The following is a 138,354-nucleotide window of genomic DNA, read 5'->3' on the forward strand; positions in this document are numbered from 1 at the left end:
GGCAGCCCTTCTTTGGGCACCCTCAGAGTGCCCACTGCACGGCCCCCCACTCGGGCTCCAGCCCTCCCAGGGGGCTGCCTGGCCTCGAGCACATCTCCAGGCCTCTGTCATTTTGCACCTGCTGTTCCTTCTGCTGGAACGCTTTTCCTCGTCTTGCCCGTTAATAGAGAGCGGCCCTTCCTTCCCGCCAGGCTCACACACCACTCACGGTCATCTCCTCCGGGCTTTTCTTCTGAGCGCAGCAGTGTGGGCCTGCCACTTGCTCCACAAGACCCCGACCTGCCCCCAGGAGCCGGGAGGGAAACCCTGAGAGTGGGCTGCAGGGCCCTGGGCAGAACGCTCAAATTTTCCCATCAGCCTCAGGGAGTCTGAGAAGCTTCTGGAAGCAGCTCATGTCTCGGCGGGGGGGGGGGGGTGGGGGGGGTGGGGGGGTGGGTGGGGATGAAGGGTCTGGGTCTCATCCCTGGTCTCCGTCATCATCTTCCTTCGGTGAAGGCATTTCATGTAAACAAGCTTGTCCTCGTCCACTCTCCCTCGAGTCTTGTGGCCAGGGGGGTGGGAGCCGAGGGCACACAGTGGCGAGCGTGAGAGCCAGGAGTCCAGGTGGCAAAAGAGGCATGTGGCTGGGCGCCCTCTGCAGAGGAGCAGGCTGGCACCCCGAAAGGAGGGGCCCCTGAGGACTCCCCCAGGGCTGCTGCTGGGCCCAGGGGTCCACAGGGCGCTAGGTGCAGGCAAAGGAAACGTCAGCCCGCCAGCGGGCACTCTGCGGGTTCACGGGGGGGGGGGGGGGGGGAGAATGGGTGGGGAGTAGCCTCAGCTTGTGGGGACCCCCACTGCGGCCCAGGTGGGGCGGCAGGAAGGACGGCCCCCCCGCCAGCTCCTTTTCCTCTGAAGCTGCGTAAACCCTCGGGCCCACGGCCCCGTCTCAGGGGACATCCGGTCCAGGAGCAGGCATCCGAGAAAGCAGAGGACAAAAAGCTGAGCAAAGCAGACGGCTGTCCCAGCTCTGAGGTGCACCTGGGGACTCGGGCGTGGAAGGCCTGAGAGCCTGCGCGTGGGAGCGAGGGAGAGGACAGGCGTGCGCGCCCTGCGTGCGGTGGGAGGCGTGCAGGCGCTCCCAGAGGGGCGTGGCGTCCGGGCTGGATCCGTGGGCACGTGTAGGTGAGCGTGCACGGTGGCTGCGGATGGCGTGTGGGTGCGCACATGCTCGTGCATGCACGTGTGAGCGTGTTTACCCGCGGGCTGAGGGCAGGGCGTGTGCGTGTGAGCAGGGATCCCCCTCTCGTGCCTCGGGGGTCCCCCACTTGACAAACCTCAAGGCTCTCTCGATGGCCCGGAGGATTGGACGTTACCAACCACCTGTGTGAGCGCCAGGTGCCATGACGGTGGGGAAACCGAGGCACGGAGAGGAGAAGCAGGCTGTCTGACTTCGCGGCTAGCAGAGGGTGGGCGAGACTTGAGCGCATGTCTGTGTCTGATTTCAGCCCACGCCCTCTGCCCCCCCAACCCCAGACCTCGGGAGCTGAGCCTCACCAGGGCCAGGTGGCAGGCTGGCCCGCAGAGCCATTACCCCACAGTGTCCTCTGGGCTTCTTCGAGGTGCTTGTTGTCTAAACCAAGGCCCTGACCAGCGACATGATCCCAAGTAGGGCTCCCTGTCACACGCCCGTCTCAGGGGCTGTGCGGGCCCTGGGCCCCTGTCACTGAACACCTGCGCTCACCCATAAGGCTGGGAGGCTTGAGGCCTCACCCAGCTTCTGGAAGCCGGTGCCCTCTGGAGACTGAGGAGGGTGTCCCAAGGCTCCGCACCCACCGTGGCCGCGGCAGACTCTGAAATCCCTGCTCTAGGAGAGAGCCAGGGGAGTGGGCGCAGGCGGGCTCCCCAGGCGTGGGGTGTGGGGCTCCAGCTGGGCCAAACCAACCCAGCAGGTTGGGCGGGAACTGGGTGGGCCTCCTTCCACCCCAGAGCCCCACCCCTGCAGGAGGTGGTAACCTTATTCCTGGCCCTGAGGACAGCCGGGGGCAATGAACAGAGGGGTCAGGGAGGCCAGGCCACCGCACCGCTCTCAGTCTTGGTTCTGCATCAGTCAGTGGAGATCAGAATGTGACTCTCAGATTGCAGGGTGATAAGCGAGGGACGAAACGTGTTTAGCACAGAGTAAATGCTCAATAAACACCAGCTGTAGTTAGTTCAGGCTCAGGTAACGCCGTGTCTGGGGGAGTGACAGGTCATACCAGTGTGGGGTGCCCAAGCAGGAATGAAGGCAGCAAGTGAGGCCGTCTGGGGGCCTGAGAGACTGCTGGGGCAGGACCAGCCAGCCTCCCCTCCCCCCCAGTTGCCCAGTCCCCACTGAGTGGGTACACCCCCACCCTGGCCCTTGCACAGCATTAGGCTCCCTTCTTGACCGTCCTGACAGCTCCTGGGCCTTGCAGCTCCAGCCCTAGGGCCAGCTGGTCTAGAGACCAGCCCAGATCCACCAATGGCTGGGTGACTTTGGAGGCATCACTTAACTGCTCTGGGCCTCAGTTTCCTCATCTGAACAAAGGGAAAAATAGTCACCTGGTCCAACAAAATGGGCTTTTTGAGGATTGAATGAGGATTGTAGTCGTGTAGCCCTGGCCCGAAGTACCCCCAACCCTGCCTGAACCCCCAGCATCCCTGCCCTGTTTGCAGGCTCAGGCCTCCTCTTTTGAGCCCACCGCTGCCCCCGCAGGTGCCTACACCCCCAGCCCTCCCTGCTTTTGGGCCTCAGAGCTGTCCCTCCCCTTTGGTAGGCAGTCTGGGAGGTAGCTCCTGTCCCTCCGACAGCCTGACTGTCACTCCCCGAGACCTGCCTCACCGCGGCTGCCCTCAGGTAAGACAGGGGTCACATGAGGCAGGCTGTGGGAGAGCTCTGGTCCAGGGACCAGGAGCAGGAGAGTGGAAGGGTGCTAAGCAGGACAGGACCTGGTCCCACCGTGCTTCAGAAAGGTGACTCTGCGGCTCTGTGAAGGTGGGTGTGAACTGGGTTAGACCAATATCACGGCCGAGGTCTGGGGCCAGTGGGAGGCCTGGACCCAGCAGGCAAGGGACCTCGTCCTGCATCCCCCCGCACAGATGGCCTAGCAGAGGGTCCCCAAGGCCAGGGCCTGCAAGCTTGAGGCGGGGGAGGTGCTGGAGGCTGCAGGGCCTTGACCAGTGGGTGGGTGGAGTGAGAGACGACGCCCGGCCGGGAGCCCTGCCTCTCAGTTCTGCCAATGTTTCAGGCCCCCGCTGCCCGTCCCTCGCTGCCCGTGGTCTCCCGCAGGCTGTCTGCACCCTTCCCATCAGCCACCCCAGGCGGCCTCATTCCTTCCCATTGTCTGCTGCATTCCGGTCCCCCCAAGCCGGGTGGCCTCTGAGGCCGGGAGTGCTCCCCAGAGCAATCACTCTGCCACCCGCTGGGAACCCGCAAATGTAGCTCCGGGTCCCAATGCGCCTAGCGTGAAAGGTGCTTTCTGATAACTGAGCCCTGTTTGTCCACCGCCTACCGATACTGGCCAAGCGCTCACCTTGGCAACCAGATTCCCTTGCTTAACCGACTGAGCCGCCCGGCGGCCCCAGCGTACATGATTCTTCAATGAAAGAGAGAAAGATGAATGAATGGGGCTAAACTGCAGAGAAAAGGGACCCAGCAGCCCTGAGCTCACCGCGGGCTTACAGCTGCCGCAACAGCCTTGTGGGCCCCAGCACCACACTGAGCCCTGATCCCACCCGCACACTGACCCTTGATCCTTGCCGAACTCTGAATCCCAGTGACACACTCAACTTTGAGCCCAGTCCCAGGGTGAACTCTGATCTTGCTGGTGGAATGAGGCTTAACCCTTGTCACAAGCTGGGTCGTGACCTTGATCACACACAGAATCCTGATCCTAATTCCATACTGAGCCCTAGTCTTGGTCACACACGGAGCCCTGATCCTGGTCACACACCGATGCTGACTCGATCACACTCTGAGTCTTCTTCCTGTTCACACTATGAGCCCCGATCATAGTCACATACTGAGCCCTGATCCTGATCACACACTGGGCCCTGAAGTGGACCCTAACTCTGGTCATATGCTGAGCCCCAATCCCGGTCACGCTCTGAGCTCTGATCCTGATCACACACGGAGCCCTGATCCTCGCCGCATACTGAGCCCTAATCCTTATCCACATTTGGAGATACGGGCTTGGTCAGACATTGAATCCTGACCCTGGTTATACATTAAGCCCCGATTCTACCCTCAACTTATCACTGGCTCTAGCTTTACTGACTGAACCCTGACCCCATTTACTAGTCATGACCACTTTACATCCATCTGTTCCACCCCTGTCTCACCAGGCAGCCTGAAGAAAGCGGTGTCAGCTCAGTTCCACTCTGGCCCCCAGCTCTGAACCCAAATCAGAGGTGGGCCTGGGAGTGGCTTCCCAGGACTACAGATTAGGGAAGGGCGGAGCCATACATTTCTCGGCCACCTCACCAGCTGCCTCCACCCTTCCCGGCTGGCCGAGCCACCCCCACTGCTCCCTCCCTCCCTCCAGCCCGCTGTTGGGGGGATGACCCTGGGAACACGGCCCAAACACCCAGAGCTCCTTGGAGCTGGAGGAGTCAGTAAACACCACGGAAAACAGGCCTCCTGGCACCACTGCGTCGGGAAATGGGGTCAGCCCTCCCTGCGGCCTGCCGTTCTTGGCTCTGGACCCCAGTTACCCCCAGCAACTTCTCTGGGCTCTCCCACCTCAAGGTCAGACCATACCTACCCTGCCACGGGCAGCCACCTGACACCTCGATTCAAATCAAAACCTGCCTCTGCCCAATCTCGGCCCCAATTCCTTGCTTTTGGGCTCAGTATTTGCTCCCTCCCACTTTTTTTTCCTTTCTTTTAAAGCCACCGTTTATGAAGCACCTATTGCGTGACGTATTCCCCAAGCCTGGACCGGTGCCCGGTATTGACTGGGCCCCAGCAAGGCTTCACTGGATGAATGAAGGCTGGCTCCCCTCCCACACCTTCCTGGGCTTCTCATCAGAGGCCGGGCGGCGAGGTGCCAGCACCCCATTTTACAGGTGAGAAAACTGAGGCTAGTAACGACTCTGCTCCCACATCCTGAGGCCCCTCCGGCAGTCAGTCCTGTGGCTCCAGTGTTTATCCAGAACGCAGCCTCAGTTCCACTCACTGCCACCGTCTGCTCCCCCGCACCCTCATAGAAGCACCCCGTGGTCCCCCTGCTCTGCACCCTGCAAAGTTCCACGTGTCCCCCTCTGCCCAGACCCCCCTCACTCCCATATCCACTTGGGGGCTCCCTGCGGCTCACTGTGGGTGGCAGCACCCAACCCCCCCCCCCCCCGCCCCTTCCTCAGCGTTCTTTTTCTCGATAGTGTTTACAACCAGGGACTGCGATTGGTTGCCGTGTCTCCTCACCAGAATATAAGCCCCTTGAGAGTGAGGACTTCATATGTTTGCATCACACACACTGAGTGAGACCCTGGCGCCTAGAAGATACTCCGTACTCTCTGCTGAACGAAAGACCGCACGAATGCACGCACAGGGCGTGTGAATGACCAGGAGGGCGGTGCAACCAGGATGCGGCCCATTTCATTTCATTTCTTTCTTTCTTTCTTTCTTTCTTTCTTTCTTTCTTTCTTTCTTTCTTTCTTTCTTTCTTTCTTTCTTTCTTTCTTTCTTTCTTCCTTCCTTCCTTCCTTCCTTCCTTCCTTCCTTCTTTTCTTTCTTTCTTTTCTTTCTTTCTTTAGTTGATTTATTTATTTTGAGAGAGGGCAAGTGCGTGTAGGGGAGGGTCCAAGAGAGAGTGAGAGAAAATCCCAAGCAGGCTCCAGTGCTGTCAGCGCAGAGCCCTACACAGGGCTCTATCTCATGGGTCAAGAGATCCTGACCTGATCCGAAACCGAGAGTCAGACGCTTAACCGACTGAGCCACCCAGGTGCCCCTCAGTTCATTTCTAAAGGGCATGCTGTTCCCTGCATGGCCTGGGGAGGGGGGTGACATCCTCTAATGCACCCGACCACTGCACCCCAGGAAAGGGGCGTCTGTGAGCAGGGCCAGGGCCTACGGCCTGCCTATACATTCTCTCATTCACGGTTCCTTCCTGCACTGGCTGGGTGTGGACGTGTGCCAGGCTCAGCCCAGGGAACAAGGGCCCCAGGGACCAATGAGGTAGGGCAGAGACCATCTGAGTGGCTGAGAGGGTTGCAGGATTGGTGGCCGGGGCTAGGGTGAGGGCCCAGCAGGCAGGCCAGGGAGAGCTGAGTGACTGGGATGTGGAGGGAGGGGCGATGCCCAGCCCCCAGCGGGAGACCAGACGGGCTTCCAGGGTGGACATCCTTGGGGCTGTCCCCTCCCCTCCTTCAGGTTTTCCCAAATCCCCTTCACAAGTGATCTTGCCTGACACCCCACCTTGTCCCCCGGCCCCACCCCCCACTTGCTGCTTCTGCACAGAATCTGTTACCCCCTAACTTACCACACCTGACTTACCGTGTATCACTTGTTCACGGTCCGTCTTCCCACGGGGACGCAGCCTGCCGGAGAAGGGACTGTGTTTGTCCGTCTTCTCTGTTGCTGCTTTGCACAGCATCTGTGACCGTGGCTGGCACAGGGGACATGCACCGTCAGTGGTTATGGAGGCAATAAACGAATGAATGGAAACATATGGCAGCCCTTGGCACCAAGGAAGGTCTCAATGTTAGCCACTGGTGCGACCGCACCCCCGTGTGAACTCACATCCTTCCCTTGTCTCTTGGGTCCCCATCTGCAAAATAAGGACAAAAATAATCTGACCCCAGAGGGTTCCTATGAGGTCTGGTGAGGCCATGGACAGAAAAATACCTTGTAAAGTGTAGACTGCTCTGTAAATGGTGTGTCAAAGCCCAGCTTTATTTTTGGTGTGTGCTGGGGGAGGCAGGAATGACTATACGCTTGTGTGGTCTGGGAGGGCTTCCTGGAGGAGGTGCCCCTGGGACAGGCAGACCCAAGGAGGAAAAATGGCACTGCTGGCAAGAGGAACAGTGTGAGCAAAGGCAGGGCAAGACAGAGCCAACCCAGAGGGTTGAGGGGGGTGCCACCCAAGCAGGGTGCCAGCTCCTAAGATGGAGGTCTGGCTGAGGGCTGTCTCGGGGCTGGAGCCACTCCAGAGGCCCACCCTGCCCTTATTGATGTCAGCAGGTGGGGCCTGTGCCTTGGGGCCTGGGTGGGGTGGCCCCACGCATCACCTGCCTTCACCCTTCATTCTGAGAAGTCCTGCTAGATGCCCCACCCTGCCACCTGCCAGTGCAGCTGGCTCCCTGCCCTCTCTTCAGGTCACCCTGGTCATTTGGTTCCTGGCTGGGCTGAAGGGAGCCTGGCCCTCCTCCCTCACTGTCCTGGCAAGTGGACTGGAGATGCAGAGCAGATGTTATAGCTCTCCTCCCCCCCCAACTCTGATGGCCTGGGAGTTCCTTGCAAGCCCTTGACCTTGGGCAGAGGGCGCAAGAATGCAGAACCAGACAGCCGGGGTTACTTACCTGCTGTACGACATCAGGCCCGCCGCCTTGCTTCTCGGTGCCTTGGTTTCCTCTTCTAGCAGAAGCGCACAGAGTGCCGTGGGAGTAAGGTGGCCCTGACTGGGCGGGGCTTAGCTGGTGTTCTGTCCTTCATGTGCCCGGCCCCAGGCTCTTGAGTCAACCAGACAAGCATTAGCACTGAACTCATGCACCCATTTTTTTAAACGATGTTTTAAAAGTAGTCTCTACACCCAACATGGGACTTGAACTCACAACCCCGAGATCAAGAGTCACGTGCTCCACGGACTGAACCCGCCAGGTGCCCTCTGCCAACATTTTTGTCTTTTTTTTTGATAGGAGGGGGGTGAGGGAGAGAGACAGAGGAAGAGAGAGAAAAAATCTCAAGCAGGCTCTGTGCTCCGCTCGGAGCCGCACACGGGGCTCCATCCCACGCTCCTGGGATCATGACCTGAGCTGAAATAAGACTGGGACGCTCAACTGAATCAACCACCTGGGCACCGAGAACTCATGCACCCATTTTGCAGCTGAGGAAACTAAGGCATGGAGGAGCAAAGAGACTTGTTCACAGCCAGGACCAGCTACACAATTTTGAGACCTGGCGTAAAATGAAAAATTGGGTCCCTTGTTCGCAAGCTGTTAGTGGCAAAACAGCCATGGTGGAGCATGAAACCGAACGTGGGGGCCTTCTGAGCCCCCCGGGTGGGGCTCCGTGTGCAGCCTGCAAGGAAGGGGTGAGCCGGCACTTGAACCCAGGTGCGCTGACACCCAGCTCCTCTCCACTCCGGGACTCCTAGGCCCCCCAGTAAAGAAGGCCTGTCGGCACTGGTGCCCCGTTCTCCAGCACCTGTAGGACCCACGGGGACCAGGAGGAGGCCCTGGTCACCAGTCATTCCTCAGGCCCAGGCCAAGAAGACACTGAAAGGTGGGTGTTCCAGCCATGGGGTGTGTGTGTGTATGTGTGTGTGTGTGTGTGTGTGCGCGCGCGCATGAGCGTGGGTCTGCCTGTTCTCAGGCCTCCACCATCCCCAAGTAAATTTCCTCCTGGGCCACGGTGTCTCAAGAGCGAGCCTCAGCAACGAATTCCTTTGGGGGTAGGCAGTGTCCTCTTTTTAAGAAGCACAAAACCCCGAGGGAGAAGGGGAGAGAGGAAAGCAGACATTCGTTCCAAGGCTCAGTGGGGGCTGGGAGGGGTGATGAGGCACTGGCCCTGGAGAAAAAAGGACCCGCACGGACTTTAGGGATTTCAGATGGCCGGCACCTGTCCCCAGGGCCAGTTCTGTTTCCTGGGCCCTCCTCTCCTGCCCCTGCCCAGCCCCGCCCTCACCCTCTCAGTGCATGGGACAGCCCACCTCCTCACTGGGCTGTCCCATCCAGCTGCTTCGAGACCTCCCCAGGCTCCCTCACCCTCAGGACAGAGGCCACCTTCCGCAGCCGGGCCTCTGAGACCCTCCAGCCTGGCTGAAGTCGGTGTCTTATTTTACTGTTCTATTTACTCTACAATTTAATTGTAGAATAGAAGAAAACCGTGGAGAAAGGCATAGCGCCAAGACTTAACGTGTGCCCGCTTCTCCCAACCCCGGAGGGGAATCTGACACCCTCTACAGTTCATCTTCCCCACATGAGGCCTTTCTCAGCCCCGACCGCACTCATCCGGTCCCCAACAGGCATTTTCTAGTATCTGCCCCTCCCAGGCTGGGCGGAAAGCTGCCCCAGTCTCTTCTGGAAACCCTCCAGGTCTGCCCAGGCTAGGAAGGTAATACGTGCTACGAGGGGGGGCCACAGCTGGTTTCTCCAGTATCACAGCCACTTACTGAGCACGGCCCATGGGCCTGTGTGGGTTCTGTCCACCTCACAGAAAAGGAAACTAAGGCTGGGAAGGGGTGGGGCTCACCCAGGACCCAGGGGCAGAAGAATGGTCTAGAAGAAGACTGAATCTCTTCTGAAGACACACTGTGGTCCCAAGTGTCCATATGACCCTGGTAGTTGTATGAGCCGAAGTGGGCACATGGCCCTGGGGCACCCTATGGCCAGGTAGCCATATGATTCCTGGCCGTTTGTATTACCCCAAGAAGCCCTATGACCCTAGGAAGCCATATGACCCTGGTAAGCTGTATGGCCCTGGGCAGCCATGTGACCAGGGGGCTATATGAGTCCGGGGAACAATATGACCCCAAGAAGCGATACAACCTTGGAAAACTGTATGACCCCGGATAGGCATATGACCCCAGGAAGCTGTATGACTCCATGTGGCCGTATGACCCTGGGAAGATATATGACCTTGAGTGTCTGTATGACCCAGACAGCTGTATGAACTCCAGTAGCAATATGACTCTAGGTACCTTATTGATTCTGGGGTGCCATATGACCCCTTTGGGTAGCCACAGACCCCCCCGAGATGCCACATGACCCCAGGGAACATCTATGCCCCAGGGAGCCTGCCGCTGTCTTGCCAGTTCCAGCACCTGGAGGTCCTGCCAGAGATTTGCTCCTCCTGGGGCTGACGCTACTCTGAAGGCCACTCACTGCTTTGACACCTGGGCAGGCATTGTCCCTCAGGCCTCCCGTTCCACCATGGCAATTTGGGAGGTGGGGGCTTGCCCCAAGATCTGGGACCCACCTCCCCTGCCTCATGGGAAGTCTGCACCCCACGCTCTGTGGGGGGGGGCATCCTCCCCATTTTGCCTTGGGGCTCATAGAGATGAGGCACATCCTCCAGGGTCACACAGTGGGAAGGGGCAGAGCTGGAACTCTGCCCCATGCTCTCTGCTCTCTCCACGACAGCCAGGTTCACCAGGAAGTTGGCACCCAGAGAGCACATGCAGTCAGGTCTGGCCCGGAGCAGGTGCTCAGAATACGTGGTGATAACTGAGCATACTAATTGAAATACCGGGGTCTTGCTAAAGAGTTCATCTTAGCAAGTGTTGTTGCTTAAAAACAAAGGAGAGCTGGGGCGCCTGGGTGGTGCAGTCGGTTAAGCGTCCGACTTCGACCAGGTCACGATCTCACGGTCCGTGGGTTCGAGCCCCGCGTCGGGCTCTGGGCTGATGGCTCAGAGCCTGGAGCCTGTTTCCGATTCTGTGTCTCCCTCTCTCTCTGCCCCTCGCCCGTTCAAGCTCTGTCTCTCTCTGTCCCAAAAATAAAATAAACGTTGAAAAAAAAAATTAAAAAAAAAACAAAACAAAGGAGAGCTTTACAAATGATCAGAGGAGGCATCCGCTGAGGGACACTGGGGGACAGTTGGGACATTGGCTTCTATGCTCTCTTCCCCTCCTCAGGCTCCACTGGCCCCATCCACAGTATACAGAGGGCAGCCTCAGTTGAGGGCTCAAGCCCAATCTCTGAAGGGACCCGGCAGGTTGGAAGGGGCCTGGCATACAGCAGGCCCTCAGTTATGAGCTGGGTGGTTGTTTGTCATCGCGGTGAGACCTGAGTGGTCTCAGGTGACCGAGTCCCCCACATACCTCCTCCCTTCCCTCTCCAGCCCTGGGAAGTTGAAAATTACTGCTCACCAGCCATTTAGACGGTGCTCGCTTGAGGTGAAAGCATCCATTTCTTGTAACAGCGCTGTGAGGGGCTAACACTCTGCCCTTCTGGAAGCTAAGGATACCCAGGTACAGTGAGCTGATGTGACCTGCGGAAGGTCAGAGGGCTGGTCAGTGGCAGGGCCAGGGTTTCAGCTTAAGCAGGCAGCTGGCTGCATGTTTGGGCTGGTGACTGTCACCCTCTCCAGGTGAGGTCCATTCCATTTCACGGACTGAGACTTACTTACAGTGAGGTCAAAGTTCAAACCCAGGCCCTGTGACCACCCCCCACCCCCCCAAGCCTGTCTGCTGATGGCCCCTCCATTTTTCCAACCCCGACCTGCCCCAAATCCTGCCCTTCCCAAGCCAGCTCTCCTATCCTCTCTGCCTCCCAGCACCAGGGTCAGGGGGTGCTAAAAGTTGCAGGGGTCTCATGCCTCCTGTAGGTGTCCTGAACCTGGTGGGGTCACAAGACAAAGAGGAGAGCTCTTGACCCCCGTAGGCATGGGACCCCCGTAGGCATGGGACCCCTGTAGGCATGGGGTTATAGGGAGCACGTGGGGTGCCTGGTCCAGGCCGGCTCACGTCGTTTCAGGAGTCTGTGGACCCCCAGAGTCTCTCCATGGGTCCTCTTTAAGAAGTTCCTTTTCGGGGCGCCTGGGTGGCGCAGTCGGTTAAGCGTCCGACTTCAGCCAGGTCACGATCTCGCGGTCCGTGGGTTCGAGCCCCGCGTCGGGCTCTGGGCTGATGGCTCGGAGCCTGGAGCCTGCTTCCGATTCTGTGTCTCCCTCTCTCTCTGCCCCTCGCCCGTTCAAGCTCTGTCTCTCTCTGTCCCAAAAATAAATAAAAAACGTTGAAAAAAAATTAAAAAAAAAAAAGAAGTTCCTTTTCTTTCTCTTTGTCCCCCTCTACATGCAAACATGTCTGTGGCCCCATTGCCCCACTGCAGGCAGCCTCTGGAATGCAACAATGAACCTGGCCTGGTACCAGCTGCTTGGACAGGGCTTGCAGGCTACCTAGAGAGACAGACGTGCCCAATTACAGTCGGGAATGATTTGTGAAGGGGCAGGGTGCCTCAGAGCTCATGAGAGGGAGCCACTCGCTCCTGTAAGGCAGGACATCTGAGAGGGCTTCCTGGAGGAGGCCATTCCTGGCAAATCTCTGGAAATGGTCAATGTGACAGTTTTATCGGTCCTTAGGCTCTGCGTGTCCGTGGATGAGAAGGACACAATTCTGCTCCAAGGGTCCCCAGGAGCGGTGAAGGCAAGGTTGCACGTGCAGTGATGGAGATGTTGTCCTGCCCCGGGCTCCCTGCAAGCGTCCCACGAGACCAGTGTGCTCACAAATGAGGCCATAGGATGAGAAATTATGGAGAATTATGGAAATCGTGGAGAATAATTATTGGAAATTATGAAGACTTTAAAGACGGTCATGGCAGAGTGATGCAGCAGGCGTGTGGCCCCTTCTGAGGTTGCACGCCTGTGGCGGGAAGTCCCCAGGCACGCCACGCTCTGGAGCCAGGCGAGAGCCCAGGTCTTCCTGACTTCAGGGCTTCTCTCCTCACAGGGCTGGTGGCCCTTCATTCAAGGAGCTGCCACGGGGCGGCTGGACGGTGGGGCCACGAGCTACGGGCACATCTTACCCTTTGTCTTAACGGGCTCAGGCTTAACAAGAACACCACAGACTGGGCAGCTCAACAACACTTACTTCTCACAGTTCTGGATACTGGGAAACCCAAGATCACAGTGCCAGCGTGGTCGGGTCCTGGGAGGGCTCCTCACACGGCCCTCCTTGGTGCAGGCACCTAGAGAGAGGGGAAAAGAGCTTTTTCTTGTCTTTTTTTTTTTTAAGGTTATTTACTTATGTATTTACTTATTATTATTATTTTTAATGTTTATTTTTGAGAGAGAGAGAGAGGGAGCAGGGGAGTGGCAGAGAGAGAGAGAGAGAGAGAGAGAGAGAGAGAGAGAGTATCCCAAGCAGGCTCTGTGCCGTCAGCACAGAGCCCGATGTGGGGCTCGAAGCCATGAACCATGAGATCATGACCTGAGCTGAAGTCAGATGCTCAACTGACTGAGCCACCCAGGCACCTGTCTGTATCAAGTGTTTTAAAAAAGTGCATTTACTCCTCACAACAACTTGTGAGCTAGGTGTTATTAGAAGGCTCATCTATAGATGAACATGCTGAAAGGTTAAGAAAGGTGTCCAAGGTCACAGCACATCTGGGATTGCCTCTGCCTCTGTCCTCTGGCCACAGGAGCCATAAAACCCACAGAGGAGGTAGATAGACAGTTACGAGGCACCCACTATGTGTCAGAGGTCACTTTGGGCTCTTTACGCACATGCTACTGATCTTATTAACCCCTGATCGAAGTATTACATACACACCCATGTAACCAACACCCAGAGCAGGAAATGGAATCTTACTAGCACCCCAAACACTCTCTCCATTTTCCCTTCCTGGCTCTGGCACCCCTCCCTCTAATGTTAACCACTGTCTGGATTCTATATACATTTCTACCACTTTATTTTATCTTTTAAAAATGTTTATTTTAAGAGAGAGAGAGAGAGAGAGAGAGAGCGAGCAGGGGAGGGGCAGAGGAAGAGGGAGACAGATAATCCCAAGCAGGCTCCATGCTTTCTGCACAGAGCCCACCTCTGAGCCTGATCCCACGGACGGTGAGATCATGACCTCAGCCGAAATCAAGAGTCAGAAGCTCAACTCACTGAGCCCCCCAGGCGTCCCTCTACCACGTTATATACATGGAATCCTATATGCTTTGAGGTCTGGCGTTTCTTACCTCAAAATCACTTGTGAGTGTCATTCATGTTGTCCTGCGTGTTTGTAGATTATTCACAGCCATGTGATCATCATTCCACAGCACGAATAGGACACAGTTGATGTATCTGTTCTGTGGTTGGGCATTTGGGTCCCTTCTAATGTTTGGTTATTACAAACAGTGCTGCCGTGCACAGAAATGCGATCACGTAGGGCGTGCATCTAGGAAGGGAATTGCTAGGTCATCAGGCTTGCATAAGATCCAGACTTGCAAGGCGGGGCATCATTTTGCACCCCCACCAGCAGTGTAAGAGAGTTCCAGTTGCTCCACGTCCTCACCAACACTTGACACTGTCAGATTTTCCCATTCTAACTGCTCTGGAAGCTGCGCGGTGCACCCTTTATTTCCAAATCCCTTCGGCAGCCCCATGAGACGGGTCTTGCGATCTGTCTCACAGATGAGGACACCCAGAGATGAAGTAACTAGTCGAGCCTGGCGAGAGCACAGACTGTCTGACCTCAGCCCGCTGTATCACCTGTTTGTCAAGCTGCCTCCCCCGACCTAGTCTCCTGGACTCCCAGCGGCCCCATCCTTGGGACGGTAGCCATCCGCCTGAGGGGTGATGCGGGAGCGGCTCCTCCTGCCCGAGTCAGGCAGTGAGGGAAAGGCTCGGGGTCCGGGGTCCTGCCTTGCTACCAAGAGGGGGCGCAGAGTGCGGGAGATGGAGTCGGGCGAGGGCCCACGCCGAGGGAGGGGGTTTGAGGAGGGAGACCGGGAGGGCGATGCCAGGAAAGCGCTCTCTGCGGCACCTGGGGGCGGAGCCCACCCTGCTCCGAAAGGGCGGAGGAGTTGGGGGAGAGAGGAGGCTAGGCTGGTGGGGGCTCCACTGCGAGGAGGGCGTCTGGAGAGAAGGAAGCAGGGGGTAAGCGTGGGGAGGGACAGGGGCTCCCGCGCGGGGGAGCCGGGGCTGGGGGCTCGCTGGACGCCCCGCCCACGAGGCGGGAGGTGGGACGCAGCAAGGGGCGGGGTCTAGGGCGGGGCCCGGGGCGGCGGGGCGGGGCGGCACGGTGGGCGGGGCTCATGGCGACCAATGGGCGCGCGTGAAGCTAGCCCCGCCCCGGCCTCCCGCGGCGCCTGCTGCATAGTCATGAGCGCAGGCCCGCGCTGCGTCAGCGGAAGCGGCGCGCGGCGGCTGTTTCCGACCCGATAAAGCGGCGTTGTCCCCGCGCGCCGGCCGCAGCTTCGCAGCGCTCCGTCCGCGCCCGCGTCGCTCGCTGTCTGACCGCCCGCCCGCCCGGCAGGCCGGCCGAGAGCAGCCGCCGCCGGGCCCCGCCGCCGCCGCCGCACCCCCAGCGCCCGGGGCCCCGCGCCCCCGCCCCCGCCGCCTCCGCCCGGCCCGGCCGCCCCGCCGCGCCGCCGCCCCAGCGGCCCCGGCCGGAGGAGACAGGTGAGCGGCCGCCTCTCCCGCCCGCCGCCCAGGCCCCGCACCTGGTCGCCGCCACCTGCCGCTTCCCGCCTCCCCACCCTACCTCCGCGCGGCCCGGCCTCGAGCCCCTAGTCCGGCTCCCAGCCCGCCCGGGCATCTCATCCCCGGGGAGGGGACCCTCACCCTCGCCTCCACGACCCGGCCAGGCGCGTCTCCTGCCGGGATTCCCGCCCCATCCTCGGCCTCCTCCCTTCTCTCCCTGGGCTGCACCTGCCTCTGGTCGCTCCCGTCCCAGAAGCCTCCTGGAGCATCTCGGCCCCCTTGCCCGCGGTGCGCACCTTATCACGGACTCGGTTCCCCGCCCCCCCCCCCCGGGTCGTGCTCCGCAGCATTCCCCCACCCCCTATTTCCTCCGGTTTCTCTACCCAGAGGGAGCCACGCGCCTCGCTCCCTCGGTCCCGACCCTGTCCTGCCCCCTCGGCCTGACATCTATTTCCTAACTTCTGAGAGTCCAGCCCCTGTCCCCTCTGCCTCAGCCTGCCTTCCTCCTCCCCCCCCCCCCCCCCCCCCGCCCCAGCACACAGGCGCCCCCAGCTCGCCCATCCAGTGTTCCAAACCTCCGGCTCCAAGCTGTCCCCTGGGCAGCGCCTGTGTTTTGTCTTATGTGCATGCCCTCCCGGCTGTCCCTTTGAAGACACCTTTATTTCCTGTGGCCAAGCTTGGCCCTGGAGGAGAGGGGCCGGTGCATCTGTGCATCCAGGTCCAGAGCCCCTGCCCTGCACATTTCTCCGCATCCCAGCACCGCTTTCCTTTTCCCGAGCAACCCCTCCTCCTGGAGCTCTCGAATTTAACCCATTCCTCCCCAAGGTGTGTTGCTCTTGATTGGGTTATTGGGGAGCACTTTCCAGTTGAGGGCTTTTCCAGGGGAGGTATATCAAAACGGGGAGGAATGTGGTTTGGGAAAAGTCCAGCCTCCTGGTTAGCTATCCATAATAATTCTAGAAAGTGGGGGGCGGGGGGGGCGGTTGCTAGGGAGGAGTGGGAAGGGGTGGAAGGGGCACTTGATCTCCTGGGGAGTGTGAGATTTTTTTGTTTTTCCAATGGGGGCACCGTGGGTCAGACTGAGCCACCGAGCCCTATCGGACACCTCAGCTGACTCCAGCAAAAGAGGCCTTGGAGCCCCTGGTTATTGGGGCGTCTCCTAGTCCTAGATCCTGGGAAGGGAGGAGGGTTTGGAAGGTGAGTGACCGAAGCAGTTGTTGTCGGGTCAAATGATTGTCAGAATCGAAGCCTGTTTCCGCTGGGGAAACGGTCTTGCCAGTGTCCTGTGTACGTGCCCTGCACTTTTCCTTCGCTACGACCGCCTCACACCCTCCGGCCATCGACAGACAGGTAGGGCGTGGGGAAATCTGTCATCTCTCCGTTTTGTGCTTGGGGGAAAAAAGAAAAAGAAAATGAAAAGCTGGAGGATTGGTTTATTAAGTAGTGTCGCTAATGGTTGGCATCAGAAACAGTAATCCCTAACCTCTTTTAAAAATTAGGAGGAATTTCCTTGCTTTTCAGCTCGGTCTGAATTAGCTATTGAAGGAAAGAGTAAGAGTTTATTGAAGGCTTGGGAGAGATTTTGCAGAATCTGCCTGAAGTTCAAGAGTGGCAGTGTTGGTAGTCTGGAGCTTTGCAGGCCCGGGGTGGAAGGACCCGGACTTGATCAGGATCTCTTGTGCGCCCTGGTGAGGGGGTGGGGAATAGGTTGTCTTAAAAACTGGGAATTTCGGCTCCATTCTGGCTAATTGTTTTTGTGGGCAGCAGCTGTAAAAGAAAGAAATGGATCTTTTGAGATGCATTTGAAATGCATATTAGGTATTTAGTGGTGGCTTTTTAGTGGCCCTGGGTGTCCCCCAGGGAGGCTGCCCACCCACTCCTGGGGCCGGTGAGTTGCCTGCTTCCCTTGCAGAGACGAGGGCTGTGGCCTTGGCCCGTGTCGCCTCGTGAGAGCAGAGCAGAGATTGGACCGGGTGAGCTCGAGCTCCAAGGTGGCTAGCAGCTTTTAACATCCTGGGGCTCTCTGTGTTCTCCAACTTTGCTTGTTGTAGAGGAGGGGAGCTGGGGAGGGGCGGGAGGAGCCTGGGAATGGGGCCCTGCCCTCTCTGAGCCGGGAGATCCCGCCCTGCAGGTCTGCAGGGGGGAGGGGCTGCGGCAACGGCAGCTCCCCCATCCCCAGTGGAGGCAGGCAGTCCAAGAAGGTATTTTGGCCAGCGATTAGGTTGCTTGACGTTGGGCTGGTTTTATCTGTGTTGTCAGAGGGACGGTGGGGGGAAGAGCGGACGGCTGCGCCGGGGTCCGGGCTGTAGTGTTATTTTCTGGCCGTGGTGCCCGTTCGTCCCTATCGCCCGTCTGCACCCTCTGCCCTCTCTGCCTTCTTCTGCTTGCCCTGCCATCCCCGAAGCCCAGCCCCGTGTAGCCGTTAGGGGTGGTTCGTGACTAACAGCCTCGCGGCCTGGCACAGGGTCAGGGTGGCTGGTGAGCGCCGTAGGTGGCAGGCAACCCCAAATTGCCAGTGCCCTCCTCGGGAACACCCCCGGCAGAGCCCCGTCTGTAATCTGTGGAGCCAGAATGCGCTGGAAGCCGTGTTCCTGGTGAGGGTGCTGCTGCACAGCCGTTTCCTCTGGTTCCCCAGATTTCTTTATCACACCACAGTTCTGTTGACAAAGGTGCACTCAGGGAGACTCCATTAGGAGGGCCGCCTCGACTCCAGGCCAGGAAACATGAGAGCGGTTCAGCTTTGCTGAGTGGAAATCTGACCAGAGGGAAAAAGCCTCCCAGATGAGGAGCAGCCATATAGAAAGGAGGGGGTGGGAGAGGACCCCCAGAGCCGGGGGCGGGGGCAGTGTCTGCAGGGGGGCTCAGAGGCGGAGGCCAGGCCCCCGTGCACCTCCCCCACAGGCGCCCAGACAAGGACCCCTTGTTTAGATTAGCTTAATTACCCCACCAAAATCAATGAACAAGGATCTTTTTAAACATGGAACTTTCAAAATGTGCTTGGAGTGGCTTTTTTTTTCCTTTATAAAGGTATCAAATGCTAAGCCTTTGTGAAATAAGGCACTTGGAGCGGACTGGGGGATTGTGGACCTTTTCGCTGCGCGCGAAGGAAGCTTCCCGGCCCTAAATCAGAAGGAAGCTTGCCAAAAGTCCTGAGTTCACCGGTCTGCACAATAGCTATTTTCAACCCGCTGCCGTTGGGGTAGCGGTAACACTGGAAACATTTAGTGGGGGCCTAATGGTGTTTATGAACCTCCTTCCTTGGCAAGTGACTTTTAGAGGAGACATTTTAAGAAGATTAAAACGTCCACAGACTTCGAGGGCAACAGCGTAACCCACTTACTGTTTTCGTGTCGCAGATCGAGTTCGCTTTAAGCTTGGCGATCCCGCAGTGGCCCTTCCACTGCGGTGCATGGGCCGATGTCACTCCCACAGGAGCCGACGGGCAGGCATTTGAGGGAGATTGTGGGAAATGAAACACAGCCGTGAAGTTGGAGAGGAGGGCTCTGAGGTCGGTTTGGCTAGTTTGGACCCTTGGGTCAGACGGTGGTCACAGGGTCACACAACGATCAGTGGCAGACTCAGACTCCGTAGGGAACTCCCCCCAGTGAAGGTGGCCGTTGCGCCGGGTTCTTGCCCCCGAGGGCAGACACAGGGGTGGTGCCTCCGCGAGGGCGAGGTGGCTCCCCTGCAGCCGAAGGGATTTGCAGAGCCTTTTCAAGTTACTCAGCGGGGCTACCTTGCCCGCCCACCTCTGCTTGGCCCAAAGCCCAGGTGAGGGAAGCATTGTTCGGTCGACCTCGACCGTGTTTTCATCCTCCCAAACCTGTGGAAGGATTTTGCTGGCAGAGAGGAAAACTGCATTCCTGAACCAGCGCCCGAGGGGCGCTTTCCTTAAAAGTACCTCCTAACCTGGGATTCTGTGGTGTGGCTGCCCCGGAGCGAGTGTTTAGAGTTTGCCAGAGGGCCTCTCCTGGGGTTCTGCCTCTGAATCCTGGGGCCATTTGAATTGACGTGCAACTGAATTCTTCCCAGTGTAGGGAAAGGAAGCTCTTGAACACAGAATGCATAGCAAACCCCTAAAATCGCTGCTAAGAGGAATTGGAACTGCGGCCAGATGCAGTGGTCACTTGCACAAATCGAGCCATCACTCGGTCATTGCCAGGCCAGAAAACTGGCGCGCTTCTCACTGCTGACCATTTAGTCCTCGCCCTGGCAAAATCTGTTTATCCAGAAGAGTACGATGTTTGGTTTGAAATGGGAAGGAAATATTTTTCCACCAGTTATTTTGAGGGGAGGGGCTTTGCCACCTCTACACCGGAGATGAACTTGTTTCGCCAGAGTTCACTGGACGTAACAAGGGGGGGCGGTGTGGGGAGCACGTGGCTGCCTAAATTCTGGGTCTTTCAGCCTTGGGTTGCCTCGTAGCCGAGACCTTTGGAGTTTTTTGTTCATGCCCTGTAAAATAACTTTGATGAAAACTATGGGCACGTTTCTGAGTTGACATTGAACTTTATTGCTAATTTTTTGGAATTTTGTTTTGAGGGAGAGAGAATCCCAAGCCGGCTCTGTTCTCTGCTCCGAGCTCTGGCAGCAAAGAGCCCGATGTGGGGCTCAAACTCAGGAACTGTGAGATCATGACCTGAGCCGGTAGCAAGAGTTGGACTCTGAACCTGCTGAGCCACCCAGGCGCCCCATTAATGCTGATTTTAAATAGCTGAGAAAGAGAACATTTTTGGAGTATTGTAAATGTAGACATTTTAAGTTGCAATCGTACCGCTCTTGAAAGTATCCGATATGAAATTCACTAATGATTTGATGACCACGGTCGCCTTTTAGAAAACGGAGCTGCAGACTGTGAACGGTTGTAATGCGTACGTGTTCTTTTCCTCTCGAACTTGGATGTTTGTTTCACTTTCCCTCGTGGAGTTTTATTCTAAAGTCACAGGCTTTTACACTGGAAAGTCTTACTGATTGTTCTTCACGCTTGTGACACACGTGTACATAAATTGTGGTTTAAAACATTGCTGTGCTCAGAAGGCTGTTGTTAAGCCCATCTAGAAGCAGTTTTTCTCATTGTAATTACCGATACAAAACTAACCACAGAAGCATAAATGTATCATTGATCTTCATAATTACTGAATGCCCAAAATGAAAATACATTGGAAGGTATGATCTGGGTGGGGGTCCATTTGAAGTGCCTCTGTTAAAAGGAATTACTGATCTGCCCTTGGTGCCTGGTACACACCCTTGCTGCTGGAACATTCCAGGGAGGAGTGACTCCTGCTGGTCCGGGAGGAAGGGAGCGTGTGAAGGCTGGGGCTGCCCCCGCTGGCGAGGGCTCAGGCCATTCTGGCCCTTCCCTTGGGGACGTTGAGATCTGTGGACTCAGGCTCCCAAAGGCACCCCACCTGAGAACCCCAAAGGTGCTTAGTGCATGGAGGGGTAAAGAGCATCTGCCGCTTCATTACGTTTCGCTGTTAAGCGCTGATCCGTGTGTACTTTAATATTTAATTGCATGTTTTCTGGACTTATGTGTTAAAGGGCAGAAGATGATACATCTCACGAACGTGTGTGTTGAAGTCAGCGGCAATGCATTTTTATTTGGTTGGGTTAAATTTTAAGCTTAATGGAATTGTGCCTTGAGTTAAATTTTAATTTTCCAGAAAGATGTGTTAGAAGCAGAAAAGACTGCTTGGCCAGGCCTTGGATTCCGAAATGGTTTTTGTCCTGCAGGAATCCAGTGAGCCTGCCGTGCTGGGCTCCTTTCTGGGAGGAGGGGAAGGGTGGTGTTGACTTGCCTCTAGGATGAGAGCCCTAGGGGTGGGGATGAGGCTCCCGGGGTTGCCAAGGAACCTGACCACCTGGGGTTTGCAGAGGTGGGGGGCTCTCCCTGAGAGGCCTGGGCGGACCCAAGGACTTCCTCAGGCTGTTTGAAAGTCCTGGGCTGGAGATGCTCTCAAAGCAGAAGCATTCACTATTGTTAGCCCAGAGACCAAAAATGCTTTGGATGGAGAGCTGTAGAACTTTGTATTATAAGATGGTTTTGTGACATGAAGGGAGTTTCCAAAAACAAGGGGTCTCTGGCTTCATCCAGCTTTGGGGTTGGCGGGGTGGGGGGGGGGGGGGCGGGGAGAAAGCAAGCCACTTGCCTCGCTCCTTGGATCTCAGGAATGTGCGTCCTGAAGTTTTATCTGTCTCCTGTCCTCGGGCCTGGCTGTTAAGAATCCAGTTAAGAATGCTTCCCCACGAGTTTGGATTTGTAAATATTTGGGGACAAGTCCTGTCCTCGGTTTGTGAGGCAGCGCCTTTGTTCTTAGGGATAAGGGCAGAAAGGAGCTAATTCCGGATTGTGTTCTAGGAACCCTGTGGTTTCTGTAAGCAGTGAGGAGTAGTGCTGGGCTAGGCAGCACACCAGACCTGCCCCGGTGGACACTGGGTGGGACATCCGTCACGGGGACCCTCCACTGATCTCTCAAGCACAAACCCTTGTTTACACTTTCCTAGCATTTTGAGCCTTGAGCCTGAAATCAGGGTTTCGGGCTCTTAAAACAAAGGCTAAACGAAAGATGTGCGTTTGCTGAAGGCCAGAGGTGACCCTGCGTGGGGGGATTCAGTTCTGGAAACACTGCCTGTCTCCTGGGGCCTGACTCAGATGCCCGTCTACACCCAGCCAGTCGTGCTGCACAGACTGGAGTCACAGAGGAGCTGCTAGTGGTTCTTCGCATCGCTTGTGTAAACCCATTCGCAGGGGAAGCTTGGAGGACGCAGCCCTCTCTCCGGCAGGCCCTGCACACCGCCACCCTCTGCTGGACGGAGCCAGAGCTGCGTGGCCCGATGGCCGAGGTGGCCTCTGCCGTTCAGGGTGCCCATGCGAACGAAGGAGCTCTGATTTGGTGTTAGGGGTGGAGTAAGCAGCTGAGGCCGGCTTGAACTTTGCTTTGCCGGCATGGGCTCGGCAAGCCTAGCGGGACGGGCAAGCCGAAGGGAAGCTTAGGGCTGTTTGAAGTGTGTTTAGCTCATCCTTGAATGATTCAGATGTCTAAAGTGTTTTTAATTCTTAAGAGGATAGGGAGGGGCCCTATGCCTTTTACTCTGCAGCGGAAATGTCCTCGAGCCCCACGTTGTTCGGGGTGCAGGGACCATTAACATCCAGGGCTGGGCCATCCCTGGCTTTGTGACCTTGGCCCAGAAGCTACCCACTGCCCTGAGCTTCAGCGTGTATGTTGTGATCTGTGGAGCATGAGTGCTTGTTCCTGGTACTTAACAGGCCCTGAGAAACATCCAGAAGACCAAGTCCTATGCAGAACACTCAGCCTCATTCTCTGTCTGCAAAACCCAGTCGGGGCTGTCTGTCATTACCTGCATTTTACAGAGAGGAGAAGGAGGCACAGAGAGGCTAAGTGACTTGCCCAGAGACACACAGTAAGTGGCTGAGCCTGGGGGTGAACCCTGGAACCCACCCACGAGACACGGGGCCCATAGGTCTCCCATGCAGCGCCATGAGCCCCAAAGCTGTGGCGCGCCTCCACCCAGATGAAAAGCGGGGTTTACGGGTGTGTCAGGAGTGTATGTTTTTGCAGTTTGAGGTGTCTCGTCTTCACTACAGTGTATGTAAAATACCGGTCACTTTTCACACATGAGATGGTGTTTAACGCTAATCAAATGCAAGATAAAATCAGGACCGTTTTTTTTTTTGGGGGGGGGGGCTTCTTTTTAAATTTTATTTATTTGTTTTTGAGAGAAAGAGAGTGCAGGGGAGGGGCAGAGAGAGGGAGAGAGAGAATCCCAAGCAGGCTCCGCGCTGTCAGCGCGAAGCCCGATGCAGGGCTTGAACTCACGAACGGTGAGATCATGACCTGAGCTGAAACCAAGAGTTGGACACTCAACTGACTGAGCCCCCCAGGCGCCCGGACCGTGTTTGCAAGCGAACCAACCAGGTGAACTGAGAAGAGACCGTGCTTTCCGCACCTGCCCGGAAGATGCAGGTGAAAGGAAGCACCTGTGCAGACCGGTCATCCGTCCTTGGTTAATTGCTGACCGTTTGAACAACCTCTGCAGAAGTGAGGCTGTGTGTGTGTGTGTGTGTGTGCCGATAAGAGTCCCGTGGATGGTGTCAGTTTGTGGCTGTGAAGTTCAAATAGGGTTTTGATTAAATCTTGTGGGTCTGTGGGAGAGTGGGAGCCAAGTAGATGCGGGCCGTGTGGTTTCTGCCTGCTTCTGATATGGTTTTTGAGAAGAGTTTACAACTTTAATAGGGACTTCCTGCTCGTCCCCTCAGAGCCTTGCCCGTCTGGGGATTTATTTTGCCCACGTAGTCCTGCCTCGGCTTGGAGCCCTTCACACGGGGACCGGGATCCCAGGCCTGCCGCCCCACGGCGCCGCCAGCTCCCCGGCCAGAGGGCTTCGCCGTGAGGCTGAGGAAGGTCCTCGCTGCTCGGCGGCATCCCAGTCCCTTTTGGTGGGAGTCCGGGTGCACTTGGCTTTCAGAACCCAGTCGAGGGGCAGGAAACCGCTATGATGTTCCCACTTTCTAAAACACCAAATGGATTGTATGTATGTATGAATCTGAAGAAGAATCCGGACTTCTAAAGCCATCGCTCAGCAGGCATGTTTCCAGGAGAGTGTGGTAAACTTGGGGGGACTCAGATGATTAGTTCTGTTGAACTGAGTCCCCGTGAGACCCCAGAGGCACTGTGCTTTGAGTTCTGTCGTGCCTGGGCCTCGGCTGTCCTCCCTGTGCATTGGTGGAGTCCTTGCAGCCCCAGGGGATCCCACGGACGTCTGTCTTGGACAGGCACCTGGGACCTGGGAGTGCGCACCGTGGGCCAGCTTCTGTGCCACCCAGAGTTCACTTGTGAGTTTTCTTGACTGCTCTGCATAGAAGCAGTGGTTTCCTTGCTTCACAGATGAGAGGGCCGAGGCCCAGAGCTCTTTGGGGCCCGCCTGAGATTCTAGCTGCTGACTGAATTCTCTGCTGGCAAATGTACGGGGGACAGTGGGAGACGCATAAGCGGTTTTAGCCTAGCAGAGAGGTGACAGTTGAAGAATAATATGGAGACAAGAGTGATGATCTAAGGCCCGTCCAACACAAAAGATGATTATCACCACCCTCATGCGTGGCTCCTCAGGGAGGGCTTCCTGGAGGTGGAGGCCCTTTTAACTGTCCTAGGAAGAAACAAAGCCTGACTGTTGGGGCCTGAGGCTGTGAAGTGACAGCCGCACTTGGGTCAGGCAGCCAAGGACTGCTGGGAGGGGGTGGGGGCCCTGTGCCAGAGCCGGCGAGCCAGGGCCGGACTGCGGGGGGCCCCAGGTGCACTGCTGGCTTGTGTGGAGTCCTTGGACTCTTCCAGGAGCCGTTCGGCCTAGGAGAGGTGTCCCAGCTCGATTCCTGGGCCGTGTGCCCTGCGTGGCATCCGTGCGAGCGCCCTGCTGGCTGTGGCTTGGTCCCTGGCACAAGGAGCTGCCTTTGGTGCTTCCTCCATCGAGGTACACGCGATTGCAGATGGACTGGCTCCTGCCCTGCCCGGCCGCTTTCCGGCCTCCCTGGGGCGAGTTTCTGGGCAGCCCCCCAGGGAGGGCCGGTGGAGCTGCGGCTGCTGGTTGAAGCCGGTGTGGCCCACACCTTTGTGTACACCCGCAGGGGCCGCTGATGGGAGCTGGGTGCTCTAGACCAGCTTCTTTGGGACTCCGCTGCAAGATAAGAGGTAGGAGGGGCTCGAAGTGTCCCGCTGAGACTTCCGTCTGCCCAGTGTCCCGTAGTTGGGCACCCAGCCCCCGATAGCGTTTGAACTGAAAGCAGCGCTGTGGGGAGTTATCTCCCTTTTGAAAAGGAGATCTTGTCTTTATTGACGGGATCAGGGGACTAGCCGCAGGTCACATAACTGGAAAGCTGTGAGTGACCCTAGGAGTTCTGGTTGTGCGCCCTTGGGCCATACAGAACAGCTGGTTGCAGGTGAGGAAGCTGAGGCTGGGAGCAGTGAGCTGGCCGGGTCCTGCAGAGATTGGACCCTGCTGCCCCCACTTGTGACTTGCTCCTTAACCTGTGAGCCCCAGGGTCCCTACCCAGAACCAGGTGTGATGGTCATGGGTCTGCGCCTTAAGTCTCCGGAGGACCAGGGCAGCCTGGGAGTGTCCAGAAGCCCCGTGAGCACCCATACGCCTTCTGTAGCAGATCCGCGCTCCTTGGCCGAGTTTTCTGAGCACTGCCCCCCACTACCTTCTGGGTCTCCCTTGCACCCCAATCTGCGGCCTCTGTACCAGTCAGGGCTTCACCCGCGGATGCCATTTTGTGGCCTGTTCCTGCTCCCTCCGTGGGATGCCAGCACCCTATGCCAGCAGAAGATAGACCTGGATTTCGTGGATCCCGAAGGCCATGTGGAAAGCCAGCGTGGAGCCTGGCAGACCTGGCGAGGTGACCTGGGTCCGTTACCTGCCGCTTCCCGGCTCCCGGCCCTCACCTGTGAACTGAGGCCGCTCGGAGTGCCACAGGATTAAGGGAGAGGCCTGGGTGTGGGGCGGCCCCTGGGAGATGCTCAGCTAGCCATGACCTAGGAGGTGATTCTCCAGTGCTGCCCGGCCCCGAGGAGCATCTGGCACCCCGTAGATTCCCGGAAGCCCTCGGAGCCTTTGAGGCGGGTCCGAACGGGCCCTTCTCCCCACTCTGATCCGTCCTCTTATCGTGAGGACTGAGGAGCTCTTAACCATGTGCCAGACCTGCAGCCGCTGACCCCCGGCCGTGCACCTTGGTCTCTGAGGCCCGAGTACCCTGCCGGCGGTGGACTTCGTGGCAAGGGCTGGGACCCCAGGGCTGGCCCGTGGGCTCCGGACGCTCCTGCTCCTGGCTGGCAGCGTCCTCCCCGGCTGGCTCTTTGCCACCGGCTGGTCCTAAGCTCTAAACTATTCCTGCTCACGTCTTTTCGTAGATTTTCACCCCGGGAAGATCTTGTCTAGATCTTTTTTTTTTTTTTTTTTTTCCTTTTCCCCAATTGCAAGGCTTTTATTCGTGTAGTATTAATTCCCAACTTAACTGTGCCTTCCCCTACACTCTGAGCTGAGCCCCCATCAGGCTGTCTGCAGGGGGCTTCGGTTTACATCTTATACTTGCTATGGCAGCATGCATCTCGCCCGCATTTTGTGGGCTGTGGTGTAAGTCGACTACCCACCCTGCCGGCTACACAGTGAGTTACTTGTTTGCATCAAACAGAGCCCACGCTTCCAGTCAGCGTGGGGTTGCCTTTCAATTCCATTTTCTTTGCACTGTCCCCGAGTAACTGCACCTCTGGGCGTCTGAAACCCGTTTTGGTGATTCATGTGTAGTTTGGGCCCTTCGGCCTACAGGCCTCTTGTCTGGAGTGTCTGGAATCCTCGTACACATCCCGTCTTGCCTCCGAGAAACTGTTTCAAGGCCGATGGCTCTAGTCTTGATTTTATGATGCATTGAGAATGATCTTCTTGAGTCACTCCTTCGCAATTACCCAGAGGCGATAGTGTTATCATTGCCAGCTGCTTCCTCCCCCGCGACTGAACGAGCCTGTGTGTCCCCGTCGTCACAGAAGGGTATTGGCCGCTGTATCTGTTGTGCCCTTCTGTTTGCAGGAAGCAGATGGGCATCGCAAGTAGAGTGATGAGCGTTAGGGCCGTACAGAGGGGTGGGCAGGGTTAAGGGACACCGGCAAGGGAGGTGACACCCCACCCTGGGCCTGGCCGCAGCTGGGAGCCTTCCCCCCCAGGCACAGGGGCACCTGCACCCGGGGGCTGCAGGGGAGGTGGTGGCTGTCTGTGGCCAGCCGATGCTGGCCAGTCAGGGCGGGAGCCCGGGAGGCCAGCGTCTTCACCGCACCTGCCACTGCTCTTCTGCGTGGTCACCGAGGTGGAGCGTGCGTGGATGCGTGGTCTTCAGCCGCCTGCCATGGTTCCCTGTTTGGTGGGAGCCGATGCCTGTGGCTTTATGGGAATTTGGGGTCTTTGTAAGGTGGCGGAAGGGAGAAACTGAGTTGCCCAGCATAGCTGAGAAACCCAGGCTGAGTGGGCTTTGCTGAGTCCAGGGTGCAGCTGTGACCATCCTGGTACATGTGACCATAAAGTGGCCCGTGCCACTTAATCTGAAAAAGATTTTTTTTTAGTGTTTATTTTTGAGATAGAGAGAGAGAGAGAGACAGAATACAAGTGGGGGAGGTGCAGAGAGAGAGGGAGACACAGAACTTGAAGCAGGCTCCAGGCTCGGAGCTGTCAGCGCAGAGCCCGACGTGGGCCTCGAACCCATGGACCGAGAGATCATGACCTGAGCCGAAGTCAGCTGCTCCACTGACTGAGCCACCCAGGCGCCCCCTATGCTGCTTAATCTTTTCCTGGGGTTGCTGGTTTCCCGTTGTCTGCCGGGTGGCCTTGAAGCAGCTTGAGGGCAGTCCGGACTGCATCGGTCCTGTGCACGGTGGGAGCACGGTGAGCGGCCGTGAGGGAGGAGGGTGAGCGGCCGTGAGGGAGGAGGGTGAGCGGCCGTGAGGGAGGACGGCCTCGGTTAGATGGGGTGTCTGTGCAGCTAGCTTTAGAGCCAGACACAGTGGAAGGAGCACCGCTGCACTCTGGATCCGAAGGAGAGAGGTGACACCCGGACCCGTTGTCTAAATGCAACGTGCAGGTCAGAGTAAGGTTTTATCTGGAGCCTGGCTTGTGTTTTGGTTCTGAAACGTGAGAGCAGTGTTTTGCTGACCTGTTTTTTCTTGCTCAGTGTTTCCCCAGCTCTGTCTGTCCTGGGTTACTTTTGAAAATGAATGAGCTAACACCATATACAGGAGGTTCAAAACAAGCTCATTATCACCCTAGCGAGCCAAGTAAGTAACATTTATTTAGGACTCGACTTCAGACAGCATGGCCTGCTTGACAGAGGGACGGTCCCCTTACTTGTTCATACTTGGGTCCATTCCTTGAGGACCAGTTCTAGAAGCTGTGTGGTTTGATCTTTACTTTCTGATGTCACCGAACGTGTGGTGAGCTCTGGGAAATTGTCTGGACTGGGCCCTTATAGTTTTCCCTAAATTTAGAATTCATCTTTCTAGTTTTGTTTTTATCTGTCCTTTACCCCCACCCCCCACCCCCGCCCCGTATGAACCTAAACCGTTCAGTTAATTCTAAAGGAAACTCTAAAGGGGAAGCCTGACTTTAAAAATTATGGTAAGTAGGGGCACCTGGGTGGTCTCAGCTGAGCGTATAACGCTTGATCTCGGCTCAGGTTGTGATCCCGGGGTCGAGTTGAGCTCTGTGCTGAATGTGAAGCTTGCTTAAGATTCCGTGTCTCTCTATTCCTCTGCCCCTCACCTGCTTGCCTGTGTACTCTAAAATAAAAAAATAGGGGCGCCTGGGTGGCTCCATCGGTTAAGTGTCCGACTTCAGCTCGGGTCATGGTCTCGCGGTTCATGGGTTTGAGGCCCCCGTCGGGCTCTATGCTGACCGCTCAGAGCCTGGAGCCTGCCTCAGATTCTGTGTCTCCCTCTCTCTCTGCCCCTCCCCCGCTGGGGGGGGGTGCGCTCGCTTGCGTGCTCTGTCTCTCAAAAATAAATATAAAAATTAAAAAATAAAAATTATGAAAAGCTGATACACTCTGTCACAACAAAAATCTCTTTAACCAACTATGTGACCATGGTTACTTCCCTCCTCCCCCATTGCTACTGGGGTAGTGCTCCACCCTTTTGGGGTCATGAATTCCTTTGAAAATCGGGTGGAAAGACAGCATTTTGTATATACTTTAGGGATCTCCTAACACCCATCCATGATGATCCTTGTCAGCACCCCCGTCTCTGGGCCTCAGCTAAGGAAGCCCTGTTTGGAGCTGAGGCTGCCTGGGCTGTGTGGAGTCCTGAGAGCGGGCTGCTTGGCCGGCAGTCAGCCTGAGACTCTGCATTTGGAGGCTCTAGAACTGGGCAGATGGCTCCGGCTGGCCATGGGCTGGTCTCTCCCGGAGGAGTGTAGAGAGCAGCCCCGAGGGTGGTGGCTTGTTGTGTTTCCTCGTTGTGACCCAGATGAGCGGTGCCCGCGGACTCGGGCGTCTGTCTCCGGCACCAGTGAGTCTGGGAACCTGATGGCATTCTGCCGTCCAGAGTGGCGGCTGGAGTCTGTTGCGATGGTGACAGTGGGATGCTCCAGTTTACTTTGTGGGGAGATGTAGGGTAGTTAAAATTAGCAGTGAGGGTCAAGTCAAGGTTGTCCAGAAGAGTTCAGCAGTGTCACGTGGAGATCGGACTTGGCAGTGGCTGGCTGGGATTCCTGCCCCTGGGCCAAAGCCCAGGGGGAAGGGTCAGGCCGGCCTGCGGCCTGTGCCACCTGCAGAGGGCCCGCCGGGCTGGACCGGGGTCTGCACTTGTAGTTCATCCCCGGCCAGACGTACGCCCTGGGGTGGACAGTGCTCTGGACTCCAGAGTATGTATTCGTTGGACAGGGTGTGCTATTATGTCACGATGTGGTACGTACCTCACGTACCTGTTACGGTAAAGCGTTCGGGTCGTAATAGGTGTTCTTCGTTCAGCGGTGTATGCGATAGACCCAAGCACGAGGTCTGCCGCATGTAGTAAGTTGTGTAGTATAAGGTGACGGCATGATATGTGTTACACTTACTTAAAGTTCCCTTGGAGGGACTTGTAGCCGTCTGGGTTCACGTTCTCCACTAGCTCGTTTTCACTGACCTGAGGAACAGTGTTTCCTAGGGAAACTGTGATCGAGAGTCTGAGGCCACAGCGCCAGGAGATCTCTGGACCCTTCTTGGTGCCTTGGGCCCGCCTGGCTGAGAAGGTGCTTGGCTGCCTCCTGGTTCATGGGAGCTGGGGGGTCGGCAAGGGGCCTGGTTTGCCCTGACTCTTGCCCAGCTGCCTGTTTTCTCTGCAGAGGCCACAGCCCCCCGGGGACCCCGCAGGGCTCTCTGGCGCGTGGCCACTTGGTTCCCCCGGAGCCAGGACCGGTGGGGGCGGCCGGCTGCTTGGCAGAACGGCCCAGATCTTCTTCTCTTTTTGATGTTTATTTATTTTGAGAGGGAGGGCGCACACATGTGCAAGCAGGGGAGGGGCAGAGAGGGAGGGAGAGAGAGAATTCCCAGCAGGCTCCCCGCGGTCAGTGCAGAGCCCACGCGGGGCCTCAGCCCACGAACTGTAAGATCGGGACCTGAGCCGAGATCGAGAGTCAGACACCTCCACCGACTGAGCCACCCAGGCGCCCCGAGCCCATCTCTTCTAAGCTGGGAAGAGTCCAGAGTCCCATCCTTTTATAAAAGCGCCTCTCCGTACTCTTCAAATGAAGAGAATGCGGCTTTAGTATATGAAGAGTTACTGGTGATATTCAGCAATCTCTTAACCCCGCCTGCAGCCCTGAAGATTAGAATCCGGTCTGAGTGGGAGGCCGTGAGGCACATATCATCTGTGTAACTCTACACATTTCTCTAGTGGTCGTCTGTCACGTGTGGAAAGTGAAGTAAAGGCCTGTCTTATTTATATTTTATGTCTTTGCTGGTTTTTTTTTTTTAATGTGTTTTTATTTAATTTTTGAGAGGGAGACACAGTGTAAGCAGGGGAGGGGCCGAGAGAGGAGGAGACAGAGTCCGAAGCAGGCTCCAGGCTCTGAGCTGTCAGTGCAGAGCCCGACGCGGGGCTTGAACCCATGAACCCTGAGATCATGATCTGAGCCGAAGTCAGACACCCAACCGACTGAGTCACCCAGGCGCCTGTACGTCTTTGCATTTTTAAAAGTAATCTCTATACCCAGTGTGGGGCTCGAGCTCACCACCCCGAGGTCAAGAGTCGCCTTCTCTGCTGAGCTAGCCAGGCGCCCCAGTAAAAGACTGTTTCAAAGCAGGGATTTTAATGAGGCTAGGTTTTAGTTTCTTTGGTGAAAAGAAACAAGCGCAGCCTTCTGTGGAGCCACGGGTCCCACGTGCAGCCACTCTGCCCCTTGTCCCACGTGGGCATGCGCTCCTAGCCTGGGACGGCCCATCACCGCCAGCTTCTCCACGTTACGGCCGAGGGTCTCTCCAGCTGCCCGCCTGCCAGCTTTGTTTGGACAAGGAGGGTTCCCTTCAGAAATCAAGACCAGAATGGCGCTCTTGTGTCTCCTCTGGTCCCCACCGCTTTTCCCAGCCTAGCAGTGACCTTGCCCTGGGCTGAAGCGGCCGTGGCCGGGCTGCCGCCCCACATCCGCTGTGTCCTTCCCGTGCGCGCGCCCCCCCCCCCCCGCCCCCCCCAGTGCTGCGTCTTCTGGGCACCAGACTTGGTGGTGCCCACCAAGAGACTTGGAAGTCCCCAAGAGAGAGGGGGTGGGATCCAGCAGGGGAAGTTGGAATTCCGGAGGTGGTCCACTCCTGTGTGGAGGGGTAGGGCCAGGCTGAGCAGGGGCGAGGGGAGGGCACCCGGGGCTCGTCCTGGCAGGTGCAGGATGGTCAGAGGGGTTGTGGACAGAATGAGAGCAGGAGGTTCCGGTGGCCGCGGTCTCTGCTTGTTGTTGGTCCCTCGTGTGTGTGAGCTAGGCTGGGCCCCTTGTGCGGTGGGGGCGCTAGCCTGGGGTGAGGGGCTTGCCTGTGAGAGGAAGTCAGGATCCAGCCGGGAGAGTTGGGATTCTGGGGAGGGGGGCGGCCGGGATGGTGGTCAAAAGGCGCTGCTGAGGCCGCCCGGGCTTAGTAGCCGTGGTGTGAGCCACGTGTAGGCAGGAGGGGGTGAGAGAAACTTGGGGGAGTTAGGGCCTCGTGCCCTGTGCCCAGGGAGGCCTGTGGGCGCCTGGCTGCTGGTGCCGTAGCTGCTGGAGATGCTGGCCGTGCCGTCTGCTCGCTGGTCTGAACACCAGGGTGCCAGACGCCCCCGGCTGAGTGGCCTTTGGCCCGGCGTGGACACCTGGGGCACCTGTGGCAGGTGCACCTGTGGCAGCCCTTGAGGGGGGTGGTGGGCAAAAGGGGCACGGTGGCCCTTTCTGGCCTACATGTTTTTGTTACTAGACTCACCAGATGCCCGAAAGGACAACCTCTTTCAACAAATCCCATCAGGAACTTACATATTTGTAGCTAACCGCCTTTAAGTGGCTGATCAACCAGCTAGGCCAGAAAGGCCAGCCTGGCCGTGGGAACGTTCCTTGGAAGGAATTTGGAAATCCACATGTGCCGTGAAGTGTTAATGAGGGGGTGTCAAAGGACCCCGGAGGGGGGAGTGTGGGGAAGGCAGCGGGCCGCTCTCCCTGCCCCGTGTGTAGGTGTAGGTTGTTGCCTTGTGAAAACACCTCCGCGCCTCCGGGTGACCTCACCTCTCAGGCAGTCAGGGCCGCTGAGTCACGATGCTGTAAATCATATCCGCAAGGAAAGGTTTGTTAGCTGTGGTTATGTCTTCTCCCTGTTAAAATTAGTCTTGAAGACAGAGTGAGGTGTGTTGAGTTTATAGCCTGTCTATTACAGGCTTCCTGCCGGCCCTGCAGGCCTCGCTCCTGCGATGATACCGCCCTTGGTGCACGGTTTTAAATCGTAGGATCGCAGCTCGTGGAAGCGGAAGAGAAGGGACAGGTGCTTGGCTCGTGCCTTGCCGCTTGGCTCATGGCCTGGAGAGGTGAGTGACCCTCCTGGGGTCACACAGTGGCCTTGGGGTCATGCTCTTTTAAACGTGCCCTGATGGGGAAACGCTTGCTTTGGAACTGTAACTGTTACTCTGATGATGCTCGCCTGATTCTGGAAAAGACTTAAGGTGGCTTAAGTAGGGAGTGTGTTGAAGAGGCAACTTTGAGGGTACAGGAAAGATGTACGTGCAGGTTTGCAAGCTTCCCTCGCTCTGCTTGGTCTGTTTCCAGCAGGTGCGCTGCAGGGCCGCCTCTCAGACCGTGTCTTTCCTGGGCTGCAGAGGCCAGGCCTCTGTAAGGGATGGCCGATGGGCGTAAACCACTGCTCTTCCTCCTTTTGTGGTCCCAAGTCCCCTATTTCTAGAGGGATCAGTGAGCTCCAACCCCTACCTCCTTGGGAGCTGGGTGGGGCCACAGGAAGAGATGTTGGGGTCCCGGTGCAGGGGCTCCCCACAAGCTGGAGTTGCGCCTGTCTTTGAGGCACCTCTCGCCCAGGGAGGGGGAGGATCTCCTTGGACTCCCCGGCGAGTAGCGGCCCACCCAAGCCAGTGCGTCTGCATCCCCGTGCCAGGTACATAGTCACCATGGAATCCCGGGGCACTGGCCTGAGTGACCCCCAGTGCCCTCCCTCCATGGGACCCTCCCTCCATGGGACCCTCCCTCCATGGGACCCTCCCCTCCTGCTGACGCCTTGGTGTTTTCCTAAGCAGCAGTGTCGTTCTTCTTCCTCAAGATGCCCAGCTTGAGGACTGATGTCCAAGGGTGGTTCCAGAAGCGTCAAGGGTACTGCATCTGGGATTGTTGCTAAAACTCATTATTTGGCATCTTTACAGACTCTCTGCAGAAAGACTAAAATCTCGCGTTTGCAAACATCCTGGGCCTGCAAAGCTGCTCGGTTCGGGGTGGGCCCCAGGAAGTGTGTACAAATGCATGCGCGTAGCTGCTCCTTCCTCTGCTGTCTCGGAGTTCCGGGGCAGCCTCTGTCGTGGGCTTTCCGTGGCACATCCTGTTTCTGCCTCCATCTGGTCTCGTTGGTCCTCGTTTCCTGGGGGCAATACTGGTTCGGAGGTTGAAGGGACGGTGTCACTGGGGAGGAAAGCGGGGGGCTGCCTTGTTCCAGGGCAGGCAAGGGCTGGCTGCGGCCAGAGGCGGGAGCTCTGCGCTCAGGATGAGAGGGAGGCCTTTGAGGTGCGGTGACCGAGGACGGCCTGCAAAGATGATGAGGGTGGGTCCTTGTTCGGTGGCTGCCCTGACAGAGGACCTCAGGCTGAGGACCACCTGAGGCAGGCAGGGGCCGATGGCCCCTTCGCACTGACTGGCCCATGCTGGGCGCCGTCCTGCGATGGGGAGAGAAGCCCCCTTTGGAGCCGGCAGACCCCGAGCCCCACTTTCAGCCCACTTCTGGGTCTGCGCGGGCCTCTGCGGGTCACGTGTTGTCTCTGGTTAGCCTTGCTGGGCTGTGGGGGCTGGGGTGGACACGTGGGACAGACACTCAATGGCTGGTTATTTTCTCCCGCGTGAGGCCGCGGTGGGGACAGAGTAGAGTCCCTGGGGGAGGGGAGGGGTTAGCACCCAGGAGGACCCCCCCCAGAGGCAGGGAGAAGCGGCCAGTGTCCCGCCTTCTTTGTAGAATTTGGACAAACATGGGCCCACTTGGTGTATTGGATTAGGCTTTTATCCCCCAGGAGAGTAACCAAGTAAACAGAATAGAGTTTCTTTGGGCCACTGGCCAAATGAGAAATATTTTGGATCTGGTGACCTTTTTCTTTGGGTCACTATTCTCTGTAGGAGGTTTTGACCCGTATTGCATTTCGGAATAGGACGAACGGCTTATTTTTCGGAGTGGCAAATAAGGAAAAGAATGAAAGTCTCTCAGAGTCCCTGCTTGCAGAGGCTCCCCTGGGAGGAACATTTTTATAGACACCAGACGTCCTCTCTGGCTCGGGCCAACTTTCCATCCTGATGGCGGGGGCGTGCCATGAGCCGGCCCCTCTCTCCTGAGCCGGCCAGCCAGCCTGCGGAGCCAGCCGGCACGAGCTGGGCTGACGCCCGCGGAGCCACGGCCCCTCCTCCCGCGGCTGAAGCGCCACCCGCCCCCTGGTCCCAGGGTCCCAGACCCTGCCTGTGCAGCGTCTTCCCCTGTGGTCGTGGGCTCCCTTCGGGGACTCTTCCTTCATAGATCACAGAGCTCTGTATTCTCACAGTGAGTTGTGGCAGGTCACTGTCATAATTGAAGGTCACTGTCATAATTGAACTTCAGGGTAAAGTGCTCATAGGCGTAGTTAAAAGCCAGTGAAGAAAATGTGACTTCAGCCATCGTTAAAGCAAGTCCGTACTGTTAAGATCAGCACAAAAGCATCCTGTCTGACTTTTTCCTTCTTGTCCTGTGACGTGCGGGAGAGGAGCGGATTTGCGATTGGCAGCTGAAACCCCGCACCTAGAGGCCTGTGTGCAGCTGGGCTTACTGAGCCGCTGTGTGAAGTACCAGTATTTGGGGCTGTGTCTTTCCAGTGCCCACCCACCCTCCTGGAGCAGGGAGTCGGGTTTGCACATGTGGTGCACTCGGTCTCCTGGCTGGCGCCTACGTGGGACTTGGCCCGTGTCTCCATCGCCACCTGCCTTCGGTGCCTTCCAGCTGCAGAGGTAGTCGCCGCGGGAGGATCCCTGAAGCCCTTCGCTCTCGCTCTCCCTTTCCTCTCTCTCTCTCTCTCTCTCTCCCTCCCTCTCCCTCCCTCTCCCTCCCTCTCCCTCCCTCTCCCTCCCTCTCCCTCCCTCTCCCCTGCCCGTGGGTAGCTGACTGCTTACCGCCTGCAGCCGCTCGGGTGCCCTCGGTGTGGTGGGCCCCCGGCACTGCCCTAACAGTGCAGGCCGAGCTGGGCTGATGTCGACTCCTGGAATGTCTGCAGAAGCTGAGATGTTCTGGGCTGCAGCACCAAGAGCCTTCTCGTTTGTCCTCCACCCTGCTTTCCTCTCCTGCCCGTCCCAGGGCACTGGGTGGGAAGCTGTAGATGGGCCCAGAACTCTCAGGCCGGGAGGGAATCTTGCCGTGCTGTTAAATAAATACCTGGCTGCTTGCAGGCAGGCTGCTGCTGGCTTCCCCAGGGTGAGAAGAGCTAAGTGCCCCCAGCTGCTCCCAGCACATATGCCCTTTGTCCCAGCACACATGCCCTTTGGTATCCTTGGGGTGTCTCAGCTTGACTCCTCCCTGACAGGCTCTGCACAAGCCCAAGACGTGGGGTGTCCTTTGGTGATGAGTTTGTGGCATGGGAGTGGCAGCGGCTTCTGACGAGTTTTGATTGACAGACATCCCAGGGGTGTTTGGGGTGGTTCATTGATCGCTGCTTCCCTACAGCTGTGCCCTTGGCCGGGAAGCGCCTGCTGGCCGCCTGGCACGAGTGTGAGGCAGAAGCGGGCTGGCAGATCTGTGGGTACTGCCCATGCTAGGCCCTGCCTTGCTGGACAGCAGACCCCGTCCTGCCACCTGTAGTTCCCGTCACATCCAGCTTGTCCCCTTCCATACACCCAGATGAGAAGTAACCCCGGGGCTTCCGGAGGAAAGGAGGCACGGTCCGGCCTCCGGATCTGTGGCTGCTGATTCGGGCATCAGGGGAGCACAGCACAGTTGTCCCAGGCTTCAGAGGCTTTGTCCCCTGCAGGGGGAGCGAGCCTGACGTGGAGGGAGGCTGTGGTCTGTAGCCAGGGCCTCAGACTGACGAGGATGAGGACGATGAGGACGAGGACAAGGGACCGGCACGGGTTGCTGTGCTTGAGCGCAGCAAGGTAGCAGGAGGGGCCGAGCTGGCCACAGGACGTCTGGCCATCTGCGTGCTGGGGACACAGGAGCGGCAAGGAGCACCGAGGGGTGGAAACCAGCTCAGGAGGGTGCCTCCTGCGGGGCTGGACTCCAGGTGGGGGCAGGGGCAGCCTGGAGAGAGGGGCCCGCAGGTAAAAGGGGAGTGCTGCCACCTGCCAGCGAGCTCACATGCAGCGGGCTCACAGGTTCCTCTGCTAATGGTGGGCGAGCACCAGACTCGTCCTTCACAGCAGCTCAGGACACGTGGCCCGTTTTCCAGAACTTTGAGCGGTGGGGCAGGACCCTCTCGGAGGGTCTTACCAGCCCTGCCGCCCTCTGACCTGCAGCCTGCTACATTTTGGGATGCTCGCCCGGTTTCCAAAGGAGTTTCGCTTCTGCTCTCTCGTTTGCTCCTTGAAGCCCCCCCGCCGCCGACCCAGGTTACATCAAAGCTCCAGCCCCTCCCTTTGCGCTGGCGGGCCGGCCCCCTCCTTGAGCGCCTGGCCCTGCTGCCCTGTGTCTGCTGCAGACCTCCTGGACTGCACCTGTCCGCTCCCAGGCTCACCCACCCCTGGGATGTACTGGCCCCTTGAGGGCGTCTCCCCGGGCGGACCCTGCAGGGGCAGGTTCTGCCCGCAGAAAGCGCCCAGCACGCTCACGGCACTGTCCGTGGTGGAGTGAGCCAACTGTCCTGCTCCCGCCGAAAAAATCCAGTCTGAGCCTCTGTGCTTGGGCAGGTCTAGGCTTGCCTGCGGCCCTCCATTGTCACATGGGCCTCTGCTCTGACACCCTGGGTGAGAGGGTGGCAGGGAAGGAAGCCTCACCGGCTGTGCCTTAAGGTGACCTCTTCTCTCCACCCTCCTCTCCCCTCCCCTGTCTTTAGGTGCCTTAATGGGAGAGACCCTGCCCTAGACCAGAGGTGGTTTCTTTGTGCCCATGTTGTCTGTCCACTCCCCAGGTGGCCCGGAGGGGGCAACCCTGGTGACTTAGCCACCCTCAATCCTCAGTGGTCAGCGTTCTAGTGCTGGGGAAGGTCCCGTGCAAAGGGGTCCGTGGGAGTCTAGGACCCATGCAGGTATACCTTCCTTTACAGCGAAATCACAGGCTATGCTGAACCACTTACTAACCTAAATTTTTGTTTTTCCAAAAAAAAATTTTTCCTTTTTAGTGACAACTGTTACCTAGAGTCGTCATGAAACCAACGGTATTGTCAGTATTGGGTTACTCTTTTATTCTCCTGGCCTTTCGAAGCAAGATCAGACCATGTTCAGTAACTTAAATTTTGTTAGATTGTTCTCTGTTCATTTTGTTTTTCTCTTTTAGGGCTCCGTACCTGAGTACTGTGTGATGTAGTTGAACAGAGGGCTTGGTTCACCCAGGGAGTTTTCAACGCTTACCCACGTGTAATGAGAAGCAGCCACTGTTGTAGCGTGAGGGTTTGGGGCGGTGACCGCAACATCCTTTAGCGAGAGGCTGCAGGGTTTGGGCTCCGCGGTGCTCCTCGGCGGTACCTGGTCCTCCACACGGTCTGGACGTGTTGTTCCCATTTGCGGAGCAGGAGATGATGGCCGAGTGTCCGAGTCTCTGCAGTCATGAGAGCCTGCGATAGTGATTCAGGCCGTGCGGCCTGTTTCTGGGCACTGCCGTCTGCAGTCCTGGAAGGAAGCATAGCTTGTTTCGAGTGCATTCCAAGGTAACTCGTGCCTGAGAGGACGTTCAGCACACCGCTTTGTTTGAGAAGGAGCGTGAGGAGATCAGGGCTGGCCTTGGACGATTAAGGGGGTGGGAGTCAAGGTCCCTGGACCATGTCTTGCGGGGCCTGTGCTGGGTGAGGCTGCGCTCCGCAGGCGCTCAGGTCCCCTCGCCGCCTGGCTGGGCCCGGCCCTGCTCCGGGCCCTCTCCCCGAGCCGGTCCCTTGCTGGGGGGACTTGTGTGTCACCTGCGCCAGGGCTGGCTTTGTTCTGAGTCTGCTTCCAGTTCCTGTTGAGTTGCAAGCTACTGTGTTAAACATAAAAAGCCCCCCGCAGGTGAAGTGAAGGGTACGTGACATCTGGAGCCGGTCAGGGAACTGGCAGCACAGACAGGGCGCACGCCCACCCAGCCTGGCCTTGGGGGCCGGCCACCTCCGGCCGCGGCCGCTTCCTTTCCCCTTCTGCACTTGCCGGCCCGGGCTATTTAACTGTCTCTCGGGAAATTCAGTTTAAATCAGATTTCACCTCTGATGCTCCCTGTTCTTTTCCACCCCAACGATTATCTTAAAATCTCTCCTTTTAATTAACTCAATTTTCCAGGTCTTTCTGGACGCTGTGTGGTTTATTTGTTGAGTGCCTGGCGCTGTGCCCCTGATTGGGAGATGGGAGAGCCTGCCCTCCTGTGCTGGGCAGCCCCGGGCCGGGTGGGGAGCCAGGGGGCCCGGCAGCCCAGCCTCCGGCCAGGGCAGGGGCCCGGGCCACCTCCTGTTCGCGGTGGGGGGGGGAAGGGGGGGGGCCGGGGCCGCTTGCTACCCTCCGGCTGAAGCCGCTCCCTTTCTTCTGTTTAGAACTGCTTCTTTGGCAGCTTTCGCTTCTCCTGTAGGCAAGTCTCAAGCTAATATTTATCCCGCAAAGTATCTTAAAAATGCTGGAGGGCCAGTATTTGTGGAGAACTTTATCAATCTTTGAAAGAGAGTTATTGTTACATTGATAAACTGAGGCGCTGTTTACAATAGCCAGATTGTGTTTGAACTTGCAACCTTTAATTCAACAGTTAGTTTTTGTTAACAGATGGAATTGTTTTGGCTCTTCTTGTAAAGAGGTCCTTTATCCATGTGGTTTTTGTTTGTTGCTGGCGAGCATTTCGCATGTGCTGGGGGGAGGGGAGAGCGGGCCGCTGAGTGTTTCTCTGATGCCCATGTTATGATTGGCAGGCTTTTCAGGATCGCAGACTTTTGTACCTGAAGCCCTACCTCTTAATGAATTGTCTCATTAAAACCGGAGGTGCCTCCTTCCAGAGGGAAAACTGGCCTCACTGTGAAAACAAACTTAACGTAGCAAGAACACGGGGTGGGTGGTATTGTTTAGATCTGAAGGAAAACAACACCGATAGTGAACGTATTCCTCAAGAAATAAAGTAAAACCTTTCCTGAGGGGGTTACTTTTCAGTAAAAGGAGCCACTTCCTGGATCTTGTCCGGAACCGTTCTCCTCCACCTGACAGCCCTCCTTGATTTCTCAAGCGAGTGAGTGAGATGCCTCCTGCTGGGGTGGGGGCGGAGGGCCCTGGGCGCGGTGCTGGTGCTAGGCGTGTCCGTGTCGGGGAGCAGTGGAATGTCACAGTAATTCAGGCGTGGCAGGTGGGGGCTGGCCAGAACTGGACACAGAGGCTCTCTCCCTGGGGTTGGGGCCCCTAGGTGATGAAATGTGCAGTGGGTGCCTAGCAAAGAGGTCACGGTGGCACCTGCCTGAACACAGGCTCCAGCAAGGCCCGGGGCCTGGCTCTTGGTGCCCGTGTTTGTGCCCCGTGGGGAACCTCAGGGACCCAGCACTTCCTCCTCGGTCAGCTGACTCACTCTGTCCTGCTGACTTGCTGTTCCTTCTCTGTCTCCACCTCTCTGTCTCTGTGTGTGCGCGGGTCTCTGTCTCTCTCGCTGCCTCCCTCCCTCCCTCCCTCCCTCCCTCCCTCCCTCCTGACTCTGAGCTGGGCCGGATGTGTGGCCAGGGCTCTGGGTTGTTGGTGGCTGCGGCAGTGCTGGGGGGCCCTGTGCCCCGTGACTTCCCGCTGTCCCCACACGGCTGCACGGGGCTTCGTTCCTGTCCGTGCCCCCGTGTCCTGTAGCTGTCAGAGTCCATGTTGAAAAGATTGGGGTCGGTCGGATTGTTTGGGGAACCTGAGTTCCCCCGGTGGCAGAAACCCCACTTCCTTGCTACTAGGACTTTCTAGATAAGTTCCTCATAATACATTACTTGCTTTTTTTTTTTTTTTTTAAGTTTAGTTTGAGAGACAGGGAGAGAGAATCCCAAGCAGGCTCCCAGCTCTGTCAGCACGGAGCCCTATGTGGGGCTCGATCCCACAAATTGTGACATCATGACCTGAGCCAAACTCTAGTGTCAGACCCTTCACTGGCTGAGCCACCCAGGCGCCCCATGTTTGTCATTTGCTTTTATTTTGGTAAAATATACCTAACAAAATCCACCAGTAAGCGCACGTTCACAGCTGAGAAACTCACCATCACCACCGTCCAAGTCCGCAGCTTCATCTTCCCAAAGGGGGACTCTGTCCTTCCGTCTGCAAACTCATCCTAGGCAGTAAGGTCCTTACTAAGCAGTAAGGTTAGTGCTGCGCGGTCCTGTGTTGAGCCCCTGTTGCCGTCCGGTACGAGGGCTGTCGGGATGGAAGCACTCAGGCCGGCCTGCGGGACGTGGGGTACGTGCAGGGAGCACACCCCAGGTGGGAAGGGCAGCATTGAGGGCGTGAATTGCCATTTGTCTCCAGCACGTGTCAAGTCTAACCTGCTTATTAGCACACGGGTCTGTGATGGCACATTCAGGTCCTGCTGTCGGCTGAGTTCACGTAAAGGAAACATCACACGTGGGTCTGAGAACCCACTGTGCTCAGGGTGGCTTACTTGTAAGGACACTCCTGCTTTTAAAGACTGGTGCTTCAGTTTCATTAACTGTTTTAAGATTCCCATGGTAGATATGTTTTTATTAAGGTGATCTTTACACCCAATGTGAGGCTCGAATTCACGACCCCGAGATCAAGAGTCACGCGCTCTGCTGTCTGAGCCAGCCAGGCGCCCCTAGTTTCCTAGTTTCACGAACCTCTGGCCAGCTTTAGTGGGGGGAAGGAGGTGGTGGTTCTGTGCCTTTGTGGTCTCACCTGTGGCGTCCTGGTACTTCATCCCAGTCATTACCTGACTTGTGCCAGCATTAGACGGAGCTTGCCTGTTTTCTAGAATGGCGTGAGGGACGGCTGCGGGCCACCTGTGGCTTGCCGTGCTCGGATTCGCCCCGTCTGGTGTAGGGGAAGGTGGCATACGGGCTTCTAGAGCTCACGCTAGGCCTGCTTTTCTCCACTGGCGCTCACCTGGATTGCAGGCGTCTGGGGAATCTGGGCTTCCCTGTAGCTCAGAGAGGCCCAGGCTCGTTCCCAGTGTTGTGTTTTTGGCTGTGTTCTCCGCACTGGCTGGAGGCAGCCTTCTGCTGGCTCACAGAGGGAAATCCAATCCCGGAGGGCAGGGCCGAGAGGCCCGGGGAACATCAGCACCCACAGATTAATGAGTGGGAAAGGTGCCTGTCGGTGTTTTCAGCTGAAAGACTCCAATGGGGCCTTCGGTCCGGGGAGCCCAAGGCCATCTAGGGTTTCAGGCAGGGAAAGCTGCTGTACATCACCTGGACAAGATTAGAATTTCTTAATCCCACGTGGGCCTCTTTCAGACCTCATACAGGGCTGCTTTGTCTTGTCTCTTACCCTGCAGAAAAGAGGAAAGAGCGCTTGACTCCCTTCTCCTTGACGGGCACAGGGTCTGGTCGTTGAGGCTGAGCCGGGAGTCCTCTTAAGTGCAGTGCACTGTGGGAGAATCTGCGAACAGGGCGGGTGGCTTTGTTAGGGTGGATGCCTGCCTTAGCCCAGCGGGGAGAGAGCTAAGTCCAGCGGAGTGAGTGTGCGTTACAGGGAGGGGTGGAAGGAGGTGCCGTGGACAGGAAAGCTGTGCGATTGTGTTTCGGAATGGGAGGGGGCGGGTGGATGGCTAGCGAAGAGTGAGCCAGGGGTACCGTCGAAACGACTAGCCTGCACACACCAGCACATGTGGGAGGGGCTTGGTGCTTGCCCAGGTGGGGAGAGAGCACAGTCGGTGATGCCCGTGGCGGACTGGGAGAAGCTTCTGAGATGGTCTCGGCGGTCAGCTCTGAGTCTGTACCAGTTATGCGGACCCTCCGGTAGCTCTGTGCATCAGTCGGTGGCTTTCCAGACCTGCCTCTGTTGGCACCGTTTGGGCTGCCTGAGACTCGGCTTTGTGATCGGAAAACGCTCCTGAGTGTCCTGCCACACAGCGAGATCTTCCTCTGTGTTTGCAGAGGACAAGCGGATAATCTGTTTTCAGAGGAAATTTATTGTTCCTTTTTAAATTAGAAACAAACTTAGGTCCTCCTGATGCAGAAAGAATACAACTACAAATCACCCAGAAATAACACTCTTCTCTGTATCCATTCCTCAAAAAAAACCTTAGTTTTTTGTGATCATAATACGTACTTGATTTATAAGCTGTTTGCACTTAATATTAGGTGTACTTCCGTATCAACAGGGAATCACGCCACATGATTTCGTGTCTGCACGAACCACCCTTTATGTACAGACCCTTCCGGTTTCCTAGTGGTGTAATCCCCCTGCCTTTGTTTCCTCCTGACGAGGTCCGGAGAGGGAATTGGAGTCGAAGGGTCTCACGTTTTAAAGCCCTGGATACCTAGTGACCGCGGCTTCGGGTTTCCAGACGCCCTTTCAGCGGTGCCGGGCTGCCGTGATGAAGTCCCTGTTGGACACTTGAGCTCGCCGGCATCCGGGGGAAGCCCTGCTTCCGAATGGCTGACTTTGCCAGATGGCAGAAGGGTTAGTCAGTCAGGTACCAAACTGGGTTTCTTAGTCACGGAGAATCGCGGGCCACCAGGTGAAGGGGTCAGTCCTCTCTGTTAGAGGCAGCGTGTGATCTGCGCGGTTAAGGAAACTGGGAGCAGGCCCCGTCCCCACTTCCCCCTTCCGTGGGAGTTTGTCGCTGGAGCGGCCACTTCCTTGAGCAGAGACAGGAGGGGCAGGGGAAGCAGCTGTCCTGCCCCTCTCCTCCTCGCCCTGCCTTCCCCGGGTCTCCGGACTGGGGCCTGCGCACCGGGCGCCCCCGGGGGACTCTCCTGGGACCACCGTGTCCTTGACGTAGCACCACCTGTAGGTGCCATAAGGGCTTTGTGAGATGGAGGGGGTTAGAAAGGGCGTAGACACTCAGAGCGGCTCAGCGACGTGTGCCATCTTGTAGATGGCGCGGACGTGACCCATCGCGTCTGTGGATCCCTGACCACAGGGCTCTGGCTTCAGGTGCACGGAGGGTAGTGGAGGACGGTGGTTTTGTTAATGCTGTTTTACTTGTTAGAAAGGAAGAGTAATTTGAACTCTGGGCCATACATAAAGCCATCCCGAAGTTCTCATTAGCCAAAACGGTACCTTTTTTAAGAAAACTAGCTTTGATTTTACTGTTGTGAGTATATTTCATATTTCCCTTTAAAAACGGGCCTTTTGTATTCACCTGATCCACGGGCCAAATGGAAGTAACTGAAGGAATTCACAGCGGCGAGAGACCGTAGTTTCCAGTTTGAAACTTTTGTGGCACTTCCTCCTTTTTGCCTTAGGATAAATTCAGAACCTGGAAACCGCTTTGGTTGGATTTTACATATAAATACCATCAAAAAGGCCCGTTGTGTCTTGGCAGTCTTTAGTGGTGTTCCTTAATTACGCCCTTGTCTTTGAGGTCAGTTCCTGATTATATGTATGTAATGTGAGGAATTTTTATTCTTATTTTTTAATCCCATTTGGTGGTTACGAGTGTCCTCAGGCAGCCCGCAGCCTGCCTGTCTCCCGTCTCCTGGCACAGTTCCTGTGTACCTGGCTCTGGCCCTGGTGACGAGATTGCAAGTTCAGAGAAATACTGGTTGATCCTACAAGCGTTTGCAGCGGTTGCCCACTTGGCATCGCGGGCGGTCCTGAAGCTCGGGTTCCCTGCGCTTGCAGGGGTCCCGGGAGGGGTCCCCGGAGCTGCGTGGCGGACAGGCACGCTCTTGTTTCCATGGCAGCCAAAGCTTCATCTGACTCCAGTGGCTTAAGCTAGAACATTTTAGAAGGAGGGGGTGGTGGAACCACTCACTGCTTTTTAATTAAAAAGCAAAATCCGTTGCACTGAGTTGATTCTGCAAATCTGGGAACACTATCTAAAGATCAAAGGTAAAAAGTCACAGGAGAAAGTCTGTATTTTAGCATAAAGCAAATGTTCCCTCTGGGGGCAGTTGGTCCTTCTTTCCGCGTAATTTCCTCCTAAATGTTCTTGTGCCTGCTTCCTGGGTGCTGGATGCTGGCCATGTTGTCCTTCACATTAGGGAACAGTGTTAGTGCAAGATGCAGAGGAATCCTGTTTAGAGAGATGCTTGATGTCGATCCTAACGCCTTGCCCCCTAAAATTGAGGAAGAAAATAAGTACTTTGATTTGACTCAACATTAGAAATATTTGCTGTCACGTAGACTGTCATTCGAGTCATCTGATGTAGCTTTAGTGCCTGGTCCTGCATTAAAAAAAAATTTTTTTTAATGTTTATTTGCTTTTGAGAGAGAGAGAGAGAAGAGCAGAGAGCGAGGGAGACACAGAATCAATCGGAAGCAGGCTCTAGGCTCTGAGCTGTCAGCACAGAGCCGGACGCGGGGCTCAAACCCATGAACCGGGAGATCAGGACCCGAGCCGAAGTCAGACGCGTAACCGGCCGAGCCCCCCCAGGCGCCCCTGCTCCTGCATGTTTAAACCTGGCCCTGTGCTTGTGGACGGCGCAGGCTGGGCAGCTGCCTCGAGGGAAGAGGACGGTGGGGCGCGGGGTCCCGTTGGAACGTGGTGCCTTCCACGCTGTGTCTACGTAGCTGGGTTCACACACGCAAGGCTCTCCCCAGGCCCCCCCCCCCCCGGCTCCTTCTGGAATGGGGTCAGGAGGGAGGTGTCGCGGTGCTTGCTGTTCACTCCCATTTGATTCAACCCCCCCCCCCCCCCCCCCCCCGTGTCCCACTGGGTGTTACCTAAGAGACACACGCAGTTCTTGGATGTCTGGGCAGGTCTGTGACCGTGAGGAACCTGTGCCCGTGCCCTAGCCCCGTGGCCCTAGGAATTCCTGGTAGGGTCCAGCAGCCCTCTTGGCAGTTCTGACATTTTCCTTTGCAGATGGAAAAGTGGGTGTGGGTGTGCTAAGCAAAGAAACTCTGGGGCCCTGTGAGTCCATAGTGTTAATCCGTGGCATAGCAGCCTTCCCATCAGCATCTTGCACTGCAACTGGAAGGTCACTGTCTTTCCGGAAGGACTCTGCTGCCGCTGCGTTTCCCTGCCAGTGTGTGCGTGGTTACGCCAGCGTGCTGGGGGAGGGCGGCCCCTCTGGGGAGCACTGCAGCTGGGGCTCCTGCCTCTGGTTTAGCGCAGCGCCTGGGATGACTTCACCTGTCCTCTTGCTGTGTCCCATCGTCTTGATCTCCGCCTGCACCTGGGGTAACAGGTCTCATGGTGGGCTGGAGAGACCAGCGCAGGAGGCTGCTCTTAGCTGCTGTGGAGCCCGGGTTGGGGCAGTGGGAACCAGCGGCGCCCTCCCTGGTGTCCCACTAGGAATGCAGGCCCAGCAGAGGCCTCCAGCTGGGCTGGGACAAGTCCGCTAGACTGCACTGATGTCAGACTCGGCACCGAGAGCCCCAGCGGGTGGCCGGGTCTGGTGGTCTGGTGAAATGTGGCCGTGCAGTGTTTTATGCTCCAGGAGCCCAGGTCACATCCCGGGAGACCCTAAACTATGCTGTTAAAAGCATAGTCATTCCTGAGAAGTTATTGGGAGGTGTGGTGCCTTAGAAAGAAAAAAAACGCCCTAAGTAGTGTGTGCAGTTTGAAGGTTTACTTGAATTGCAACGTGCCAGTTTTAAGGCGTTAAAAACAGCATCTCAGCTATTCGTTAGCGTTGGCACGCCGGTCTGCTTGCTTCCTGTTGAAAAGAGAAAGGGATTTTCCTTGAGCTCCGTGCTTATGTTGCTCTTTTCTCTAAAAGGGAGAGGTTTCTAAAGATCAGGTTTCTCTTTTTAATGGAGTAATTAAGGGTCGCTCTGGCCCTCTACCTTCAGTGCTCATTGAATCCGTTCCTTTCCAGCCGTCTGAGCGCCTCCACTGGCTAGGTGCTGGACCAGCCGGTAGTGATGGGCGCCGGCCGTCTGCTCAGGCCGCCTGCCTCCGGTGGGAAGTGCCCCTCCCTTTACCTGGGTGCCAGGGCAGGGGGAAAGGCGGGCAGCTGGTGCCGGCTGCCCCCAGGCCGGCGGGGCCTGACTGGCTCCTAGGGAGGCTGTGCTGCCAGGGTCTCGGAAGCAGGGCTCTGAGTTACTCAGGTGGACAGGGGAGGAGCGTGGGCAGGAGCCGTTCCCTCCCGTCCCGCAGACCTGTCCCCACCTCCCGGAGCTTCTGGTGGGGGTGGGGGTGTGATACTGAGCAGCGCCCTGCCCACCTATGGGAGGGAGCGGCCTGGCCTCTGCTGGAGGTGTGTGGGAAGGGGGTGGGTGTGTGTGCCAGGTGGCAGGTTGTGTAAGAGGGCAGGGGAGGAGACCGCCAGCACTGTCCAGCAGGGGAGGGCCAGACATTGGTCAGCGAGAGAGAGAGAGAGAGAGAGAGAGAGAGAGAGGCACCCAGGAGGAGCACTGGGGCCCCAGGGGTTGGTCCTGTCCTGCTGGAGGCTGCAGGGGAATCCACTGAGAAATCATTTAATTAGACTGACTTGTTAAAAGTGTAGCAATATTTTCATCCCCTTGCTCCCGGGGGGGGGCCCTTTCCACATTTCCTTTGCTTCAGTCTGTTAATGCTCAGAATAGTGCGTGTGCACGTGTGCGCACACACACACGGCTCTCCCTTTACCAATGACACCCTGTTCACAGCAAGCTGATCCAAAGGAGCCAAGTAAAAACGGACGTCAGGTGTGACATGTGTCGTGTTTGGTTTCTGGAGTGTCCTCGACTGTGCCTTGTGACACAGAACACTCAAAGCCTGGGTTATGAAAAGATTTAAGTCCTAGTGAAGCCTTTGATCATTTGACGTGCTGTCCAAAGCAGGACGCTTGACTGGAAGGGGTGCAGCTGGTAACCTCGCCGTGTGCTGGGCTGTGCGGTCATCGTGCCCGCTGTGAGCGTGTCCCGCCTGGCTGTGGTGTGGGTGCAGTGCAGGTGCGTGGGTCCGCCAGGGATCTGGGTCCATGGACTGGATGGAGGCCTGGGTCTGCGTTTGTGAGTGAACTCCCTCGGCTGTCCTGATCCAGACCGATTCACACTGTCTCCGTCCACACGGGCTCCCATAGCAAAACCACACCCTGGGGGGCTCCGAAACAGCAGACACTTCTCTCCGTTCTGCAGGCTGGAAGTCCAGCCAGGGTGTCGCCACATTCACCAGCTTTCTGTCTCAGGGGCTTACTTCCTGGGTCATAGCTCCTCTCTTGCTGTGTCCTCACGGGGTGGAAGGAGCCAGAAAGCTGTAGGGTGGCTTTCATAAGGGCACCGATCCCATACGTGAGGGTTCCGTCCTCACGGCCTAATCCCCTCTCAGAGGAGTTTGGGGGGGGGGGTCACGCACTCGGAGCAGCCACACACATTTGAGGACACCACAGAGTTACACGCCTAACTGAAATTCATGTTAACTTTGTATTTCTTGAGCCCACATTTCGTAGACAATAGAGGCACTGAGTGATGGGAGGAGACAAGCCTGGGTTTCTGCAGGTGACACTTATAATACCCAAAGGCAGGTAATTTCAGGTGTGAGAAAGTATTCCCAAGGATGGAACATTCAGTGTGACCACCTCTTGGTTCCTTTTTTGTTAGATATTTTTGGTTGTGTTTCTTTTTTTTTTTCCTGTAAGGACACACATTTTTTTCTTATCAGTGAACTGTTTTTTACAATAGTTTTAGGTTCATAGCAAAACTGAGCATACAGTACCGAGTTCCCATGTGTCGTCACCCTACACATTCAGCCGCCTCCGTCTCCAGCGTCCCCGACCACAGTGGTTCCTGTGTTACAGCTGACAAACCGGTACTGACCCTTGGTCATCAGGCCAAGTCCGGAGCTTGCCGTGGGGTTCACTCCTGCTGCTGTGCGCTCTGGGTTTGGGCAGCCGGGCGACGTGTCTCTACCATTGTGGTGTCGTGGAGAGTGGTTTCACTGCCCTGAAATTGCCGTCTCCACCCTCCCCCATGCCACCCCACTCCAGCCCCGGGCAACCACCAATGTTTTTACTGTCTCCACGGTTTTGCCTCTTCCACGGTGTCAGATAGTCTTTGGGGACTGGTTTCTTTCACTTAGCAATGTGCATTTAAGGTTCTTTCGTAACTTTTCGTGGCTTGATAGCTCATTTCTTTTTAGTGCTGAATAACAACATCCCCTTGTCTGGCTGGACCACAGATTATTTAACTCACCTGCTGAAGGACACCGTGGCTGCTTCCTGGTTTTGGCAATTGTGGATAAAACTGTAAACATCCACGTGCAGGTTCTTGCGTGGACAGAAGTTTTCTGCTCCTTTGGGTAAATGCCAGCGAGCGTGATTGCTGGATCACCTGGGAAGAGCTCGTTCGGTTTGTGAGAAACCCCCGAACTGTTTCCCAAGGTGACTGCGCCGTTCTGCGTCCCCAGGAGCCGTGAGTGCGCGTCCCTGTTCCTGAGCGCGCGCCCCTGTTGCTCGGCGTCCCCTACAGGTGCTATCCGTGCGCATGCTCCGGCCACGCCCAGAGGTGTGTGCTGGGATCTCGTATTTTACAGTTTTCTGACGCTGCATGATGTGAAGCTTCTTTCCGTGTGGTTATTTGCCATCCATGCGTCTTTAGTGAGCTGTCTCTGGGTGTTTTGCCCTTTCTTAAATCAAATTGTTCGTTTTCTTGTTGAGTTTGTTGTGTATTTTGGAGATGTGTCTTTTGCAAATATTTTCTCTCAATCTGTGGCTTGTCTTGTTACAACATTGATTTTATGTTGGAAATCAATGGGATTTCTTAAATGCTTTTCAGGAAATAACCTTATAAACAGATTTGCAGAATGCTTCTTTCTTATCAAGGATACTTTAGACTTGCTTGATTAAATTTTATGTCTTTTTATACTCTTGGCCTAAAATCTGATCATCTCCGAGAGAGAGAGAGAGAGAGAGCGAGCGCGCGCGAGCGCGCGCGAGAGGGTGAGAGCCAGCACACACACTCGAGCAGGGGAGGGGGAAGAGAGAGGGGAGAGAATCTTAAGCAGGCTCCACGCAGGGCTCGATCCCATGACTGTGTGATCATGACCTGAACCAAAATTAAGAGTGTGACGCTTTTAACGACCGAGCCACCCAGGCACCCCGAAGTAGACCTTATCATCTACTGCTGTCTGCTTGGTTTCTCTGGCTCTTATGTTGTCTGTAGGTTGGTATTCTTTGCCATGGTCGTCTGGTGAGAGACGGAGGCAGGCTGATGGCAACGGAGAGGACCGTACTAGTAAATATTTTACAGGGTCATTGGAGGTTAACAGTTGATGATGTTTTAGAAAAATGTTAGAAGTTCAGTGGATTTTCTGAGGGTAGGGATGCCTGTTTTTAACTGGTGGGTGTACAAAACAGACAGCTGTGGCCGCAAACGGGCCGCCGTAACGCATTCGCTGCCCACCTCCAGGGCCCGGAGTGCTGCCGGCGCGCATGCGTGCCCTTGCGCGTGCGGGGGCGGCGTGGAAGGGGCGCGTCGTGTTTGAGGTGCGTTGCAAGCGTGCCCCGATTCCCGCGACCGTTATCCAGGAGCTGTGGCTCCGCGGATTTTGTAGTCGCACGGCTTTCGAATGTGCGTGGAATCTCGAAGTTGAACCCAAGCTCCTGGTGCCTGTCAGAAATCACGCTGCAGCTAACTTTTGATGGCATTCAGTTAACAGCGGCTTTCCACATCGCGAATGGTAGGAAGTCACGTGTTCTGGCATCGGTTACTCTTAAATTAGAAACAGGACAATAGAGGAAGTTGTTGATTGGAACAATTGTAGTTTCACTAAGTGCATCTGCAGATCATAACCAAACTGTTGTCCCCGAGCGCGCTGACGGTCCCTGGGCTCCAGAGTTTCTCTGCTCGGGGAAGCCCGTCTGAGAGGTGTTGCTGCTCTTCTGAGTAGAAGACTCTGGAGTCGGAGGTCACAACCTGTCCACGTTCTTCGGCTCCGCGGCAGGGTCTTAGGCATGTGCGGTTTCCCGTGCTCTGGGGTCTTAAGCTGCTTCAGTGCAGTGGCAGGGTTTCGCCTGGGCATGTTACATTAGGTACTTCAGAAGGGAACATGACGTGCTAATGGTTTTAGTCATTTTGGTTAATGCCCCAGCATTTATGTAAAACAGCGTCCTTAGAGAAAACAGTTTGCGAGCTAGAAGAGTACTTCCCGTGCCTCACTTTGTGGGCAGTTAACCTGGCTTTCGGGTACCCGATCGCCCCCCTCGGTGCCATGACTCCCTCGGCACCCAGGCCCGGGGTCAGGGCAGGGCAGCCACATGGCCCAGCCCTGCGGTGCTCCAGCTCCTTCCTTTCCTTCTCAAAGGTTCTTTCCATTCCTTTTCCCGTGGAGCCTCCACGGGAAGGGCCCTAGACAGTGAGGGGAGACCGTTTCAGACTCTTCTGCAGACTTTTCATGCCCAGGAAAGGTGCAGCCATCTGCCACCTGGCCCCTTGTGCCTCACTCCTGAACAAGTGCTGTGATTTAGTTCAGTTCAGACCGGCAGGGACCCCGAAATCCTGTCTGAGGAGCCGATGATCGGGCTCCACACAGCGCGCACGCGAGCTTTAGAACATCACCCTCTGTTCCACCAGGTTGGGGACTGCACGTAGTGGTTTGGTTAGTTTGGTAATGGTCAGTACGTTTGTCAACCTGGTGATGGCCTTTTTGTCCATTCTCACTCAGACACTAAAGAATTAGATTATCAAATTAAAATGTAAAAGTCAGTAGCCTTAATTACACAGGAAGGGGGACACGGGGACGTTGCAGAGTACTGGAAATGTCCTGTGTCTTGACATAAATTTGTCAAAACGTAATGAACATGGTACATCTTCCTGCGTGTAAGTTGTACCTGAGCAAATGAATAAACATCACTTACTGGCCGTCTTGTAGGCAAACTAACTGATTGGGAAATATAAGGGAAGAGAAAATCCCATTTACATTGGCCACAAAAAAGATAAAGATTGTTAGGAAGAGGCTTACCTAGAAATGTGGAAAACTCGTGGAAGGAGTATTTCGAAATTCTTGCAAGAGGTACTGAGGTGGTCTCAGACAAATAGAGCGAGAGCCCTCCTTCTCCGGCAGGGCAATGTAGCAACCTACAATGGCCGTTCTCTCGGGGCTGATCTATAAGATTAATGGAATCACATAAGAGTACCAACAAAAAATACTGTTTTTCCTGAGCTAGTCAAGCTTTTAAAGTTCATGTACTTAAAACAAACATGCCAGAATAAATAGGAACATGTGGGGAAATAGCAGTGTTCTTGGACATGGGCAGACAGGCATGCTAGTTGAACAGAATAGAAAACAGGGAAACAGACCCAAGTACCGATGGAAATTTGATGTATGATAAAGAGAAATCTCAATGTTGGGGGTGGACTTACAAATACATCCCGTTGCGATGATCAGATGATCGTTGGGAAAAGGTAACGGTAGATCCTTACCTCACACCATACACAGGAATATGAATCTGAGATCTAAAATGTTCCCACTAGATTTTCACTGGGAACTAATGGCCAAGTTGAGCATCCTACAGCCTGTATGCGTAGCCTCAGAGTCTTTATGGAATGTGCTAGGTGTTCTCAAACCTACCCGATTAGGCCACTACGTCTCCCATGTACTGTGGACCCTTCAGCTGTGGCTCTTTAACAGAAATCACTTGCATTGGCTCTTCTGTCTTTAACTGGCTCTCCCCTCACAGGCTGGGTTGCCACAGTCTCTGATTTAGTTCTTCACGTAGCTAATGCTCGTATTGCTAAGTGCATGATGCTGAAATTTTATTTTTAAATTATTTTGTGTCATCCCCTAAAAGGCTTATAAAATCCCCAGGGCTTGCAGGAGTGTTTGGCAACAGTGGCTTTGCCAAGTGCTGTCTTGCTGATTAGCAGTTGGGCGTTATCTTCAAGGTCTGACCGTAAGCCAGGTTAGTCAAACCTTTGAGGAACCCGAGCGTCCACTGACGCGAGTGGATTTTGCTAGTTCGGCCTCATTTAAACTCACTGGTTGGAAAGCAGCTTTGACCCTGGGAATTTGTGCTAACTTGTGAGGGCATTCCCACCGCGGCTTGAGGGTGCTAACGTGGTGAGTCCATAGAGCCGTGAGACGCGGTTGGAGTTTTGTATTTACTAACTGCTGCTTAAAGTCAAACTAACCGAAGATGCTAACGATATTTGTCATTTTCATCAATATAGATGACAGTGAAGGTGCCTGTGTAAAATCTGTTCTTGCCACTTGCCACTGCGTTTGCACAGCTTGAGGAAGGGAAGCCAGCTGTGTTAATGCCTAGACTCCTTGAATGACAGGTAAACCCCACACCACGCTCATGCCATTTCACGCGGGCTTCCCTGAGGCCTGACCCTGGTAGCCGGCCGCCCCGACCATCTGGGCGCGATGCTCTCCGAGAGCTGGTGCGGGTGGGGGTGGCTTTCCAGTGTATACGGCCCCTAGTGCGTACTGGTCAGCTGGCGGGCTGGCTCTCATTCATTCGTTCATTTATTCATTCGGTCTCTCTGTAACCTCACCGGGCTCCTGCCGTGTGGCCAGGCACAGCGGGGGGGGGGGGGGGGGGTGTGTGGGGACATGGGTGGTGGCGTCTTCTGTGGGAGTTTCTCTGTTTCCCCGGGGCCGGGGTGGCTGTGAGAGCTCCTCTCACGAGGGGGTGGGGCCAGTCTTCCGGGGAGGGCCGAGCCGGAGAAGGGTCCCCAGAGATGCTCTCTGAACACATGGTGCAAGGCGGGTGGGGGGGGGGGGGCCGCCGAGGCCAGGTGGGGCTTTCTTTAGAGCTCCCCAGAGAATCGTGTACTCTCGAGGGGAAACAGCTGGAACCCTTCTCCCTGTCCCAGACCGGATCCCAGAGGCCACCTCCTGCTATGGGAGAGTGTGGCTGGAGCCCGCCTGTGCTGGAGTCCCGTCTGCTTTGAGCAGCAACTGATTGGGTCCATAAAGGGGCAGGATGTGGACCTTGCCACATCTGGTCCTGTTGATTGATTCAAAATGTAATAACATAAAGTGTCACGTTTCAGCATTTCTGGAGACTTTTCCCTGTTTAATCATAACCTTAGAACAGTGTTTCTCAGCTTTGACAAGAGTTGACGTTTTGGGCTGGATCCTTGTCTTCTGTGGGGCCGTGCTGAGTAGCGTCTCTGGCCCCTACTCAAGTTGTGATAACCAGCAGTCTGTCCAGACACTGCCTGGTGTCCTCAGAGGCACACGGCTGCCCCCGGTTGAGAACCACTGCCTTAGAACAGCTCAAGTCTGTTCCATATGGAGCGTGGCTTCTAGCTGTTGCGGAGACGGCCCCAGCGGAAACTGCCTTATCTCAGACGTGGGTGTCGGGACGGCCCCAGCCGTGGGTAGAGGGCACTGGGACGGAGCTAAAGGGTCTCGTGTTTGTAATGAAATCACTAGGATTCATAGAAAACCGATGACTCATTTCTGCCCCCAAAACCCCAGACAGTTTGGGCTTTTACAAAAGCCCAGAGTATGTCTGGACATACTTTCTTCGCATAAAAATCATCTGTCTTATTTGGTGGATGGAATAAGGCATTTAAAGTCATTGACCCTATTTTGGCGTAAGAATCACAGGTTGACAAAAGGGTTTCTTTCCTTTCGTTTTCTTAGGCTGGGAATCGCTCCACAGGTGGGGATAGAGAGTAAGAACAGCAGGTGTTGGTAATTGGGTGTTTTTGTGTTTTTTTTTTTAATGTTTATTTATTGTTGAGGGGGGTGGGGAGAGAGAGAGACAGACAGAGTGTGAGCGGGGAAGGGGCCAAGAGAGGGGGAGACACAGAATCTGAAGCAGGCTCCAGGCTCCGAGCTGTTGGCACAGAGCCCGACGCGGGGCTCAAACTCAGGAACCGCGAGATCGTGACCTGAGCTGAAGTCAGATGCTTGACTGACTGAGCCACCCAGACACCCCTTGGTTTGGTAATTGTTAATGTTGGGTGATTTTTTGTTTTCAATATCATTTTGTTTACTTTTTGTGTTAGAAGTACTTTCATAGGGGCGGCTGGGTGGCTCAGTTGGTTAAGCAGCTGACTCTTGATTTCGGCTCAGGTCAGGATCTGAAGGTTTGTGAGTTCGAGCCCCAGGTCGGTCTCTGTGCTCACAGCGCAGAACCTACTTTGAATCCTCTGTCTCTCTCTGTCTCTGTCTCTCTCTCTCTCCCTCCCTCTCCCATGTGCGCTCTTTCTCTCAAAAATAAATAAGTGTTATAAAAATTGAAAAGAAGTGGTTTCATAGTATGTTTTCTAAAACGGTAGAGGTTAGAAACCGTGGGCTTTTTTTTTTTTTTTTTTTTAATTTAGAAACCATGGTTTTTTAATGCAGATATTATATGGTAGGGGACACTTAGAAAATTTGCGAGAAGTCTCGAGCTCGGGGATCCTCAGCGTGAAGCGTAGTGGTGTTCAGGGGCCGTGAGGGGCACACATGCAGTCAGGACACACGGACACGCAGTGGACGTGCGATCCGCAAGGATGTTGCTGCACGAAGGGGGCCGGGAGGCAGCCCCACAGTGGTGAAGTGGCGGGGAAGAACTTGACCTTGAGGGAGGGCAGCCCGGCCTCGCCCAAGGTTGGGGACCTGCCATCGCCCTGGGGCTCTCTGAGGGGGCACTAAGTGAAAGTGGCCCTTAGTTTCTCATTCCTTCTCCGGGGAAGGGAGAAGGCACTAATTAAGATCATCTTTGGCTATGTGAATAGTAACTAGAAACATTTTTATTTAAACCTTTTGTTGAAAATCTCTGGTAGGATATCAACTCACAGACCTACCTTAATATAAAAAAGACGTGAACACCATTTGTGTGATTGGGGTCCCCTCTCTTTTAAAACTTTTTTAGAGAGTGAGCACACACGTGTGTGTAAGCAGGGGGAGGAGCAGGGGTGAGGGGGGGGAGAGAGAGAGAGAGAGAGGGGGAGAGAGAATGAATATCTCAAACAGGCACCACGCCCAGTGTGGAGTCTGACATGGGGCTTGATCCCACAGCCCCAGTATCATGACCTGAGCCGAAATCAAGAGTCGAACGCTCAAGCAACTGAGCCACCCAGGCGCCCCCACAGGGTCCCCTTTTTTAATTCACTTCAGATTGAACAGAACCCCAGTTCCTGGAGGCCGGACTCCAGCAGAGTGCATGGGCAGAACTGCCTCCTTCGTCTTGCCTCGCATTTTCCTAAAACCTTTCTAAGGGGAAATCTCGAGTTAAATGCGAGGCAGTCGATGCTTTATTGTGGTCTGCTCCTCTGGGGAGAGAATGCATCACAAAGCTGGGTTGTAGGGACCAGGACAGGGTAAGTGCAGGATGGGGTCGGGAGTCCCACACCCCTAGGAAGGTGTGTGGGTCGGGAGTCTGTGAGCCCCCACGTGTGATACTCAGACTTCGGGATGCATGTACTTTTTTCCTGGAGAGGGGCTGTAACTTTCATTTGATCATCAAAAAGTTTCATGACCCGAAAAGGTTAAAGACCACCGCCGTAGATGGCCCACACAGCAAGAACTCAGCTGCCTTTGGGTGGACTTTGAATGTGCCCGCTTTAGGTGGCAGAACCCCCCGTTCTTGCCGTACCCACCCTCCCGCTTTCCACCTCCTGGCCGGCATCTCCGCCCCTTTTCCAGCCTCCCTGCCTCCCCCGCCCCTCCACCCCCACTGCCGGCCAGTCTGCTGATGGGTATTGCTGGCCCGGGAGCGGAAGCTGAGCTGCCTTCCTCTGTCTGCTCGTTTTTTTCTGCTCTGGCTTCCCTCTGTTGTCCTGTCTTCATCCTGCCCCAGGATTAGATCCATAGAAGATGCTTCTCTGGGAGCTGGGGTCTGTTTTCTCTGCAGCTGACCCAGAGTAAGCACCAGAGACCTGCGGTGGTCTGAGGTCGGGGTCTCCCAGGTGGCCGAGGACCAGTCCGTGGAGCGCCTGGCCCGCCAGGGGTGGGAGGCCACGTGGCGGCCGCCCCTGGCTGACTCTCTGGTGGGGTTGTTTTCCTCTTTTGCAGATCAACCAGTCACTCGATGGGGAGCAACGGCGGACCACCTTTTTGTGTCACCTTCCCACTTCTCTGTAGCAAGAAAAATCACTTCAGCACCTCTTCAATAATAATGATGAAACTGGTATTAACTGAATGGCAATTATGGATTTTTAACTCTAATTCACAGTAAACCAGCAAGCCATATGTTTAAAATCCAACCAAAAATCATTCTGTTCTGCTGCGTGTCTCACCCGATTGTGAGAAGTGGAGAGATCTCTGTTTGTACAAAGAGGGATATAAGCATCACTTGCCGGAGGAACACAACTGAAGCAGAAGGAGAAGGTGTCCTAATTTATCCTTAAAGATATATGATAGCATTATTTATATAGATAGAGGAAATATATATATATTAACAAATATATATATATATACACATATATATATATATTTTTGGTGGTAATGAAAATGGCTCCGCAAAATGCCGACTCAGAATCTATGCAAGTTCAAGACTTACCTGTGCCCCTGCCAGACCTGCAGAAGCCCGGAGGTGCGGATACCCACTACGAGACCATCAGCGAGGGGTCCATAGACCGGATCCCTGTGCGCCTGTGGGTGATGCACGGGGCCGTGATGTTCGGCAGGGAGTTCTGTTACGCCATGGAGACGGCACTGGTCACTCCCATCCTGTTGCAGATTGGTAAGTGCCGTCCGTGCCTGGCCTGGTCCTTCGCGCTGAGCGTCGGCGTCGGCGGTTCGAACGCAGGAGCGGACGTCGGCACCCGGAGCTCGCCCCGCGGGCTGGAAAGTGTCGAGAGCCCCGGGAAGCGGCCTCCCGCGCTACACTTTCCTCAACCCGCTCCGGCCGTTGTTTTCCTCCCGGTTTAAACTGCGGCTGGGAGGGGGGTGGTCCTTGGATGCTGAAGTGGACGTACCTGTTGGCAAAGAGGTGGTTGGGCGCTCGAGTGCGTGCAGTCAGCTTTGATACGTTGTAATCTGAGCGAGCCCGTCTCCCTGACGTACCTCCTGCCGCGCCCCCGCCTCCCGGACACGGTCGCCAGGACACGGTCGCCAGCCGTGTGTGTCCTCCGGGGCGAGCGGGGAGCATCTGCCTCTCGCTTGGCTTCCTTCCCGAGAAAGGGGATCTTGTTGCAGGCCGACAAGGCAAGTGCTTGGAACGAGAGTAACGCGAGAATAACCCCGAATAATGTGGTTTTCCGTTGCCATCTTGTTGTGGACTATTTAACTCTGAGTTTCGTGTGGACTTCAGTGGTTGAGTGATGGGCATTTCCAGAAATCCTGGAGTTCGCAGAGTTCCACTCCGCTATGAGGCCTAGTATGAGGAAACAACCCTGGTGTTCCTTGCAGATTACCGCTGGGGTGCCTTAGGCCCTTGGAGTTTTGTCCGTGTTTGGTTTTCCCTGCTGTCTAAGGAAGAGTTCTGGGTGAGGGGTCAAGCTGTTTAAAACCCTTGGTTCCTTCCGGGATTCCACGTATGCATAGTGTCTGCTCATTTTGGTTGTTGTAGGAACATTTCTCTCTCCAAACATAATGTTTCTTGTTGGGTGAGCGCTGACCAGGCCCCGCTCCGCGGATCACTTATTCAGGGGCCTGAGTCCAAAGGTGGTGGCGCTTCCTCCTGTCCTGATGGCACCATCGGAGGGGGGGAACAGACCTCCTCCCCCGTCACAGCGGCGACACTTCCACCGGTGGTGGTTCACGTCCGCGCCCCTGCGTCCTGGCACGCGCCTAGCATGTTAACTTATTCTCTCAGTAATGAGGTTACCATCCTTCAACACCTTTTTCTCTCTGTAACCCCGGGCTTTCTCTTTCGTCTTTAACAACGTCCTGATAAGGCTTCAGACAAGGCTAAGAGCTTTCCGAGCGTGTGGGGGATGGTAGAGCGTGAGTGGACAGTAGAGCGTTCGTCACTCTTGATCTCCTGTCCCTGCATTGGTGCTCTTCATGTTCTTTGGGGGCCCACCGCACGCTGGGACCCTGAGGGTGGACAGGACCCTGAGGGTGCACGGGACACCGCGTCTGTTCTCGTGCTGCCCGCCTCTGGTGGTGGTGGTGGTGGTGGTGGAGGAGGTGGGGAAGTGGCCAGATAGTTGACAGGGCTGTGAGCAGGAGGGAGCAGGGTGACTGCAGACCCTCACGGGGGGTGCCCAGCTCGCAGGGGCTGGCACAGAAGGCCCGTCAGTGCCGGGGGGGGGGGGGGGATCTGGGTAGACGGTGTGGACAGCAAGCAGAGGGTGCTTGGAAGGGAGGGGTCTTGGCAGGTTTAAGATACCGGAAGACTGGCTTTGTGGCCAGATCTCGGGGGAGTCCAGTGACCATTAATTTTACCAGACATTTATTTTGTCCTTTAAGTATGTGAGGACTTGGGTTTGGCCCACAGTTGAGGTCATCTCTAGGTGGGTTGGTTGCAAGCAGAAATCGAGTGTCCTCACACTCCGTTTCCAGACGGCCTTTAGACCATCAGAAGCTCTGGGTACTGAGAACTAAGTTGTTCTGTGAGTACAGATTTGGGGGTTGTTATTCCCAGTTTCTTCGTGGTAGGTTATGTGTCCTACGGCTTAGAACCCCGGCACTGACTTCTCCATGGAATGTTCACTTGACAGGCTGTGACTCTCCCATTTCTGTACAACTTAGCACATTTCATCGTTTGGGTTTGAGTATTTAATGTGCTATGGGAGACCTGCATCAGTTTTGGATAATCTGGGTAATAAACACACTTCTTACTGTTTATATCATACGTCTTCTGTGCATTAACAGCAGCTTTTGAAAGTTGTAGGTGTGTCTGCTGAGTGCAAACCTCTGGAGATGATGACTGTCCAGGGTAGGGGAGAGTGAGAGGGGCCTGTGCTGACCCCCAGCACGCCCCGGGACTCGTTCGGGAGGAGAGCGTGGCTGGGGGATACAGGGGATCTTTACAGGTGGAAGGAATGGTTCTTCGTGAGTTGTTCTTAGCTGGGCTTACACGGAGTCCAGAAACGAGGCCCGACTGACTTCTCAGGGTTGGGCTTTCCACTGAGGGGCAACATAGTGATCACAGTTTTCTCTGATTCGAGTCTGAGTTTCTTAAAAAGTTGTCTGCCATGCGCAGAGGTACGGTGTTTATTATTGGATTTTATGTATTGACAACTATTGAAGCCGATATCGAAACAGTCGCGTTCTTCCACTCTAAGTGGATGATTTAACCCACCTGATCCACGTTTGCGGTTGTGGAACTACCTGTGAAGACCAGGTGTGTTTTCATCACCCCAAAGGGCCCCCGGCGGCCCTTACATCCACCCACTCTCAGCCACCATCAGTCTGCTGCTGGCACAGGTTAGCTCTCTTTGGAGTCCCGTCTACATGGGATCAGGGTATGTAGTCTGGTGCCTGTCGGGTAGCATAATGCTCCTGTGATTGATTCGCGAGGCTTCCTGCAGGAATGCGGGCTCCGTCCCCGGGATGGACACACCCGCTTTTGTCTATCCACTCATCGCCGATGCACATTTTTGGGTTGTTTCCATTTGGAGTTGGTCGTAACTAAAGCTGCTCCGAGCATTCGCCTGCAGGTCTTTGTGTGGACGCGCGGTTCATTTCTCCTGAGCAGGCCTGGGCACGGGGCCCTCGGGTCATGTGGCCGGGCAGGTTTGCTTTTATAGGAAAAGACCATTCCCCACCTGTTTCTTCACCTCCCTGACAGCATTTGCATTTCCCAAACGAATACTGATGTTAAGTGTCTTATTGGGTATTCATGAAATCATTTTTTAAAAATGGTTTTAAACTAGTTTTTGAGAGAGAGACAGAACACAAGTGGGGGAGGGCAGAGAGAGAGGGAGACCCAGAATCCGAAGCAGGCTCCAGGCTCTGAGCTGTCAGCACAGGGCCCGATGCGGGGCTCAAACTCACGGACTGGGGGATCAGGACCCTGGCCGGAGTCAGATGCCCAACTGGCTGAGCCACCCAGGTGCCCCTACTGAGTATTCATTTATCCTCTTAGGTGAATGGTGTGTTCAGACTCTTCTGATATTTTAGTTGGCGCTTTTGTCTCATTGTGTTACAAGAGTTCTTTATACATTATTGATAAAAATCCTTTGTCAGGCAGGTGTTTGCAAATGTTTTCCCCCAGTCTGTGGTTTCCCTTTCATCGTCCTAATGGTATCTTAAAAGCAAAAGTTTTTAATTTAGATGAAGTTTGGTATATCAACTATTTGTATTTTATTTTTTTTGTTTTAACTAAGAAATCTGTGCCTGACCCAAGGGCATACTGATTTTCTCTTAGGTTTTCTTCTGGATGTTTTGCTTTATAGTTTCAGCTCTCACAGTTAGGTCACTTAGCCATTTTGAGTTAATTTTTGTGTATGGTAGGAGTTGATGGGCCCCCCTTCACTTTGGTAAATGGAAATCCAGTTCTTCCAGCACCATTTGTGAAAAAGACTGTCCTTTCCCATTGAATTCCATGGCACCTTTGTTGACAGCTAACTGCTTACATATGTATGAGTCTATTTCTAGACTCTTCATCCTGGGCCGATGGTCTGTTTGTCTTTCCTCAATACCATAGTGCCTTAATTACTGTGGCTTTATAGTACATCTTGAAATTGGGTGATATAGGTTCTCTGACTTTATTTACCCTTTATTCTTACTTATTTATTTAAAATGCTTATTATATTTGTGAAAGAGAGAGCGTGCAACTGGGGGAAGGGCAGAGAGAGGAGGAGACAGGTTCCCAAGCAGGCTCTGTGCTGACAGCTGAGAGCCCACAATGCCGGACTGAGACTCAAGAACCGTGAGATCATGATGTGAGCTAAAGTTGGATGCTTACTGGACTGAGCCACCCAGGTGCTCCGAGAGAGAGAATCTTAACCAGGCTCCACATTCAGCGCAGAGCCCAGTTCAGGGCTTGATCCCATGACCTGGGGATCCTGGCCTGCGCTGAAATCAAGAGTCCATGCCCAACCAACTGAGCCACCCAGGCACCCCTTAATTTTCACTTGTAATTGTAAATCACTACATACAGAAATATAAAAACTTTTTTTTTAAAGTATGTTCCATGCCCAATGTGGGGCTTGAACTCACAACCCTGAGATCAAGAGTTTGATGCTGTACCAATTGGGCCACCCAGCTACCCCCTCCCCCCCAAATTTTTATATTGGGTTTGTATCCTTAGTAAACTCACTTATTAGTTGGAGTAGCTTTTAATGTCTGCAAGGTCTGTAGTGATGTTCCTTTTTGCTTGATAATGATAATTTGTATCTTCTCTTTATTTGGTCACGTTGGTTACAGATGGGTCAATGTTATCTTTTCAGAAACTCAGCTTTTTATTTCATTGATTTCTCTATTGTTTGTCCATTTCCTATTTTATTAATTTATGTTCTTCATTTTTTCTTCTGCATACTTTGGTTTTAATTTACTCTCTTTCTGGGTTCTTAAGGTCAAGCTTAACACATTGTTTTTTAAATTTCTCCTTCCCGGGGTGCCTGGGTGGCTCAGTCGGTTAAGCGTCCTACTTTGGCTCTGGTCATGAACTCGTGGTTTGTGAGTTTGAGCCCTGCATCGGGCTCTGTGCTGACAGCTCAGATCCTGGAGCCTGCTTCGGATTCTGTGTCTCCCTGTCTCTCTGTTCCTCCCCTGCTCGTGCTGTCTCTCTGTCTCTCTTAAAAATAAATAAAGAATTTTAAAAAATTAAAAAAAAAAATAAATTTCTCCTTCCCAATAAAATCATTTCTAATAAATCACTTGTTAGAAATGATCTTATTTATAATAAATAAATTTGCAGAGAGGGCTCAGGAGGAGTGTAAATGGGATCCCAAAGCCCCGGGGTACCTGCAATGGTCAGTAGACTCTGAGATGGCCCCCAGTGCCCCCCCCCCCCCCCCGCCACCAACCTGGTTTCCTTGGCCTGCTGTAATCTTCTCCTCTTGAGGTTTCTCTTTTAACCGATAGAATATGGCAACAATGAGTGGATGTCCCCTCTGTAACTAGATCACAGAAGAGTGTGGCTTCTGTCTGGTCAGAAGGCCAGTTCTTTCGCCCTTGTGGCTTGTCTCCTTTGCTGAATCACTGTTCTCAGGAAGATTTATGTGGCCAGGAACTGAGGGAGTCTCTAGCTAGCAGCCAGCGAGGACTAAAGGCTCTAGGTCCCAGAGCCTGCAAGAAACTGAATCCTTGCGTAAGTCAAGCAGGTGAGCATAGCAGCCGATCTCTGCCTCCCACCCCTCCAAGCCCTGAGACAGCTGTGGCCGTGGGAGAGCCCCTGAGCCAGACCACCCAGCCGAGCCGTGCCCGGGTTCCTGACCCACAGAAACTGAGATAGCAAATGTTCTTGGCCACTCTATGGCACGTGATTTGTTACGAGGCAATAGCTAACCAGGATGTGGGCTCTGTTAAGGTTTTTGACTACAGTGTTTCACCCCTTTCAGTTTAGAACATTTAGTGTGTGTGTGTGTGTGTGTGTGTGTGTATATATATATATATATTTTTTTTTTTTTTTTAAGATTTTATATTTAAGTAATCTTTACACCCCACGTGGGGCTCAAACTCACAACCTTGAGATCAAGAGTCTCACACTCCACCTGCTGAGCCAGCCAGGTGCCCCTAGAACATTTAGTATTTTCCCCATTACCTCTAAAATACTCTTCATGTGAGACAGTGTGTAAGTGCTTTGGAAGAAATGTGCTTGTAGTGATAAATATCTTGACACAGAAGCTTACATTCTAATTGGTGTTTTAAAATATCAGATGATGGCAAATCTTTCATAAGGTTGATTTCCCCAACTCTGAGGACTTCCCCTGGAAGATCACTGGAAACTATGAGAAGTAAGTGAGTTCATAAAACTTGGGAAGAAAGTGGTTTTCGTCCAGGAGCAGCTAATTGAGGGTGTGGTCGTTCCTCTTTGGCAGCTTTCTGAGGTTGTTAAGCTGGTGCCGTCTGTGTTGAGTGCGTCATCCTCTGTCCTTAAAATGCCAGAAGCGGTGGCCCAACTGAACACGAAACCCGGCGAGTGGCACAGGTGCAGCAGTGGCCCCCCGTGGAGAAGTGCCCGCTCACGGCCTGTTGCCTCGAGGCCGTCCTGCGACCCGGTGGCTGTTGACCCAGCCCGCAGACGGAGCTCTTGTGCCCAGGAAGGGCCTTCCACCCCTCCTCAACCTTGGGGTTGGTCCCCTGGCTTAAGGCTGGTTCCTGGGCCCCTTTGTCTCCTCTGCCCCTCCTCCCAGCTGGCCGCCCTGGGGCTGCGCTCTTCTCTGTAAAATACCAGCTTGGGTTAGATGAGGGTCCGGGCCTTGGGACCCATTGTGCTCTGAGCTGTCTGTCTCGGGGTACCTTTGATGCCTGTAGAAGCTGAACTTGGCTGTGGAGAGGCCGGATGCTGTGGAATTCAGAGCCCGCCCCCCTGGAAGGCGAGAGCTAAGGGGCTCAGGGAAGCTAGCTCTGGACCTGGGCTGTGGGAGTGTGACTGCTTAGCTGCTCTGTGCAAGGCTGTTTCTGGCTTTTCATTTGCATGATTTGCTCACGGGGCGCAGATTTCCTGACCCTCTGTGGTGGTGGGGTGGTGGGAGCCTTCCAGCCAGCTGCTGGCTGTCGGAGGAGCCTGTGCTGCTGTCTGCGTCTCTGTAGCCTTAAGTACCTCTGCGGGTCCCCGCACCGCCTTCTCTGAAACGGCCCGCGGAGCTGGTGTGGATGAAGCGCTTGGACTGGAGTCTGACTGTCTGAGGCGCTTAACCTCGTCCGCTCTCCCCGCCCTGAGCCCCTTGGGTGTCCAGCTCCGCCCGCCAGGTGACTCACGCCGGGCCACTCCCGCACGTGTCCTGCTCACTTGCAGGTGGCGGTATAGATGTGACGAGGCACGGCCAGGCTCATTTATCTGGCCACTTAGAGCTCACGCCTGCGGGGATGCCCAGCTGTCCGCAGACTCGCCATGGGCACCCGGGACCCTTCCTCGCGTGTTCCCACAGGTCACCCGCCGTCGTGATCCCCCTCGGGGCAGGTTCACGCTTCCCCCACGCCCGGCGTGGAGCCACCCACTCTGCGTCTGCCGAAGGGAGGACTTGCTGAGGAGGAAGCTGCCCTGCCCCGCACGCCCGCCCGTCCGAGCCCGAGGCCCGGCCGCCCGGCCGTCTGGCGCGTGGGTGAGGCCTCGGGGCTCTCCGGAGAAGGGGCCTCGTGGAGCTAGGTGTTAGCGTCAGCGCGTGCCTGCCCCCGAATGGAGCCTCCCCGTGGCCCTGGGACACCCCGGGCGCACCTGCTTCAGTTGGGGGCCCCCCAGGATGGAGCAGGGACCAAGAGTCTCAGGTAGCCCAGCTGAGCCGCTGGCGGGGAGACGGGCGTCCTTCGGTCTCCCGGAGCGTCTGGCAAATGTTTCCGCATACTTGGCGTGCTGTTCTGTTGTCCTGACGGTGGGAGCCGCGGGCTTGGCCACAGCCCTGCCCGGTTTGTGACCACGGGGGCCCTTCCCTTCTGTTTGCTGCGGCTGCTGAGCCGGGTGCCCCATGGAGCTGCTCCGTGTCGTCGTTGGGTGATGCCAGCTTCTCCCTCTGCGTGGGCCTTTCAACCCCTCCTGGCCTTCCTGCCCGGCACCGCGGGTCCGTGGTGTGGGGGACCTCGTGAACCACAGGGCTGGCATCCCCAACACAGAGGGGAGACATGGTGGGGCGCCTGGAGGGCTCAGTCAGTTGAGCATCTGACTCTCGATTTCGGCTCAGGTCACAGTCTCATGGTTCCTGGGATCGAGCCTCGTACCGGGCTCTGTGCTGACAGCATGGAGCCTGCTTGGGATTCTCTCTGTCTCGCTCTGTCTCTGTCTCGCTCTTTCTCTCTCTCCCTCTGCCCCTCCCCAGCTCCTGTGCGTGCACGCTCTTTCTCAAAATAAACTTAAAAACAAACCAAAAAAAAGACGACACAGTGCCCTCCACCCACTCCTCCCAGCAGAGAGGACAGATGTGGCAAAGGTGGCTGTGACTTGGTGCTCAGAGGATGTATCCTGTGCGCGGTGTCCCCGGGGGAATGACCGTGCCGATGCCCGTGATGATTCTTACCGTGGTCCCTGATGGCGCGAAGGTGGGAGGGTTTGTCCCTTCCCTGCTGGCTGTCCACCGCATGGAAGTCCGTGCCGGTGGCCACTGAGGACGAGCAGGCCTCTCTCCGGGAGGCGAGGAGAGCACTGCTGCGTGCTCTTGATCTGAGGCCGCAGAGATGGTTCGGAGCGAGCCGTGGAGTTCTTCCCATCTTCGGGGGGCCGTGCCCCGTCGGGGACACCGGAGCGTGCCTCCCCAGCCAGCGGTTGCCCCGATTGGCCCAGCAGCTCCACAGTGCCCTGCTTGCGAGGTGTCCGCGTCCTCAGTCCGGGCTCTCCCTGTCTTGGGCACCCGGGCGCGGCGCACCTGTTGCCGGAAGCCAGCCCTTCTGGTGTTTTTTAGGCCTGACGTAATTCTGTGGCATCCTGAAGAGTGGTGGCTTTTTCACAAACGTACCTTCTGTTTTGTTGAAGTAATAACTGTCATAGTTGAATGTGTCAGCGGGATCTGAACAGGTCCTCTGAAAGCCAGCCAGATGGGCTTGGCAGATGTTAGGGGCGCAGGGAGACACCTGACAAGGACTCATGTCCTCCCCTGGGAGGGGCTCCCGTCCCCTGGTCTGGGACCCAGGCAGCCCGGGTCTGCAGTGCATCTCCGCGTTTTAAAGTCCAGTAAGCGATGGCCATTGGGACCCATGTTTAAGGTGAAAGCGTCTTTCCTGGTGTGTCTGTCAGTGTAAGCTCGGCCCCATGGGTGGTGCCGCGGCTTCCCAAATTCCCGGGGAAGCTGAGTGGGCGTGGCCGCATGGACCAGCGACCCAGTGACCTGTCACCTGGGGCACTTGCCACCACGCCCTGGAGCTCCAGCAGGTGACAAACCAAGTAAACTTTCATTCTTGCGAGAACTTCACGTTCTTTTATGGAACCGGCGTCTGTTCCCGGGTCCCGGTACGGCGGAGAGTGATGGTCTGTCGGTCTGTTCTCGATGCTGGATTCCCCACCTTCCGCTGTGGCTTTTCCTTCCTGTGCTGAACGTCCCGTGTGGGAAGGCGGTGTCGAAATGTCCCAGCCGGTAGCCAGGCACGTCCGTGGTGTAGTGTGGAAGCCAGCTGGGCTGGCCGGTTGCAGTCCCCAGGTTGGAGAAATTGCAAGGATTATAACTCCGGTATTTGTTTTGCTCCATACATTCTGTTTGTCACGTGGGCTGGATCCCCTAGAAGTACGGGGCCTTCCAGGCGTCGTCCCACGCACCCTTCGCAGCCGCACAGCTTTGTTTTCCTCTCACAGTAAACGTGGGTCTTGCGGGTTTTATTTTGGGTGGTGCGTTGTCTCCTGTGATCTCGGCTAAGTGCACGTGTGGTGAGGAATGGACTTGGCGGGACTGCTCGGTTTCCGTGACGATGGAGCCCATGTGTCCTCGTGTCATTCTGTGAAGGACGGGACCCTCGGCCTGCGCATTTGCTGCGGGGACCTGCTGGGGAGTCAGATGCCAAACTTTTTCCGCAAGAGGTGAAGAAGTTTAATAAGTGCCAGTTTAAATCCAAACGCTCTAAACTGTGTGTGTGTGGGGGGGGGGGGGGCTGTGGCTCTCCAGGGACGTGCGCTCCTGAACACCAGGTAAATGGAAAGAGTACCACAGCACGCGAAAGTTCTGCCACAGGAAAGCTGCTGTCCCTGCTTACCTGGCTGGGTAAAACGTCAGGTCTCAAACAACTGCTTCCTTCTCTAAAAGGGGGCTCTAGACTAGAAGTGAGTGTCCTTCCCAGGTGCTGGCACGGGTGTTGCTGAATTGGGGAGCTCAGTGGGGAGCAGAGGAGGTGGATGGGGTCCGGGGACAGCGGAGGGATGGTGTGGGGCCGACCCTTCCTTCGCGGCCCTGCGCCCCAGGCGTCTGGCCGGCTGTAGAAGGGCACAGCGTGGGCATGAAAGGGACAGTCAGTTCCCCGTGGAAGATGTCCACCAGCAGCCCCTGAGCACTGTCCATGGAGCCCACCCAGCTCAGCCTGCAGTCCGTGCCCACTGTGGTTCTGAACCCTTCCTTGCTCACAGGGGAGGCTGTCTTTTTTCTTAATGTTTATTTTTGAGAGAGACAGCAGATGTGAAGCAGACTCTGTGCTGACAGCAGAGAGCACAATACGGGGCTTGAACTCACAGACTGTGAGATCATGACCTGAGCCAAAGTTGGACACTCCACCGACCTAGCCACATGGGCACCCCCCCTTTTTTTTCTTAGAACAAGTGTGAACAGGGGGCGAAAGAAAGGGCAGAGGGAGAGAGAGAATCTCAAGGAGGCTCCATGCTCCGCACAGAGCCCGTCTGGTGTCCATCCCATGACTGTGGGATCACGACCTGAGCCGAAATCAAGAGTTGGATGTTTAACCTACTGAGCCACCCAGGCACCCCCTTTTTTGGGGGGGCGGGAGGAGGGTGTCTTTAAATTTAAATTTGATTTCTCTTGAATCAGTTGCATTTCCACCAAGCTCAGATTTCCAGAGTCCCAATTTTTCAGACTGAGATTTCCATCCTCCTGCCCCCAACCTCCAGGTTTATCCCCGGAGGCAGAGCCAGCTTCTTGCGCCTCCTTCCGGAGACTTCCCACAGGCAAGACACGAGACCAATGGCTCTGTGACTCGCTGTCTCCAGCAGCGGCTCCTGAGGCGCATCCAAAGCAGTTCTTCTGGGATAAGGATCCCAGTTCCAGGTCAAAGCACAAAGCCTGTCTGCGGTGGCTCTGGTGCCTTGCCGGGTGGCCCAACCCCGCTCTTCCTGGGATTTTCCCATCGGTCTTGCGGCTTGTCCCTGGTCCCTTCAGAGTCCCTGCCATCCCTTCCTCAGCTGTCCAAGAGCCGGGTTTCTTAGCCACTGTATACCCACCCCACTTACTGAACAGTTCAGCTTTTGGAGGGGGCTTTTGTTTTAATGATGATTTGTTTTTGAGAGAGAAAGAGACAGAGAGTGAGCAGGGGAGGGGCAGAGAGAGAGGGAGACACAGAATCCGAAGCAGGCTCCAGGCTCTGAGCTGTCAGCACAGAGCCCGACGCGGGGCTCGAACCCACCAACAGTGAGATCATGACCTGAGCTGAAGTCTCTTAACTGACCGAGCCCCCCGGGGGCCCCCGGAGGGGACTTCTAAAGCTGCATTCTCAGGCCCCGGGCTCAAAGATTCAAATACAGGACGTCAGAGCGGCACCTCCAAGGCCGTGTTCCGGTGTTTGTTTTGTTAGTGCTGAGGCGGCTTCAGCCCTTCTCGGAAGGAGGGACTGCCCCGTGGTCTGAGGGCGCAGGAGGGGCTGCCCCGGAAGCTGCTGCAGAACGCTCCTCCGTGCGCCTGGCCCCGTAGGTGCACTGTCTGTGCTGCGTGTGTGCGCATGCGCAGGTCTGTGCGCCTGCTGGGTGGTCAGAATCCAGTAGAAACGTGCGGTGACCCGTAAGCCTGGGGAAGCACCTGTCCCCGAGCCCTGCACAGCCCTGGCTGAAGACCAGGTGGCCGTGCCCCTCCTGGGCCTGTTCCCATCCGGCACCCTTCCCTGGGAAGGCGATGTCTCCCCACCTCGTGGTTTGCCTCTTGCTTTAGGGTGTCTCCTCCAGGGAAGAGGAAAGTCATATAAAAGTTGCGGCCTCTCAGTTTGACTAATGAGTCAGAACTGGGTTGTCATTACAAGATTCTAATTCGTGGGGAAAGTGAGATTTTGTCTTCTCTACTTGGTCCAGGGTGCAGGGTAAAGCTTGATGTGCGGCCTTTGCATGTCTGCTAATAAAAAAACCCCAGGCTTCCCCCCTTTGCATTGTAGCTTAATGTGAGCCAGGATTCCCAGGCTATGATTTGTTGTTATTCGAAGCCCACCTTTTCTTCCTGTGGGAAAAGACTACCCTTTAACAGCCTGCCTTAAGGAAAACATTTGAAGTCTGAGTGCTTTAAGTGCTAGTCATTTTCTTCCACACCCTGGATTGTTCAGGGAGGGGGATGTTGGCGGCGGTGCTGGCCCGGGCGGCAGTCGGAACATGACCCCGTCGGATCTGTGCCCTGCCCTTGCGGGAGCCCCGTGCCCTGTCCTGCAGCCGCTGCCAGCCAGTGCCGCTGACTCTCAGTGTGAGGTTGGCAGTCGGCAGGATGCAGCGCCCGTGAGAACGGAGAGACAGGGTCACGCTGCATCCAAAGTGAAAACGCATCCGGTTACCTTGTGTGCACGCGCGTGTGTGCGTGGATGGACTCCACGTGTACCTCCTGCGTCCTCCTTGAGTGAGCTCGTGTGTTGTTGAACAGGTCGTGTTCCTGTGTTTCCTGCAAGATGCATCCAACTTGGAGCTCCCAACAGGTGTGCTTAGACCTGGGCAGCGACTGTTGCCTCGGAGGTGGCAGGTTATCTTAACGGTGTACTCTCTCCATTTCAAACGCACTTGCTGCCTTTCTAGGAGTTCCCTGTGAGTATAATGACGCCTTCGAAAGGGTCCAGTGAAACCTTTGTATTTTGTCTGAAGGTACCGGTGGCCCGGGGCCTTTTGTTGATAGCACTCTTGGTTGGTTTTCCTGTTTTGAAAAAGCAGACCCAGCAGCCAGCTATCCTGTTTCCTTTGTGCAGGAGGCGTTTCTAAGGCACACCTGCCCCAGTTCACGCAGGCTGTAGTGTCCGTGGTGCTCAAGGGGGGCCCTGCAGAAATCCACTAGGGCCCCACTCACCTCGGGACCCAGACAGCCGACCCCAAGGACACGAGAGGAGTCGCGTCAGATGCCCCGGTGCTGGCCTGGACTCTTGCTTCTGCTGAGGTGTGGGCACACTGGTTGGCAGAATGCACACAGAGGCTGGGGTCGGAGTGGTGTCATTTGAGGCATATTTCGAAGAATCAGGTGGCCATGTCAGCCTGAAGAAGTGATAGCTTGGGGAAGCTGGAGGTCTTGTCCCTGAGCACCTGGAAAATGGGCAGGTAGCAGAGGCAGGAGCTATACGTCTGGGGCCCAGAACCCAGGGCCAGGAGACCAGCTGCCCAGCTTACACGTGAGTGTGCACCCGTCAGCCCATCTGAGGTGATGTGCACAGGCCCTCCAGCACCGGGGCACGAGGACCCTCCCTGTCACCGTGGGCAGGAAGCCCTGGGTGGTGTGTGGGAACCTCCCCCGCATAGAGGGTCTGTTGTTTAGGCAGAGCGCAGGTTGGAGTTTGTGGGTTTTAATTCTGCATTCCACTCTCTGGTTTTTCTCTGACAGCTGAAAGACCATCAGTCCTGGTGCAGCCCCCCCCCCCCCCCCTTCAGGTTGTTGAGGCTCCTTATCTGACAGCTCTCGGATCAGTGGAAACTGATGCGGTACAATCCTGGGGGGACTTTATGAGCAGGCTCTCTGGGCGTCCTTCCTGGCGCTTGGCTCAACCCTTGGCTTATCTGTGGTTGCGGGTCTGCAGGGCCCCAAGGGCAGAGGCAGGTCGGCCGGCCCCCCACAGCGCCCCCTGGGTTTTGTCCCCGGTGTGTGCACCCAGCGTCTAGCATCCCGCCTCGTTGGGGGGGAGGCGAGCCCAGGCCGCTCCCAGCTGGGATGTGGGGCACAGGCGTCTAGTGCTTGATTGTTCCCTGAGTGTGGAGTGCTGGGCTCAGTGCCCTCCCCTCACCCCAGGAGCTTCACCGAGCGAGGAGGCAGGCGCACCCAGCGTCGCCCCAGGGTGGGCCGCGGCGCTGGAGGCAGGGAGGGCGAGGACGGTGGATGGCTGAAATTGGACGGCCCCTCGAAGACGTTAGTCTAAGCAAACAATCCAGATGCAAAGGGACAAATCCTGCGTGATTGCCCTTCTTTGAGGGACCCCGAGGGGTCCAGTTCATAGAGACACAGAATGGAGGGTGGGGGATGGGGGCGGGGGGGGGGCTGGGCGTTAGTGATTAATGGGGACAGTTTGGGTTTTGCAAGATGAAAGCGTGCTGGGTGGACGGACAGCGGCGATGGCTGTGCAGCAGCGCGACCGTATCCGACGTTCCCGAACCGCACGCCGCGAAACGAGTCAAGCGGTCAGTATTATCTGTCTTTTACCACAGTTTTTAAAATGTGGAAAAAAATAGGACGGGCCCCACAGAACGTCCAGCTAAACACTGGGTTTCCTGCTGACGCGAGACTGAGGAAGCCTGAAGGGTGGCACGGGGCCCGGGCTTGGAGACGGCTGACTGCCCGCGCTCTCCAGTGCTGGAGAATTCCACCACCCGCAGGCATGCTGTCCTCGCCTGGGACTCCCGGGAAAGCCCCCCCCGCCCCCCCGGGGTCAGGGGACCCTCACCGTGCCTCCAGAGCACCGTCCTCATGGACTGTGGAAACAGGCCACGTGCCAGAAGGAAAGGCATGTACGTAGGCGGGAGTTGGTGAGAATCTCCTGAATTTTGACCAAAATAATTGAAAAACTTTGTGTAAGACTGTTTTGTTTGGATTGGGAAGTCGGGATTTCCTTGTGTTTCAGATCATTGTTATTTTAGAAACAATGAAACGTCAGCTGTAGTCATTTTTCCCAAGGAGTTATGAAGCCTGTTCCTCTTTGCTCAGCACCCACGGAGCGCCTACCTGCTTGGTGCTGGGCCTGGCCCCAGCGTGGGGACCGCCGCCGCGGTGGCCGGGTTACAGTCGCATGGAGCTGAGGCCGTGTGGCCACGACAGTTGGCTGAGGTCAGGGGTTTGGGAGTAAATGCGCAATGCCGGAGCCCTGGTTCCGGGGATCAAATGTTTCCAGATCAGGGAAGGCCCGCACGGAGGCGATCTGTCCAATGAGCCGGGCTCCAGGGCTTGCCCGTGCTGGGTGCTCCGCCAGGGCCTGGTGAGGGTTGTGATTGATGGGCCGGAGGAGCAAGGTTAGGAAGGACAGTTAGGGGACTAGCTGTGGCCTGCCCTGTTGAAGGCAAGCATGGGAACAGCAAAGACAGGAGGCTGCCCTCCCGGGCACAGGGGACAGGAAGTCAGCAGGCCGTGGAGAGACACTGGGCCTCCTTGTTGCAAAGAGTAAGTAGAGGTCAGTGGGTGAAGCAAGGGTGAGTCAGCGCATTCTGGGCTGTGACTTGTGGGGGGAGTCGTAGAGAGTGTGGCATGCCCGGTGGCACAGGGGTGGAGGCCCACTGCAGAGTGAGTGATGTGAGCCGAGATCTGACCTCTGGGAGGCAGGGGTCAGATCACAGGAGACCTTAAGTGCCACTCCAAGGAGGTTATTTACAGAGAAACCTGGGCAGTTGCGCCTTTCTTCAGTATTGAGCATATGAGCACTGGTAAGGCAGGAGGTTTTTAGAGGGCTTGCTTGTTTGTTTGTTTATTTTTGAAAGAGCGTGTGTGTGCGCGCGTGCACACTTGTGCGTGATCAGGGAGGGGCAGAGAGGAGGAGAGACGGAATCCCACGCAGGCTCAGTGTGGAGCTGGACATGAGGCTTGGACTCAGCGAACTCTGAAATCATGACCAGAGCTGAAATCAAGAGCCGGACACTTAATTAACCAACCGAGCCACCCAGGCGCCCCATAGAAGTTTTAATAGTAGGCGACATACCATCGCCGTTTCCAGACTTAGCAGACTGGTTCTCAAAACTGTGGTGACTGTACACGGAGCATATGCACACGCGGTCCAAGAGGACAGAAGAAGCGAAGCTAGCCGTTCCTGCAGAAAATGATGGTTGAACTTTACAGCGAAAGCCAAAAAGAAGTTAAATCCATTTTAACCAAACATTACAAACGTGTTGAAAACATAAGCCACCAGGCGGCCCCACTCCCCGAGTGTGGGTTTGGGGTGACCTGTGGCACCCGTGTGCTCCTCAGGTGAGCACAGCTGAGTGTCTTCCTGATGTCTCCAGAGGGGTGTTCAAGGCTGACTTCGCAAGGGAAGCACTGTAAATGTGCAGCATTTTCCTTAAACATGTATCAAAAAAAATATGAGAATCCCAGAGAGGCTTAAAAATTTTTTTAAAGTTTATTTATTTATTTTGAGGGAGAGAGAGAGAGAGAGAGCAGGGGAGGGGCAGAGAGAAAGGGAGAGAGAGAGAGAGAGAGAGAGAGAGAGAGGGAGAATCTGTCAGCACAGAGCCCCATGCGGGGTTTGAACTCATGAACCGTGAGATCATGACCTGAGTTAAAGTCAGATGCTGAACTGACTGAGCCACCCAGGCGCCCCGGTTTGTCCCCCATTTAAATGAAGAATGGATATGGATGTATCTTCCAGCTTGTGAACTATTTGGGGGACATCACAGAAAGCTCAGTATGACGTTGAGAATCCGAAGTAACTTTGTTACAAGTGCTGCGTCTGCAACTCTGGACGGAGGTCGGTGGGTCACAGAATGGAAAACGGGGTGGAGAGACTGAAGATCCGAATTTCAGCTTGCGGTGACCAGGGCTGGACGAGGGCGGAGTCCGGCGGGGACTCTCCGTGGTCGGTTCAGCTGGCTCTGCCCGCCCGTGGGCCTGCATTTCCCAGCCGGAGTCGCGGGCAGAGCAGGACGGGGGCTGGTGGAGGGGTGGGGGGTCCGGCATTTCTCACTTTTAGCCAAGTTACATTCTACTTTAAGTTCCTCTTAGACTTACACCTGTGTACCTTTTGCTGTCATTTTAAACCATGACTAAGGACAATTGCTGCCTGTTTTGGTGGTAGTTTTGACCCAGCAGCAGTTTTGTGCTGCGCCCCACGCTCTTCCTGTTCCGCGAGCCCCGGGGAGGCCCGGGCTCCGAACACTTCCCTGTTGTCACAGCAGGCCCCGGGCCCGTAGCTTGCTCATCAGTTACTAGCCGTCCCGGAGAGCCCCCGCCGGGGGAGCGGAAGGCCTTCGCTTCCCCATATTCTGTCCACACTTGCCAGGTTGTGACAGCCAAGCAGGATTTAACCGGGCCAAGCCGGATGCGCGGGCTGTGTAGACGCAGCCGCGTTGTGGGTTTGGGTGCTTTTTCTCTGTGCTGCTGTGACCCGACACTCAGGATTTATAGACGGGGCTCACGAGCATCTCCTGCAAGGCGGGGGTGGGGTCTGAGCAGAGTAGGGGCCCCGCTGCTGGTTTCCTTCCGACTGGTGTTGGCAGGTGCTCCCGCGGGGCGGGACCCCGGCCTCCGCAGGGCCAGAGAGCGGAGCCGGAGTGCGCGGGTCGCCTGTGTCTCTGGGCCCCGGCCTCTCGCCTTCACTGGAGGCGAGGCGGTGTGCACCCTCCCGTCCTTGCCAGAGGGCGGGCCGGCGCTTAGAGGACCGGCCCCCACACGGCAGCGCCCCGGGAAGCTAGCTGCTGGGAGGAGGCCTCTGAACCGAGCCCGGTGTGGGGAGCCACCGGGGGAACCGGACGAGCACCGTCAGGAGGCCAGTCTGTCAAGGCCCTGGTCGTGGCCACGCGGAGGGGAGTTTTCTAGAGGCAAGCTGTCCCGTCTGTTCGGGACCTGGGCTCGTAGCTGGCGTGTTTTCCGACTGCTTTGGGAAGCCTTTCGTGGTGAACGGCAGGTATAGGTGGGGAGGCCAGGCCACGTGGGACGCTGAGGGTGATAACAGGAGGCGGATGTCACGGTGGGGAGGGGCCTCACGCCAGAGCCTGCCTTCCTCACTGGGCCTCGCCTCACCTGCTACCTTTCAGTCCCCGGAGGTCCCGGACGAGGCTGGCTAGTGTGGGACGTGATGTGGCTCTGTGTTTTCCTTTGGTCCTTTTCTCTGGAGCAGGCTGGGCCGGCCCGCCTGAGGCTGAGTGCTGCTGGGGGGCCGGGCCCGGACCGCTGAGCCCACGCTGAGCCCACGGTGGCCGGGCCCCGCGCCTGCGAGCTCGATGTGCAGGCCTGCAGTCATTGGGTTTGTCTGTGGTGGGGGCTGTTCTCGTGACCTTGAGGGTGCTTCTCAGCCTCCAGTGAGCTGCAGTGTCTACTTCTTGGTTTTAAAAACTCCACTTGACAACATCTTGTTTCGACAGTCTGTGTTCGACTTGCACGCACAGCTGCCTTCATTCAGCCCTCAGGTGTCGCTGTCCCATCCTCCAGGTGACTACAGTGAGGCTCCAGGAGCTACTGGAAACCCCTCCGTGTCCTCCTGGAGCCGGAGGTGCCTACCACAGTGCCTGGGTCCCTGTCACTCACCTGTTGCCCGCACAGGGGCATGTGGTCGCCCTGTTACCATGTTTCGGGCCAATTTCTTCCAGGAATTAAGGAAAACGTCAGTGTCCCCATGGCCTAGGCATGAAACTTTTTAGGTGTCTGGTCTCACAGAAGGAGGCCAGGGAGCCCGGTGGGGGGCCGCTGTGGTCCACGGTGGAGCTTCTGAGAACATGCTCGGGGCGGGGGGAGGGGAGTGGTTCCCAGAAGAGGGGGGCTTGGCTTCGGCTCTGCTCCTCCAGCCCCCCGCCCAGCCTTCCTCTGGGAACTGGGCCCACACTGGGCCCCCGAGCTGCCCTCAGCCGTGTTTGTCTATGACTCGGGGTGCATCCCGTGGGTACATGGGGCTGCCAGGTCAGTGGCGGGTGTCTTCCAGGCGCCCGACTGTCTTCCCACGGGCCTTCCAGATGAAGGGCTGGGTGCTCCCGGGGTGACCCACGTTCCCTTGCAGCAGCTGAGGCACACGGGAGCTTCCTGTTCCAGAAATGGTCCCCTCCCAGGGAGGCTGATTTCAAGGAGTAGGTTTAGGACTCACACTGTGTGCAGGGCCGGCCGGCTGGCCGGCACCCATATGTCCCGTTTCCTGAGAGCAAGTGGACTCCCAGAGAACTTGAGCTCTCGAGGTGTCCTCCCAGCATCTTAAACTCCCTGCCCCCCTGAAAGCTTGACAGGGCTGCAGGGACACGGGAGGGACGCTCGTGTTTGGAGCGGCCCCGTGCCAGGTACTGAGCTATGCACTCTGTCTTCCTGTTGAATCTTCAGACGTCCCACCTCTGTCCGTATGTCTAGGTTACATGGGGGACAGGGTGTTCAAGGCCGGGTGCTCCCAGAGCCTCGGGCTGCAGAGCCCACATGTCCCTCTGGAGCTCAGCGGAGCCTGCCCCGTCTCCCGTGAAGAATCTTTGCCCTCCTTCCAGGCCTGGGACGTCTCAGTGGGTGGCCGTTGGCTTCTGGAAGCCATGTAGCTGTGAGAGGTGGCCGCAACTTGCAGCTGACCTGACCCGGGAGCTCGGGCATGGCTGTGGGGTACGCCGTGCGTCTTGTGCACTGCAGGAAGCTTCTGGAGTCTTAGGCCAAGTGCGTTGTGGTTTCTTGTAAAACTCAGGTGACCTGGCTGTGCCATCATGAAGAGGCTTCTGCATTATGTTTTCTAGAACCATGAGGCGGTTGTGTCAGTAGGAGGTGCTCCCGAGGGGTTCCGGGCAGTGGGAGGCTTGCGCCCCTAACTTTCCAGAGGTTCAGTGTCCCACCAAGCACATCCAGCCAGGCTGATGAGTCTCATCCTTGTTTGAAATAGGACCAGCGCCCCCCACGCGGAGGTGTCGGGAGCCCCTGGTGTGGGGCTGGGTTGGGGGGTGGGGCAGGCTGTGCACATTTATTCCCTGGAAACAGCTAGCTTCAGGGCCAGCACAGGGGCTGGAGAGTGCTTGTTTCACCAGAAGAAAGATGATTCAGAAAGTACTGGAATTTAGTGGAGCCCTGGGTAAGTTTGAAGGACACAATTTCTGAAGTCCTGCCTTCGTCCAAAGTAACTTGTTCTGGGGCGCCCGAGTGGCTCAGTCAGTTAAGCGTCCGACTTCGGCTCAGGTCATGATCTCATGGTTCGTGGGTTCGAGTCCCGCATTGGGCTCTGTGGTGACAGCTCGGAACCTGGAGCCTGCTTTGGATTCTGTGTCTCCCTCTCTCTCTGCACCCCCCCCCCAACTCATGCTCTGTCTCTCTCTCTAAAATAAATAAACATTAAGAAAAAAATTTAAACAAACAAAGTAACTTGTTCTGACGTGGCACAGTGAGCCCCAGAGAGCCTCCTGGGCAACCCTGTAACCTTCTTTATAATCGACCCACAGGAAACCCCTGATGAACGAACTGACCGCTTTCCCATCTGTCCCTGATCTTGAGGGAACCCTTGGCCCCCCCCCGCCCCCCCCGCAGCCCGCCCAGGTTGAGGACTGCACTTCTGGGTGTCTGAGCCTGCTCTTTAACCGGTGAGGAAGGATAACATGGGGGGAACATAGCCTAGGTGCTGGGGAGCCTCTGACGGCAGGCCCGGCTGGAGTCCAGCTTCTGGGAAGGGCTGTGCTTGCACAAGCAGGCGGCACTCAAAGCCTGTTCCTCCCCACCTAAAACCGCCAATTGCTGTTCCGGGTGGGGGGTCCTAGGAGAAGCACTGAGCTTCCTCCCCTTTCTTCTCCGTCCCACTCCCTACCTTCCCGTGGCTCTGAGATTCTAGAACATTCCGGGCAGCTGGAGGAGTGTCTGCCCCCCTCTGCCCAGTGTAGACTCTCCCTGTGCAGGGGACCCTTTCCTCCCTCGGGCCTGCGCTCCAGAGCTGGTGGCCTCCGCCCTGGGCTGCAGACCCGCTGCCTGTCTCTGGGGGTGCCCGGGGCCCTCAGCGGGGTTCCCCACAGGGCTTGCCGACTTCCATTCATCCGAGGTCACTCGGGGTTGGTGGGCATTTCCCACAGAGCGCTCGTTCTCACGAGTTAAACGTTATCGTGAAATTCTTGTCTGAGAACACAAACATATCTTGATGTGGGAGGCTTTGTCTATTGAAAGAAAGAACGTACCTTCCCATTCCCGGTTCAGATCTTTTGTTAAACGTTTATAGGCAACTTTCCCATTCCCCTGACCGCCCTCCCCCCACAAGTACCAGTTTATCAAAAAAGACGTCGCGTTGAATGGGAGCCGCCGCGCGTGACCAGCGTGGTCGCCGTTGCCCGTGACCTCACACGGCCCTCCGCCGATGCTGACACACCGAGCATTTCCTGTGAACGGGGAGCCTTCCTGGTCCCACCATTGTTGTTCAACTCTTGCCTGGGAGAAAACAAAAATTATTTACTACGGGCGGTATGGTGTTTGTTTAGAGCTGTGCTGGGAAATGCGCCGTTGGAGGCGTCCCAGCGGCGGCCGTGGCTGTGCAGAGACCCGGCTCGCTCGCTCGTGGGGCCGCCCGGGGGACGTGATGGGAAATGTTTATTCTCGCCCACGTGCTCGACAAAGAAAGCCAGTGCCCAGCTCCGAGGCCCCCCCGCCCCAGCCGTTCCCCTGACCACGGCCGCTCAGCTCGGGGGCACCGGGGGTTTCCTGCCGGGCCACCCTTGCTCTGCGGCCTGGAGTTCACTTTGGGAGGCCTGGGGAGGGCGAAACTGAGGGGACACGGCCACCGGTCCTGTTTGCTCCTCCTGGGCTTTCCTGCCTTCCTTGGCCTCTGCTCCGCGACCCCCTCTGGGGGCGGTTTTCTCGATGGGAGGACACTTTGGGGGGGTCCAACTGGAGAGGACAGATGGGGCAGGTCTCCTCTGAGGATGTGTGACAGGGCAGGATCCAGCCCAGACTTCCCACCCCGAGTGTTCAGATCACGAGAAGCCAGCAGAGCCTTCTGAGCAGAGAGCTGCAGCTGGGGTGTGTTTGGAGGAGACGGCCCTGGACGCAGGGCAGGGGGCGAGATGAGTTAGCGGGGGTTCGAGAGGAGGTGGGAGGCCTGACCGAGGGCTGGGGGTCGGCAGCACAGGAGCAGCGGCGGACCTGTACTCAAGGGGTGGGACCTCCAGGCGGACAGGGATTTTGGGGGGGGGTCACCCCCTGGGGAGGAGGGTCCAGCCAGAGTGAGGGGCACCGGGCTGGGTGGTGCTTGGGGTGTGGGGTGGGGCCGCATCCAGCCCGCGGTTTTGGTGCCTGCTGAATGCCAGGCATGTGGCCAGCACTCTGCCTTCCTGGGGCTTCGGCTGAGTCGAGCTCACGAGGACCGGCTCAGTTGGCGTGTAGGCGACCCTGGCGTCCTCCCAGAGGGCAGATCTGGGAGGGCTGCGGGGGTAGGGCCAGACCGCGGCAGGTGGAGGGGTGGACGCGGGGACCAGCACCCTCGCGAGAGGATGTCCCCCCAGCCTGCCACAGCAGCGCATCTCGCGGCGAGAGAGGGGCCGGGCGGTTCGCCCCCCTGCCCGCAGCCCAGAGCCCTCTGCTCGCTCGATGTCGGCCAGCACTCTGCATGACTGGAACACGGGTTTGGGGTGAGCGGCCGACCGGCGCCCGGCTCGACCGGTGTCCTCGTGCTTCTAAGATTTGGGTTTGAATCGCAGAACTGTTTGGTTTCAGTCACGTGCCTGTTCTCAGAAAGGACTGACGACTTCCCAGTGCTCGTCTCTGACGCCTGCCCCCGCAGCCGCCACGCTCTTGTGCCGGCGTCACAGGCCGGGGGGCCACCTGGGCATCTGCGGGGGGCGCCCCGGTGTTCCTGCCTGGAAGGCCGCGGACAGCGCCGGGAACAGCTCACTGGAGGGATGCCGTGGGGCGGGCGGAGGCGCAGGGACGACTTCAGAGCAGCGTCGTCCGCGCCGCGAGTGCCTCACCGACTGGCTGGGGCAAGTGAGCTGGCCACGCTCCCGCTGCGCGCGGTCTCCCCGCTCCCCGCGCGCTGGCACGTACCCGGCCTCGCACAGACCACGCGGCTGCCAGGGCGCCCGAACGCACCTGCCGTCTCCCAGCTCATCAGCCCACCAGCCCGGTGCGGACCACGGAGGGACCGTGCTGCCTGGAGCGCGAGCTGCTGCGTGAGCACGCCTGAGGGTCTTCTGGGCGTCCCCGTCTGTGGCAGCGCCAGGCTCCCGCCTTTGCCGTCGGCCCCGCCGCAAAAGGGCAAGAGGCCTTGTTTTCCAGAGGGTGCCTTCGGTGGCGTGGCTTCCCGTCACCTGGACGGCCAGCGTCTCAACCCGTGTCAATGGCGTGTAGCCTGTGCTGGGCAGGCGCACAGGCTTTGCGCCAGCCGGACCCCGCTGTGTCTCACGCTCGCTGGCCTTGAGGACTTTTCTCAGGACGCGGTCCTGGTCTCCCATCAGCCAGGGGCGGGGGCGGCGGGTTAGCCGACAGTGGGTTGGGGCCAGGGCCGGGGTCGGGGCGACCCCAGGTGGGGGGGGTCTGTCCTCGGCAGCCGGTCCTTAGAGGCTCCTGTCTGACACGGGGCCTCGCCAGGATGCTTACGGGTGTTTGTGTGAGTTCAGGAGGAATTACGCACAAACAGTTCTCTGTGGCCTCTCAGTGCCAGGTCACGGCCGTAGGAATGACTGACCGCGGCCAGAAGGAAGTGCTGGGCCACTGCTTATGTCTCTCCAGCTGAGAGTGAGTCTTTAAGGAACTTTCTTCCCTGGAGCTTCCTCTCTGCCTGTTAGCATGGTGGCCGTGGGTCCTGGAGCTGGTGCCCGTGCATGCAGTGAGGCTGGCGTCAGAGGCCCGTTGGTAGGGGCGCACACCCATCCACAGTCCCTGGGTGGCCGCATCTTGGGGTCCAGAGGGTGGTATGTTTGTCAACACCCGTGTGCCGGAGCTCTGCTCTTGTCCTCCGTGTACCCCTTTATTCCGCCCTCGTCATCTCAACCTTAGCTTCCTGCCCCGAGGGCCCCCCACACCTCCCCACCCTGCAGGTGCAGCCGGCACACCAAGCCAACCTCTCTGGCCGCCTGTGAGGATAAATGAGATGGGACTGTGCCCCGTGAATCATATCACAAGATTGTCTTCTTCAGTGGGACATCGAGAAGCTGGAAAACGGGTGGCCTGGTGAACTCAGGACATTGGGAGCCGTCCCCTCCACCAGTTAGCTGCCAGTCTCCCACCTGGACTGTCTGGGTTCTGCTGGTGGCAGTAGCTGACCCTGCCCACCCGTCACTCACCACGTGAGCCGTGGGTCCCCCGCCTTCCTGCCGTTAGCCAGCAGGGCACAGAGCACTCCTGGTCCCCGTCTTGGCCGAGCTCGCCGCGCGTTGAAGCAGGCCGGGAGACGTGGGGCTGAGTTCTGGTAAAGGCAGTGCTGTTGGCCTCAAGGAGCTGTGAAAGAGTCAGCTGAAACAATATTTAAAGTAAATATTGTTAAATCCGTTTAGTATATGAAATATTATTTGAAGTTAAATATAATTATTTATTTTGAGAAACCGAGCAGAAGATACGGCATGGTGGCTCCTATTGGAATAGCTTTGCCGCCGTTAACAAATTCTGGAAGAACGTAAAAGCGGCTCGCTGAAGCCACTGGAGAATGCCAGAAACTAGAAGGGAACGGCGTTAGGTGGTTTCCCATCGTTTTACGGCCTTTAGCCTGCAGATGGGCCTTGTTCGGTGCCACACGGGGCAGCTAAGAACGCTCGATACCTGCACAACCCAGGGACAGCGTTCAGGCCAGAGTTGGAGCCAGGGGAACCCCAAATCCTGTGTCCTCTCTTCTCACGTGTCTGCTGATGCTTGAAACGTGCCAGCCGTGGGCTGGACTTCAAGCAGCTCGGCCGAGGCTGAAAGAACGGAACGGAGATTTCTGCCGGCTCCTGCTTCAGGGGAGAGTTTTGCGTCTGAGTCCGGCCAGTTAGCGGTCTGTTGAAATAAAGGTATCGATACCCAGAAAGAAGAATGTAGCAGAGCGTAGAGTCTCTCTACACCTGGTCATTCACAGCGTCTACAGCTCAGTATTCTCGGGGGATGAAACTGTGACCCTCGGTCACGAGGCCGCAGTGGAGACCGACCCCAAGATTGGGCCCCAGTGTTGGAAGCCTCAGCCGGGCGCAGGAAGTGTGCTCGAGGACACAGGAAGACACGCTCCTGTGGGAGTGGGAAAGCTCCAGAGAGAAGCAGGAACTGTTAAAGAAGAACCAGATGGAAATTCTAGAACTGAAAAATGCAGTATCTGGGAAAATTAAGAGGCGACTGGGGACGCCAGAAGGAAGACGCAGCACAGGATGAGCCGGTTGACAAATGACTGGCAATGAAGAACAGAGAGGATGAGATCAGGAACAGAAACCAGCAGAGCCTCGGGAAGCAGCGGGTCTGACCGACACGTGACTGATTAGAGTCCCAGAAGAGAGGAGCCAGGATGGGGCACACAGTGTGGAGAAATGACTGAAGATTTCCCAGATTTGGTGAAAGGTTTCAATGTCCAGATTCTCGGAGCTCCGTGAGCTGCAGGCAGAAGTAAAAAGGAAACCTCGCTTAGGCTCATGGTAGTCAAGGTGCTAAAAACCAACAAAAAAGAGAACATCTTGAAAGCGCCCGGAGGAAGAGAGGACCCATTCCGTATATACGGTCACATGAGATGTCCCGGCCTTCTCTGCAGAAACTGCGATCTCTTCAGAGTTTGGGGGGGCAGGGCGGTTAACCCAGAATTCTTTATCCGGCCAAAATACCCTTTGAGAATAGAAGTGAAATAAAGAGGTTTTAGTTACAATAGCCGAACATTTGTCATCAACAGATTTCTGTAAAGTGCTGAATCACCCAAGGATAGTCCTTCAGACAGAACGGAAGTGGCACCGTGTGAATACTCAGGTCTTCAGGAAGGAAGGGAAAAGACGAGAAATGATTAAATGGGAGGTAAAAATAAAAGAGGAATTTTCCTTTTCGTTCCCTTGAAATACGCCGGACGGCCGAAAGCAAAAACCACAGCACAGACGGGGGTTTACGCTGTCTGGAGAGGTGATGCGTGTGCCGCCTGTAGCGTGAAGGGACTTGGGGGCAACCACATGCGGACGTTTGCAATGTTCTTGCTGTTGTGCTGCGCTGACACCCCCAGACTGAGAAACCAGTGTGCCACGAACTCTGCAGAGCGGCTGCTTACGAGATAATGCTGAAAAGCCAGCGTATAAATTAAAACGGAGTGCAGCAAAACAACATTCAGTCCGCTTAGCCAAAAGTGGGCAGGAAGGAGGGGGCCGACAGAAAGCAAGTAGTAATGTGGCCCCTGTGGTGCCAGCCGTGTAAGGAGTCACGCTACATGTACGTGGACAAAACACTGCAGTGAGAAGGGATCAGCAGAACGGTTGAAGAGCCACTGATGTGGACCGTCTGAGAGCAGCACCCTTTTCTTTTTTCGTGTTTGTTTCTTTTTGAGAGAGAGCATGAGCAGGGGAGGGGCAGAGAGGGGGGGACAGAGGAGCTGAAGCAGTCTCTGTGCTGAGAACAGCGAGCCCGGTGCCCGGCTCGAACTCGCGAACTGTGAGATCATGACCTGAGCTGAAGTGGGACACGTAACTAACTGAGCCCCCCCTCCCCCGGCGCCCCAAGAGCAGCACTCTTAAAATAGGACACGGTGGGTTGAAAACGGGCGGGTCAAGATCTGTTGTGCCAGCAGGGAGCCCGAGTCGGCAGGGGTGAGTCGGCAGGGGTGAGCGTAGCAACAGCAGGTAGAGGAGACCTCAGGAGCGTGATGGAGGGCTTGTGGCCGAGGGGTCGCGCCGCACGAGTGCTCGGGTGAAGTACTTTTCATCTCACTGGAGAGGGAGGGCTTGTTGGGGGCCCAGGGGTCTTGGAAGGATCTGGTATCCTGGGGCAGGTGCAGGCCTGGCAGGTGAGGGCCCTCCAGGGACGGACGGACGGGGGGGGGGGGGGGTCATGGGCTGGCCCAGGGATGGGTTAACAGAGGGCCGGTGGTTGGGGTTGGCTGGCCAGCCGGCCCCACGCGTGCGTCTCAGGATGTGGTGCAGTACGACAAGCTGGAGCCCCTCTGTGGGTCCCCTGCCACGCAGGGACAGGTCAGCCAGTCACCACTCTCAGGAATGTACACCGTACAGGTGGCTGGGTGGGGAGGCCTCTAGGGGGTGCCCCCCTCGGAGCTGCAACAGGAACCAGGCGGGGGTGGGGGGGAGACTGCAGGAGGTGTGAAGAGACCACGCTCCCATGTGCCTGGAGCAGCGGGGCCAGGCCGCGGGAGGGAGGCCAGGAGTGGCAGGTGGCCTGGTGTGCGCGTACGTGGATTCTGCAGGGGGCCGCGTGCCTCCAGGCCGGTCGGTGTGGGTGAAGTTGTGCCGTTTTATTTTTTTTTTTTAAAATTTTTTTTTCAACGTTTATTTATTTTTGGGACAGAGAGAGACAGAGCATGAATGGGGGAGGGGCAGAGAGAGAGGGAGACACAGAATCGGAAACAGGCTCCAGGCTCTGAGCCATCAGCCCAGAGCCTGACGCGGGGCTCGAACTCACGGACCGCGAGATCGTGACCTGGCTGAAGTCGGACGCTTAACCGACTACGCCACCCAGGCGCCCCAAGTTGTGCCGTTTTAAAAGCCACCTTCGGAGTCCGTGAACCCTGGGGTGAGAATGCTTTCCGCTCTTTGTGAAACGCTGGCTGTGTCGTCCACGCGGAGCGGTTTGGTCGGCAGTCCTTTCCGGCGATCGCATTGCTGGACAACGTGCTCCTGCACGTGGGCACTGGGGGCCGGCCTGGGCGGCTGTCATGTCCCCTCTGCCCGCCTGTGGTGCGGAGGGGCGAGGCCCCAGGCCTGCCGAGAGACCGTAGCGCTCGTAGCTTCTCGTTCCCTGGAGCAGCAGCACGCTGTCTCTGCTCACTTGGAACACGAGCACGATTCACCACCCTTCCTAACGTTCTCTGCGGCGTAGAGGTCAAAGCAGACACCTCGCATCGTGGACTGCGTGCGGGCACGTGGGTGACGATGCGGGCGGTGCTTCGCCCTGCCACACAAGTTTGGCTCTAATGCGCCCCGGTACCCCGTTTCCCGGCGCCCGCGGTGGTTCGGGGCACTAGCCAAGGGGTTGCTGGCGTGCCCAAGCACCTTTCATTTTCTAAGTAAACTTTTCATTGAAGTAGGACACAGAGAGGTGCGTGACGGAAGTCTCCAGCGGGGTGACCTGTCACCAGCGAGCCCCATCCAGATCAAGAACAGAACAGGCCGACCCCGAAGCCCCTGCCCTTCCCAGGGGCGACCGCCACCCTGGCTTCTGCCAGTAGAGACTCCGTGTAAATGGAGCCCACTCCTGTGTGTGCTCCTGCGGCTGGCGTGTGCGGGGCCCGGCTCGTGCACCGCTGCATTGCGCAACCCAGCTGCTATGCAGGCTCTGCCGCACGAGCGTGCCTTTCCAGTGGCAGTGGCGTTGGGTCTGTGCGATAGCGATAGCGGAGGCGGGGGCCTCCTACTTTGTCCTCCCCTCCTGGAAAATGGGCACGAGAGTCCCTGCCTCCCCGGGCAGTGAGGAGGATTGGATGAGAGGGAGTACCGGGGGCCAGAAAGAGCACCTTCGCTCCAGCTAAACACGTACCGATGCTCCCCCTCTCGTTGGCTGCTCGGTGGCCGCGCAGAAGCCCACCGCTGGGGTCGTGTAGCACGCTAGTGGCTGTGTGGCCCCTCAGGGCGACTCTGGGGATCGTTTTCGGCCCGCGCGGCCCGGAGGGACAGCAGGGTGGGTCCTCGCTACTCTGGGGCCGTGTTCCCCGTGTGCCTCGGTTCCGGGCTGACGGGGACACTGTGTGCGGTGCCTGTGAGATGGCGCTGAGTAGCGCGGGTGGCGTGAGAGGGCCTGGCCCCGCGCTGGCGCCCGGGGGTGCCTGTTCTCCACGTGTGCACGGCCGGTCCCAGCTCTGCTTGTTACACTCTGCAGCGGCGGGTCCCGGGGCGTCTGCTCCAAGGCCCGGGTGCCGGCCTCTGGCCACCTGGTGCTTCCCCATTGGGATTCAGTCTTCAGAGCTGCCCGCTTCGGAGGTGGGCACTTCTACCCTGAGGGGTCTCTACCAGGCCGGGGCCTGCGTGTGTGCGTGCGCCCGGTGCCCGGGGTGCACCTGTCACAGCCCGCCGCGTGTCTGCCGCAGGCCTTCCGGAGCAGTACTACAGCCTCACCTGGTTCCTGAGCCCCGTCCTCGGCCTCTTCTTCACGCCCATCATCGGCTCCGCCAGCGACCGCTGCACCCTGAGCTGGGGCCGCCGGCGGCCTTTCATCCTGGTCCTGTGCATCGGCGTGCTCTTGGGCGTGGCGCTCTTCCTGAACGGCTCTGCCATCGGTAAGTGCCCCTCCGCCACGCCACGCGCCCTACTGTGTGCACTCGCGTCCTGGCTGCGCGTGGCTTTCTGCTCCACAGAACACGCGTGGCACCGTGGCGCCGAGACCGGCCGTCTGCGGGCTGGCCCGGCGCTTCCGGGGCTGGCCGGGCCCCGCCCCCGCCCCCGGGCACACTTGGCCCCCGCTCGAGGAGCCGGGCCCCACGCAGCAAAGCCGTGGGAACCTGTTCACAGGGAAGCATTTCCTGTTGTGACCCAGCTTTTAATGCCTATCTGACACCACGTCCTGTTTCCAGCATCATTTCAGAAATTCTCTCTTTGTTTTCTCCTTTTCTCAGACTTGGTATTGAAAATGTCCAGACCCAGTTCGCCGCTTGTTTTTCTGCTTCGGGTACTCGTGTTTTGTTCTGCCTTTTTTGTTGTTGTTTTGTTTTTAATTAAAGCAGCTGTATGTGGGAAAATAGTTGTTGCCCTGAGGGAGTCCGTCAAAACTGTTAAAAACAAAAACCTTGTTTTCTGGCAATGACTTTTGAAGACGGAGGCTTCATCTGGGTCTGACGTACGCGAGTTTGGCCTAGGTCTGCAGAAGGAAGTCAGTGATGTGGGAACACCCAGAACACCTTTTGGGGTAGCGAGAGCCACACCCAGTTTCTCAGAGGCCTGTGTGGGGACAGGCTGGGGCCGAGGAAGGACCACCGCACCGGGCAGCACACGCTTCCCCGAGCTGCACCCAGCCACCTCGTGCGGGGCGGCCTCCTCCAGCCGCGACGTCTTATGGCCCCAAGGCCGGGGGTGCTGCTTTGCCGTCAGCTGTGGACCCGGGGCTGCGGGCTCTCTCGGGCTGTCCCCTTCAGCCTGCAGATCGCGTGTCCCTTCGCCACTTTCACCCAGAGAGAAAGTCGTGTCTTCGAGGCCGTGTCTGTGGGGCGTTCTTGCGGGAACGTGGCGGTGCAGAGACTCGGGAGTCCGGCCCCTCACCTGGCGCCCCGTCACTTGCCGTGCTCACACTCTCCCGGGCATCCTCCCTGGGCCTCCTGTGCAGTGGGCTTGCTTGTGGCTGCGGCTAATATGTTCCCAGGTCCCAGGTCGTGTGCCTCTCCCCCGCCCCCCCCCCCCCGCCAACCTCTACATCCTCGGGTACAGGGTGCCAGCCAGTCTTGGGGTTCAGGGCAGACTCCCCCGAGGCAGGCGCGACGCAGTGTGTGAATGTAGCTTCCTTTGGCCGCTTCCAGCCTACTTAGGGAAAGATTGTGCCAGAAGTGAGGTCACGTGCGTTGCTCCTCAGAGCCGCACCCAGGCCGCCCGAGAATGCGCTTGAAGCTCCCGGGGGAGGTGATGAGTGCTTCACGAGTTCCGTCACCGGCACGCAGGACCGTTAGCCCGTGTTTCTGCTCGGGTTTCTTGGGTGCAGTCTGACTTACGAAACAAGATCCGCGTTGGCCTTCAAGGCTTAATTTTCCTTAAAGCAAATTGGAAAGTAACCGCGACAGGCTCAAGCCATCCTCCTTCGGGAGGTGTGAAACCACAGTGCGTGCTTGAGGAGACGCGTGTGGACGCCGGGGGAGGCCGCTCACGCGCTCAGGATGCGCGGAAGGAGCGCCCCCGCGGTGTGCGCACGTGTGTGTGTGACTGTGTCACACGGACGCTCCGTCAGGGCTCTCAGACGTGGCCCTCCTTCGCCAGGGAAGGTGGGCAGAAGGACCGTTTTCCTCTTAGCCACAAAACGTAAACGTAAGTCAGCTCTCTCAGGTTCGCCGGACAGCCCGTGTGATGGGGGAAGAAAAAATAACCCAGCAGATAACAGAAATGGACAAAACAAAGCCCATCTTCTGTCCCGAAAGTCCGTGCCAAGGAGCACACCTGTTTCTGGCCAGGCGACAGTGTCCTCTGTCTCCTCTTGGAGGCGACTGTCTGCTCCGAGGGGCTGAGATCTGCCTGCTCCCATGTGTTCGGTCAGGTCTGTCCCTCGGCGATGTCCCCAGCCGGCAGCCCATTGGCATCGTCCTCACCGTGCTGGGGGTGGTCATCCTGGATTTCAGCGCCGATGCGACCGAGGGCCCCATCCGTGCCTACCTGCTGGATGTGGTGGACAGTGAGGAGCAGGACATGGCCCTCAACATCCACGCCTTCTCTGCCGGTGAGAGCGCCCCCCACCCCTAGCCCTGGCCCTCACCCTCCCAGACCTCACCCAGTGGGGGTTGGCTAGGGGAGGCTGTTCCCAAGGCCCTCCTCCGCATATCGGGGGGGGGGGGGGGGACTCGATGGCCTGCCATGGCTTTACCTAGCCGCTGGTGGGCGAGGTGGCGGGCAGGCCGGTGCTAGTCTCTCCCTGCGTTTGGGTACCGTTCATATCCGTTGGGAACGGCGGCTTCCTGAGCTTAAGGGGTGTCAGTCAGTGCTGCCCGGAGTTGTGGGCAACCATCGGCTTCCTATCCTGGTGGATACCTGCTTCTGGTTCCTTAGGCAGGAGTCTCTTAGGTCAAAACGCCAGACTTAAGGTCAGCTGTAGTTTCTTGTCTTGTTTTTCCTCCCATTTTCTCACTTTCCAGCCCCCAAACTTGTGCTGACCCAGAACATAGCTATGAGTGGCGCCCTTGGCCTGTGATTAAGGGTGAAAGACCTTCTAGATCTTTCCTAGCCTCTCCTCTTCTTTCGGGAGGCGGTGCCAAGGCACCTTACACCGCTCACGGGCTTCCTCTGTCTCTCTCGCCTGCTCAGGCCTCGGCGGGGCCATCGGCTATGTGCTGGGGGGGCTGGACTGGACCCAGACCTTCTTGGGCGACTGGTTCCGGACGCAGAACCAGGTGCTTTTCTTCTTCGCGGCCATCATCTTTGTGGTGTCGGTGGCCCTGCACCTGTTCAGCATCGAGGAAGAGCAGTACAGCCCCCCGCAAGAGCGGGGTGGGGAGGCGGCCGGCACCCTGCCCCCCGCCGCCCGCGTGAATGTTCTGGATGGAGGCGTCGCCTTGTTCCCGGAGGAGGTGCAGTCCGAGCACGAGCTCTCCCTGGACTTCCTGGGTGTGGACATGGTGCGGAGCAAGAGCGACTCTGTGTTGCACGTGCCGGACGCTGCCCTGGACCTGGAACCCGAGCTGCCCTTCCTGCCCGACATCGAGCCCTCCATCTTCCACGACGGCTCCTACCCCAGCACCCCCCGCAGCAGCAGCCAGGAGCTTCCCTGGACCAGGCCGTACCGCCTGGCCTCCGTGCTCAGGGAAACCGCAAAGGAGGACGCGACGCTGCTCGATAATCACTTGAACGAAGCCAAAGTCCCCAACGGGAGTGGCTCTCCCCTGAAGGACAGCCTCGGGGGCTACACCAGGGTGGCCCCGAAACCCACGGCCGCGTCCGGCTCCATGAGGCGGCGGAGGCACATGTTCCACCGGCAGGCCTCCAGCACCTTCTCCTACTACGGCAAGATCGGGTCCAACTGCTACCGCTACCGACGGGCCAACGCCGTGGTCCTCATCAAGCCCTCGCGCAGCATGAGCGACCTGTACGACCTGCAGAAGCAGCAGCGGCAGCGGTGCCGGCACCGGAACCAGAGCGGGGCCACCACCTCCAGCGGGGACACGGAGAGCGAGGAGGGGGAGGGCGAGACCACCGTGCGGCTGCTCTGGCTGTCCATGCTCAAGATGCCCAAGGAGCTGACGCGGCTGTGCCTCTGCCACCTGCTCACCTGGTTCTCCGTCATCGCCGAGGCCGTCTTCTACACCGACTTCATGGGCCAGGTCATCTTCGAAGGGGACCCCAAGGTGAGTGCCCGGGGCCCCGCTTTGGGGCTGGGAGGGACGGCAACGCGGGGGCAGCCGGCAGTGCCGACGGCCCGGCACACCGCGTCGGGGAGGCTGCGTCCGCTGCCCGCTCCCCCTTGGTGCCCCGGCGCCCTTGCGGCCGGGGGGCAGGCCCACGGTGGGCATCGGCCGGCGCGTGCTCCTGGTGCCGTGGTTAGGGGTCCAGAAGGGCGTCACGGGGGAGGAGCCGCTCCCGGGCCCGATTGCCGTGCACAGACCCTGCCCCAGATGGTGGTGGCTGGGGACAGGGACCCGCCTCTGTCCCCTGTGGCCTGGCTCACGCCTGTGCTGTGTTGCCTGGAATTGGGCCAGACGGCCCCGCCTCCACGCGGTCCCTCACCCTCCAGCTGCCCTGCGGGGCAGGTGTGAGGCTGGGAGGGGTTGCAGACACCGCTGCGAGCGGAGCGGCCGTACTGTGGCGGAGCGTCCCATCATGGTAGTGTCTGTCGCTGGTTTCAAAGTAAACGGCTCGCCTGCAAGTTGAGAGGGAAAGTGACTTCCTTTCCCCAAAGAGTGTGGCGCATGATTCCTGGCCGCCCTGATCCCCGGTTTCATTTCTGGAACAGGCCCCCTCCAACTCGACCGCCTGGCAGGCCTACAACGCCGGCGTGAAGTTGGGGTGCTGGGGCCTGGTGATTTACGCGGCCACCGGCGCGATCTGCTCAGGTAAGCGGTCCCCACGTGGGGGCAACAGCGTCCTGCACCTGAGAGTCTAGGATGGGGCGTCCCGAGACCCCACACGGGCTGCCCTCCGCCTGCTAGTTCCTGTCCAGGGGTTCCTCAGACAGGGGGGGCTCTGGACAGGGCCAGGCTCGGGGCGATGGTGGGCCTGCAGGAGCTGTCCCTGTGAGCCCGGGGGTGGAGGCGTGAGGCGTGTTTGGGGCCTGGGGCTGTGGGAGCAGCCTGTCGCAGAGCAGAGGCCTTTCCCTGGAGGTGTGGTTTTGTCTGTGAGGAGGGAGGGGACAGGCTTCACTCCTGGGAGCAGCACGCCCTGGCACACGTTCTGGACGTGGGCGCAGTCGGGGTCGGGGGTCTCCTAACCAGGTCTGGTCTGGGTCCTGCCCACTCTCTACTCCAAACCGTGGAGGAGGCCTCCAGCTTCCTGTCAGCCCGGCCTGGACTTGAGGGTTTCCAAGGTCAAGGCCACAAGGCAGCGGGAAGCCAGCCTGACCAACAGGCAGCATCATCCGTGCTCCGTCAGAGGAGTTCCCAGGAAGGCACCGGAGACACTTCGTGGGGGAGGTGACATTAAGCCGTTGGGTCGGGAAGAATGAGCAGGAGTCCGTCCATCTGGACCCAGGCTTCTCCTGTGAGGAAACGAGCCACAACTTGAGATTCCAAATCAAGACTGGGCATGAGGCTGGCGAAGGCCAGCGAGTGGGTCTGGACTGGTGGGAAGGGTCTGGGCCCAAGCCGGCCTGCAGGGCAGAAAGAGGCTACGGGCTCTGGGACCCGGAGGGCGGACTTCCTTCTGAGATGCTGGAGCCCCCGGGAGTTGAGGGAGGCACAGGGGCGAGCTGCGAGCGTGGTGGGGGCCGGCGGGCAGCGGTGTGGTGGGAGGAGGGCCTCGGGGTGGCAGAGGTGGCCGGGGACAGTGGAGGGAGCCCGGCAGGAGTGAGGCGAGTGTCCGGCTGAGGGCCTTGTCGGTCACTGTCCCGTGGCCACGCTGTCTCCACAGCCCTGTTACAGAAGTACTTGGACAACTACGACCTGAGCATCAGGGTCATCTACGTGCTGGGGACGCTGGGTTTCTCCATCGGCACGGCCGTGATGGCCATGTTCGCCGACGTCTACGTCGCCATGATCATGATCAGCACCATGGGCATCGTCTCCATGAGCATCTCCTACTGCCCCTACGCCCTGCTCGGGCAGTACCACGACATCAAGGAGGTGCGTCCTGGGGGCAGCGGGTGGGAGGGGTGCCATGGATGAGGCACTGGGGCGCAAGGTCACCCGCCTGAAAGGTACACCAGGTCAGAGCGTCAGACCCGTTCGGCTCCAAAGCCCACGTTCGTTCTCCACTCGTCTGTAGGCAGATCTCCGCACCTTGCACTTGGGAGGCATTTGGGGTACGGACGATCCCCCGCCCCGGTCTTTGGTCCTGAAGGGACCGGCGAAGCTGCCACCTGCTCGGGTCGGTCCGGGGCACAGGCTTCCTGGCTACAAAGGATCTGCTCTTGCAGTGGCCTGGCCCACCTGGCACCTGCCTGGAGGCGTCGGTTGCCTCTTGAGGGATTTGGGTCGGGCACCTAGGAGGCTGCCTGCCCCCTAATATCCCCTCACAGACCCCTGCGGAGGGGAGCTGGGCCAGCATGTCCCGTCCAGTAGAGCGTGAGCCGCCTGGGTCGGTCCGCATTGGAGTGGCTGTGTGTAAACAGGGAGGAAAGAGGTGAAGTCCCTTCAGCAGCATAGTCTTGTATCTCAGCACCTCCAAAACCGTTATTCCCACGTGCATACAGTACCTCTCATTTCAGACCAGCCGTCTTTCACAGTGCTCAGTGGCCTCAGTGCAGGTGTAGACCATGACCCTGAAAGTGAAGGAAGCAGCCCCAAAAAGCTCCTGTTTCTTGCCCTCTACACCTAGACTGTGTTTAATCTTCCCTTGGGCAATTATAAAAGCAAAATTAATCCACCGTGATTAGGTACCTGCCAAATACCAGACTAACGAAAATCGAAATCACAGCGTTATTTGTTAAATAAGCTTTTGGGTCAGAGTATGTCACGTGACTACAGAAAAAGAGCACAGGTTGTAAATGAACAGCTCAGTGGAGTTTTGGGCAACAAATCTGAAAAAACGGCGCAGACCAGGCAGCCGTGTGACGCTGGCCCTCGGCCCAGCGGCTGTAGCACCACGCGGCCCCCTGGCCAGTGTCCGAAGCTTTTGTGCCTGGAACGTCTGCTGTTACTTCACACCCGTGCTTCCCTCCTGTGCTTGCAGAGGGCGGTTCTTTACTCCTTTGCCCCTGGCACCGAATGGCCGCGGGTATCGCCCTGTTCCGCTGGCAGTGGCATTGGCGGCGCCCTCGTCCCGTGCGCGCTTGCGGTCCGCCTGGGATGCAGGGTGCGTGTGTGTGGTTTGAGGCAGAAGAGTGTGACCTCGTTCTCCCGCGGACGGGTAGCCGCTTAACGTTAAGGGTCACGTGGTCCCCACCCGCATTCTGGTGGCGTCCTTGTCCTATGTCGGGTCCCCATCGAGGGTGGGGGGGGGTGGTGTTTCTGCTCCCTGTATCTCTTCCGTCGGTCGGTCTGTCCTCAGACGAGGGTTACCCTGTTCTAAGTCGTTTTGTGGTAAGACCCAGGAGCTGGTAGTGTGTGCGTCCTCCAGTTTTGTTCTTCCTTAAGATCGTCTTGGGCGTTCTTGACCCGACTTTTCATCTAAATGTTTAGAATCAGCTTCTGGGCTTAATTGGAAACACACTGATCACATAGATCAATTTTGGGGGGATTCAAAAACATTCCAGTGATGAGCCTTTCTGTCCATAGATAGGGTATGTTTTTCTGTTAATTCTTACAGCATACCGATAGATTCTCTTGGACTTCATTTCCAATCACATCATCCGCGTATAACGAGATTCATTTTTTCTTTTCCAATCCTTAATACGTTTTATTTATTTTCCTTGCCTTATTGCAATGGCCAGAACCTCCAATACAGTGTTGAATAGAAGTGGGACGGGGTCGGGGAGACAGGCTGAGTGGTCGCCAAGCAGCTGAGAGGAAGGCAAGTTGCGTTTCCAGACTCTTCTGAGCTAATATTCAAGCCACGGGCATGTTGGCTGATGGTTCGACCGCCCCACGGCCCTCACTGTCCTGCTCTCTTCTCTTGCAGTACGTCCACCACAGCCCTGGGAGCTCCAAGCGTGGCTTTGGCATAGACTGTGCCATCCTCTCCTGCCAGGTGTACATCTCCCAGATCCTGGTGGCGTCCGCCCTCGGGGGTGTGGTCGACGCCGTCGGGACCGTGCGCGTCATCCCCATGGTGGCCTCCGTGGGCTCTTTCTTGGGCTTCCTGACGGCCACGTTCCTGGTGATCTACCCAGACGTGTCGGTAGAGGTCAAGGAGGAGCAGAAAGGCCTGTCTTCCCAGCCTTCGGGGGAGAGCGGGGGCGGCGGCGAGAAGCCCACCGTCCTGAGGCTGACCAGGAAGGAGGGCCAGCCGAGGAAGGTGGAGACGGAGTCGATGGTCTGAGCCTCACCCCTGCGCGCACACATTCCAGGGGGGGTGGCGGGCGAGGCGGTCGCCGTTGCTTCGGTGGTGGCCGCGCTCGAGCCACAGTTCCTTCGCGAGACATGGAGACGCGGTAGCTGTAGGGTAGGGTCGGGCCGCTAGGCAAAAACACCACGCTAATTACTTTGTCCACGATTAAAGAAAATCATTTGAAATCTTTTTTTTTTTTTTTTTAATTGAAAGAGATCTTGTAATTTCACCTCTTTCATTCTGCAGGTATATTATTCTGCATGTTTTTAAATTATAAACCAGATTTACAATAGCGACAAGCAGTTTAGAGAAAAATAAGATGTTCATTTCTAAGGTTACAATTGCAAACCAAAATAACCTGCTGTCCTTTGCCGTTTGTTACCTGAGTACTCCAGGTGGCAGTCACGCAGTCCGGGACTAAAATCTCTTTATCACGTTCTCTCTGGACGCCTGCAGGTATCTGGACTTTCTGTCAGATCTCCTGTCTTGTTGGTGCTGCAGCTATTGGAGAGTATTTTCCTTTATGATTATTTTAGAAGAAAAGTTTTCCTTTCAAAACTGGTTTTCTTAGGAGAAACAGCATTTCCTCTTGTCCTCAGAGATTCTGACAGATGGTGCGTGGGGCAGCCCTGCCTCTGGGCAAACGGGAGGCGGCGGCCGCCCCCCACCAGCACCCGGGGGAGGGAGGGCCCAGGCAGGTGCACGCGCGTGTCCGTGCCCCGACCCCCGACCCCCGACCCCCGACCCCCCGACCCCCTGACCCCGTCGTCTTTGTCCGAAGCTCCCCGGAGAGGTTGTGGGCTCTTCGTTGCACTTTGACTCGTGTTTAAACCGTTTGCTGGGGAAATCATGAGGGCAGAGCTCCAGGAGTGGCCTCGCCCCCTGGGTCCTGCCGCCAGGCCTACCTCGGGTGTGTGGGACGGCGGCCCCGGGCGTGTGAGCTCCTGCTGGGCCGCCTCTGACCTCTTCTGACCTCTTCGCCTGCTCACCCCGCTTGACGCCGGAACCCGAACGGTTGCCAGGTGTCCGGGACGGAAGGAAGGGCCGCCCCCCCGGAGGACTCTGCCCCGTTTCTGCTTTCCGCGTATGAGCCAGACGCGGACTTTGGGGAAGTGCGGTCATCAGATGCTGCAGCTACTTGGAAATGCTTTTCAAACCACAGTCTCTTTATAACTCAGCGGTTTCTGCTTCTCTTACTTGGAATGGTCAGTCTAAGTCTCCTGGTGTCACCTGGACAGAGACAGTGGTGATACTTCGCTGCCTCAAGTTTTTTTAAATAAAGAACTTTAAGATGCATGAGGAACCATGCTGCAATATGATCATTCTAAAGCAAATATATATCTATATATATATATTTCAAGATGAGACTAAGCAGTTTTTAAATAAATTACTTGAATTTTCTGTGTATTCAAAAGAATGGCTGTGTAGCATACTTGGCCGGCCCCTGGTCGTGCCGCGCCTCCTGGCCGCCGGTGGCGCGTGCGGGTTGTGTCTTGTGTCTGTGGAGCTGTGGCGCCTGCCCGCGTCGGTCCCCTTCCACGCAGGAGCCCCGGACCTCAGAGAACCGGCATGAAGACGTGAGCGTTTTCTCTGTGCTCAGACCCGCTGGCCTCGTGAACGTTGAGCTCCGACGGGGAATGTCCGTCGTGCCGCTGGAAGGTGCCGGCATCGACGCGAAGCGCCAGCCACTCGCGTGAGCCCCCCGGCCAGGCGCCGTTGGCGGGTCCCCGTTTGCAGCTCGACCTGTGTCCCCCGATGGCCCTGCGGCGGTGGGTCCTCCCGCTTTGGTTCTCGGGGACCGTGGTTGGGGGTCTTCTGACAGCCAGAAGAGTGGGCGGCGGGGGGTACGGGTGGGGGGAGAACAGCCCCGAATCAAGATCTGAAATGAACCAAACGCCTGCCGCCCGCCCCCCGCCTTCCTTCACCTGTGGCCGGTGCTCACGGACGGCTGGATGCGAGGGGCTTGGCTGGGACTTGGTTTTTAGGTGCGAGGGGCTCAGGGTGGGACCACCATCGAGAATGCAGGTTAACTCTGGAGATCCCAGCCTTAAACTTCCCCGTGATCTGAAACAGCAAAGCCCCCAAAGAACACTTCGTTGAAGCCACCGTCCGAAAGGTAGTCGTGCGCCCCTCCCGGCGACGGCACAGGGCACACACACCTCGGCACAGAAGGAAGGTGGTTGCGCTTCAGCGGAGATTTAAAGGTTTTGAAGCCGTTTGGTTGTTGATGACCAGGGTGTCTTACTCCTACTCCGTAGGTCCGGTCTGTGCACAGACCTGCGAGGGGAGGGACGCACCTTGTGGTTTGGATCAGAGGCGGTCCCCGCAGCTGCCTTCCTGGGCCCTTGCTCCGGGTGTGAACACGGAGGTGCGCCTCCGCCCTCCCTTGCAGGGACTCGGAAGCCTGAGTGTCTTCACCTGTGTCTTAAGAGCTGAGGGGACTGGCTGTTTGCACGCTGTGGCTGGTGTGCACCCCGGGGGCGTGTGTCTCGTTAGGCCATACGTTCCTCAGGCGGACACGGGGCCGGGGGGGGGGGGGGACCCTCAGCCCGGTGACTCGGAGGATTCTGTGTCTGGTGGCTGGACAGGCCGCGAGCGCCCATGGGGTGGGCCTGCAGGTGTGGGTGCCGGGGACAGGCGGAGCCGGCCTGGCGGTGGCGCCAGGGTTTGTGGGCACGGGTCAGAGGGCTCTGAGCACAGTCAGCAGGCGTTCGGTTTAGCTGCCTGCCGTGTAGTGTAGACGGGCTTGTTGCGTGTAGAAGTCAGCTGAGGAAAGGATCTCTCCCGGAAATGACCCACACACGTGCAGCTGAGGTCTTTATCCTCTGCTGGAGCGTGTGCGGGGAGGAAGGCCTGCCCGTGCACCCCTCCATCCCTGCTCCATGGGCAGAGGGCCTTTGTGACCTTCCGGGTGGCTGGAGGGCCGAGTGTGCCAGCCGCTGTCCGCTGCCCCTCAGACGCCCGCCCTTGAAGGTCCTGGAGCCTCCGGGGGCCACGCTGGGGGAGTGCTGAGACCAGTGTTCCCCGAAGGTGGGCAGGTCGGACGGCCAGGCCCTCATCAGAGGCTAGGAGGCTGCAGACAGTGCTCAGGTCCCTTTCTTAAAGGTACCGGGGGGTCTCCTGCCCCCAGATCCCCAAAGTGGAAGCTCTCAGAGGGGCCATACAAAGCAGGGCTCTCCCTCCAGCCTCCCCAGGTGACACAGGCCCCTCCTGGCAGCCTGTGATACTCACGTGGCATGTTTGGAAAGTACTTCGCAAGGTACCAACTGTTCTGTGTCTAACGGTTCACGCAGCAGCTCGGACGGGTGACGCCTGTCACAGACCAAGTTTGTAAAACACACAGCAGGTCACCTTGGGAAAGACACACCCAGACGTCCCTTGCCCCAGGCCGCGGCTTCTCCCCGAGCTCCTGTCCACCTTCAGTGAGGCGAGTGCCCTTGCGGCTGGTCCCCCCCCACTTCGGGAGGTCGCCGCTGTCTTCTTCGTGTTGTATCTGCAGGCGGCTGCTTCTGCGACAGGCCATCCATCTCCCTACTGGCTTCCGGGCCGGGAGGGGCTGCCCCGATGGCCCCCTCCCTGGGCGCTCCTGAGGGGCGGCCAGGGGGGTACGTGGCCCAGCACCCACTGGGAGCGGTCGGCTCAGCACAGCCCTGGACACCCATCACATTACCTCCTCAGGAAGCCAGCTGCCACCTTCCTGGCCCAAACCCCCAGCCTGGCGACGGGGACCTCCTGGAGAGCGGAGTGCCCAACTTGCGCGCCCCCCCCCCCCCCCCCCCCCGCCATCTGCTGAATCCTCTTGCCCTCCACGTGCTGCAGACCGAGACCGTCTCTTGGTGGCAGAAGGACCTGCTTGTCGGAAATGCCTCTTGCTACCAGAGACACTCCCCAGGCATCTCGGAACAAAACTATTTAGTTCCATTGTGAACTGGCCACGGGACAACTTGTTTTTATCAACTTATTAAGTTGGAGCACTGTAACAGCTCTTGCTGACTTAGCAACGACGTCGTGTGTGTGTTAAACACGTTTTATGGGGAAAGGGGATCATAAAGCAGAGTGGAGTGTCGCACGTTAACCTTTCCATCCGGTGGCCGGAGTGGCCTGGTGTGTGTGTGTGTCCCTGCACAGAGTCTCTGGTTCTGTGCTTGTTTTCAGGTATATACTCGGCTTGTGTCTTCATTTCTGTTGTGCACGTGGTTCTGTTTGTGGAACGCTCTGCCTCCTCCTGGCCTGTGACCAGGGCCCCCCTGTGTCTGTTTTGCTGTCACTCTGTGGTTAAATCGTAATAAACTTTTCCCTACCAGGTGACCATGTGGGTGTGTCTGTGTCACTTACCCAGGGCCCCTCCCTGTGTCTGGGCTGGGGACCCGGGGCTGCCCCTGCCCACCCTCCAGCCGGCGTGAGTCCGGTGGGGGGCGGGCAGAGAGCCCCAAGGCTTGCCAGTAAGTGTGGACTGAGTATGGGCCCCTGAAGTCTCCAGAATCCCGGCCCCCGTTCACAAACCTGGGGGCCCACGTTGGAGCCCCAGCAGAGGCCTCACTCAGCCCCCCCCCCCCCGCTCCCCCCCAAGTCCAGCTCCCTCTGCCAGAGCTGAGGAGGTCTCGGCTCTGCCCGCCTCTCCTGGTCCAGGTTGAGGGCTCTGGCCGAGCCTGGCCTGCCTGGGAGGACGCCCACCCCGTGTGCTGCATGGCTGGTCACGTGTCACTGGCCCTGTCAGGGCCCATCCAGTGCTAGGGCCCCGGGCCAGCGTGGCCGCGGGTCTGGCGGGCACCTCCGGCCACACAGGTAAGCAGCCAGGCCGCCGGGCTGGGGTGCCTGCACCTCAGGCCGGGTGGGGCCCTGCTTTACGGAAGCCGCTGCCACCCCTGCTCAGCCCCAGAGGAAATGGGGGTGGGGTGTGGGGCTGGCCCAAGGCCGCCTCTGAGCCGGGGCCACAGGTTGGTTGGTTCAAAGGCTCCACGGCGGGGGCGGGGGCGGGGCTGGGGGGAGAGGGGCGCAGCCAGAGCGGCCGGTGGCTCCTGCGCGCCCGCAGCCACAGCGCCCCCTGCCGCCCACAGGCCGCGCCTCCCCCTTCGCGCCACCGCAGAATCGGCTGTTTTCACAAAAACGCGGGCACGGCAGGGTTTGCAGTCTGCGTGTTCTGTTTAGCGGGATATTTAATCATCTTGTTAGCACATGTAGGTCTGCGACTTTTATTTTTATTTTAGAGAGCGCGAGCAGGGGCGGGGCAGAGGGGGAGAGAGAATCCCAAGCAGGCTCCGAGCTCAGCGCGGTGCTGTTGCGGGGCTCGATCCCACAAAGCTGGGATCACGACCTGAGCCAAAATCAAGAATCGGATGCTCAACCGACTGAGCCACTCAGGTGGCTAGGGACACTACATCCTTCTAACAGGATGAACGGGGGGAGGGGGGGTGTTTGTTAGAAAGTGAAGTTTTCTTTATCTGTTTACCTGTGTATATCACATGCATCTTTCTAAAGACAGCAGTAATGTAATTTTTCTGGGTGGCGCGCTTGAGGATTTTCCTGGGCAGAGTGGGACACCTCAAGTAGGGTGTATGTAGGCAAGAACAGTTTGTGAAAAGAGCTCAATTGTTCATGAGGTTGCACAGCTGGCTATTAACTCAGTCTGGAGAACACATCAGCTGTAATTATCAGCTTTTTATTTGCTTCCATTTGCACGGCTCTTTTCATCATTGTGGTACTTGGTTCTTCCAACAAATGGAGGGGAGGAGACCGTATTATAATTTTTAGGTCAGGAAACCGCTCTGGGAGATACCAAAACGTGGACAGTGTCATGTTCCAGGCTCTTAGAAGTGAAAGGACACATATACACACATACACTCAGACAAGGGCGGGAGTCCTGGAGGGATGGAAAGCAGACAGAATCCGATTGAACAAGGAGGTGCAATCTGAAGTGCTCGCGGTGCCGAGCAGAGGTAGAGGATCCCTGAAGAGGGGGATCCGGAGGCAACTGACATACCCCACCCCGATCCACCTGTTGGAAGGCGGTCCTCCAGGAATAGGCACAGGAGACTTGGGACCTGGCTGGGTCTACACCGTACACAGTGAGTAGAGATTTGGCATCATCTTGTCCATGTGACAAGATATGTGTGTGTGTGTGTGTGTGTGTGTGTGTTAAAAATTAGCTTTATTCGGGTATAATTTACATTCAATAAGATTGACCGGCTTTATTTTTATTTTAAAAAATCATTTTAAGAAATTAAAATTGTTTTAAATCTAGCGAGCGAGCGTGCACGTGCAAGTGGTGGAGGGGCAGAGGGAGAGGGCGAGAGAATCCTAAGCAGGTTGTGTGCACGGTCACCGTGTGGCCCGACGTGGGGCTCACACTCACCAACTGTGGGATCATGACATGAGCCGAAATCAAGAGTCGGACGCTCGAGCGCCTGAGCCACCCAGGCGTCCCCAAGATTGACCAGTATTAAGTGCACAACTTGGTACGTTGGGATCAACATAATGGCATCCACCTCTGTAATCGTGATCTAGAGTGACTCAAAAGCTTGCACATACGCACAGCTGTGGTACAACCCAGTAGTTTTGAACACGCCAAGGGGTGCGCCCCAGAGAAAGTGCAAACACGTGTTCAGGCAAAAACCTCCACACACACGTTCACGGCAACACGTGTTCCCTGTCGTAGGCATGCCTCCTGCCACCTCTCACGTGTAACAACCACGGATCTGCTCTGCGTCACCACCATCGTTGCCTTGAGTTCGTGGACGTGGAATCACACGGCGGGGACGGCTTTTGTGCACAGTTTCTCTCGTTCTGTATAGAATTTTTGAGACCCACGTAATTTCAGGTATCATTACTTTGATGAGGGCCCCGGTAAACGAGCATGCCACCCCGTGTGCTTATCCATTCAGCTCACGGACACGGAGACTGTTTGTACGTGGTGGTTATTACGACCAAAACCGCGGTGCACAGCTGAGCACTTTGAGTGTTCCCTTCTCTTCCAGAAGCACCTGAGAGGGATGGCTGGGACCTGTGGGTGTGTAGATTTTAACTCTATGAAAAGCCGCCCGATGTTTCCCAGTGGGGCTCCACACGCCCCCGGCAAGGACCGAGGGTCCTAGGTGCTTCACCTCGTGGCCGGCTTCTGGCCAGTGCAGCTGAAACCGGCTCGTGTAACACGCGGTCTCGCTCTGGCTGTAGTGAGCACGGCCTTGCACGTGAAGCCTCCTTCCTGTGTTTGCCATCTGTGCCTCTTCCGGAGTGGAATGTCCAGCTGGACTTTTTGCCCCAGGTCCTTCATCTGGTAAATAGTTTTCGAGTATTTTCTGCTAGTCTCCGAGGGAAAGAAGAGTGCCTCGTTCCTGAATCGAGAGGGAGAGGTGGGGTCTTTGGCCGTTAAGTGTAGTGTTTGCTATGGGGCTGTTGTAGTGGCTCCTGATCGAGTCCACACTCTGTTCCCGGTTCGCAGAGAGCTTTCATTGTGCGTGGACGCTGCATCCTGTCACGTGTGCTTTCTGAGTCTGTTGAGATGAACAGGTGGTTTCTCTTTCTGAGTTTGTCAATAGGGTGAATCCATCAGCCGGTCTCGAATGTTATATACCAGGCTTGCATTCCTGGGATGAATTCCACTTGGTCGTAGGTATTGTCCTTGTTATTTATCACCGGAAGCGAATTTCTAAAATGTTATTAAAGATTCAAGGTTCATGAAACGAAATGGTTCTGTTTGTTCCCTTTGTAATGTCTTGTTTGGCTTTGGTAGCCAGGTAATACTGGGCTCATAATGAGACGGCAAAGTGTTCACTCTTCTTGTTTTTATGAAAAAAAAATTAGCATAGAATTTATATTTATTCCCTGTATGTTTGGGAGAGCTCATCGGCGAATTCTCTGTCAAGTTTTCTTCATGTGAAGGATTTAAGGGATGGGTTCAATCTCTTGGTTCGATAGAAGGCTCCCCAGGTTCTCTGTTTCTTCTGGAATGAGCTTTGGTTGCTTGTGCCTTTCAAATACTGTTGTCATTCCAGCCGAGTTGTCAAATTTATTGGCATCCAATTTGAAATATCCCCGTATTATCTCTCCCAATAGCTTATAGGATCCATAGTGACTTTTGTTTGTTGTGGTTTTTAATTGAGGTGAACTTACAGCGACGGACACAGAGACGTGTGAGTGTGCGAGTTTTGACATATGCACACCCCAGAGTAACTAACGTAAAGTCTGCACAGGACATCCCTTTCACTCCAGAAGGTTCTCCCGATGCCTTCGAATTCAGTCCCACCCTACACTTAGACCGATGACATTAGACATCAGGAACGACTGCCATGAAATTCAGTCACCGTGCATCGGTTTTGTCTGTTCTGGACTTCATATGAGTGGAAACATACAGTTGGTAGCCCTTCTGTCTGGCTGCTTCCACTCAGCACATTCCTTCGGAGAGTTATCCACACTGCTGGGTGCGTGGCGGGTCAGTCCCCTTTCACTGATGTAGAGTAAGTATTCCACTGTGAGGACATGCCACGTCCATTTTCTGATTGATGGGGGTTTCCAGTTTAGGGCTGTTACAAGTAAAGATGCTGCGGGGTGCCCGGATGGCTCAGTCGGTTAAGCGTCTGACTTCAGCTCAGGTCGTGATCTTGTAGTCTGTGAGTTCGAGCCCCGTGTTGGATTCTGTGCTGACAGCTCAGAGTCTGGAGCCTGCTTCCGATTCTGTGTCTCCCTCTCTCTCTGCCCCTCCCCCGCTCATGCTCTGTCTCTCTCTCACTCTCAGAAATGAATAAATGTTAAAAAACAAATAAAGATGCTGTGAATATAGTCTTAAGAGTCTCTTTGTACACCTAGGTTTTCATTCCTCTTGGGTAGGCGAGGTATGGAATTGTGGGCTTGCAGGGTAGGTATGTGCCCATAAGGAACCGGCAGGCAGTTCTCCCAAAGTGGTTATGCTATTTTTGTCCAGCAGTGAGTGACGACTGTTATACACGGTAAGTTCATTTGCTTCATACCCTAATCCATATTCGTGATTGTGCTCTTTAATATTAACCATTCTAATGAATATCAGGTGGTATTTCATCGGGGTTTAATACGTCTTCTCTAATGACTCATGTTTTTTAAGCATCTTTTCAAATTGGCCATCCATATATCCTCATTGGTAAAGGGTCCTTTGCCCATTTTCAAATTGAGTAGTTTGACTTTTTATTGATTTGTAGAGGCTCTTTATATTTCATGGATCTAAGTCTTTGGCAGATATAGCATTGTAAATATTTTCTGTCAGTCTGGTTTTTCTTTTAAATGGTTATTTATTTTGAGAGAGAGAGAGAGAGAGAGACAGGCAGACAGTGAGCAGGGAAGGGGCAGAGAGAGAGAGGGAGAGAGAAACAACAGAATTCGAAGCAGCCTCCGGGCTGACATCACAGAGCCTGACGTGGGGCTTGAACTCATGAACTGCGAGATCATGACCGACCTGAGCCAAAGTCGGACGCCGAACCGACGGAGCCACCCAGGCGCCCCTTTTTTGGGGAAGCTTTAAATCACATAGTGTGAGTCCTTCAGCTTTGATGTTTTTCAAGGTCATCTTGACTATCCACCTTTGCATTTCTGTGTGCACGTGTGTGTGTGCATGTGTGTGTGCGCACGCCAAGTTGTCAATATATATTTTTAAAAATTGTGTTGGGATTTGGACTGGAATTAAATTGAATCTACTTGGTTTTCTTGGAGAGAACTAACATCTTTCAGTAGTTAGCCTTCTCATCCATAAATACAGTATGTTTTTTCATTTCTTTAGGCCTTTTAAAACTTCTCCGCGGTGTTTTTGAGCTCAGTGTACAGGTCTCGCCCATCTTAAAGTTTATTCCTACTTGATGTGTTTTTATTTTATTTAAAAAAAAAATTTTTTTTTTCAACGTTTATTTATTTTTGGGACAGAGAGAGACAGAGCATGAACGGGGGAGGGGCAGAGAGAGAGGGAGACACAGAATCGGAAACAGGCTCCAGGCTCCGAGCCATCAGCCCAGAGCCCGACGCGGGGCTCGAACTCACAGACCGTGAGATCGTGACCTGGCTGAAGTCGGACGCTTAACCGACTGCGCCACCCAGGCGCCCCTTGATGTGTTTTTAAAGTAAGTCCTAGTTTTTACATTTTCCAACTTTTTGCTGTTAAAATACAGAAATGCAGTCATTCTGTATTGAATTTGTATCCAGGATCTTGCTAAATTTGCTTGCTCTCGTAGTTTCTTAAAAAATAGATTCTTGGGGCGCCTGGGTGGCGCAGTCGCTTGAGCGTCCGACTTCAGCCAGGTCACGATCTCGCGGTCCGTGGGTTCGTGCCCCGCGTCGGGCTCTGGGCTGATGGCTCGGAGCCTGGAGCCTGTTTCCGATTCTGTGTCTCCCTCTCTCTCTGCCCCTCCCCCGTTCATGCTCTGTCTCTCTCTGTCCCAAAAATAAATAAATGTTGAAAAAAAAAAATTAAAAAAAAATAGATTCTTTATGATTAATGTAACCAATAAGGCTGGCTATGAATAGATTTTGTCTTTTTTTTTTAATTTCTCCCAGAGAGAGTGCGTGCATGTGTGCGTGTGAGTGGGTGAGGGGTCAGGGGGAGGGAGCAAGAATTCCTTTTTTTTTTTTTTTTTTTAAATAATTTATTGTCAAGTTGGCTAACATACAGTGCGTAAAGTGTGCTTTTGGTTTTGGGGTAGGTTCCCGTGGTTCATCACTTACATGTAACACCCAGGGCTCATCCCAACAAGCGCCCTCCTCAAAGCCCATCACCCACTCTCCCCTCTCCCCCGCCCCCCCATCAACGCTCAGTGTGTTCTCTGTATTTAAGAGTCTCATGGTTTGTCTCCCTCCCTCTCTGTAATTATTTTTCCCCTTCCCCTCCCCATGGTCTTTTCAGTTTCTCAGGATCCACCTGAGTGAAAACATGGTATCTATCTTTCTCCAACTGACTTATTTCACTCAGCATAATACCCTCCAGTTCCATCCACATTGCTACAAAAGGCCAGATTTCATTCTTTCTCATGGCCAAGTAGTATTCCGTTGTGTATATAAACCACAGCTTCTGTATCCATCCGTCAGTTGATGGACATTTAGGCTCTTTCCATAATTTGGCTATTGTTGAAAGTGCTGCTACAAACTTTGGGGTTCAAGTGCCCCTATGCATCAGCACTCCTGTATCCCTTAGGTAAATTCCTAGCAGTGCTATTGGTGGGTTGTAGGGTAGTTCTTAATTTTTTTTAAATTTTTTGAGGAAGCTCCACAGTTTTCCAGAGTGGCTGCACCAGTTTGCATTCCCACCAGCAGTGCAAGAGGGTTCCCACTGAGAGAGAGAATTCCAAGCAGGCTCCACACTGAACTCAGAGCCCAACTCGGGGCTCAATCCCACGACCCTGAGATCCTGACCTGAGCAGAAATCAAGAGTCAGACACTCAACTGACTAAGCCCCCCAGGTGCCCTGATAGTTTTGTCCTTCTGGTCCAATCTTCTAATTATTTATTTTTGCCTTCATGCAGTTGGCCAGGACGTGACGTGCGGTGTCAAATGGGGGGTCGAAAGTGTGCGTCCTTACCCTGTCCCCCGTCTTAGAGGGGAGGGGAGTAGCCAGATGGCCACCATCAGGTATGACGTCTGCGGCAGGTTCCCGAGGGTGCTATCAGTCTGAGGAAGTTCCCTTTCAGTTTGCCAGCATATTTATCGTGAATGGCTATTTTACTGTGTCCGTTTCTTCCGGCATCTGTGGAGATGACAGTTGTGGCTTTTCTCCTTTGTTCTGCTAACGTGGAGTTTACAGATGATTTTCAAGTGTTAAATTAACGTTGCATCTCTGGATGCACTTGGTCATGCTGTATTATCCTTCTAAAATGTTGCTGGATTCAGTTCGCTAACATTTTGTTCAGAAAGTTTGCATCCAGGGTTGAGGGGAACTGATCTGTAATTTTATTTTTGTCAGATTCTAGTACAGGGTCACACTGGTCTCGTAAGTGAATCAGGAAGTGCTCTCCATCCTGAGACATTTCTGTGGGTTTTCAATATTCCATCCTTAAGAGTTTGTTAGATTCACCAACGAAATCCACAAGGCCTGGGGTTTTCTGAGTGGGAAGGATTTTGACTAAAGTCAATTTCCTTAGTAGATGTAGGACTGTTAATATTATTTTTAAATGATTATTTTGAGAAAAAGAGAGCGCATGGGGAGGTGGGGGGAGAGACAGAGAGAATAAGCAGGCTCCACAATGTCAGTGCAGAGCTCTGTAAGAGGCTCCATCCCAAAGAACCAGGAGATCATGACCTGAGCTAAAATCAAGACACGTAAGCAACTGTGCCCTCGGGGCTCCCAGGGCTGTTTTCTATTTTTTGCGCTGGTTTCATGAAGGTGTTTCTCAAGAAATGTGTATATTGAATCAACTTTGTTGCCATAAAGTTGTTCATGGTACCGTGTTGGGTGTCTATCAGTGAGATCATCCTTTCATGATGTTGATAATTTGCCCCTTTTTTCGTGGTTGGTTTTACTAGACTTTACCAATTACTTTACAGAACCAACTTTTGGCTTTGTCGATTCTGTTTTTCATTTCATTGATTTTGGTCTTATCTTTGTTATTTCCCTCTTTTACTTATTTTGGATTAAATATGGAGGTTTAATTGTAAACCTTTCTTCTAGTAGAGGCATTTGGGGGCGCCTGGGTGGCTCAGTCGGTTAAGCATCTGACCCTTGGTTTCGGCTCAGGTCATGATCTCACGGTTCATGGGATCGAGCCCCACATCGGGCCCTGTGCTGAAAGCATGGATCCTGCTTGGGATTCTGCCTCCCTCTCTCTGCCCCTGCCTCGCTCACATGCGCACACACACTCTCTCAACGTGAATAAACAAGCTTTAAAGAAAAAGAATAAATTACAAAGCCCTTTAAAAAAAATAGAGGCACTTAAAGCTATATAGCTTTTCTAAGGACTGCTTTAAGTGCATCCCACAGATTTAGTATTTTCTAATTTCCTTTGTGATACTGTTGACCCATAGGTTATTTGGAAGTAATTTTTAATTTGCAACATAATTTCAGTTTGGGGACTTTTAGGCAATTACTGCTGTTGATTTCCAGTTTAAGTTTTGGTATGGTCTGAGAACATACCCTGTAAGATTTAAATTTTTTCACTTATTTTATGGTCCAGCACATGGTCTAGCTTGGTGAACACTCCATGTGCACCTGAAAAGAAGGGATATTCTGCTATTGTGAGGGGTAACGTATAATGCCAGGTCTCGCTGGTGGACGGTGGGGAATGTTCTATGTGCTTGTCAATGTTTTGTCCACTGGTTCTGTCACTTACCGAAGAGAAGGGTGTTAACGTCTCCCAACTACCGTGGACGCGACCATCTCCTCCTATGGTTCCTCCACGTTTCCCTCAAGGGTCTCGAATCTCCAGGATTATTACATGTATGAATTAATAATGGCATCACTATGAACTGAGTTGCCTTTTCAGCACCACGCACACCGTGTCTGTACCTTGAGTTGGAGGCTGTTTTGTCGGACACGCATAGCGGTATGCACCCCACCCCCGCCCACTGCCCCCGGGCTCTTCTCCCGGGTGTTTGTATATTTAACGTGCATCTCTTGTAGATGATGTGCCTGGTGGTCTCTTGTGTCTTCTCTTCTTCTAAGGACACCTGTCACTGTATTTAGGGCCCTCCTTCCCTAAGCCAGGATGACCTCATCTGGAGATCTCTAGGGCCACCCCCACAGCCTCTGGGGGCAGGGCCTCAGAAAGGGCCGCTGCTCAGCCTAGTTCAGCCACTGTTGCATCTTTACAAGCTCTTTCTGAATATTTTCACAAGAGCCCGGCAAGCAGCCTGGGTGGATATTCCCTGGGCTGTTCTGGGCCCAGCAGTGGAATGCCCTTCACAGCCACCAAACCAACCCAGCATGAAGGAACGCCCTCCGCTTTATAGGGGGCCGGCCTCGTGGCCTCACCCAGGGCCTCGGGCCCCCTCTCTAGTCCAGGGCACAGAAATCCAGAGCTTTGGAGTCCCTGTGCGCGCTTGGGGTCACGTACAGCTGAGCGGCGGCTCACAGATGAGCCTCTCTGCCTCACCTCCTGGGGGCCTCGTGGCGTTGCTGTAAGAAATACAAACGCTTCCAGGCACTGGAGACAGCAGGGCAACTCTGCCTGGCTTTCTATCCACACCCTCCTCAGCCACGGGGAGAGAGCACCCCTTCGTCTTCCTAAGGGATCTTCTAGGAATGGACAGAAGTCATGCACTTTTAATTCAGACGTTATGATCACATCCAATACCAAGGCTGTATTTGAGAGCAGCCGGTGAGTTCACATCTTCGGAGAACAAATCACCAAGACCAGTGATCATCTTTAACTTCAGCAGTAAGTTAAAGTGGGGCAAGACTTGGCGCTGTGGAGCCGTGCCAGCACCCAAAAGCAAGCTTTCTCTCCCGTTGTCTGAAATACAGCTGGAGAGCTGAAGCTGCAATAGACTGGCTTCTACTACAAGATAAACACTTTTTTGGTACCAACTGAATTCAGGTTCCTGAAGCCAAGGCAAGGAAGGCATTGTCTGCTGAATGAATTCCAGCTCATTTGGGGCTCTCCCACGACACCTCAGTCATCGTGGACCCTCTTCAGGTCACCGAGGAAATACCGAAGGCATAAAGCGCCCTTTCCATTTCAACAAGCCCCACTGGCCACTCTATCACTGTCAAGTAAGATCTTGGAAATTATCACCAACAATAAAGGAAATGAAACGCCTGCATTAGAACAACTTGATGGGCGCTCGGAATTAACAGCAAATCCAAAGGGGTCCTGTCTTATTTCACAGATCTCTCCCACCGGTTAATGTTGGATAAAGAACGAAAACAAGACCTCAGTCTTTAATAAAGGAATTTACTGTTGACAAGGTGAAAACGCCTGGTCACGTGGGGACGGACATTAAATAATTCATGTGTGTTTCTGACAGGATTTGACCGCAATCTTCCATGTGTTTGCAAAAGCAGAATTCAACCTCCCACGCTTTGTTTATGGCCGAGTCTTCCTTCTGGAAGTCGGGAGCACACCCCCTTCGTAAGCACAGTCATGGGGGCATGAGCCCACCTGGCTGTTCTCTGTACCACATTCCCAGAGCACCCCAAAATCTGGGTCAGTGGTCTGGACCTTGCAAAACGCTTAGGTCCTGTAGACCCAGCCCGGGGCCTGGTCAAAGCTTTCGTCTGGAGATCCTGTAGATGCTACCAGAACTTGGCCAGAGACCCTCTGAGACCTCCCAGGGTGAGTGAGGTCCAGCACAGTGTCTGATTCCAAAAACCCAGGGCAGAGTCCAGCAGGCCCCTCCACGGCTGAGCTCGTGGCGGGTCCACGGGGGACAGGCCACGGGCCCTCACACGGTGCGTCAGGCGGGTGCCCCTCCTCAGCCCATAACCATACCAGAACACCCTCCCTGTTGGACCCGGAGAGAATGAAATCTCAATGTTATAGTACAAACGTATAAAAGGTCTTTTTCTGCAAATGTGTAGTTATTTAGAGCTAATGAGATCATCTTCGGTTAAATAATAAAGCACCTCCTACAGACATGTCTGGCGTGCACTCCACATGCAGACAGGTGAAACGTACGTTAAGGTAAATGACGGCAACTTCACCGGAAGACGAGGTTGTGTGTGCTATTTTATACGAAAGTTTTCATCTGTGATCTTTGGTAGAAAAGTTTCTCTAGGTTTCTTCATTATAAGAATTTCACCTTAAATCCAGATCCTGCCTCAGTGAGCCCAACCCCTGTGCACACACCTTCATCGCATTCTGTCCCCTCCCTGTCCCCTTTTGGGTCACCTGCTCTGATGGGGAAAGCAAGGGCAGGCACAAATCCGTTCAACCACAAAGCGGTCATTTAAAAAACACCTCCTCTCGTGAACTTTTCTGGCAACAAGAAGCCAACCGAAGGCCGTAGGTCTCCTGTAAGCCTGATGCTTAGAATGTATTCATTGAATGAAGTAGAGAAGGCAGAACCAGAGAAATGAGGTCTGCAGGTTGTATGTGATCTGGCTAAATCCCTTCCAACCGGCTCCGGCGCTCGCTCTTGGTCATGGGTTCTGGAACCTTCTAGACAACACTGGGTAACTTCACAGAGGTTATTAGCAAGTTGATGCATCCGCCTGCCTGAGAAGCACCCCAACCCGAGACACCGTTGGCACAGTTTAATCAGGAAAGTGCGAGAGAGAAAGTGCGTTATGCGTCAGGAGGCCGAGGAGCCAAACCGGCACGTGCAGGGGACACGGCGGTGCCCCCGCCCCCAGCGGGGCCCAGACCGGCCCCCACCCCCGGCCACCTTCTCCGGGGAGCGCCGGCAAGGGGCAGAAGGCACGAGGCCCTCAGAGCACAGCCCGGCTCGGCACGTTCACCCACGTTTACTCGACTTTCCAGATGGCGATCTTCCCCTCCCCGCTGCCCGACCCGCTCAGCACGTATCTGTCCTCTGCCGAGCACAGGGTCTTTACCGCGTCCGTGTGGGCCACCAGCTCCTTTTCCACTGTCTTCCTCTGGGCGTCGATCACATAGATTTTCCCTTTGTACTTCCCCTGTGACCGGCCCGTGCCGCCTACCCAGATCTGCCAAGGAGAGACGGAGGGGGCGTCGGCCACACGCCGCCGGGCCTGGGCGGGGAGACCCCTGTGTGCCCCCAAATCCAGTCCTTCCCGGACCGGCCTCGAGGGCAGGGCAGGAGCCTGGGGCGGGGGGGTGCTCCGGGGAGGCGTGGCCCCGGCCGTACCTGCTTCTTCACCCTGATCATGCAGCTGACCTCGGCGCAGTCCTGCAGGTGGACCCGCTGAGGGGGCCGGGCCAGGTCCCTGAGGCTCCAGATGTAGACGCCGTCCAGCCCGGCACACGCCGCCCACAGCTGCTCCTGCTGAAACGGGAATCACAGTGTGGCTGGTGGCCGCGCCCGCTCCGCTGTGCCGCCGGAGGGCGCTGCCGGGATGGGTACCTCGGGGAGGAGCTGGAAACCCAGGAAGGAGGTGCTCGCGTCCTTAGAGTTCTCCTCCACCTTCAGTTCCTGACGAAGAGATCCACCTGTCGTCACGACCACGATGCCGCTACCTGTGCCTGCGGAGCAGAAGAGCCAGCGTGAGGGAAGGCGGGTGCCCCGGGGCCGCCGGAAGGGTCAACCGGCTGCCGCCTGGTGCCGGCTCGGGCGCCGGCACGCTGCTCCGAGGACCCCGGTGACCCGTCCGCCCCGCGGCCCCTCCTGAGGCTTTGCAAATGCGGACGTTCCGGGTCTCCTCCTGTCACTAGAAGGTGCGGCCTGCCCTCACCCTGTCGGCACTTAGAACTATAGGGGACAGCGCCACAGGCCACTTAAGTGCTTCCGTTTACGGCTCAAGGAAAAGGTCGTCTTGCAAGCCAAGCGTCTGCACGTCCCGAGAGCTGTAGGTCACCAGGCTCCGGGCAGCGGGGAACGTGGAGACACCGGCTGCGGGGCAGCCCCGGACACGGAGGGACGGAAACGCCGCGAAGCCCGTCCTTGTCTTCCGTGCTTCCTGCTCGGCCGCCCGCCCCCGGCGCTGCGGCCACCGGGCCAGCCTCGCACACACGGGGGCAGGAGGGCACAGCAGCCCGTGAGGTGGAACGTGGGAGCGGCCCCGGGCTGTGCCACTCTGGCTTCCCGTCCCCTGCGAGCGGACCACAGGACCCCCGGCACTCGGCCTTGACACACAGGGACCCCTGCCGGCCGTGGCCACCCCAGGACTGGAAGCCCAGCTGAGTTTTCAGTCACGGAAAGTGCGAGCTGCCGTCACATCACCTTCCTGCTTCTAGGCTCCGTTCGGTGTGGTTTTTCTGAGACCTAATAAGCAAAGCCTCATCCGCGGGGAGCCTGACAGCCAGAAACCCTTACCTACTTGGACTGAGCCGTGAGGCCCCAGGACACCTGCTGCTGGCTGGGAGCACCTGGGCTCACCCTGTGGACAGGCACTTCTGTCCCCCTCCCCAGAGCCCTCCTCAGTGCGCTGGACGCGTGGCCCCAGGAAGCGGCCCCGGCAGAACGAGCCCCGGCATGTGAAGCTGGCGTGGACAGAAGAGGCTGCCGTCACCAACGCTCAGCGCGCCAACGACCGTGGCTCTCGAAGGGGAGGGTGGGATTTCTATCTCACTTTTCTTTCTGAAGTTTATTTTGAGAGGGAGCAAGGGTGAGCACAAGTGGGGGCGGGGCAGAGACAGAAGGAGAGAGAGAATCCCAGTCGGGCTCTGAGCTGTCAGCATTGAGCCCTTATGGGGCTCGAACTCACAAATAGCAATCATGACCTGAGCCGATATCAAGAGCCGAATGAATACTCCACCAACTGAGCCCCCCAGGCACCCTCTCTAGCTCACTTTTTTTACTATTTATTTTTGAGAGAGACAGAGAGAGACAGAGTGAGAGCAGGGGAGGGGCAGAGAGAGAGGGAGACACGGAATCCGAAGCAGCTCCAGGCTCCGAGCCGTCAGCACAGAGCCCGACGTGGGACTCAAACCCACGAACCGCAAGATCATGACCTGAGCCGAAGTCGGACGCTCAACCGACTGAGCCACCCGGGCGCCCCTCTAGCTCACTTTTCCAACGAAGACACACACTCCCAAGAGCCCGTGAGGGACCTGCCCAAAGTGATCAGCTGCCCAGAGACCAAGCCCGGATTTGAACCCGGACGTGCCTACCTGAAGGCCACAGCCTGAGCCACGGGTGCGCCAGCAACCTCAAGGTGCAAACGTCCGCCTGCAGGTGTGGGACTGGGGTCTACTCCCCACCCAGGAGATGACCTGGGCACACGGCGTGGGCTGCTTCCCCTGCAGCCCCGGGGGTAGACACGAAGGTCTCACATGGTGCTACTGGGCTAGAACATTCCGTCCCTTCAGGCTCACGATCTTCCAGGTTCCGCCTCAGTGCACACAGATGTCCCGAGTTTACACAGACACGGACACAGGCCCGGCATGTGCACTGGTAACATGTGATGAGCGACCCAGATTTCTGCTTGTGACTCTCGTTCAGGGACAACACTTTCCAGGCACGTGCTCTCTGTTGCCTCAAGAAACTCTGCGTTTGTCTTGTACTTTTCTCGTTGTTGTTAAATAGGAAAACTGCTTACCGTGTTCAGTTAACTTGGAAGGTAAAAGGGATCCTGTCCTTAGAGCAAAGCTATCTGTCCTCACTCTAATCTGTTACCTCCCTCCCTGCATTTAACAGGCACCTTTTAGCCCAAGGTCTGGTCAGCTCTGAGTCCAAAATGCATCCAGGGGTGGGTGGTGCACGCGTGCGCGCGCACACACACACACACACACAGACAGCCCGTGGAGATAAGGGAGAGCTGAGGCCTACGATCCTCGAAAGAAAAGAAACACCAGGTTTTCCCTAAAGGTACTTCCCGGTTCTTTGTGGGACGCCGAGGAAAGGTGTTCTAGCGTATGCTGCAGTCCGCCATGGCCGAGGGCACGGCTAGGCTGCCAGTGTGGCCGGAAAGAGAGGGAGGGAACACCCCCCAACGAGGGAGCCCAAACATCTATGTAAAAATTCTCAGATCCTTGGCCCAGGAAGAGACCTACTTCAACGCTGTAGCTTATCTAGCTGGGAAGGCCCGGTGTGTGTGCCTCGGGCATTTCCCTGAGACCCTCAAAGAGCCATGCGTATAAAATAAAGACTACGCCAGAACGAAGCGTTATGTACTCTAGGAACAAGGTCAAAACTGCAATATATCGACCAAAGAAAAACCTAAAAGGAAGCCTCTACACAGGCTCAAGATGATGGGCCAGTCATTTAGCGACCTTCCAGGATAAAATAATGCTCTTTAAAGGCGGCTTTAACCCAGAGTCTCTTTGATGTGTCATCCACAACACCCAGGACACAACAAAGTCCCTTTACACCCCAAGCATGAAGGCAGCCCTACAACTCAGTAGAAAAGCCGTGAACGGAAGCAGACCCACAGATGCCCTGGGACCCGGCAGAGAAGGACTTCTGACTGCAAACAAATGTCATAACTTCCAGGAAAGTATAAAGAGGACACATGGGCACAAAGAATGTAGAAGAGAAATGCAGGTTCTTTAAAAATGTAAAATACGTGAACCTCTCGGACTGAAATGAAAAGTTGCCGGACAGGTTCAACAGCAGACAGGACAGAGGAAGCTTTAGGTCTTAACCGAACTGAAGCTGAGAAAAACATGAAAAAAGTACAGCCTGAGACAGGTGGGGTGTTATCGAATGGTCTAATGTGTATATTAGAATATATGTCTTATATTCCAATATAATTCTAGAATGAATACACACACACGTATGTATATAAACAGAATCCCAGGGGCGCCTGGGTGGCTTATCGGTTAAGCACCCGACTTTGGCTCAGGTCATAATCTCGCGGTTTGTGAGTTTGAGCCCTGCCTCAGGCTCTCTGCTGTCAGCCTGGAACCGGCTTTGCATCCTCTCTCTCTCAAAAATAAACATTAAAAAAAAAAGTCAGGATCCCAGAAGACATGGAGAAAGAGAAGGGATAAAGGAGATACTCGAAGAGATAACGGTTCCAAGTCTCCCCCACTGAACGTAAACAGCAAGCAAGACAGACACGAAGGCCTCCCGCCTGAGCGCAGCGTAGCCCAACTCCCGAAAGCAAAGAACGGCCCGCAAGCAGCCACAGGCAGGTCGTTTCGGCAGAACAGCAGCAGCGACGGTGGACTTCTCATCAGGAACAGACAGGGCTACGCAAAACTGGAAAGAGACCGCTAGAGTGTGTGGAAAAGATCGGTCTGTTTACAGCCGACTCCGGCCATGAGAAACACTAAGGGGAATGATGCCAGAGGCAAACCAGGCACGAAGCTCCCCCGAAATGGTGACCGTACAGGCCAACACCAGGGGGTGCGTAAACAAAAACGTTAACGATATTTTCCGAGCTTTATCCCGACGGCATTAAAATACTGCTCTTAACAGCGACAGCCAAAGGGGCGGGAGGAGGTAAATGGAACTGATCATACTCGTGTGAGCTGCATACGTGATACGTGGAGGGGGGTCCTGGTTGCTTCGGGCCGGCTGTGACAGGTAAGCCTGCGGGTTGCAGTTCTTAGAGCAACCGCTAAAAGGTAAAGCAAAACGCAGAAAATGTGGCGCTAAAAAGAAAAACTGAATGTAAGGAGTTCTCGTTTCCCGCGTCCTTTTCGACGGAGCGACAAAGACAGAAGGGGCAGTGGGGCACGGAAAGGCGCGAAGACGACAGAAGCCTCGTGCGCAAGCCTGCTCACGGCACCGCAGGTGCGCAGACTGACGAGCCCACGTCTCTGCAGGGACGACACGCGCGGCAGACGAGCACGCGGCTGGGAAAGGCAGGCGGCCCCACGAGGGTGGTTACGGTACCAAACGCAACACGTTTTGTGGGGACGCAGAGGGATCACAACTGGCACACACCGCGGGCGGGGACGTAAGGTGGGGCGGCAGCTTCCAAGGGGAGTCTGACGCTTTCTCCGAGGGGTAAACGTGGGGTCAACCCGAGCCCGCGCGCTGACACACAGAGACAGGGCCACAGAGGGCTCCCGGAAGCCGCAGACACGGGAGGCGGCAGGCAGCTGAAGACGCGTGAGGCAGAGCAGACCGGCCGCAGGCCGTCCTGGGGTTCCCTCCCCCCAGAGCAGGGCTCTGGGCCCCTCGTGGGGGCAGAGACTGAGGACTTACAGCACCACAGACAGCCGTCGTGCAGGCGGATGGACGAAAGCCCGCCACCCGGCAGCTGGAGCCTGCTGGTCACGCGCAGGGAGCTCACGTTCCAGGCCAGGACCGTCCCGTCCGCGCTGCACGAATACACCTTGCTGGGGGTGCGAACACACGGGTGTAAAACACTTGACACGGAAGCCAACGAAGTTACCATTAGATAAAGGTCCACAGCGTGCACGGTGATTCTCGCCCAAGCGAACGCTGCCCGTGTCGCGGGAACGATTAGCAAGGGGCTAACCGATCCCGCAGGAGAAGACGGTTTGCGGAGGAGGCCGGTCCTCGCCCGTCGGTGTTTGCTGCCGGCTCCGCAGACCCTAACGTGGCGGCTGAGTGAAATCTCGCCCCTTACGCAGGACGTGCCGCCCCGGCCCCCTCCCCTCGTGATAGCGGCTGAGGTTCCGGGCGGCACCTGCTGCTGTCTGAGCCAGGCCTGAGGACAGACGGCACCCCTGAAACTAAGGGACAGGGCAGCAGACAAGCTTCAGGGCCGTGGGCCCCGGGCCCAGGTGGTGAAGCAGGTGACAGTAAATGAGGACCTACTGTGTGCCAGGCCCTGTTCTAGGCACAGGACACGCGGCAAAGAGCAGAACACGGGTGCCTGCCTTCGGGCTGACGTTCTTAGTACGGTAAAGACAAAGAATGAGTGAAGCAAAAGTGTTAGGAGTCGGACTGCACCCCCCAACCAAGGGCCACCACGAACCCCCAGGGCCTCAGTACGCGGCACTACTTGCAAACAGGGCCTCTACGGGAGTATTCAAGCGACAGTTAACAGGATGGGCCCTGATCCGCTATGCCGGGCATCCTCAGCAGGGAGATTTGGACTCGGAAAACACCGTGTGAAGACAGAGAGACGGGATGCTGTGTCCGCAAGCCAAAGACTTGGGGCAGACCGGCAGCCGCCGAGGACAGGCGAGGAAGCGGCCGCCTGAGCCCCACGCTCACCCCGGAGCTGGCCCACAGCAGAGACCCGCGCCTCTGTACTCAGGGCCAGACACAGACGAGAACGTCTCGCGACTTTGCTCAGGACAGGCCGGCCCGGTGCCAGGAGGCAGTCGCCACGGCGACCGCGGACCCTTCCCCCTAGGGACTCCCGGCCCTCCCCGCCCGGGAGCCAAGCGGCCCCTTCTCCCGGCAGGGCCCGGCCGTACCTGGGCGCCCCGCTCTGGACAGCGAAGCCCGTGACCCCGGAGCGGTGGTCCGTGAGCTGCTTGTTGCAGGACATGCTGTGGACGTTGATGATGTAGATGACGGAGTCCTCTGAGCCGACCCACACCTGGCTCTGCTCCGCCATCGCCATGCAGTTCTGACAGCGGTCGGAGAACGCGTCACGAATACTGGCCCCTCTCGTTTCTCCCAGGAGCTCTGTCCTACCCACTCCCGGCAAGCCCCAAACCTCCGCCCCTGGGGGGGACCCGGGGTTCGGTTCCCGCGAGCCCTGGCCACGTTTCTGTCTGCCGATCAGTACGTAAACTTGTTATGTGTTCAAAGTGCTTCTGTCTAAAGACATCTGATTTTTGGTGCGCCTGGGTGGCTCGGTCGGTTAAGCGGCAGACCTCGGCTCAGGTCATGATCTCGCAGTCTGTGAGTTCAAGCCCCATGTCGGGCTCTGTGCTGACCGCTCAGAGCCTGGAGCCTGTTTCAGATTCTGTGTCTCCCTCTGACCCTCCCCTGTTCATGCTCTGTCTCTCTCTGTCTCAAAAATAAATAAACGTTAGGGGCGCCTGGGTGGCGCAGTCGGTTAAGCATCCGACTTCAGCCAGGTCACGATCTCGCGGTCCGTGAGTTCGAGCCCCGCGTCAGGCTCTGGGCTGATGGCTCAGAGCCTGGAGCCTGTTTCCGATTCTGTGTCTCCTTCTCTCTCTGCCCCTCCCCCGTTCATGCTCTGTCTCTCTCTGTCCCAAAAAAAATAAATAAACGTTGAAAAAAAAATAAAAAAAAAAAAAACTAACTAAATAAAGAAATAAACGTTAAAAAAAATTTTTTTTAAAAAAGACATCTGATTTTTTATCCGCTGCTGACTCATTAACACCGGACTCCTGGCCAAGTGCGCTTCAACTCGTGCTTGAGCGCAGCTCGCCTAGTGCCTGACTCTCTCACGAAGGGCCGTCACGGCCTTCTTGGGCTTAGGGACACTGGACAGCACCCCAGCTCTACACCGGGGGCCATTTTAAGCAGCAAAAATCACCATTACAACACGAGAATGCAAAACCGTGGCACTAAATAGGCCGCCAAGAGGACCCTTGTGTCCAGCAGGGGCTGAAACAAGGCACAGCATCCACGGGTTTGACCTCGGCTGGGAACGCACACCAACAGCTCCTTCCTTCCCCCGCTCCGCACGTGTGCGTCTGCGGATAACCGTGAAAATACTGTATTTGTTTCAGGGTTAAAATAAACTCTAGCAAGCGGGTGAGTTTGCAAACATGGAATGTGCAAATAATGAGGACTGACTAGACTAATCACAAACACAACTGCCCACGGTTTTCCGTTCTGTAGCGAGAGAGGGTTCTCTGGGTTTCCGGCCTAGAAAAGTCAACAACCAATGGTAATTTATAGATGTTTTTGTGTAACTTTGTTTTTTAAGTTTTTTTAATTTAGTTTTGAGAGAGAGAAAGAGAGCGAGAGACGGTGCAAGTGGGGGAGGGGCAGAGCGAGGGGGAGACACAGAATCCAAAGCAGGCTCCAGGCTCCGAGCTGTCAGCACAGAGCCTGATGCGGGGCTCGAACCTGTAAACCGTGAGATCACGACCTGAGCCAAAGTCAGACGCTTAACCAACTGAGCCACCCAGATGCCCCTGTATAACTTATTAAAAAAAATGCTCATTTCTTTTTGAGAGGGGAAGGAGCAGAGGGAGACGGGGACAGAGGATTCGAAGTGGGCTCTGTGCTGACAGCAGAGACCAATGTGGGGCTCAAACTCATGAACCTTGAGATCATGACCTGAGCTGAAGTCGGACGCTGAACCCACCGAGCCACCCGGGTGCCCTGTTTTTGGAGACTTGGAAATTAGAAATTGAGGACTGACACACTGGAGAGACCCACGGTCGCACAAACACGTGAAACAGAGCTGTGCTTATGCGAGCATCTCAACCCATCCAACCACGTCACTCAAAGGCGTTCCTGACGCCTTCCTGACTTGCAGTTTCCCGAGCCGCTTCACTTTCCACTTGAGGACGGTCTCTCCTGTGTTCATCCGTGACACGTGCGACCCTCTCCCGGCAACCGAACGCAGATTTCCAAATACAAGTAGGCTTCCGAGTAAACCTGGCATCATGGTGGACGGGGTGAGACCAGATCTGACCCCAGGCACAGTGAGTGTGGACGGTGGTTCATTGCTCCTCCTCTTGAAGTCCGAAGAAAGAGTTTCTAAAAAACTGCTAGCTTTAATTTTACCGACAAATAGCCCCATAAATTAGAAAAGGAAGCCCGCTTACTAATTTCAGAAATAATCATTTGGAAAAAGCCCTTTCTTTTGAGGCATCTCCCTGAGAACTGGTATAATTTTAGTAAAATGTCTTTCTTTCGCGGCCCAAAGATACCTCAGGTGGCCTGCTCTGAACTGCAACGTCCAGAGGTGGGAGCACTTTCTTGAGATAATTACCCAAGTTTCTTTCTGTTCAACAGCAAAGAAAATCTCGGTGAGACGAGGACAGTGTTTTCACATATGTAACTGGGAGAACTTACTGCTTTACTTGTTACCTGGCCTGACTGGGGACAGCAGAGATGGCCTCACAAGGCGGCCTTTCGATTTGATTGTAACTAGGATTTTAAGTTATTCTATTCCTTAAAAAGTCTTTGAAACGCACATAACAATGAAAAAATTAAACTTAGAATAAAAACAGGGGTTCTCGGGACGCTCAGTTGGTTGCGTGTCTGACTCGATTTCGGCTCAGGTCATGACCCCAGGGTCGTGGGATCGAGCCCTGCACTGGGCTCTGCTGAAGATCCTCTTTCTCTCTCCCTCCCTCTGCCCCATCCCCCACTCACACATGCCTTGTCTCTCTCTCAGAAAAACCTAAAGACCTGCTATTGACAATACGGAGTGATGCTGTGGGATACCCTGTCCCACTGCCGGGCCCAGGTGGACTTCTCCGTCTTTGCAGAATCGCAGCTTCGTCTGGAAAAGTGCCGCCCTGCACAGTGCCCTGCTTACTCACCAGCTTAGAAGTGCCCACTCGGAAGCAGTGCTGGTGAATCGTCCAGGAGGAAGCGTCAAACACGATCACTTTGCCCTCACTTAGAGCACACCATAATTTGGGGCGAGCGTCTTCAACTTTTTCTGCCGGGTCTAGATGCCCTGAAGAAGTAAACAACCCAAAGACGTTTTCAAAGGGAAACCCTTGGATGCACGTGCACGTGACTGGTGCCATCACTCGGGCACCGGCGCTGCCCGAGTACCTGCCGAGGGCCAGGCCCACGCCGGGTGCCCCGGACAGGAAGAGAGCACGAGCTTTGGAGCCTGAAGTCTCGGGAGGGAGCCGGCTCCGCCCGGAGAGCCGGAGAGCCGCAGTCGGCAGGGCCGTCGCTGAAGAAGGGGGTCCCAGGCAGGGGGCAGAGGAGCAGCAGGGGTGCGCCAGGCGTGGAAAGCGGGAAGGGGGTGCGGCGTGGAGAGCCGGGACAGGAGCCGCTGCCTCCGGCCCCACATCCTCACCGGCACCCGGTGGGGCGGGCCCTCCGATGGCCGTTCCGAGGGCATGAAGCTTTTGGGTTTTTGACTGTCAGGTCTTTGCATTTCCCTAACTGCTCATGAGGCTGCGGCCTTTAAGCGGCCACGTGGGGGCTGTCCTCCGTGGTGAGGTATTACCTCTCTCGCCCGTGTTGTAAAGGTGTTTGAGAGCGAGGGAGTGAGCAAGCGTGTGTGTACGCAAGCAGGGGAGGGGCAGAGAGCGAGCAGAGCAAGGATCCCAAGCAGGCTTCTTGCTGTCAGAGCAGAGCCTGACGTGGGGCTCGATCCCACGACCCTGGGATCATGACCTGAGCTGAAGTCGAGCGTCGGGCGCGCAACCAACGGAGCCTCCCCCTCCCCCCCGGCGCCCCGGGTCTCTTGCCCGTCTCTGAGCTGGGTTGTGCTCCTCTCCCGGATGTGCAGCCACTCTGTGCCCACCCTTGACCCGAGCCCTTGCCAGAGCCCCTGCCACTCTGCGACCACCTGGTTCGCTCCCTCCAAAGTGTCTGTTTATAATTCCATCATCTCAGTAGCGAACTCCACCAGTCTCTTCCTTCACGGCTCGCGTGGACGTACAGTCTCCTTCTCTACCCCAAGGTCACGAACATGCTCTCCTCTGTTCTCTGCTAGAAGCTGGGTGCTGTCTTCATTTACGTTCGTCAGTGGCTTTCGCACGTAGGTTTCCATCCACCTGGAACCGACTGTGTGATCTGTCGTGCGGTCAAGCCTCGTGTTTTCCATGTGATACGCAACATCCCTGACATCACATATGGTAAAGACAGTCCTTCCCTCAAACCCCTGCTCTGTCGTATCACCTCTGTCACACGTCAAGGAGACACGAATGTGTCACTCTTCCTGGGGTATTCGTTCCACTGGCCCCCTTGGGGAGATACCACCCTACACTGTTCAGTCTCACCAGGGACCGGGATGCCTCGAGGCCAGAGGGCTGGCTCCTTAGCGCTTGGGTAACCAGAGGGGTCCGGAGCCACCGCTAAAGGGTTTACCAGTAGTCCCCTTCTCGACGGGTCCTGACCAGTTTTGTCCCTCCGGCCCCTCGGCACTGGCCACAGCTCTGCTCACTTCCTCGCTTCTGAGATGCCGCTTACAGAACTGGCAGTCGCTCCACAGGATAAAGGGGCTCCACCATTCTCCGTGGTCGTTTTGTGCTTTGGCCCTTCTAGATGTTCTGGGAGGGACGGCTGGTCTGAACCAGCTAGCCCGTCGTGACAGGAAGCCCACAGTCCAGTCGGTTCTGATTTACAGGAAACCGACTTAACTCTAAAAATACTCATTTATCCAGACACCACAGTAAAAACTGTCTCGGGCGCCTGGGTGGCTCAGTCGGCTGAGCGTCTGACTCTGGCTCCGGTCATGATCTCACGGTTCGTGGGTCCTGCATCAGGCTCTGTGCCGACAGCTCAGAGCCTGGAGCCTGGTTCAGATGCTGTGTCTCCCTCTCTCTCAAAAGTAAAGGAACATTTAAAAAAAAAAAGCAAAAAAACCCGTCCCACTGGTCTGCAGTGTTACAGCCAACACGGAGCCTCGACCGGATGAACCTGGTAAGTCTCCAGGGCCCTGAGGTCCAGCCACGCTCTGTCCTCCTCCGCGCTCAGTGTGTCCCCTTGCTGGGTCTTCAGGACACCCAGTGACGAGATAAACTGTCCTCTCGTGCTGGGAAACTGCTTTGCCGCCGAGCTGCCATCTGCCCTCGGGAACCGGGTGGGCTGGGAGACAGCTGTGGAGCCATAACCGCAAAGGGCGAAGGGGACAGGAGGGCACATCCGTGATGCTCCCTGTCGCTCGGCTCACGCCACGACGAGCTGAAGCAAAGCGCCAGACCACAGGTTCTTTTCTGCCCAGGACGAAGTCCTTTGCTCTCCAACACGTTGCGCCCTCAGAGCGGCCCGCCCCACAGCGCTTTCCAAGTCAGACTTAAGCCAGAGCATTTTCGACGGTTTTGCGCCTGTGACACGACGGCGGTCTGTGTTCAGGCTGAGGCCCCTCGCGGCACCAATTCCCGTCCGTCCTCCATTGCGCCTCGGCCGGGAGGTCTGCCGGACACAGGGCCACAGCCTCGCCACATGGAGGGGAACCGTGTTGTCGGGCATTCGGACGGGCAAGGGAAACACGCCTGCAGTCTCTAACGCGAGACCCTGGGCGCAGTCCTTCATCACAGTGGAAGCAGGCCCAGGTTAAACGCCCCCAAAAGAAAGGACGTGAGTGGAGGCGCTTTCTAAACTGCAGAGTGCTGCGCCACGTGAGGCATGGCTAGGTGGGAGCGGAGTCTCCGTGGGGCGCTCGCCCCGGTGGGGCCGCCGTGGCTCCCTGGGGCCTGGCCTTCCCGAGGCGGAGGGCACAAGCAGCCGCCCGGCTTCGCTTCGTCGCCCAGGGCCTCACCCGAACAACGAGACCCCCGCCTGGTCCCCGCTCGCCCTGTCGCGTCCCGTCCCCCCACTTCAGGGCTGACCCCAAACGCAAACCGAGCTCCCCAAAGTGCCGGACACAGAGCAGCCCCGAGCGAGGGCAGGCCTCCTACCGGGCGTGTAGAGCAAGACGTCCACGGCGTGCGGCAGGGTCTCTCCCGCCGAAGGGTTTATCTTGTGCTTGAGGGTCTCCGAGGTCGTCTTGGGGACCGCCGCGGGCACTGAAACGCAAGCGCTCGGTTAGTGTCGCGACTCGGTGAGACCGCTGTCGTCCCACAGCCCAGACCCTCGGCGGTCTCTGGATGTCGGTTTTGGGGGAGGGCGTCGTAGGCGGGGAAACGGGCACTAGAGCCTCCGCCTCCGGGGGGCCCCTTGCTCTCGCTCTCGCGCTCGTCTGTGTGCCCGCCAGGGGCGGGACGGTGACACAGCTCCCCTCCCAGCCAGGAGGCCGCGCGATCTGGCCTCTGCCCACCCTCAGCCACCACGAGTCACCCAGCAGAGACCAGACCGAAAACATGGCTCGGCGACTGAACGTTCCCAAGACAAAACCAAGCGGCCTCTGGGCCTGGGCGCCGTGGACATCTCGGGCCACAGCCGCGGCTGCCGTGGGGACCGGCCCGCACACCGCGGGCTCTCCGGCAGCATCGCCGGCCTCACCGGGAGATGCCGGTAGCGCCCCCTCCCAGGGGTGGGGTGCAGGGCGTCGTGACGTGTAATTCCTAGACCCTCCGTCGTGAGGGGACCGCAGGCTCTTAACTGGAGCCCGGGATGGCTGCCTGAGCCTCATCGAGCTTTGCACGAGGGACCCCGAGCCCGGACAACCCGGTCACGGGGGACGGGCTGGCGCCGAGTGAGCTGGCACGTGCTGGGTGCCCCCGTGGCGACGGCGTGCCACCGTCTGTAAAGGAGTCAGAGGCTTTTGCGGAAACTCTTGACAAAGACTCGGTACGAGGTTGGAGTGACATAAACACCTGAAGCGTAGGGTTTGATTCTGTTCCCAATGAAAAACCACAACGAGCGACCACATCTGCTTCCAGTCACTCCTGCGGCTCTTGTGGGGACCAGAGCACCCCGACTGCTCCCGGGAAAGGGGGTCCGGGTCACTGAGGGGGTGGGGGCCGGGACATGAGGGGAGGGGGAGAGGGAGGAGGGGGGTTCTGGGACACAGGAGGGGAGGGAGAGGGGGGAGTTTCTGGGACATGAGGGGGGTTCCGGGGACACAGGGGACTTGTTTCTGGGACATGGGGGGATTGGGGAGAAGGGGGGACTTTCGGGGACAAGCAGGGGAGGAGAGGGGGGTTTCCAGGACACAGGAGGGGGGAAGAGGGGGGAGTTTCCGGACACGTTGGGGAGAGGGGGATGTCCTGGGACACGGGGGTGGTTGGGTTGTTTCCGGGATGGAGGAGGGGGAAAGCGGGGTGGGGGGGGTTCTGGGACATGGAGATTGGTTTCTGGAACCAGGAAGCATCAGAGATCTCACAGTGATGGACGTGGCAGAATAAAAGGTGCCAAAGTGAGATTGTTTTTCCCGGTTTTGCAACATTTAAAAAGCAGTCTCGGGACGCTCGGGTGGCTCAGTCGGTTAAGTGTCGGACTCTCGATTTCAGCTCAGGCCGTGATCTCACAGTTCTGAGACTGAGCCCCGCGTCAGGCTCTGTGCTGAAAGCGTGGAGCCTGCTTGGGACCCTCTCTCCCCCTCTTTCCACCCCTCCTCTGCTCAGGTTCTGCCTCTCTCTCTCATGATAAACAAATTTTTAAACAACAAACAAATCTGGAGTCTCCAGCTTGTACACAGGGGATGGGACCACACATGCAAACGAAATCTGTACGTGAATGTTCACGACAGCAGCATTTGTAAGAGCTCGATGGTGCAGAAAACCCAGTCAGCTTGATCACAAATGAACACAGCGGTCCATCCACACAGTGGAATATTATTCAGCCACAAAAAGGAGGGAAATACTGGCACCTGCTATGTGGATCCCCTCTGAAAACGCTGTGGTAAATGAGAGAAGGCACTCGTGAAAGGACACGTGTACGTGACGTGCCCAGGACAGGCGAATCCAGACAGAAGCACGTCAGTGGTGGCCCAGGGGCTGGTGGCTGCTAAATGTTACGGGGCTTCCTTTTGGGGTGCCGAAGACGTTCTAAAATTCACTGTGCCGAAGCTGGACCGTGAATACCGTGAAACCAGAGATGTGCGCTTCAAGTGAGTAAGGTACATAAGGTGCAGGGGTGCCTGGGGGGCTCAGCTGGTCGAGTGTCTGACTTTGGCTCCGGTCACGATCTCACGGCTCGTGAGTTTGAGCCTCGCGTCGGGCTCTGTGCTGACGGCACGGAACCTGCTCGGGATTCTGTCTCCCTCTCTGCCTCTCTCCCCTGCTCACTCTCTGTCTCTCTCACCGTAAACTTAAAAACAAAAACAAAAACTGCACACAAACGGGACTAGAGATCATTTAAAAACATCCCTACTTTGTTCATCTGTTTTCATGAATTCTATGTTGTGGCTGACTTGGCCCGCGGCAACTATGCATGTAGTAAAGTGGTCAGTTACAGTCTCTCCTTTATACAAATCACGAGACCGTTCTAGGTCATTTAAAAGTTGAAACAAAACAGAAGTAACTCAAACGACTTGCCCACCAGCTGTTTCCTAGACTTCAAGAATCTACTCCCCACCCGTGACCCCCCAAAAACAGTCCACCACCACACCCTGAATGGCTTCCAGAAAGTGAGAGCCAGATTCACACCTACATACAGGTGATCAGAGACTTCCTACCTGGAGAAACTCACCAAATCAGGGGGACTTGGGGGAGCAGATCTGTACTCCTGGGGGCCTCCGGGCACCGGTCAGCAAAAGGGACCACGCGCTGGGGTGCCTACGGCTCCCCGGGGGCGTGTCCCCGACCACAGAGGATTCCGCCAGCCCCAGGAGCCACTCGAGGGCCTCCTGCTCCGCTCCACCCCACTCACCCGGCCGGTGCAACTAAGAACCGTGGCAATGCCCACCCGGTGTCCAGTGGAAGCCCGCTCAGGGAGCAAACTGGGAAGAGCCTCCGTGGGTCCCGCTAGGCAGGGAGCTCCCGGGTGAGCTGTTAAGCAACAGCGGGAAAGCAGGAGAACGTGTGGTGCTCAGAAGTAAACTCACAAGTTGCCTGAGAGGACAGGGTGAGAAATTAGGCATCGGCCCTAACGTCAAGCAGGTAAGACTACTCAAGGCACGTTCAGGACCCCAGGACCCCAGGACCCCGCCGGACGCGCGCTGGTCTTACTTTCGTTCCGCATCTTATCGAAGTAAGACAACTTGGAGGCAGCGTAAATGGCACCAGGCGACTGCAGCGTGCCAACAACGGCGTCCATCAGCAAGACGTGGGTCAGCGCCTGCTGGATGTACTGAGGGTCCTGCAGAGAAACACGCTCACGTCAACGGTCACGGAAGTCACTGACTTTGTGACGTTACGCAAGACGACACTTCTGAAGACGCGTTGTTGTTTCAAGGCGACGGGAACAGTTCGGATTCGGGTCTGATGTCGCACCCCTTTCTGCCTCTCAGGTGCGACAGACACTGCTCGTTTACCCCGGGGGCCCGGCCGCTGTGGGCCTTCCAGCCTCTGTCACAACCACTTGGCTCGGTGCTGCAGCTGGAAAGCAGCCACAGGCTGTCGTAAACGAGTGGGTGTGGACGTACGCCCATAAAACCTTCCTCACAGAGACAGCCATGGCCCACGGGCTTCAGTTTGTACTGGCCTGTGCCAAATAAACCAGTGGGCATAAAATCAGACGGCTGGTCCGAAAGTCAGAGCGTTACAACCTCAGAACGGACCCGGCCCTCCTTCCTGCCGCAGACGGAAAGACTCCCTCCGTGTTCACGGTCTCGGCCCCCCACCCCCCCGGTGCCTGGGAGCTTCTCTCCCAGAGGGCAGCGCCCCCCTCATGGACGGTCTGCTCTAGGGGGGGCGCCCGCAGTCCCTGTGACGATCGTGGGCTGTGCCGCCCCCTGCGGCCCCTCCACGGCCCCGTTCATCTCTGCCCACTGCATTGTGGTTTTCCTGTCCTTTCCTGCCATCTACACAGCACAGACCTCTTGTCCCCGTGTGTCCTCCGTCTGTGCCTCTGTCTGTGCTGTTCTTCGTGACCCTGAAGTCCTACCTCGGTGTGAGCAAAGCTACCAATCTGGCCCAAAGTAAGTGAAAACACAAAACTCCCTGGGCTGTAAAGTTAAGTCTGCGGGGGTTGGGGAGGGGGGCGGGGGGGGCTCCACATGCCCCCTACCAAGACCCTAGTCCTGAGAAGTGGCGGGGGGTGGGGGCAGGTCGTCAGGAGCAAGGCGGGCCCGGAAGACCCAACTCGGACCTACGTCTAGCCCCAGCCCCTCCACGGCGGCCCCTCCACACTGGCCAGTCGCCGGGTCACGCGAACCACAGCATCCGACCCAACCGGTGCTCCCGGGACCGCGCCTGAGCCCCTGGGCGTTAACATGGCCGTGCGAGGAGCAGGCGGCCCAGCCCCGGACCTTGTGGTCATCGGCCAGCTTCTTCCCGGCCCACATCTCCTTCACCATCAAGTGCCACACGTCACACTCCGTCTTAAGATTAGCTTCAAAGACTTCTTTCTTGGATGCCGTCTTAATCTTCAAAGTGGGTATTCGCAGAAGCAGAAAGGCTACTGTGGTACTTCTGACTTCCTAAGGAGGCAGAAAAAAGAAGAGGCTGGTCAGTGAGATGTCCCCTCCCAGGAACGCTGGGGTCAGGGAGGGGAGCCGGCGGAGCGGACGTTACAGAGTGGTGGCCGGAAGGTCCCTGCTGTCCTGTCCCTGCGCTCAGGGCTGAGGGCACCTGCCAGCTGAAGGTCGGCCTGGGGGCGGGGAGGGGGGCAGAGCTGGGACAGGGCAGGAGCGGAGCAGGGAGGCCCTGAGGTGACCGGAGGCTGGCGTCTGAGAGCTCGCGAGCCACAGGCGTGACCTGTCAGCACATCACACGTGCACACGAAGGGACTCGTCTGCAGGTTCACACGTGGTCCGTTCTGCCTCCCTACGAGCTTCTCATTCCCTGCCATTCCGGGAGGAAGTCTGTGGAGGCAGGTGGCGGCTGGAGGACAGACAGAGGCGGGGCCCACGGCCGGCACCCACCACGGCTGCCTCTCCTGGCGCGGGACGGTTCGGGAGCGGGATCAACACGTGTCACGAGCCTCTCGAAAATACACGTGAGACGTCAGATGAGCGCCACTGAGCGTCCCCGTGGGGGAGGCGACCACCTTTACGACCAAGGGGCACTCACAGCTAGCAAACAGCAGGGGCTGGCGGGCCGTGCTCTCACCTCTATGTCCCTGAAGGTGGAGATCTCCACGTAGCCCGGCCTTCCTTCGGTTAGGAGGAACAGGCGCTTCTGGGTCATGGCGATCTTGCCCACGCCGCGATTTGTCTTGACCGAGCTCGACAGCTTGTAGACACACTCGTTCTTATCCAGGTGTTCCATCACCGACGAAGGCAGACTGACCTCCTGGGCCTCCGCCTCGGCCTCCTTCCAGCAGTTGTAGAAATCTTTGAATGTTTCCGGGTCAATCTGTTTCTGGTGTCCTTTGTTTGGTAAAGAAAAGAGATCTCAGGGCCACTCCGCGAAGGCGAGTGCGGCCAGGACTTTGACTTCCCCTTAAGAAGCCATGCACTACCCACACCGGGCAGCAGGTGGCGCCGGCACGCAGGTCTCCGAGCCCCAGGGCCCTTGCTAAGGCGGCCCATCGCCCTCTCCAGCCCCCCAGCCCAGGGATGGGGCCTGCCAGGTGGTCACAGCAACTCTCGGGACGCCCTTCTTCAGGTGGCAAAGCCCCGGGTCACCACTAGAACTGGCGGCAGCTATCCCGGGGCCCGGGGGGAGCCGGTCCTCAGACAAAACGAACACAAAGAGACCAGGTCCTTGGTGATGTGCCCACACCACAGGATCAAGCCTGGCCTGAAGCAGCCCCATCTCAGTCACGTGAGCAAATACATTTGATGATTCGTAACCAAGATGAACTCAAGTGACGTAGTAACCTTTCTAAATGTCCACCGTTCACGGGCTCCAGAGGCAGAGAGAGACCCGAGTCTGGAGCCCAGCTCCGGGGGCTGGTGCTGTGATGCTAAGCTGTCAAAGGAGGGTGCTTGCTTCTCTGCAGGGTGGAAATGGGGCCCCCCACCCCCACTCCACCCCGGCTGCTAAGAGGCCGGGTCCGTTCTCATCCTGAGGTGTTCCTGGGGCTGTTCCTGCCCCGCTGCGTTCGGCCCCGGCGCCGCATCCTGGACCTGCACGTTCCCCTCTGCCCTCGCGCCCTGCAGAGGCACGAGCTGCCACAGGCCCTGCCTCCAGAGCTGCCCCCGGCCTCGCGGCCTGCTTCCCTGGGCGCCCAGCACGCCCTACGGCGCGAGGAGCAGCTCCGTGTCTCTTGTTCAAACACTCCGGCGTTCCTCGCCTACGCCAGACCCCAAGTTCCTCCGGGCTTGGGCCCCTCCTCCCCTTCCCGCCCCCACGTTCCAGTCATACCCGCCTATTTCCCCAAACGGGCCCTGTCTGCACACGCTGCTCCAGGGTGCTCGGAACAGAAAATTCCTACGTGTGCTTCAAGACCCGGCTGAAACGTCTCACGCGCTCCCGTCCCTGAGAAGGCAGTCATTTGGCCGGGCAGCTGCCGGGCCGCACGCCCATCCCTCCACGGCAGGGCCGCGCTTAATGGCACTTGCCATGTCCCACCTCCCGTTTTATCCTTCCGGCCACCTCAGGAGGCAGGCACTGGTCTCAGGCCGTTCACAAATCGGGAAACTGAGGCATGGGAGGAGAGCCCTCGCTGGCAGAGGTCAGCGTGGGGCCGGGACCCGTGGCCAGGCCAATGCCACCCGGCCTTGTGTGTTGGCCGCCGTGCCTCCTGCCGATGCCCCACTCGGGAGCGCAGAGAACGTGTCCTCCCTGGCCGGCCCCGCCGGGGGCCTGATCTGAAGTGGACAAAAGACGTGGGCAAGCGCGAGAGCCCCCGCACAACCATGTCCCTCTCCGGCTCCGTAACAGCGTCAGGGTGACGGTCCCCGGGGAATCTGACGGGGCGGGGGGAGGGGCGGTCCAGGCCCCGGCACACACTGAGAACTGCTGATGTCACCGGAACCGAGACCTGGAACATCAGACCCTCACACCCCCGCGAGGTGCGGGCGCCGGAATATTCAGGAGACCAACGCCGCTGGGAGGCAGGGCTCTGCCCGGGCTGACTGTTCTTCCCTTTGCTCATCGCTATTTTCCGATCGGCCCACGAGGGTTGGTACCACTCACGTATGTGTTCAAAATCTTATAGCCACTGGATCCAGACAACAAGACAGCAGGGATCTGTACGTGCTCGTGTAATTTTCAAAAAAGACATCACTGAAGCAAACGAACCACAAGGTACCCACGTGTCCCCAGGCGGCCGGGGGCTGGAGGTCTCTGCCTGGGCCGTGGCTGCTGACCGCGCAAAACTGCCCACGGTCCTGCTTCCGCTGCAGGCTCAGTGCGGCCGCCTCTGGGACACATGGGTCTACACTGCCCGCTGCTTCTGAGCACCGTCATCAGACGCATTTGCTGTTCTCACTGCACGTCAGAAAACACTGAGTGCAAGCAGCTGAGCAAGGAACCCATTACTTTACAAAAGACTCCTGAACCTCGGGAGCCTGGGGCCAAGGGCCCTCTTCCTTCCATCACTCAGGACACATCTTCCTGCTGTCCGGGCCCCAGCCGAGTCGCTGAGCCACGTGGCGCAAAGTGCGCATCACCAGAACCCGGAACGGCTTCCTCTCGCGGACAGACGTGGCGCCAGGGCTCCACGACAGTCTCCGGAACCCCGACCGCCGGAGGGCGGAGAGCCCAGGCGGCTCCAACCCTCCTTGGACACCATGCCCTCCAGGGCCGTGGCACCACTGGACGCTCACACCCTGGCTGCCGCGCACATCTGTGAACTCCACGCACACCCACCGTGCACACCCCGGCCGCCACGAGCTCCCGTGGCTACTGCACGCGCCCACGCAACAGGTCACGCGTTCTCTCTCTGTCTCCAGTTCCGCACAGAAGTGCCAACTGCTCACTCCTGTTCCCTCACCCACATGCATCTCCCGGTGGAGGCGGCCGCCGGAGCCCAAGCTCCCGCACAGCCGAGCTGAAGGCGGCACACATCAGCCTCCCTGCCCCGGGCCCCTCAGGAGCAGCTGCTGCGGTGTGGAAGTTACTGGTCTTGCAGTATGAACACCACACTGGAAACGTCTACTAAAGTCGAACGATAAAATAGTGACAATAACCTAAACAAAGTCTCAGATGTATCGTTACACTGCACGAGTTCATTCCAAGACAGCAACATCCAGCTCGGACTTAATAAAGCTTTTCTTTTTTTTTTTTTTTAACGTTTATTTTTATTTATTTATTTATTTATTTATTTATTTATTTACGTTTATTTTTGAGACAGAGAGAGACAGAGCATGAACGGGAGAGGGGCAGAGACAGAGAGGGAGACACAGAATCGGAAGCAGGCTCCAGGCTCTGAGCCATCAGCCCAGAGCCCGGCACGGGGCTTGAACTCATGGACCGTGAGATCGTGACCTGAGCTGAAGTCGGACGCTTAACCGACTGAGCCACCCATGCGCCCCTAACGTTTATTTATTTTTGACAGAGAGAGAGAGACAGAGCATGAGCAGGGGAGGGGCAGAGAGTGAGGGAGACACAGAATCGGAAGCAGGCTCCAGGCTCTGAGCTGTCGGCACAGAGCCCGACGTGGGGCTTGAACTCACAGACTGCGAGATCATGACCTGAGCCGAAGTCGGACGCTTAACCGACTGAGCCACCTAGGCACCCCAATAAGCTTTTCTAACGCATGGGTCGTTAAGCAAAAACACACGCTTAGTGCTGCCCCACAGTCCCTCACACATCCCAGAACCAGGACGGTTAAATGGGCTGTTTCGCCATGTGAATGGAACCAAGGTGACAACAGGGCCACCGACAACCCCCATCGGCGTGGCCCACATCTGCTGACACCCCCCCCAGCCGTCCTCCGTATCCCTGCAGCATAAGTCTCGGAACACCAGACGCTCTCCACGCGTCCAGCCACCAGACCATGCTTCCCAGGCGGCTACGTGCAGGGACACGCTGCTGGCCAGAGGCGGTGACAGCTGGGGAGATGGACCCTCTTCCTCCCGCCGGGAGAACAGTGCTGCCCAGGCCATCGCTGTCACGTGCCGTGAAGCAACAAGGCCACGTGCAGGTGCTGCACGGTGACGTCGAGGAATCGCCGGGCACTCTGGACACCTCGCTCCCTGAGAGAAAGAGCCCCCAGTGGCCGCGCGCCCCTGTGTTCAGGCCTGGCAGCTGACCAGGCTGGCCCTGGCGTCCTCGTGATGGCCCCGCAAACGGAAGGGGCAGGGTGTCCCTGGAGAGGCGCTGAGTCACGGGGGCCCCCGAGCACTGCTGCTCAGGGCTCTCCGCGAGGACCTGTCTCCCCTCGTCACGGCTCACCGCCCCCCACCCCCCGGGTGGTCACCCCGCAGGTGTCTCCCGCGTGCCCAGCGAGATGGCTCCAACGTGCCTGCCCGCGGAGGCCCCCCCACGAGACCAGGAGGAGAAGCTGCCGGGCCTGCGTGGGGGCGGGGGCCCGAGGTGCTCCCACACCGTGAGGGAACAAGGAGCGCCTGGTACGGAAACAGAGATGGAGAAAGAAGGCACCGGGATGGCTCCCTAGCGAACGCTCCTCCAGCCGGCAGAACATCTGAGTCTGACCCCGGTGCTGCCCGGGAGGTGGGCGGTGGGGGTCTCGGGGGGTGCGGCCCGGGCTTCTCCACACACCCTGGGGAGACCCGTCCACAGCCACATCAGGAACCAGGCACAGTGACGCTCACCATGTCCGTATTTGGAAAAGTAAAACGACAGGATGCCACCCGACGGCCAGACAGACAGACAAGGGCCCCGCGCTCTATTCCTGCGACACGGCCGCCGGGCGCTCAAGTAACACGCGCACGCCAACACAGGAAAGTTCTGGAAAGTTCTGGAAACACGCTGCAGACTGACACAGCAGGACACAAGTCACCCGTCCTTGAAAACCACACAAACCCCAGGTCCCGCTTTCAAATACGCGTGTTCCCAGTAAATACGTAAGAACATGGTCAGACAGGGAGGCTCCGGCTGGGGACAGGTCCCTCTAAGGAGGGAAAGACAGAACGGACAGCTGCGGTCAGCGTGGACAAGGCAGCGCTCCCAGAAGGGGGGACGATGCCACGCCGTCTGCGCCACCGGGCGTGCGTGCAGGGTTCCCACTGACGGCAGAATCGCACACGGTGAGCGGTTCCCCGGGACGGGGGGACCCTGCGGGGGCGGCCGGCTCTCCAGTAACACTGCCCTACCCCCAAAGATCAGGGACAGGCCAGCCCCTCCTGGTCCTGTAGGTGCCCAGATGGGGAAGAGGCCTCACCCCACGGGGTCACAGCACTGTGAGCGGACCGTCCTGGCGTGTTTAAATCCAGGCCGCGGCCGTCCTCTTACCTACAGTCAACGCCTCGAACAATCGGTTTATGATGTTGGTGTCCTTCACGATGCCCGACTCCTGGACCCTCTTCACGAAGTCGTCCAGCTGCATGTGCTTCTTCGGCAGCTCGAAGTTTTTCACGTGGTCGTCCGGCTTGGGGGCCTCCCCAGGCTTGTCCACGACCTCGCTGATGAGGCGTCGCAGCTCGGGCACCCGCTCGGCCTGGGCGCGCTCGGGCCCCGACATGGACTCCACTGTCCTCCGGACGAGATCAGCCGGGAAGATCCTTATGTCTGTCTTGTACAGACTCTGGAAATCCAAGAGGGCGTCCAGCAGCTGCCCCTGCATCAGGTGGACGGCCCCCCGGAGATAGAAGTACCTGGCCAGCAGCACGGAGTTGTCGGGGGCCAGCAGGCTCATGGCCTTGCTCAGCAGGCCCACGCAGTCGGAGTAGTAGGCCTGAACGCACTGGCTCACCAGCGGGAAGTGGATCTCCGGGACCTTGAAGGAACACGTCGCCTTGGGGGTCACGCTCGGAACTAGAGCGAAGAGAGAAGGAGCAGGTCATCAGCAGAGCCCGAAACAGTCGTGTCCCTGCCATCCTGTCCAGGTCGTTCCTGGGCCTCGGGTACAACATAAAGCAAGAACCCTCGTGCCTCTTCCAGAAAGCTCCACGTACCCCCGAGCCGAACGAGGGGCTCCCACTCTGCATCCACGGCACCCTGGGAACACGGAACACTTTCATCCCCTGAGACTTCAGCGCTAAGTCAAAGCTTTGGTAGAGAGTCTTTATCGGAGGGCCCGACTGACAACCTGAGCCAAGATGCACAGCCAGGCAGCACTGGGCCCCGTGCGACTGTTTCCTTTGCTTCGGTGGCAACTCTGTGCGATGGCCACCGTCCTCGCCCCCGTCTTACAGACGTGTAAGCTGAGGCTCCCCTTGTTCCAGGTACACAGCTGCTAAACGCCAGAGCCAGGCCTAATCCAGCTGTGTCTCACACCAGTTGCTTCACCGGATGTCACCTAAGGGCCTCACAGGTGGCACCGGGGCCGAGGCAAGGCCAGTCCCACAGGGAGCCTGCTCACCCCGGGGAGGTGGGGTCTCGGCCACGAAGCCTGCAGGACGGGGAGGAGCCAGGAAGGGTAGGGGGGCTCTAGGTGAAGGTTCAGACGCCGGAACGCCTTCCCGCAGCGGAGGGAGCACGGCCAGGGGTGAGAAGCGTCACCGGGTTTTCCACAGGAGGAACCACAGGCCCAGAGGGGTGATGTACCCTGCCCGCGCTCTCACAGCCAGGAAGCCGCCGCGAGGGGACTCAGACCAGCAGGCGCCTCCGGAATGCTTCGCTGTCACTGAGGACTTTCCACTTAAACACACGCCCCCGCCCCCCCGACGCCAGCTGGGCATGCGGCACACGCATCGGGAGGGGCCGGCAGGGCCCCCGTGGCTCACGGCGCCTGGCCTCACCCAGCCTCTCCCGGAACCGCGTGGAGAGCGGCCCTGAGCGTGAAGAACCGAGGCGTACGTGGCACCTCCTTACGCGGAGTAAGACACGGGCTCGCACACGTGGCCTGTGGCAGCTTACACCCCGCCAAAAGCCCAGCTGACGCCGGGGGCCGTGCACGGCCTGCCTCAGAGACGGAGCCGCGGCCTCTCTCGGCACCGACGGGCTCTTGCTGTCCCTCCGCCCGGAACACGTCACCGGGGCGGCCCGGCCTCGCCAGCCACTCCCGTCTCTTCTGGAACGTGGCTTCCGCACCCGGGCCCCCTTCCCGTCCCCGACGCTTCTCCCTTCGTGCCGTGACAGCACGCGCCCCGATGTTACGCGTTCATCTGTTTTCCCAGGAGCCCCGCGCCACGGGGGTGGGGGCGCCGGGTCCCTCGCGTCCCCCGGATCTGGAGGGGGCGTGGTGCTCACCGGGGCCCAACAGTCACGACCGTCAGGCGTGCGTATGTGTAAACGTGTATTCTGTACGCACACGCGTGTACGCGCACAGACACGCGGGCGAGCACGTACGTGGAAGTCCCCCAACCGTGTGGAACTGCCATGATAGCAGTACAACTGGGGAGCGGGAAATACAGGCAAGAAACCATCTTCCAGAATGAGTGCGGTTTGCAAAACAAATACTTCAAACAAGTAAACTGCTAAAAAAAAAAAAAAAAAAAAAAACCCACCCACAAAACCCATCCCCTGCCACGGGGACAGGCTCCAGCTGTGTGCACAGACCTGCCACATCGGCCCCGGGGACGGGGGACTCATCACCACACGGGCCGGGTCACACCGTCGGCCCCAGGGACGGGGGACACGTGACCGCGCGCAGGCCAGGTCACCACCTGTGCTGCTGCTCCTGGAGCCCTCGGAGTCCATCTTCCGGAGCGACGAGTTCCGGGCGGGCAGCTCGGGCACCGCGATGTCCCGCAGGTTGGGCATGCTGACCACCATGCGCCGGTGAGTGACGTGCAGGGACGACGAGTTTCGGGAGGCCATCTTCTCGATGGTCGGTCTTCGGGGACTCGGCAGCATCCCGCTTAACCTGCGGTTGGAAAAAGCAACCACGCCTTATGGACACGAGCGCGTCCGAAGAGTGGGTCTCCACGCCCGCACATCTGCGGCGCGAGCGCGGCCCCGGCCCGGTATTCCCGCACGCACGTGGGAAGCGGTGGCAGCGTCTGAGTCTCCCCAGTGCAGTGAGAGGCGCGGGGACGGACGGGACCCCCGGAGAGACACAACACACGCGGTGTCTGCGGGGGGCCAGGAACAGCGTGGGGCGGCGGCGACGCGGACCCCGAGGTGCACACGCGCATCAGCTGTGCTCGGCGTACCCCCCCCCCGCCAAACAGAAGCGCGTGGGGACGTGCCCTATGTAAGTTTCTAAAGTGTGAGATTTTCCGGCCGAATTTATCGTTAATCCACCCAAGTAACTGCACGCTGCTGGAGCATCCGGGTCCCCAGAGTCGTGCGCCCACACCAGAGACCGCACCTGTCCTCGTCCGACTGCGTGTCGAGGTCCATCTGGGCGAAGGCGTCCATTCTTCTGCTGAGCCGGGCTTTAAGGAAAGAGTGAAACATGTAGGTATCCAGAACCTGAAACAGACCACAGGGGGCCAGTCACCACCGCGATCGCAGCCCCCGCTGTGCCGCCGACGTGCTGGGGCAGCCTGCCCACCTCCCCACCCCCCCACCCTGGCTCCCTGGACACAAGCTCCTGAGCGGGTAGCTTTCTTCACTTGTGCCCACCTGCAAGGCTCACCCTCCAGATCCCCACGGGGCTGCCTGAAAGGATTGCCGCTCTTTATGTTTGAAAAGTCACCAAAAGTTCAAAAACCCAACCATCTTCCTCTCACGACAGCAAGAGCCAGCGTCCTCTGGCCGTCAATTCCAGGTCTCTGGGGACCGGGGCCCCCTCCCCACAGCAAGTGCACCGTCTGGCGCCGGCCCGTGGCTCCCACCACCCGGCTGCTGGTCTCTCACCGGACAAGGTGACCCTCCAGCAGCCAGTCCCTGTCCCCACCCTGCCCCCTGCTGTGGGTGACCGGCCCGCAGGTGACGAGACTCAGGCGCATCGGCCACTGCCAGCCCGGCCGAGCAATAGGAGGGCCGCAGGCGCGCAGGCCCGTGGGGAAGGTGCCGGAAACCCCACGTGCAAAAAGCCCACAGGAGAGTGACGGCAGGGAGCGGGCGTGTGGAGGGATGGGAGGTGGCAGTGTGGCTCACGGGGACTCCTGCCACCCTCTGGGAGCCGACAGAGCGAGGAGGCGATGGCAGAGCGCTGGGCCCGGGCGCCCTGTCACAGCTGTGACCCGGCTTTGCTCTGGCCCCAAACGCATCCCTGGCTTCTCCCTGTGCTCCTCTGTGACGCCTTTCGCGAAGGAGTCTCATGCGGGCACCATCTTTTTTCTTTTAATTTTTTTTTTAAGTTTATTTATTTAGAGAGACAGAGAGAGAGACTGAGAATCCCAAGTAGGCTCCGTGCTGTCACCGCGGAGCCCGACGCGGGGCTCGACCTCACAATCCTGGACCAGGACCTGAACCGAGATCAAGAGTCAGAAGCTCCACCGACTGAACTGCCCAGGCGCCCCTCGCGTGGGCAGCGTCCTGTGGGCCCCTCAGGCCAGGCTCTGTGCCCCGGGGAGGGTGTGCAGAGGCTGCTGACAGCTGGGGTCCCCGCGGACGGGGGAGCACCGAGTGCGTCCGGCAATCGTCAGAGCAGACACGGAGGGCGCGGGCAGGGCCCAGAGAGAGGCAGAGGCCGCCAGCCGGCCGACGTGAACGGCTACCGTGTGGACCTCGGTCACAAGAAGAGCCGAGGCTCGGGAACCAGGCTCGGGCGTCCCCTCCCGCCACAGGCTGGACGGCGAGCCGCTGAGAGAGGCAGCCTCGCTTCCTGCCTGGGGCTCTGGGCTGAGGCAGCCGGGAATCTCTACGGATCCCGGAGTGGGGGGCAGCTCTGCAGAGAGTTCTGGAAGCCTGCGCAGGGGCCCGCCCTGGAGGCAAAGCACATGGAATTAGGCAAAGGAGGACCACGGAAGCTGAAGGGCCACGGGAGACCTGTGAGCCTGGAGCAGCCTCAGCGTGGGCCCCTCTGTGGCCGGGACACCAGCACCTGGTGGAGGAGGGACACCAGCCCCGGGAGAAGGCCGCCCCCACCCACCTGGAAAGTGGGAGAACACCAAGGTCAGCTCCAGTTGTGCCACCGGCCACAACGAACCCCAAATACGACGCTGCGTAATAGGCAAGAACGGAGGTGCCCCCAAAAGCTTA

At 57.0% G+C, this 138,354-nt stretch overlaps 2 protein-coding genes and 2 long non-coding RNA genes across 10 annotated transcripts in view; 1 reads left to right on the forward strand and 3 right to left on the reverse strand.

Annotated features, from left to right (window-relative positions):
• Positions 1-12,723: 12,723 nt before the first annotated feature.
• On the reverse strand, positions 12,724-16,127 carry LOC147571795 (uncharacterized). The gene is made up of 3 exons (XR_015246766.1): positions 15,860-16,127; positions 13,838-14,037; positions 12,724-12,840 (listed from the first exon to the last, which is right to left on the reverse strand). It is a non-coding gene; the product is annotated as an uncharacterized LOC147571795 (long non-coding RNA).
• Positions 15,181-94,555, forward strand: SLC45A4 (solute carrier family 45 member 4). Of its 4 annotated transcripts, none has more exons than XM_086695393.1 (9): positions 15,207-15,263; positions 52,812-52,922; positions 56,602-57,271; positions 86,191-86,379; positions 88,335-88,514; positions 89,096-90,132; positions 90,738-90,837; positions 91,850-92,061; positions 93,998-94,555. In XM_086695393.1, exons 3-9 carry the CDS (start codon positions 57,034-57,036, stop codon positions 94,355-94,357), a joined length of 2,316 nt encoding a protein of 771 aa, XP_086551519.1. In that variant the 5' UTR covers positions 15,207-15,263; positions 52,812-52,922; positions 56,602-57,033; the 3' UTR covers positions 94,358-94,555. The 4 variants fall into 4 exon arrangements, with proteins under 4 accessions (XP_086551522.1, XP_086551519.1, XP_086551523.1 ...); XM_086695397.1 differs by lacking the exon at positions 93,998-94,555 and adding an exon at positions 93,810-93,989 and having other exon boundaries at positions 15,209-15,263; XM_086695394.1 differs by lacking the exon at positions 15,207-15,263 and adding an exon at positions 37,750-38,338.
• On the reverse strand, positions 78,154-83,207 carry LOC147571796 (uncharacterized). The gene is made up of 2 exons (XR_015246767.1): positions 81,290-83,207; positions 78,154-78,440 (listed from the first exon to the last, which is right to left on the reverse strand). It is a non-coding gene; the product is annotated as an uncharacterized LOC147571796 (long non-coding RNA).
• Positions 94,556-109,180: 14,625 nt separating the features above from the next.
• DENND3 (DENN domain containing 3) overlaps positions 109,181-138,354 on the reverse strand; it is a 52,068-nt gene continuing 22,894 nt past the window's right edge. The window contains exons 11-23 of one of the 4 annotated variants that reach the window (XM_086695311.1): positions 136,574-136,677; positions 135,927-136,126; positions 133,612-134,133; positions 128,416-128,675; positions 127,614-127,784; positions 126,373-126,502; positions 123,220-123,327; positions 120,175-120,314; positions 117,169-117,323; positions 115,982-116,115; positions 111,290-111,408; positions 111,074-111,208; positions 109,181-110,912 (exon numbers count right to left, since the gene is read on the reverse strand). In XM_086695311.1, coding sequence (XP_086551437.1) covers positions 110,712-110,912; positions 111,074-111,208; positions 111,290-111,408; positions 115,982-116,115; positions 117,169-117,323; positions 120,175-120,314; positions 123,220-123,327; positions 126,373-126,502; positions 127,614-127,784; positions 128,416-128,675; positions 133,612-134,133; positions 135,927-136,126; positions 136,574-136,677 — 2,379 coding nt within the window. In that variant the 3' untranslated portion in view covers positions 109,181-110,711. Of the gene's footprint in view, positions 110,913-111,073; positions 111,212-111,289; positions 112,148-115,981; positions 116,116-117,168; positions 117,324-120,174; positions 120,315-123,219; positions 123,328-126,372; positions 126,503-127,613; positions 127,785-128,415; positions 128,676-133,611; positions 134,134-135,926; positions 136,127-136,573; positions 136,678-138,354 lie in introns of those variants that run through there. The other 3 variants (XM_086695310.1, XM_086695313.1, XM_086695312.1) reach the window with 3 other exon arrangements.

This window comes from Puma concolor, chromosome F2, assembly GCF_028749965.1.
Source record: "Puma concolor isolate L17-30 chromosome F2, mPumCon1.1.hap2, whole genome shotgun sequence".
Classification (NCBI taxonomy): Eukaryota; Metazoa; Chordata; class Mammalia; order Carnivora; family Felidae; genus Puma; species Puma concolor.

Bases quoted from the DNA above. Each gene is read 5' to 3' on its own strand.
- SLC45A4 (XM_086695396.1), top strand. From the start codon at position 57,034: ATGAAAATGGCTCCGCAAAATGCCGACTCAGAATCTATGCAAGTTCAA. The intron at 86,380-88,334 runs GTAAGTGCCCCT...GTGTTCGGTCAG, and splicing joins CCTGAACGGCTCTGCCATCG to GTCTGTCCCTCGGCGATGTC. The intron at 92,062-93,997 runs GTGCGTCCTGGG...CTTCTCTTGCAG, and splicing joins AGTACCACGACATCAAGGAG to TACGTCCACCACAGCCCTGG.